The sequence below is a fragment of the Euleptes europaea genome, chromosome 18 (assembly GCF_029931775.1).
Source record: "Euleptes europaea isolate rEulEur1 chromosome 18, rEulEur1.hap1, whole genome shotgun sequence".
Classification (NCBI taxonomy): Eukaryota; Metazoa; Chordata; class Lepidosauria; order Squamata; family Sphaerodactylidae; genus Euleptes; species Euleptes europaea.
This window is the reverse complement of record NC_079329.1, coordinates 5,656,679-5,800,353: the sequence shown is the minus strand read 5'-3', so window position 1 is coordinate 5,800,353 and position 143,675 is coordinate 5,656,679. Positions and strand designations below refer to the sequence as shown.

General features: G+C 45.8%; 4 protein-coding genes across 4 annotated transcripts; 3 read left to right on the top strand and 1 right to left on the bottom strand.

The window, feature by feature from the left end:
• Positions 1-36,855: 36,855 nt before the first annotated feature.
• Positions 36,856-100,282, top strand: LOC130490240 (uncharacterized). Its single transcript, XM_056864065.1, has 8 exons — positions 36,856-36,934; positions 37,466-37,773; positions 41,962-42,023; positions 44,862-44,998; positions 78,533-78,622; positions 97,277-97,540; positions 99,275-99,322; positions 100,176-100,282. Exons 1-8 carry the CDS (start codon positions 36,856-36,858, stop codon positions 100,280-100,282), a joined length of 1,095 nt encoding a protein of 364 aa, XP_056720043.1.
• A 9,002-nt stretch (positions 100,283-109,284) lies between these two features.
• Positions 109,285-110,906, bottom strand: DAD1 (defender against cell death 1). Its single transcript, XM_056863734.1, has 2 exons — positions 110,639-110,906; positions 109,285-109,419 (listed from the first exon to the last, which is right to left on the bottom strand). Exons 1-2 carry the CDS (start codon positions 110,880-110,882, stop codon positions 109,289-109,291), a joined length of 375 nt encoding a protein of 124 aa, XP_056719712.1. The 5' UTR covers positions 110,883-110,906; the 3' UTR covers positions 109,285-109,288.
• A 1,329-nt stretch (positions 110,907-112,235) lies between these two features.
• ABHD4 (abhydrolase domain containing 4, N-acyl phospholipase B) lies at positions 112,236-123,118 on the top strand. The gene is made up of 7 exons (XM_056863448.1): positions 112,236-112,266; positions 114,384-114,472; positions 117,194-117,569; positions 119,971-120,125; positions 121,232-121,343; positions 122,070-122,256; positions 122,999-123,118. Exons 1-7 carry the CDS (start codon positions 112,244-112,246, stop codon positions 123,086-123,088), a joined length of 1,032 nt encoding a protein of 343 aa, XP_056719426.1. The 5' UTR covers positions 112,236-112,243; the 3' UTR covers positions 123,089-123,118.
• A 17,755-nt stretch (positions 123,119-140,873) lies between these two features.
• Positions 140,874-141,836, top strand: LOC130490239 (olfactory receptor 6M1-like). The gene has a single exon (XM_056864064.1). It carries the CDS (start codon positions 140,901-140,903, stop codon positions 141,834-141,836), a length of 936 nt encoding a protein of 311 aa, XP_056720042.1. The 5' UTR covers positions 140,874-140,900.
• Positions 141,837-143,675: the final 1,839 nt, after the last annotated feature.

Here is a 143,675-nt window from a genome sequence, read left to right as displayed (position 1 = left end):
GTCAGGCAAAGGAAAATTCTTTCATCCTGAGGATACCGTGGTCTCTGGAATTTCCACACAAACCAGCACCTGGTCGAAGCTTGATTGCCACACAATTGAATCTTTGTGGATGGTCAATTCTTTTCCTTCCAGAGCTGTGGGATCCAGCCTTCCCACTCTCACTCTCATGGCGGATTTGTTTGGGAATGTGACCCAGTTGGTGACGTCAAACCCTTCCTCCACCTCCCTGTAGCTATTAAAGGATACTTGTTCTCCTGCTGAGTTGTTAAAGGAACCGCCTTGAAGAAAGGGGTGGAACTGGTGGGGAAGAGAAAACACATAAATCAAGTTTAACGTGATGTTGGATTCATTATTCTGAGATTCCGAAAGACTTTCCCTCGTTGTCACATTTTAGGTATTTCCTTCTATTCCCCACCTGAAAGCTACAGCTATTTAGCAGTGGTAGGAGGCTGAAAATGTATTTGGGTGGTGATGATGGTGAGGGGCCGGTTCCAGGTTCTGGGGGGCCCTGGGCAAACAGTGCGGTGGACTCTAATCTGGAGAACAGGGTTGGTTTCCCCAGTCCTCCACCTGAAGCCTGCTGGGTGACCTTGGGCCAGTCACAGTTCTCGTGGAACTCTCCCAGCCCCACCTTCCTCACAAGGTGTCTGTTGTGGAAAGGGGAAGGGAAGGAGACTGTAAGCCGCTTTGAGACTCCTTTCGGCAGAGAATAAGAGGGTATAAAACCCAGCTCTCCTTCTGCTTCCCACAAAACATTGGCAATGGACAATGTGTATAACAACATTCCCCATGTTGCTCATAGTGGAGGTTGGCGGATGTCGTCTCATTGTACTAATCTATTCACCAAATAGCATAACCAAGCATAGCATTACCTGCCAAGGTTGAAGATCTCTAAATTCAAGTCTTTTTCTGCTCCTTCTCACTTGAAGGTTGTATCTAGATGAGGACATGGTGTGCAAAGCATGTGCCACGGCATAAACAGCATTGTAAATGCTATAACTGTGGCCACTCATGCGCATTTCGAAAACTGGAGCGGGGAGGCTCTCCAGCTTCTCCTCTCCACTGCAAGCACCCTCGGCTTCTGTGGTCTCCTTGCGGTTCGCAGGCGTACAGTCGAATGCTTGCTCCCAGAAGCACTTCAAAAACTCGTTTTCTTCTTCCCCGTAAAGTTTTATGCCTTGAAGAAACACAGGGAAACGTGGAAGTTCGCCCGAGTGAATCATGAAAGAGATTGCCCCATGGAAAAGTTGCAAATGCCAAGCTCTTTGAACACCCGTCAGGGCCAAATCAATCTGGGCGGTCAAAATCCACACCTTGTCGCATCTATTATGACAAGTGTGATTCTGCATAAAATAATAAGTGTTCAGTGGAATAATTGTCCTTGACTCTCCATGGAGTATAAAAGTTCTGACTTGGCTGTTTGTAAAGAAAGCATCTATATTTTGGACGAAATCATATAAACGGTCCCAAACGTCCCAGTTTACTTTTTGGATCAGTCTTGCGGTGAAAGCCGAACAGATTCCGTTCCGGGAAAGCAAGGGATCCAAAGTTTGCAGGAAATGTTCTCCACTGTAATCATCTGCAGCCAGCAGACCCACCCAGGTCCAACTAAAATGGTGAAGCAACTGGATAATTCCAGTGTAGTAATGAGCTTCATTTGGGGCCATGCGGTAAAAGGAGAACTCTTTCGCATCGCTCTCCTCCAAGGCAAACGAACCGTATGTGAACTAAGAGGAAATGTACAGATATTTTAGAAATGGAAAAGGAAGAAGAAGAAGAAGAAGAGTTGGTTTTTATATGCAGACTTTCTCTACCACTTAAGGAAGAATCAATATGGCTTACAATCACCTTCCCTTCCCCACAACAGACACCCTGTGAGGTAGGTGGGGCTGAGAGTGTGTGACTAGACCAAGGTCACCCAGCTGGCTTCATGTGCAGGAGTGGGAAAACAAATCCAGTTCACCAGATTAGCCTCTGCCACTCAAGTGGAGGTCTGGGGAATCAAACCCGGTTCTCCAGATCAGACTCCATCGCTCCAAACCACCATTATTAGAAGAGTTGGTTTCCATATGCCGGTTTCTCGACCTTTTAAGGAGAATCAAACCAGCTTACTATCTCCTTCCCTTCCTCTCCCCACAGCAGACCCCTTGTGAGGTAGGTGGGGCTGTGATAGTTCGAGGAGAGATTAGAGTCCACCGCTCTTTACCACGACACCACTCCCTCCTTCTGAACCATAGCATCTTTCGCAGAAAGGACAAGAGAAGACGTGTGCTTTAAAAAATCCCCACTCATGTTTGTATCCTACCTGTGGAATCTTGAAGAGATGAACGATATTTGCTATATGCGAGGAGCTCTCGCGATAAAGACCCCCAATGACAGCGATGAGGTTTTTCTGGGTGTCACATTTGTAGTTAGGGACAAAACCCCGTGATTTGAAAAGCAGCTCCAGAGTGGCCTGGTAGGTAAACCTCTCGTCGTAATAGTTCTCATAGATGTGGAACCCGAGAGTGGCATTGGGTAAGACTTGGGGGTTCTCGTTGACCTCTTTGACTGCAAAGGCCAAGGCCAGGATGTGCTGGTAGAACTTCAGAATCGCCCTGTAAACAGAGTTTAAAGTGGTTTTTTAGAAGATTAACTCCAAATTCACCAAGTTGGTTTAAGACAATATGGGTCAACTCTCCCTCTGATTTGCTGATGTTAATGTAAAGGTGTTTTTAAAGGAAATTGCTTTAAAAAGGACCCTCTCCCTGGCCAGATTCAATGTCATGCCATTTGTGATTTTGGAAGGAGGATTTCGTAAAATCCTCCTCGCAGAGAGACTTTGCCCCTGTGGAAATAATGGCACTGAACCAATTGTACATGTCTTATTCCATTGCAGATTTTATACAGAAATTCGCAGCAAATTTTTAGGCCCTATTTTGACAAAAAAAGTCAAACTTTCCTGATTGTTTTAAAGCTCTTTTCTTGCTGAGTAATCACTCTCCTGCTATACTGGAGATTGTAGCACGATTTCTGAGACTTGCTATGAATGTTTGTGAGCAAGTTAAGGACTTTTATTAATTCCGCCATTCTGTTATCTATTATGTTTTATCCTTGTCAGAAATGTTCAACTGCAATAATTTTATGTTACTGTGCAGACACCCCATGTTTCGATTCTATGCCAATAAAGGAGATTGTTGTTGTTGTTGTTACTTCAAAAAGGAAAGGAAAGAGAGCCAGCATGGTGTAGTGGTTAAGAGCGGTGGTTTGGAGCGGTGGACTCTGATCTGGAGAACCGGGTTTGATTCCCCACTCCTCCACGTGAGAGGTGGACTCTGATCTGGTGAACCGGGTTGGTTTCCCCGCTCCTACACACAAAGCCAGCTGGGTGACCTTGGGCAAGTTACAGCTCTCTTAGATGTCTCTCAGCCCCACCTACCTCCCACCTACAATGCTCAGGGCTTGTGATATAGCCATGCTAACATGAAGCCGGGGGAGGCGGGGGAGAGACGCCTTACTCTGGAGTTTTAAACAAGTCCCAGGACGGAAGTTCTTTAAAAGATGCTTCGTGATAGTGATAGAAGAACTGAGAAATGATCCCACCAACAAGGAGGTCCCCTGATTGAGACCACTGATGTGGCACAGGGAGAGGATTGTTTGCAGGATACCTTGCACCATATATTTGGTATATAACTGGAGACAGCAGCAGTAGCAGCAATACGACAAGTCCCACCATCCTAACAGTGAAGCTTTTCTCTAAGCACAGAATCTCCTCTGTCAGCCTGCAGCATCGCCTGACTTAAACAGGCGAGCAACTCTGTCAATACAATGCTTAACTGGGCGGGGGGAGAGAGAGAAGAGTCTTCTTTTTTGCTTCAGCTTGGTTCCAAAAGCTTGCCTCGAGTGGCACCACAATTGGCAATTTCTCGCCCAACGGATCTGTCTCATTAACGCAAGCTGGTAATGTTCGGACAGACAGAGCCCTGCCTAGTCCTATCCATTGGCTTTCAATAGCAAAGGAAGGCAGATATATATTAAAAAAAAAACACTTGCAAGCTTTTTTTAATCGATAGTTTCTACCACCTGCTGAAAAGCCACTAGAGCATTGGCCAACTGAAAAAAGAAATTACAATGATTTCAGTAATTCCAGGGGGAGATAATTGCCTTGGCCAAGTTTGTTTCTGAGTAGCACCGTTATTAATGAACATGACCTCTTTTAAAAAAAATTCTGACCAGAAACTACTTCTTCTCCCTAATGGGAAGGCAGAAACTAGGAGGCTGAGATTTCATAGAATCATAGAATCGTAGAGTTGGAAGGGGTCCTATAGGCCATCTAGTCCAACCCCCTGCTTAATGCAGGATCAGCCTAGAGGATCCCTGACAAATGTTTGTCCAGCCTCTGCTTAAAGACTGCCAGTGAGGGGGAGCTCACCACCTTCCTAGGTAGCCGATTCCACTGTTGAACAACTCTTACTATACCCCCCCCCCCCAATATCCAGCCGGTACCTTTCTGTCCACAATTTAAACCCATTATGACGAGTCCTATCCTCTGCTGCCAACAGGAACAGCTCCCTGCCCTCCTCTAAATGACACCCCTTCAAATACTTTGAGAGAGCAATCATGTCTCCCGTCATCCTCCTCTTCACCAGACTGAATATTCCCAAGTCCCTCAGCTTTTCCTCTTAGGGCTTGGTCTCCAGGTCCCTGATCATCCCCGTTGCTCTCTTCTGCACCCGCTCCATTCTGCTCACATCCTTTTTGAAGAGAGGCCTCCAGAACTGCACACAATATTCCAGGTGCGGACTGACCAAGGAAGCATATAGTGTATGTTGAAGAACGCCAACAGGAAAATTTGACGGAACCAAACACATTAGGTTGCTTTAGCCTGGGGGAAAGATGAAGTTCTAGATGCTGTAAAGAATCCCACTGCCTGGTTAGGTCGTGCATTCAAATCAAAGCGAACCAAAACACACATCAAATAGGTCCCATTTGTCGGCATAGTTATTGGGATTATCGCAACGGGGGAAACTGACAACATCCTGAGTGTCTCACCACTAGAGGGCAACCCTGAACATCAAACCTTTTTCAAAGGGTTCCCTTTCACGTATTAAAGCGCCCTTCATGCAAAAACCACACCTCCAGGCATCATAACTAGCAGGAAGGAGTTGAGGCAGAGCAGAGGAAGAGTCACTTTCACCTCTGATCTTTTCAAACACAAGAAAGCAGGGAGAAATAGCATCATTCGAAGCAACTTCAGAACTTGAACCACCAAGGATGTCCCTCCTTTCTCAAACGTGCCACACCTCGACTGTTGTAGGAACTTTCCTTCTGCTCCTGAAATCAGGTAAATATTTCCATTGGGTGGGATTCTGACATTTATAAATCAGTTTATTGAGCTATCTTCAGGGACACTCAACGGCCTCTCTCCTGCCACCCAAAGGGCAGCATTCCTTGAAAGCCACCTATAAGATATATAAACCATATAATCCAATATCAGAAGAAGCTTCACATGGCTTCTGTACGTGTTACCATGACAAGCTTATCCTCAATACAATAACCTATGAAGCTATTCCGGAGGGCTTTCCAGTACAGCAAGAGATAGGGTTGCCAATTCCAAGTTGGGAAATTCCTGGAGATTTAGGAAGAGCGGAAGAACCTGGGAATGGAATGGTTTGGGGAAGGGATGGACCTCAGCGGGGTAGAATGCCACAGAGTCGACCCTCCAAATCAGCCATTTTCTCCAGGGGTACTAATCTCTGTAGTCTGGAGATCCGTTATAATTCTGGGAGATCTCCAGGCCCTGACTGGAGGTTGGCAACCCTCGCAAGAGGACATCGTGAAGGGCTGGGTCTGGAAGCTGAAACTGGCCCATGGAATTGCTTAGAGACTTGTGTTTCCTAGTCTTATATTGAAGAAGAAGAAGAAGAAGAAGAAGAAGAAGAAGAAGAAGAAGTAGAAGTAGTAGTAGAAGAAGAAGAAGAAGAAGAAGAGTTGGTTTTGAAGGAAAGAGCTGCCTTCCCTTCCCTTCCCTTCCCCTCCCCACAACAGGTACCTTGTGAGGTAGGTGAGGCTTAGAGAATTTGGAGAAAACTGTGACTAGCCCAAGGTCACCCAGCTGGCTTCATGTGTAGGAGTGGGAAAACCAAATCATTATGTTTTAAAATGATGAATTTGTAGACTGGGGGAGGGACTTGCTAGATTCAAATGTGGTGCCACAAAATGTGTCATTCTTTTTCACAGGAATACTTAGGTACCAATAATGTTCAAAAAGGACAGTGGTTGGCCACTGTCTGAACAGACTGCTGGACTTGATGGGCCTTGGTCTGATCCAGCAGGGCTTTTCTTATGTAGACAGAAAGACAGACAGACACACAAAATAGAACAGAATAGAATTCATACATTTCCTCCCCTTTTGCAGTTGTTGGTCAGAGTGACTCTGTGTCCCAGCCTCTTTCCAAGATGACCATCACGGAGGGACGAGAAGCCATTTTCCACTGCTATTTCAACACCACCTATGCCAACTTTGACCTGCTTTGGTATCGTCAATTTCCCCATCAACGTCAGGAGCATATCCTGACCAAATACAAGTACCCTCCTCCAAATCAGAGACTTTCTTCAGGGAAATTCTCAGGAACGTTGGACCCTGAAAAGAAGACGGTAAATTTGAAGATTGAGCAGGTCTCTCTTCGGGACGCTGCGGTGTATTTCTGTGCTCTGAGGCCCACAGTGAAGTGAGACTATTTCTTCCTGTGCACAAAAAGAAAAACAGACGGGGGTACCAAAAGAAGAAAGAACAAAGCAAAGAACAGAAGGGTTCAGTCTAGTGGCACATAATTTACCGTTCACTTTCACAGAAAGAAGCTGTGTTGGATCTACAGGGCTCCATTTCATTAAAAAAATGGATGTCACAAAAGGGTTCCCCCCACTATGTTTCCATCTCTCTCTCCCCGCTCCCCATTTTACAATATATATCCCATCCACTAGCCCCATCGATAGTTTCTGCAGATAAAATTTTGTTTCCCGTGTTCCTGTGCTGGACTCATCAAAGGGTTCCTTGCCCTCTCCCCGCAAAAAAAGGGTGGAAACTGATTGCCCATTAGAAACAAATATTAATTTTTTTTCCAGTTGTTTCTCTGATCATCTCCAGGTGGAAGACGAAAATAACCTGATCTTTCATTTTTGTTCCCTTGCAGTCTGCAGAGCTGACTCAGAAGTCGTTCAAAAACCTGCAGCCCACGATGTCTGGGAAGGGGACCGGTTTACCATCACCTGTAGCTTCTCTATTGCTTATCGCCCCTTCTATTGGTACCACCAGTTGCCTGGGTCAGCTCCATCATATCTCTTGTCTGTGACTTCCAAGGGGAATGCCACCAAAGGTCACTTCACAGCAGAGCGTTCGGCCGATGGGAAACAAAGCTTCTTGCATCTCTCTGGCTCTCGGCTTCATGACTCAGGCTTCTACTTGTGTGCTGTGGAAGCACAGTGCTACAGGAAAGGGAAGGGTCATGACGATAACCCCACCCCTTAACCAACTTGCTCTGTAACATGGTTCAAATGAAACGAATGAGTGAGGTTGATGTAACTGTTGAATCCATTAAATCCCATTGGAGTCAGAAGCTAGTCGGCTATTTCATAAACTTCAAGGATGGTTGTTTCATAGATAAGCTGTGGAACTCCCTGCCCCAGGATGTGGCGATGGCTGCCAACTTGGAAGGCTTTAAGAATGGAGTGGACATGTTCATGAAGAAGAGCTGGTTTTTATATGCCAACTTTCTCTACCACTTAAGGGAGACTCAAACTGGCTTACAATCACCTTCCCTTCCCCTCCCCACAACAGACACCCTGTGAGGTAGGTGGGGCTGAGAGAGCTCTATCAGAGCTGTAACTTGCCCAAGGTCACCCAGCTGGCTTTGGGTGTAGGAATGGGGAAATAAATCCAGTTCACCAGATTAGCATTCACCGCTCATGTGGAGGAATGGGGAATCAAACCTGGCTCTCCAGATCAGAGTCCACAGCTCCAAATCTTCACTCTTAACCACTACACCATGCTGGCTCTCTCATGGAGTAGTAGAAAAGGGCAAGAGTCCAGTAGCACCTTAAAGACTAACAAAAATATTTTCTGGTAGGGTATGAGCTTTCGTGAGCCACAGCTCACTCCTTCAGATAGGAGGAGAGGGGTATTCATGATGCTACTAGTAAAAATGGATAGCAGTCATTAGGGCTGTCAAAAAAAAAATTCGGTACAGTTCGGATTCGGCCGAATTTGATCCTTGTGGGGTCGGTACGTGCCGAAGTCCGAACTCCCCCGCTTCGGATCCCCGGTAATTCGGGGGGATCCGGAGTTCGGGGGAAAATTCGGCCGAAGCGCGCCTTCAGGGATTCCCTGAAGGCGCGCGGGGGCCCTTTAAACTGATCTGAGCCTCCCAGCTGGGAGGCGCAGATCAGTTTAAAGGGCAGCCCGCCCCCCTTCAGCGGGCTCCGCTGATCGGGGACGGGCTGCCCTTTAAACTCATCTGAGCCTCCCAGCTGGGAGGCGCAGATGAGTTTAAAAGACAGCCGCGCCTCTCCAGCGGGCTCCGCTGGAGAGGCGCGGCTGTCCTTTAAACTCATCTGCGCCTCCCGGCCTGGAGGCGCAGATGAGTTTAAAGGGCAGCCCGCCCCCCTTCAGCGGAGCCCGCTGAAGGGAGGCGGGCTGTCATTTAAACTCATCTGTGCCTCCCGGCCGGGAGGCACATATGAGTTTAAATGACAGCCCGCCTCCCTTCAGGGGAGCCCGCTGAAGGGAGGCGGGCTGCCCTTTAAACTGATCTGAGCCTCCCAGCTGGAGGCGCAGATCAGTTTAAAGGGCAGCCCGCGCCTTTCAGCGGGCTCCCCTGAAGGGGGGGCCGAATTGGCCGAATTTATTCGCGAACTCCCGAACTCGCTGAATTCGGCCCCCCCGGTTGCCCGCCAGATTTGAGTTCGGATCCGTCCGAACTGAAAATCACCAAATCAGGGGAAATTCGGTTGATTTTCAGTTCGGACAGAACCGAATTGACAGCCCTAGTAGTCATGATGTAAAAATGGATAGTAGTCATGATGGAAGCCAATTCTCTCCAGGATCAGAGGAGCATTCCTATTATATGAGGTGCTGTGGAACACAGGCAGGACAATGCTGCTGCAGTCATCTTGTTTGTGGGCTTCCTAGAGGCACCCGGTTGGCCACTGGGTGAACATAAGGGCCTTTCTTATGTTCTTATGACTTCAAGGCTGGCTGTTTCATAAACTTTGACTCCAAAAGATGGAAATGCTCCAACCTTTTAACAAAATTAGACAGATACTGGTAGCTGTACCACATAGGGCGAAATCGCATGGTCGCTTTAGCCTCATTTATTCCCTGTTTCAGCCAGGATCGAATGCATGCGTTTCGCCGTACGTGCGTTCGATCCTGGCAGAATCCTGGCTGAAACAGGGAATAAAGGAGACCATAGACACACAAGCCAGAGTTCTCTCCTGTTGCTCAGATCTGGTTTTCACAGGATTGCCCTCCTTGCTTGGACATGGAAATCCCATTGAAACACCATAATCAATAGACCTGTCCCCTCTAACCTTGTTGTTTGGGCGCCACAAGGTGGGGCTATTGAGCATGGTGTACCCATACTCTGCACTGGTTACAAATCAAATTTCGGAGCACAGTTCACACAGAGATCCTGGCTGCTAACCACATCCTTTGGTCTATCATTTCTATACTTGAAGTCGTTGGGTTTTTTGGGGGGGTGGGGGTTAGACCTTTAAACATTGACAAGAAGTGAGCTGGGAAAACATCCAGGAAGTGATTGTCATGCCTTTGCCCACAAGGGAGAAGAGCTGTTATCATATTTGAGCTATAGCATAGCTAGGATTGAGTTCCTTTTAGAGCACCTTCCTCCTTGTGGGTTTCTCAGTTACAGTGAACATAATTGTACTGAGAGACAGAGAGACAGAGAGACACGAAGAAAGAAAGAAAGAAAGAAAGAAAGAAAGAAAGAAAGAAAGAAAGAAAGAAAGAAAGAAAGAAAGAAAGAAAGGAAAGAAGGAAAGAAGGAAAGAAAGAAAGAAAAAGAAAGAAAAAGAAAGAAAGAAGGAAAGAAAGAAAGAAAGAAAGAAAGAAAGAAAGAAAGAAAGAAAGAAAGAAAGAAAGAAAGAAAGAAAGAAAGAAAGAAAGAAAGAAAGAAAGAAAGAAAGAAAGAAAGAAAGAAAAAGTCACAGATTACAATTTTGGATTTTGGAAAAGAAGATTCCATTCTGCATTACCAAGGATGCCGGTCACCTTCATCTTATTCATAGTGATGCTCTCCTCATTAGGTGGGTAGACTTTTCTTTCACGCATTTTCATTTAATACCAGGACTGCTGAGCGTGCCAACAAAGGAATCCCAAGCAAAGCGTAAACTGGAACCATGACCCCCCCCCCGGAGTAACCCCCCCCCCAGGTGAGCAGGGCCCCTCTCCATCCTCTCCATCTTGGCATGTTTTTAACACCTTTTGCATCCATCCCTTGGCCACCTCTTTAATGGTACAGTATGTGCTGCATTCATGGCAAAGGTTAATCCCCCAGCAAGCTGGTCTTTCTGTCATGTTTGGAACCCATGGGCTCCTGTTTCATGTGAAAGAAAGAAAGAAAGAAAGAAAGAAAGAAAGAAAGAAAGAAAGAAAGAAAGAAAGAACCCACAAAGAGAGATTCTGGCTGGGATTGATGAACTTGCCCATATTAGAGCTTTACTTCACCCACAGACCAGCTAATTCTCTCTCCCCCACACACACACATGCACACACCAGACTGTTTTGCACAACGGATGCTTTAGCTGTTAATTTCCATCTGGTGCACAGCAATTCGATAACAATGCCTCCGTCCATCTGTCCTAAGCCCACAGCAATATTCCAGCACTGGGAGGGAGGGGCTGTGGCTCAGCAGTAGAGCATCTGCTTGGCATGCAGAAGGTCCCAGGTTCAATCCCCGGCATCTGCAGTTAAAAGGACTAGGCAGGTAGGTGATGTGAAAGACCCCTGCCTGAGACCCTGGAGAGCTGCTGCCGGTCTGAGTAGACAATACGGACTTTGATGGACAGAGGGTCTGATTCAGTAGAAGGCAGCTTCGTGTGTTCATGTGATACAGGAAGGGCAGAGACTTCGAGGAGGGGGTGTTTAAAGGGCCCTTTGGGATAAGACAGTTGGCACTTTTATAGACATGGCAATAACACTGAATGTCCAGGGACCCCACTTCACACAGAAGTGACCTTTTTCTCTCCTGTTTGGCATCCCAGGGAGTCGATGCAATGATCAGATTGACCAAGATCCCTTTGTGATGGCATCAGAAGGAAGACCAGTCAACCTCTCCTGCAGACATCCCTCTTTGACAACAGACACCATCTTCTGGTACCGGCGGTTTCCCGGGCAAGCTCCTCACTCCATATTATCTGGATACTACTCAGGAGAAAAGAGCAGTGCTCTGGAAGGAGTCTTAGTTGTACCGAGTGACCGAAAGAGCAACGTCTTCTCCATCATCAGACCTGCTCTGCTGGATTCAGCCGTATACTACTGTGCTTTAAGTAGCACAGTGCAGCATCCTGCCGACTCACTTGTGCAATAAATCATTCTTGGCTGCCCTGAAAAAGGTGGCGGTTTCAGTCATGGGGAGAACAGACTGCATAGTTTGGGGAGGGTAGTCATGTCGGTAGGATTGCCAGCCTCCCAAATGCATCCCATTTAGAAGGAACTGCAATCCCATGGTACAACATGAAGGAACAGAACCTTTCATAGAAGCGTATTTTTCTACAAGATGTCCAGGCTAGGCTTCTGAGGAAGATATTGCATCGAAACAGGGCAAAGCTTACCGGAACCTGCAAAGAGAAAATGAAAATATTAATGAAGATCCCTTCTATGGACATTTGCTTGTAGTACAGAATTGTGTTACCTACCTTTCTGTTGATTATATTTACATGGACTACCTGTATATAAGAGACACTAAGAGTCACAGTGGTATAACATTGTAATATGGAAGGATTTTTTGTCACTATTGACTTTGTTCCACACAGTGGGATTTCCTAACTTGTTATGGACTGTTGAAGATAATTGCCAGCTTTCAAATATTTGTAATATAGTCTCTCCTATATAATCATACAGCCTAAGTTGTTCAGTTTTTTTCCCGTGTATTAACATTTTGTGCTACTACAGTTCCATGCTTTTTATTATACTGTTACAGCCTCCAGGTTCTAGCTGGAGATCTCCTGCTATTACAACTGATCCCCAGCAGATAGAGATCAGTTCCCCTGGAGAAAATGGCCGCTTGGGCAATCGGACTCTATGGCATTGAAGTCCCTACCCTCCCCAAACCCTGCCCTTCTCAAGGTCCGCCCCCCAAACCTCCCGCCGATGGCAAAATGGGACCTGGCAAGCCGATGTTCAAAGCAGTGTTGAGTCCGCATCGGGGAGGAAAGCGGGGGCATAAATGCAAACACACTTCTCCCTTTCTTTGCAGACCTAGCTCCTCCTGGGTTTTTCTTTTATCGGAACATTATGACTACTTCCCTACCTATCATGTTTTCATCCCACCCACCCTTCAGGGAGCTCATGGGGATGCAAATGATTCTTCCCTCCTTCATTTTTTTCTTCACAACAACTCTGCGAGGTACCTTAAGTAGAGAGAAAACAAGTGGTCTAAGCCGGGTCTCCCAGTCCACACGGGGACCACAATACCACACTCGGCTTACTTCAAGACGTAGTTAAAAAAGCTTCCCGAGGAAACCCGGAATTCAAATGAATAAAGAGAGACAAACCTCAGAGGTTCTAGATTCGAGTCCAGTGGCACAACACACGCCAACAATATTTGGAAGGGTATAAGCTTTCGAGACACAAAGCTCTCCATTTGCCAGATATCTGACTCTCAAAAGCTTATTCGGCCATGCATATCAATATACCCAAACTGAAAATAAACCTGAAATTAACCGTTTCAGTAATTTTCGGGGATTCGGGTTTACCTAGGGTTGCCAACCTCCAGGTGGTGGCTTGAGATGTCCCGCTATTACAACTGATCTCCAGGTGACATAGGTCAGTTTCCCTGGAGAAAATGACTGCTTTGGCAATTGGACTCTATGCCGTTGAAATCCCTCCCCTCCCCAAACCCCACCCTCCTCAGGCTCCACCCCCAAAATCTTCAGGTATTTCTCAACCTGGAGCTGGCAACCCTAGGTTTACTGAATACCAAAACCTGGGGATCTGAGATCAGATAAGATCCAGCTAGCCTGGGCAGAGCAAGGCTACTTGAACGAATTGATTATTACATTAAAAAAAAAAGATCACTTTATACATATGTCTACGAGGGGGCGGTGCTGCAGCAGTCACTTTTCATTCTCCCACCTTTCTTTTTTATGCAAATACAGTGATGTGTTTTTGCAGGCTGGAGTAATTTGGATAGGTTTTTCTTTCTGAATTAGGCTTAAAGGAAAACATTGGGTTGGGACTAGGACAAAACTCTGCTTCCTTGAGGCCCAGAACAGCTGGCTGATCACATGAACACATGAAGCTGCCTTATACTGAATCAGGTCCTCGGTCCATCCAAGTCAGTATTGTCTACTCAGACCAGCAGCGGCTCTCTGGGGTCTCAGGCAGAGGTCTATTCACAACACCGACTTGGCTAGGCAAGCTGGCAACCCTATGTTTAAAGCAGGTTAGGGAGAAAAAGACGACAGGGTGTAGCCCAATCTTATCAGGGGTAGGGTGGCCAGCTCCGGGTTGGGAAATATCTGGCCATTTGGAGGGTGGAGCTTAAGGAGGGCAAAGTTTTGGGGAGGGGAGGGACTTCAATGGGATATAATGCCATAGAGGCCACCTTCCAAAGGGGCCATTTTCTCCAGGTGAACTGATATCGATCACCTGGAGACCAGTTGTCATCCCAGGAGATGTCCAGCTGCCACCTGGAGATTGGAAACCCCAATTGGATCTTGTCAGATCTTGGAAATCCATTGTACAAATCTATGTACAAATCTATGGTGAGACCACACTTGGAATACTGTGTACAGTTCTGGTGGACTCTATAGCATTGAAGTCCCTCTCCTCTCCAAACCCCGCCCTCCTCAGACTCCATCCCAAAAACCTCCCGCTAGTGGCAAAGAGGGACCTGGCAACAGTATCCCTGGTGGACCTCCATCTACTTACCAAGCTTGCTTAGATTCTGACATCCATCAGAATCCAAACCCTGGTGTAGCTACACCCTGTCACCTTTTTCTCTATAATCTGCTTTAAATGTAGGGTTGCCAGCTCTGGTTTGGGAAATACCTGGAGACTTTGGAAGCAGAGCCTGAGGAGGGCAGGGTTTGGAGAGGGGAGGGACTTCAGCGGCCATTTTCTCCAGTGGAACTGATCTCTACTGGATGGAGATGTTGAATTAGTAGGAGATCTCCAGCTACCACCTGGAGGTTGGCAACCCTATTTAAATAGCACATTATATTCCCTCCACCCTGGGATCTAGATGCTTTCAACTGTCAGAAAAACCCACATGGAAGTGATTGCTTTGTTTAACTTTCCGTTCCGGTCACAAACTTATGCATTGCATCACAAGACACTTCCTGGATTTCAAAGAGGTATTATTCTACTCAGGAAAAAGGGCTGACGACTATGACACGCAAAGTTGATGCAACTCAAGTCACTGTACTGAAAAGAAATGAAAACCACAACAGCTTCAACCAAAAGCAGAAAGAGGAAGTCAACCAACTCCTCTCTGATGACTTCGGGCTGTTTGTGCTTCAGGAACAGGGCATTTACTAACTAGCTGGTGAAGACTTGAGAGGCATCAGAGTGATTGCAGAGGATAATATCGAGCCACATCCTGCTTTAAATCAGTTGGATCCAATTGTACTGATCCCTTAACCATCTTAACCATGATCCTTGCATCAGTGCTGGTTCTGTTATCGGCTTTAACTTCAAGTGAGTAGCCTTTTTTTTTGGACACTTCTTTTGGCCTTTTTGGCCTTTATCCAATGTCCATTCTTCTCACCACTTCCTTTCTCCCTTGACACAGCTTAGTACTTCACCAATTGCTTCTCCTACTTTTTGCTTACTTACCTGGAGTAACACATCTGAGAGAGACTGCCATGGCTTTACATTCTTCTCTCCAACTATTCTTTCTTGGTCATGAAGACTGGTCTGCCTCCACTGGCTTCCTCTCACCTGGAGAAGGTACTGTGATGTTCTTGAGAACTTTCACTATATTCCAATGGCCATGATGTCTTGGAGCAAAATCAATGGACTCACACTGGAATTGCATAAAGGTTAAGTAGGATGGATAGTTGAAGGGTGTCAATGAGCCAAACAAAGCCTCCTACTTAATTTTTTGGCTGTCCCAGTGTTTTGAAGTCTACCACCCAAAGCTCCCATAAGGAATGAGGAAAAAGAGAACCACAGCAAAATATTTTGCTGGGAAATTTAGCATGAATGTGCTAGCATTCCTTTCACCCTCTCTTCCTAAGCCTAGGATGGGAAGAGGATCTGTGCTCTGATCCTGCTAATGACCCAAGTGAATAGGTATATAGGTGAATAGGAAACCCAGCATGCTGTAGTGGTTAAGCGCGGTGGCTGGGAGCGATGGACTCTAATTTGGTGAACTGGGTTGGTTTCCCCACTCCTACACATGAAGCCAGCTGGGTGACCTTGGACCGGTCACAGTTCTCTACAAACTCTCTCAGCCCCACCTATCTCACAAGGTGTCTGCTGTGAAGAGTCAAAGGGACTAGGCAAGTAGGTGATGCGAAAGACCTCTGCCTGAGACCCTGGAGAGCCGCTGCCGGTCTGAATAGACCTTGGGCTAGTCACAGTTCTCTCCAAACTCTCTCAGCCCCATCTACCTCACAAGGTGTCTATTGTGGGGAGAGGAAGGGAAGGAGACTGTAAGCCGGATTGATTCTCCTTAAAAGGTAGAGTAAGTCAGCAGATAAAAACCAACTCTTCTTCTTCTTCTTCTTCTTCCTCTTCTTCCTCCTCCTTCTCCTCCTCCTATAGCTCCCAAACTGGGATACTGTGTACACAATGATTAGTTGCAGTCTGTTGTTGTTGTGTTACCCCTCAAATTTCCTTGTCTGAAAAAAATAACTGCCCATATCTTTATCTCTCCCTAAGGGACAACTGGTGAAACGGTGACACAAACCCCTAGTCCTCTTCTTGTAAAAGAAGCAGCTCCTCTGTTCATCAATTGTACCTATCAATCTTCTGGCTATCCAACTCTCTTCTGGTACATCCAGCACCCCGAGAGCAGAGCTCTCCAACTTTTTCTGAAAGAGGGATCGAAAGAACAAACAGAAGATGGCTTTTCGGCTAAAAACAACAGGGCAGAAAAATCCTTCCACTTGCGAAAAGGAGCCAGCGATGTGAGCGACTCAGCCACCTACTTCTGTGCTATGAGAGACACAGTGGTGGAAACCCCAGGTGGAGCTATACGAAAACCACCAGCAGAGAGCAACCGAAATACACTGTTCAGCAGCATGTTCTCACAGCTCAGATCCTGATGGATACCAGGCTGGGCCCGTCATGAGAATCCATTCCAGTGGAATAGGATGAGACTTCTCCATGGACACCCTTAATTCTAGGCATTATCCTATCGCCCTCAGCCATTCAGAAGAAGTGTTTTTTTTTATATTCCGACTTTCTCTACCACTTAAGGGTGAACCAAATCGGCTTACAATCACCTTCCCTTCCCCTCCCCACAACAGACACCCTGTGCGGTAGGTGGGGCTGAAAGAGCTCTAAGGGAGCTGTGACTTGCCCAAGGTCATCCAGCTGGCTTCGTGTGGAGGAGTGGGGAAACCAACCCAGTTCTCCAGATTAGCATCCGCCACTCACGTGAAGGAGTGGGGAATCAAACCCGGTTCTCCAGATCAGAGTCTACTGCTCCAAACCTTAACCTCTACACCACATCAGAGGACCCCATGGCATCCATGGTCACCAAGTTGGGGACCCCTGCCCTAATTGTCTTCCTTCTGCAAGCAAGGATGTCTTGTCCTTATATAGAAGTTTCAGAATTTATTAATACGGTCAATTGACCGATCAAATGTTAATACATCAAATTGTCTAAACTTAATAGTGTTGTACAGTAGTTTTACAAATTGCTTACATAAATGAAAATATAAGATCAGTGAAAACAACCCGTAGTTAAGATGATCACTTTAAAATTTATAAAATGTTAGAGGATTTTAACAGTCTTTCTCTAGCAAAGTTCTGCGTATTTTAATAGCAGTAGCACAGAACTTGGCAGTTTGGAACGAAAGCTGTTAAATTTCTCCCCACAGGAGCTTCTTTGCCAAGAACTCAGCTGACTCTTCAGGGATAGTAACATAGAATCATAGCGTTGGAAGGGGCCACCAGGGTCATCTAGTCTAACCCCTTGCACAATGCGGGAAATTCACAACTATCCCCCCAACCCCCAGTGACCCCTACTCCATGCCCAGAAGATGGCCAAGATGCCCTCCCTCTCACGATCTGCCTAAGGTCATAGAATCAGCACTGCTGACAGATGGCCATTTGCCAAGCAAGGGGGAAATAAGCTTTGAGCGGGCTTCGCAGTAGAATGGGTCTTGTCCTTATATATTTTAAACACTAGAGGGAAACCCAAACCGTCATGCGTTTCCCCTGTGCCTGACTCCCCGTCTGTGAAATACGCTTCCTTCCACAGGAATACAAATACCCCCGCAAACGTGCAGAAAAACAGATGAGAACGGCCACAGGCGGAGTTTCATCGTCTGTGACTTTTTCAAACACAGGAATAGAGTGATAACCAGCTTCGTTTCAAGTCGCTTCAGAACTTCAACCGTCAAGGATGCTCCTTCCCTGTAAAACATGTCACCTCTTGTCAGTTTTGGGAACTTTCCTTCTGCTCCTGAAATCAGGTAATGCGATATCTCCACTGGGCCCTGATTAACATTATCAAGTAGCAGGCATACTCTGGTAGTCTCTCTCCATCCAAAGAGGCTTGTTTCTGGAAAGATGAAGCCATGTGAACATTGGCCACCATCTAGACACCATGGAGGGTCTTCTGGATGTGAATCAGGGCTTTGGTCCCTTCCCACAACAGCCCCTCCGGCTGTCTACCAAACCACCCTTGGGAAACTTCCAATTTGGCATATAACACAATGGGAGGGATACGGTTGGATAATCAATTGGAAAATCCTTCTGGGTGTACAGTGAACAGACGGGGCTCTGTGGATCCTAGCTATTGTATTAGAATTTAGGCTATGCTCAAAGCTGGCAAATGAAGTCTGCTGAAGGTAAGAGAGGGTCCGTGACTCAGTGGCAAAGCATCTGCTTGGCATGCAGAAGGTCCCAGGCTCAATCCTCGGCATCTCCAGTGAAAGGGACTAGGCAAGAAGGTGATTTGAAAGACCTCTGCCTGAGGCCCTGGAGAGCTGCTGCCGGTCTGAATAGACCTTGGGCTAGTCACAGTTCTCTCCAAACACTCTCAGCCCCATCTACCTCACAAGGTGTCTACTGTGGGGAGAGGAAGGGAAGGAGATTGTAAACCGGATTGATTCTCCTTAAAAGGTAGAGAAAGTCAGCATATAAAAACCAACTCTACTTCTCCTCCTCCTCCTCCTTCTCCTTCCTCTTCCTCCTTCTCCTCCTCCTCTTCCCAAACTGGGATACCATGTACACCATGACTGGTTGCAGTCTGTTGTTGTTGTTTTACCCGTCAAACTTTCTTGTCTGAAAAATAAATAAATAACTACCCATCTCTTTATCTCTCCCTAAGGAACATCTGGTGAAACAGTGACACAAACCCCTAGTCCTCTTGTTGTAAAAGAAGCAGCTCCTCTTTTCATCAACTGTACCTATCAAGCTTCTGGCTATCCAACTCTCTTCTGGTACATCCAGCACCCCGAGAGCAGAGCTCTCCAACTTTTTCTGAAAGAGGGATCGAAAGAACAAACAGAAGATGGCTTTTCGGCTAAAAACAACAGGGCAGAAAGATCCTTCCACTTGCGAAAAGGAGCCAGCGTTGTGAGCGACTCAGCCACCTACTTCTGTGCTATGAGAGACACAGTGGTGGAAACCCCAGGTGGAGCTATATGAAAACCACCAGCAGAGAGCAACCGAAATACACAGTTCAGCAGCATGTTCTCACGGCTCAGATCCAGATGGATACCAGGCTGGGCCCATCATGAGAATCCATTCTGGAGGAATAGGATCAGACTTCTCCATGGACACCCTTAATTCTAGTCATTATGCTATCACCCTCAGCTAAGAAGAAGAAGAAGAAGAAGAAGAAGAAGAAGAAGAGTTGGTTTTTATACTATCATAGAATCATAGAGTTGGAAGGGACCACCAGGGTCATCTAGTCCAACCCCCTGCACAATGCGGGAAATTCACAACTATCCTCCCACCCCCAGTGACCCCTACTCCATGCCCAGAAGATGGCCAAGATGCCCTCCCTCTCACAATCTGCCTAAGGTCATAGAATCAGCACTGCTGACAGATGGCCATTTGCCAAGCAAGGGGGAAATAAGCTTTGAGCGGGCTTCACAGTAGAATGGGTCTTGTCCTTTTAACCACTAGAGGGAAACCCAAACCATCACACATTTCCCCTGTGCCTGACTCCCCGTCTGTGAAATGCACTTCCTTCAACAGGTACCCCCGCAAACGTGCAGAAAAACAGATGAGAACGGCCACAGGCGGAGTTTCATCGTCTGTGACTTTTTCAAACACAAGAACAGAGTGATAACCAGCTTTGTTTCAAGTCGCTTCAGAACTTCAACCGTCAAGGATGCTCCTTGCTTGTAAAACATGTCACCTCTTTTCAGTTTTGGGAACTTTCCTTCAGCTCCTGAAATCAGGTAATGCGATATCTCCACTGGGCCCTGATTAACATTATCTAATTGACTAGCAGGCGTACTCTGGTAGTCTCTCCCTGTCCAAAGAGGCTCATTTCTGGAAAGATGAAGCCATGTGAACATTGGCCACCATCTAGACACCATGGAGGGTCTTCTGGATGTGAATCAGGGCTTTGGTCCCTTCCCACAACAGCCCCTCCGGCTGTCTACCAAACCACCCTTGGGAAACTTCCAATTTGGCATATAATACAAGGGGAGGGATACGGTTGGATAATCAACTGGAAAGTCCATGTGTATTAATGGTGAGTAGACAAGGCTCTATGGATCCTAGCTATTGTATTAGAATTTAGGCTACTCTCAAAGCTGGCAAATGAAGTCTGCTGAAGGGAAGAGAGGGTCCGTGGCTCAGTGATAGAGCATCTGCTTGTTGTGCAGAAGGTCCCAGGTTCAATCCCCGGCATCTCCAGTGGAAAGGATCAGGGTAGTAAGTAATGAAAAAGACCTCTACCTAACAAAGTGAAGAGATGCTACCAGTCTGAGTAGACAGTACTGATCCTGATGGGCCAATGGTCTGATTCAGTGTAAGGCAGCTTTATGTGTGTTTACCATAGAAAAAGTGTTAGGTTCATATTCTGGGTCACAAATTTGTACACATGAACACATGAAGCTGCCTTCTACTGAATCAGACCCTCAGTCCATCAAAGTCAGTATTGTTTACTCAGACTGGCAGCGGCTCTCCAGGGCCTCAGGCAGGGGTCTTTCACATCACCTACTTACCTAGTCCCTTTAACTGGAGATGCCGGGGATTGAACCTGGGACCTTCTGCATGCCAAGCAGATGCTCTACAAACTGAGCCAGAGCCCACAGGAATTTGAGAACACCTCTCATTTAATTTTAACAAGCCTCAAAATATATAGGATACGTAGAAAGACAGAGAGGAGAGATGATAGATAGAGAGAGGGGGGATGGATAATGATAGATGGATGGATGGATTCATCTAATGCTTCCCTTTTACAGATATTGTTCAAAGTGATGCTGTGTTTCAATCACCTTCTGAAACATTCAGCACAGCTGGTCAAGAAGCAACTTTGCTGTGTAATTTCAGCACTATAGACTCAAAACCTTACCTGTTTTGGTATTGGCAATTCCCTAATAAATCTCCGGAGCATCTACTGACAAAAACCCAGTTTTCTTCTTGGAGTCAAAAACTTTCCTCAGACAAATATTCAGCAACTTTGAACCTGGAAACGAAGACAGTCGATTTGAAGATTAAGGATGTTTCTCTCCAGGATGCCGCCGTGTATTTCTGTGCTCTGAGACCCACAGTGAAGCAACAGAGTATTTCCTGGTGTACCAAAAGTGGGGGGGAGAATCTGCATGATCTTGTTCTCATTACTGTTTTCGTAGGAGTCCCTCAAAGTGATTCCTCCTGCCAAATCAAATAGAAAGCCAAGAGGGGCAACCTGCAATTTTGGCACTGCAATTTCTCCTCTCTCGATTTATCTCCTTACCTTTTCTGGTATCATCAATATGTGGACGGAGAACCCCAGCTGATCCTGAGTGCTTACAAAAGCCAAGAACAGAAGGACGAGTTTGCTCTGGGAACATTTCCAGCCACTCTGTTTGCGGAGAATAACACTGTTCCTCTGAAGATCGAAGGCATCTCTCTCCAGGACAGCACTATGTATTATTGTGCTCTGAGGTCCCCAGTGAGAGGTCCCTCCCATACAAAAACTGACACAGTGACGCTGGGAGTAGCGTTAAAGCACCTTGTGGGGGAAAATCCCCCACCAACCCCAAAAAAATATGATATGTTTGCTTGCAATAATAATAAAAAAATCACCTTCTTCTATGACTTTTAAAAATTATGTTCCCAGTTCCGTATGTTGCAACATGAAGGCTGTTACCGCGCTAGATATTCCCAGCAATGTATTAAGAGTTTGAAAATGTTACAAAAAACATTGCTTTAAAAGGGTTTTTGGATGCCACAGCTAAAAAATGGTTGGAAGACGTCTTCACAGCTAAAGGGGCCAAACAAAGTGTGAACAGTATTTTTTATAACAGTTTCAAACTCTTAATACATCGCTGGGAATACATAGAAAGTGCAAACAGTATTTTTTATAACATTTTCAAACTCTTAATACATTGCTGGGAATTCCTAGTGCGGTAACAGCCTAATCCCTGGTTTGCACTAGCATGAGGGCTGAAACTGCTGTCAAGTCACAGCCAATTTATAGCAACCCTGCTAGGTTTTCAGGGCAAGTGATGTTCAGAGGTGGTTTGCCATTGCCTGCCTCTGCGTAGCGACCCTGGACTTCCTTGGTGGTCTCCCAAGCAAGTACAAACCAGGGCTGACCCTGCTTAGCTTCAAAGATCTGATGAGACCGGGCTATCCCGAACCAACAGGCCAAGGCTGGTTGCATACAGTTGACTGCAAATTTGTTTAGAGGTGTTGGGGGGGGAGCAGCCAGGTGTGTTTAACCCTTTCCTTCTTGTGGATTTTCCCAATCACAATCGCTCCCCTCTTCCCCCAACCAAGCTTGCATTTACTCAGAGAAAGAGTCAGATAACACCCTACCTCTCTAAAAATAGTTCCTGTAATAACAATTAGAAAAAACACACAATGTCAGAATCAGGGGTCTCCCATATAATAGGCAGTGAAGGCATCTGAATCATGCCTCTTTCTCTCCACTTGATGGTGCTTACGAGTATTCCTTTCTCAGATAAGACTGCCGGTTTCCAGCTGAGGTTTCTTTCTTTCTTTCTCCTGAGAGTCTGAAGACAACCACAAAGTCTCAGCTTCCGACTTGCGGGTGGTGAGAACAACAACAGCATACACAGCTGAAGAATGAGTTACACCTGAGAAGGAACCCCGCTTCTTTCCCCCTTTGTGCCTGTTAGAACCATCTGCTAGGAGGAATACATCCCAGCGGAATCATCTGTAACCTTCAGAATGGTCTCAAGAACTTGGTCAGCTACATGGAGGCACCTCACTGGACTACTTTGTTTAAGTAAGCGAGGCAATCGTTAGAGACTTTCCAATGTTAGCAATAGCTGAGGATAGCCGGCCAGTTCTACTCTCCATAACTTTTCTCTTGCTTCCTCATTCTGCTCAGTAATCTGTCTGTTATATTCAGTTATCTCATCAATGCTGGTACTAACAGGAGCAGCAACAATTAATGCTCCCTCTACTACGACTGTTACTAACTACTAGTAGGGTTGCTGCTCATTATTATTAAGTGTTGATTACTATAACGGGTCATTAATAAAGTCAATATGATAAGGAAGGGTGGTCATACATAGTTCGTAGATGAATGCATAGTGGTGGAGGTAGAGAGAGAAACTAGAGAAGAAACTGATGGATGGATGAATGGATGAATGGATGAATGGATGGATAGATGGATGGATGGATGAATAGATGAATAGATGGATGAATAGATGGATGGATGAATGAATAGTTGGATGGATGAACAGATGGATGGACACATGGATGGATGGATGGACACATGGATGGATGGGTGCATGGATGAGTTAGATGACTGGTAAAGGGGGGGGGGGAGAATGGCCAGAGAAGGAACAGAATGACAACGAACAAAAATGGGTAACTCAGAAATACAACAAAGAAACTCACGATGTTGCTGCTGATTTATTCTAGGCCTTGGCATCCATGCACAGATTTTTCAGCTGCCTGAAGTCTCCGTCTCTTTGGGAGGGGCGGCGCAGATCCCCTGTAACTATAGCTCGGCAAGCAACGGGCTCTTCTGGTATAAGCACAGCCACGGCGTGGCGCCTCATCTGATCGCCTATGAGTACGGTAAGACTGAGACAGAACGGTGGAGGATGAAGGTCGACAAGCCCAGCAAGTCTACAGAGCTCTCCTTCAGCAAGGTGGAGCTGGAAGACACTGCTGTCTACTACTGTGCAATGAGAGACACAGTGGTGGGAAATGCGAGGGGAGCCAAACAGAAACTGGCAAAGGGGAGTGGCTTATTTAGGTCCTCTTCCCTTTCGTGCATGCTTGTTGCACAGTCAAGGTTGGTGTCCTTAAGCAATGCTGTGGTTCACACATTTAATCAGGGTAGTGGCACGTTAGGGTTGCCCGGTCCCTCTTTGCCACTGGCGTGAGGTTTTGGGGTGGAGCTTGAAGAGGGCAGGGTTTGGGGAGGGGAGGGACTTCAATGCCATAGAGTCCAATGGCTAAGGTGGCCATTTTCTCCAGGTGAACTGAGTTCTATCGGCTGGAGATCAGTTGTAAAAGCAGGAGATCTCCAGCTACTGCCTGGAGGATGGCAACCCTGTGGCACATGCATTCTTTATTGACGAACATAGGAAGCTGTCTGATGCCAAATCGGTAGGGCTGCCAACCTCCAGGTGGTGGCTGGAGATATCCCGCTATTACAACTGATCTCCAGGCGACAGAGATCGGTTCACCTGGAGAAAATAACCCAACCTAGAGCTGGCAACCCTAAGGTGGGGCTGGGCTAGGGTTGCCAACCTAGCTGAAGATCTCCTGTTATCAGTTCACCTGGAGAAAATGGCTGCTTTGGCCACTGGACTCTATGGCATTGAAGTCCCTGCCCTCCCCAAACCCCACCCTCCTCAGAGTCAGCCCTCAAAATCTCCAGGTATGTCCCAACCCGGAACTGGTAACTAGGGTTCCCAACCTCCAGGTACTAGCTGGTGATCACCTGCTATTACAACTGATCTCCAGCCGATAGAGATCAGTTCACCTGGAGAAAATGGCCGCTTCGGCCATTGGACTCTATGGCATTGAAGTCCCTCCCCTCCCCAAACCTTGCCCTCCTCAGGCTCTGCACCAAAAACCTCCCGCCGGTGGTGAAGAGGGACCTGGCAACCCTACTGGTAACCCTAGGCCAGGTGATTTCCCAATGACCAGATGGCACAGATCAGTTCCCCTGGAGGAAATGGCTGCTTTGGAGGGTGAACTTCATCACATTATTACCCACTGAGCTCCTTCTCTCCCCAAACCTCACTCTCCCAGGCTCCACTCCCAAATCTCCAGGAATTTCCCAACCTGGAGTTGGCAACTTATCCTGAATGTAGAAATGTAGACTCCTCGGGAGCATTTTGGGGATATTTACATATTCATGTTGTCGTGTGCTTTTTCATCCACAGGATGGAGCTGTTGAGCAAACCCAGCTCCTCCTTTTACTCCGCAAGTCAAACTTTCAACCCTGATTTTCTCTACAAGAGACCACATCCTTTGGTCTACCATCTCTCCACTTTGAAGATTTTTTTTTAAATACCTATGACAAAGGGGAAAGAATCGGCAGCATTTGAGCACTGTTCTCACACAAGGAGCTGAGCAGCACAAAGCCAAGAAGAAGAGCCACTGAATTCGCTTCTGGGTCTACACCCGCCTGAAGTAGGAAGATGCTTCTTTCTTGGATCTTGGCTGTGTTCATCATGGCAGCCTTGAGTAAGTAACTGTTGTTTCATCCCCCCAACCCCTACCTCGATCTCTCTTTTTTAAAATTCAGGGAGTCTTCACTGTTCAGGATCCTTTCGCCTGCAGCTTTTCTTTCTTCCAAAGCTCTGAATGTTTCCACAACAGTAAGGTCAGCCTGTCACATTCTCACATGGTGTTTGTGATTACCGGTTTGAGTGTCAGACTAGGATTTGGGTAACACAAGTTCATGTGGTCAGTGCTATTGATGTAGGGTAGAAGAAGAAGAGTTGGTTTTTATATGCCGACTTTCTCTACCACTTAAGGGAGACTCAAACCAGCTTTCAATCACCTTCCCTTCCCCTCCCCACAACAGACACCTTGCGAGGTAGGTGGGGCTGAGAGAGTTTGGAGAGAACCGTGACTAGCCCAAGGTCACCCAGCTAGATGCATGTGGAGGAGTAGGGAAACCAACCCAGTTCACCAGATTAGCCTCCGCCGCTCATGCGGAGGAGTGGGGAATCAAACCCGGTTGTCCAGGTCAGAGTCCACCGCTCCAAACCACCGCTCTTAACCACTACACCACGCTACACACAAGGGAAAGTTAACCTCTCCTTCAATAAAAAGTAGAGGGAGAAAAAATAAATGCCGATTTTGCATGGCCACGTAGTGAAAATGTAAATATATAGTCAATAGTGTGATGTACAGGCTTGAGTGTCAGACTAGGATTTAGGTAACACAAGTTCAAATCCCCAGTCTCTCACAGAAGCTTGCTGGGTGACCTTGGGCCAGTCCCACGTGCTGGTCCTAGCCTACCTCATATGGCTGTTGTGAGGATAAAATGGAGAATGGGAGAATGTCGTAAGCCTCTTTGGCTCCCCCTTAGGGAGAAAACTGGGGTAAAAATGAGCATATAAAGTGTGGAGAGTATTAATACAACTCAAATCCCAAGCAACTAACCACCCCAGAGTGCTTCTGGAAATGTCCATCTGCCCATCCACCTGACCATCTAACACCCACCCTTCTGCCATTTTTTTCTCTACAGAAGGGACCATTGGACAGTCAGTAAATCAATCGGAGGGCACCGTGTCTGTCCTCCAAGGCAACCCGATATTTCTCCCATGTAGCTACGAAGGGTCTTCAGCTTTGCAAACCTATCCATTTTGGTACATTCAGAGCCCCGGCCAACCTCCCAGGCTTTTCCTAAAGTTTTTGGGCAAAGACGGCACAGAAGAAGGGGCTCGCTGGGGCTTTGAAGCTGATCACGATAAAACCCTGAGGACCTACCACATGAGGAAACCCGCCAGCCAGCTGAGCGACTCTGCCGTCTACGTCTGCGCCGTGAGCGACACAGTGAGGTTGGCCAGAAGAGACGCAGATCAAGAACTCGCACAGAGCAGAGTAGATCAGGAGCATTCACAACAGGGACTTGGCTGCAATCCTGTACACATCTACTTGGGAGTAAGCACCACTGGTTTCAATGGCAGTTACTTCTGAGAGCCAGCGTGGTGTAGGGGTTAAGAGCGGTGGTTTGGAGCGGTGGACTCTGATCTGGAGCACCGGGTTTGATTCCCCGCTCCTCCACATGAGTGGCAGAGACTAATCTGGTGAACTGGGTTGGTTTCCCCACTCCTCCACGTGAAGCCAGCTGGGTAGTCACAGCTCTGTTAGAGCTCTCTCAGCCCCACCTACCTCACAGGGTGTCTGTTGTGGGGAGGGGAAGGGAAGGTGATTGTAAGCTGGTTTGAGTCTCCCTTAAGTGGTAGAGAAAGTCGGCATATAAAAACCAACTCTTCTTCTTCGTCTTCTTCGTCTTTGTCGTCTAAATATGTGTAGGGCTGGGGCTCACAGAATCAATGGCTTCTACCCAACCATGCTATTCCAAAGACTTAACCCAATTCTCCAAGATTTTCCCAAAGTGCTCGGTGATTTCTCCCAATTCCCCTTTTCATTGCAAAGCCCCCCCCCATTTTTGTTCCCGAGGGTTTACTGACACAATTTCATGGGGTCAGGGGGCTGTAGTGGAAGGCGGAACTGTGAAGTCCATGGTTGCTTCAATATACGTCACGCTCCATCTTGACAACACAAATTTTAGACCACTAATTTGCTCCTCTGCTTTCAATCAGTATCCCTTGCTTTCTTCAAATGGCACCTTCTGGTGTAAAGAGTTGGAATTTAATCAAGATGGCTGCAGATGTCTTCTGGGAAGAGCTCCAGAAGTTAAATCGGCCAAGTTAGACGCAAAAGTGGGTGTTTTGTTTTTTTTAAGCAGTGAAAAAGCAAACATATGCAGTAAAGTGGTCTTACAGATGGAAGAGAATACATAGTAGGTTTGCCAGCCTCCAGGTGGGGCCTGGAAATCTTAAGGAATCACAACTTTCCTCCCAACTACAAGAAATCAGTTCCCCTGGAGAAAAGGGCTGCTTTGGAGGGTGGACTCTACGGCATTTTACCCCACTGAGTACAATTCCCTCCCCTCTCCAAACCCTGCCCACCAAAGGTTCCACTCCTCAATTTCTAGGAATTTGCTAACCTGAAGCTGGCAACCCTAATACATAATTCAACATTGTCTGTCAGTCAAAGAGCTGACAGAGACCATTAAGCCATTGAATACCTCCCTTTGCAGGTCCCCAGATATTGTGCACATCCAATGGACTAATATTCTACCATGATGCTTTTCAAAACCTCTGGTTTCTAGGAACTGTCCATGATCTGTAAATAGGCTGGATGATGCCTTTGGCTTTGACCCAGTAAAGACAATTAAATTTCTTCTTACTTCCCGAGAGAACAAGAGAGAGAGAGGGAAACTGGTTTATGCTGACCACACCTAGCAGGTGAGATATTCATCCCATTTCTACCTTCTTTTCTTAATTGTCACAGGTTCAGTGGGAAGAGCTCAGAAGATTGACCAGCCAAGATTGGCTACAGCTTTGGGGGGAACTTCACACAATCTTACCTGCAGCCTCTCTTCAGTCACAACTGGAAAAGTCATTTGGTATCGACAGTTCTCGGGAAGGAGACCTCGGGACATTGCCAGTGCTTTCCCAGGAGACCCCGAGGAATTTTCCGACCCGAAGAGCACTCTGCATTTCCCTAAAGACAAGAAGTCCACCACGCTTGTCCTCCACCGTGTCACCCTGGGAGATGCTGCCATGTACTTCTGTGCTCTGAGTGACACAGTGGATACGGGAGGGACTCTTGCTGTACATAAACCCCGCTCAGAGGCTGAGCAGGGGAGGAGCTGAGGCAGCCTGAAGCAGAGAAGGCAGAGAGGTGAGGACTGCTTGAGAACAACAGCCCAGAGCTCAAAAGCAAGAAGAATGTATGCCTCAGGCTCCTGCCCTGTATGCTGTGGCCCTCATGTTTCAAAGAGTAGCCATTTTGGTCTCCGGTAGAACAGCCAGGTTCGAGTCCAGCAGCACCTTAGCGACCAACAAGGTTTTCGGGGTATGGGTTTATGAGTGTCAAAGCTCTCGAAGCAAAAAATCTGGTTAAGCAACGACTCATAGATAGAATCATAGAGTTGGAAGGGACCACGAGGGTCATCTAGTCCAACCCCCAGCACAATGCAGGAAATTCGCAACTACCTCCCCCCACACCCCCAGTGACCCCCCACTACATGCCCAGAAGATGGTTTCTCATCATCTGCTTAAGGTCATAGAATCAGCATTGCTGACAGATGGCCGTCTAGCCTTTGCTTCAAGACTTCCAGGGAAGGAGAGCCTACTACCTCCCAAGGAAGCCTGTTCCACTGGGGAACCACTCTGTTAGAAAATTCTTCCTAATGTCTAGACAGAAACTCTTTTGATTTAATTTCAACCCGTTGTTTCTGGTCATCGAGTTGACTCTTCTCCCAAGACATTATAAGCCATTAAAGAGCTGGGAAAGTTTGTCTAGTGCTCCTTATTTAACAACCATTACCTTTTCTAGTTTCCGATGGGCCTTATCAAGAGCCCGATTTCATGCCTTTCTGTCGGCTATGCTCAGCGGGAGATTTCAGCATATACCTGTAGAGGCCAGACGATGCCCCTGTAACTTTAATTCAGTTAAATTAAATTTACACTGTGACTTTTATCGGGAGGTTAGAAATAAACCGATTTTAACCAGAAATTTGACTAGAAATTTGAGAAATGTTAGCCATTCGGATGATTTTATTGTTAAATTTTATTAGAAGATAAAGATGCTTTTATCTCTTATTCAGTGACAAATTTCTGTTATGTAGCCAGTAAGATACGGAGGTCCTCGGTTGTGGTTTTAATATTGTAATTTTGTACTGATATTTGCTGGTCAAATGACTGTAAATAAACTGAACTGAACTGAACTGGAAGCTCTCAAAAGTATCTGACAAAGGGAGGCTGCTAGCTATTCAAACATATAGATTTTTAACACAAAAAGCCCTGACTTCGATGGCCCAGGCTAGCCGAATCTTGTCAGATCTCAGAAGCCAGGCATGGTCAGTCCTGGTTAGTACTTGGATGGGAGATCGCCAAGGAAGTCCAGGGTCGCTACGCAGAGACAGGCAATGGCAAAACCACCTCTGAACATCTCTTGCCTTGGAAACCCTATGGGGTCACCATAGGTCAGCTGTGACTTGACGCACTCTCCCCCAACATCAGTAAAACTAAGCCCCCAAGATCTATCTTGATTTGAGAAGAAACCTATCTGAAAGAGTTCCAAAATGCAAAGTCACCCATATTCCTGCCTTCCCCAAAGGGTTCCTCCTCACCATAGTAACACACTTTTCTCCCATTTAGCCTTCAAGGTACTAGGACTCATGCCTTCTGGGAATTTATCACCTCTGGTCTGGAAGCCCTTGGCCCCTAACCCCGAACGGTGTCTGGGGTGGTTCAGTTTAATCACCGCAGAGGAAAAACTCACAGAGAGGGGGAGTTGACAGCTGTTGGTTTTCTGTTGTAAGTTTTATTTGTAAGGGTGCCTTTAACAGACAAAGCAGCTCTGCAGCTATATTTATGGAGACCTTGCTAATACAACGCCCACAAGTCACAAAGGTTTATAATATTTAGTCTGGTGTGCTAGTGTCTTTTAGATCACTGAAGAAGGCAAATATGCTGAATTGCATATGGTCTATATGTGATTGTATGTCTATGGTTTGTGTATGATTGTATGTCTTATTGTATATTATGTTTATAGTGTTATTTTAATGCACATGAAGGCTCCTTTCAAGGCCATATAGGAATTATTAGCATCATTTGGGTTTTAACTTGTATTAAACTTATATGTACTCAGACAACTTTTTAATGTAGTAGAAAAGGGCAAGAGTCCAGTAGCACCTTAAAGACTAACACCTTAAAGACTAACAAAAATATTTTCTGTTAGGGTATGAGCTTTCGTGAGCCACAGCTCACTTCTTCAGATACAGCTAGAATGTGAATCCATCTATCTTTAAGTAGAGGAGAGTGAAAAATTAGTATGTAAATGTTAACAGTATGTAAATGTGAATAGCCTGCTATTTACATTTACATACTGTTAACATTTACATACTAATGCTTGTGGTGTGCAGAAGAGTCTGTGATGTCCAGGGGAGAGATGGGTGTGGAGAAATCAGCATTGGTAATGAGCCTTTTTAATGGTTTAGCTTTCAATTATATTGTTGGCCTTATCAGCTCTTTTTTTGCTTGTCCTTCTAGGTACTTAATTCTATTTATAGGGTTAAGTTTTGTCCCTCCCCTTTTTTTTGGACCCAGGAAAACTCACATGCACACAAGAAATTGCATCCTCGTCTTTAATTTAGCACACTACTGATACTTGAAGATAGGGTCAGATGTATTATAATTATAGGCATGGATTTCCTAAATCATAACCAGTTCATATGTGTAGCCACAAGAGGGCAGTGATGTCACTTTAGATTTCTCTCCCCCCCTCTTCAGGCTGCTAAGGGATCATTGATAAAGTATCTCAGCTACCTCTGGTTGGCCAACTCTCTCCTTTGTTGGACTCAGTTGATCTGGCCCCACTGAATCATGCTGTTGGAACCTCATGTTTGGGCGGCAATGCACTCCATGTAGGCTGCCCTTGAAGACAACCCAGAAACCGCGCCTGTTCTAGAACACGGCTGCTGGATTATCGTCAGGGGCAAGTCAACGGGAGCATATATTGCCTCTTTCAAAACAGCGACATTGGCAGCCAGTTCATTTCTGAGGTCAGGGCACTTCTTATGATCTCACAAGCCCTTCACTGCCTGGGACCCACATATCTGAAGGACTGTCTCCTCCCAGGTGTTCCTGTGTGACAACTAGTCTTAAATCTGCCGCCGTTCCCCCACTTAGGGTGCCCTACCTGGCATCTACCGCAGCCTGGGCCTTTCCCATCATGGTTCCCTTCCTGTGGGATGGGCTTCCTGATAGGGTTGCCAACCTCCAGACAACAAACTTGACCTCCAGATAACAGAGATCAGTTCCCCTCGGTTTCGAGGGTAGCATCTATAGCATTACACCCCCACTGAGCTCAGCCCCCTACCCAAACACCACCTTCCTCAGGCTCCACACCCAAATCTCCAGGAATTTCCCAAGCCAGAGGTGGCAACCCTACCCTGTAGAGGTGACCCCCCCCACACACACACACATGCACACACTGGATATCTTCAGGAGACTCTTCAAGGCTTGTTCATTTGCCAAGACTTTTGATGAGATATGTACAGATGTCAGAGGAGGGAGGAATTTGGGTTTTTCTATTTAATTTGGTTTTAATCTGTAATGCTTCCATTATGATTTATAAATTGCCTTGGGCCAAAAGGAACGGTGGGGTATAAATCTTTTGACAAAATAAATAGCTGTAAAAGAAATGCAACCTCTGTCTCCTTTATAACCAATACTTCATCCCTCCCTTGTCACACCCACTCGGACCCTCTCTTCCCTTGATGAATCACAGAATCATAGAATTGTAATGTACCATAGAGGCCATCTAGTCCAACCCCTGCTTAATGCAGAATCAGCCTAGAGCACCCCTGACAAGTGCTTGTCCAGCCGCTGCTGGACTGCCAGTGAGGGGGAGCTCACCACCTCCCTAGGTAGCCGATTCCACTGTTGAGCATCTCTTACTGTAAAAAAAAAAGTGTTCCTAATATCCAGCTGGTACCTTTCCGCCTGCAATTTAAACCCATTCTTGTGAGTCCTCTCTTCTGCTGCCAACAGGAACAGCTCCCTGCCCTCCTCTAAGTGACAGCCCTTCAAACACTTGAAGAGAGCAACCATGTCCCCTCCTCAACCTCCTCATTCTCCAGAATGACACATGTTATGAATGGTTCCTGCTCTCCCTCTATCCTTACTGCCACCCTCTTGAGATTCATAAAGCCCTAGCTAGCCTTCAGATGGGGGAGGGAGCATCAAAAGGAACTGCGTGCACAAGCTGACACCATCAAAGACACTTCACTGAACACAGCAGAAAACCACAAGGTGGTTCGACCAAAATCGGAAGGAGGAAATCAAGGTCTCGTAGGAGGGTTCAGCCTGGCTTTCTCTGCTGCAGAAAATGGGTTGGTACTAGGCAGCTGGTGAGACTGAAGAACCATCAGGTTTACAGCTCAGGGTAATTTGCAACCCGAGGTCAGCTGGATCCAGACATTCAGATTCCTCATGATGATCTTTGCATCCATATTTATGGTGCTATTGGCTTTAACATCAAGTGAGTAGCATTTCTTTTTGCAAAAAATTCTGTTCTTCTTTGGGCCCTGGCTGACTTTTTAAACGATTCCTTTCCCTCTCAGTGTCCTTTACACTTGTGTTTTGTTTTTGGTTGCCTCCTCTACCCTCCTTAGTATAACACGTCTCAGGATTACTTTAATGCTTTTGCCTTCCATTCGCTGCCCTTGCCTATTTACATACATAGACTTACTATTTCTTAACTGCACTAGAACTCCTAGCCTCCCACTCCCTAGTAGATTCAACGAGAACATTTCTGAGGAGGTTGTTTTCGGGCAATATCAATGTTTTAATCGAGAACTTATAGGCAACATTTTGAGTGTCATGGAGAAGAAGAAGAATCCGAGAGCCAAGAAGCAACTTCCTACTTGACTTCCAAAGCCCACCAACCCAAACTAGCAAGGATTGAGCCAACCAGAAGCTCAACACAAGATCTCACAGAAGATATTGACATTATCCCACCACCAATCTGTCCATGTGTTGCTCTTTGGCAGTGGGAAACATGGCGGCATGGTGGGAGAACACTCTGACCTGGTTGGTGATGGAGCTGAGTGGATCTAGCCGCCCTGTGGATATCTCACACGTGGGGATGCCTTGCACCCCTCTTGTTGTTGTTTTTAACAGTCACTTTTCTGTCTGATGTGGAAAATAGAACAGATAACAGTCCGATCCCTTTTCTCCTCAGAAGGGGCAACCGGTCAATCGGTAACCCAGATGCCAAGACGCCTAGCCACCAAGGAAGGAGCTGCCGTGTTCATCAACTGCACCTATCAATTTTCCGGAGTGGCATCTCTTTTCTGGTACATCCAGCGTTCCGACAGCCAGGGGCCCCAGCTTTTGTTGACCGAATTCACTGGGACAGAGGAGAGCGATGGGTTCTTTGCTGAACACGTCCAGGCAGCCAAGTCCTTCCATTTGCAGAAAGAAGCCAGTGGCCCGAGAGACTCAGCCACCTACTTCTGTGCCGGGAGAGACACAGTGGAGGAAACCCCAGGCAGAGCTGCATAAAAACCACCAGCAGACAGGAAGACATGTTTTAGAACTTTCCTCCGCCCAGGTCCTTTCTTTGGATCAGTGTACCTTTGTGGACTATTTGGAATATATTTGTGTGTACCGTTGTGAACTATTGGAGTATTTTTGTAAATAATTGTATATTTGTTTCCTCTTTCACTTATATATGCACTGAGTACACCTTGATGTTTCACCAGTTTGAGTTGTATTATTTGTTGCCTTAGACTCCTGCACTATCTTCCTTACCTTTGGTATTATTCCTATTTATTACTATTTTCAACATACCTGCTGAGTTCATATAACCAGCTACTAGAATCTTCTTTGGATCAGTGTACCTTTGTGGACTATTGGAATATATTTGTGTGTACCGTTGTGGACTATTGGAGTATTTTTGTAAATAACTGTATATTTGTTAGTCCTCTTTCACTTATATATGCACTGAATACACCTTGATGTTTCACCAGTTTGAGTTGTATTATTTGTTGCCTTAGACTCCTTTGGTATTAGTGCAGAGGTGTTGGTTTTGGCTTGCTCAACCAACAGGTACTAGCTGGAGATCTCCTGCCATTACAACTGATCTCCAGCCGATAGAGATCAGTTCCCCTGGAGAAACTGGCCGCTTTGGCCTTTGGACTGTATGGCATTGAAGTCCTTCCCCTCCCCAAACCCCACCCTCCTCAGGCTCTGCCCCCAGAACCTCCTGCCGGTGGCGAAGAGGGACCTGGCAACCCAAGGTGTGACTCTGTTCTTTGCAACTACTGCAAATAATCAGGACTATTAACCAATGAAAGAATTTTAATTATTCAGCAGACTTTGAATAATTTAACAAGGGTTACATCGATGTGGAAGTCGCTGAAACCTCACTGCCTTGAGCAGGACGGCCCAGACTAGCCGGATGTTGTCAGACATCAGAAGCTAAGCAGGGTCGGCCTTCGTTGGTAGTTGAATGGGCGACCACCAAAGAAGTCCAGGGTCACTATACGGAGGCAGGCGATGGCAAACCACCTCTGTCTTAGGGTGGGATCAAGCTAAGTCAACTATAAACCAAAGAGTTAAAGATATTGAATGACAAGTAGATCTAGCAAGAGTGCCCCTATTTATGGCTCCCCCCACTCCAAATTAATCCTTGCACCAGCAGCCTATCCCTGTTACTTAGAGATAAACAAATATAGGAGGGCTTTTACCTTGGCTAGGTGCGCAGCCTTACCCTCTGCTGTGTTAGAGGGGAAATTCAAGAAGATACCCAGGGTAGAGAGACTATGCCCCTGCGAATCCGGGGATTTAGAAACCACTGAACATGTTTTTCTGAACTGTAACTATTACACTATACCCCGTTCTAAGTTTATTGAGCCCCTCATGCTGAGAATGGGACCTGTCAGGGAAAGAGAAAAGATAGAAAAGCTCCTACAAGGAGATAATCCCTCAATCACCCCTCAGGTAGCAAAGTTTGTACGGCTGCAATGACAAATCGATGCCACAGAGTAGTCTCTTAGTCCAAGTGGCAGATGTAACTCAGATGTTATTTATTTTATTATTCTTAATTTTTTTAAGTGACTTAAGACTCGGACTGTAAACCTTTGTCGGTAAGACCATTTTAGTCCATGTATCTTGTTTTATCTGGCCAAGGGCTACAAATAAACTATCTACATCTGAATCACCTCTGTCTTTTGCCTTGAAAACTTCATGAGAGGTCAACAAAGTTGGCTATGACTTATCAGTACTTTACATACACACAAAACGTCAGTGTATTGACCAGGGTGTCCCTGGTTAGCCTGATCACCTCAGATCTCAGAAGCTAAGCAGGGTGGCCCCCGGTTGGCACTTGGATGGGAGACCACCAAGGAAGTCCAGGGTTGCTACACAGAGGCAGGTAATGGCAAACCTCCTTTGTTCATCTTTTGCCTTGAAATCCCTACGGGGCTGCCATATGTTAGCTGAAATTTGATGGCTCTGTCCACCGAAACCTCACTAGGGGGAGCCTTTCCATGTACACTGAAGAAAGTATAAGGTAATGTTGGGTTTAGTTTAAAAGAAAAACCACCCACACATTTAGGAGAAAAAAAGTTACTTTGCAAGTAGTACGGCAGAATGCAAACTCTTTAAAAAAAACTGGTTTGCCCTCCGTTCCCTAGCACCACAGACTGAAATCTGCATTTCCTGATTGAAACTGCCCCAAATTGATCAATCCCGCGAAGCCTGCAATCAGTTCGTTCTCCGGTTGATTAAATTGATCACGGCGTGCAAAATGCGGCTGGCGAGAGATTATGACTACTACCCCTCCCGAAACCTGAAGGTTATGCTCCATATCAAAATTCCATTGTCCGAACCTTGATCTCCTTCGACTCTAAATGCAGAATCCGTGTCCCATGTATGGCTGAAATCATGGCACAGAGGCCCATATAGATGTTGTGTCCTCTGCACAGACGAAAGGCAGGTGCAAACCGACAGGTGATGCTTCCCCAGCAAGGTCATGTTGGAACTGGCAAATCGCACTTATTCTCATCACGGCGAAATGATTGACGGAGCTTGACTGGTTGATTTTGTACCTGTTACAGTGCCGTTAAGGGCATAGTATTCCATAACAGCCTCCCAACTCTCTTTTTGCAGGAAGCACCCTCGGAGACTCTGTCTTCCAAACAGAAGCTGTGGTTGCCATCCAGGAGGGACAACCGGTTCTGTTTCTGTAACACCAAGATGTTCTACATTTCCCTTTGCCTTTCAAGGGTTTTCTTGTATTAGCATCTTTATCCGCTAGAGGGCAAGCCTAACCTTGGAAACATTTTTCAAAGTTTTTGTCTTCTTGTTCTTCTTTCTAAACCACATTTCATTAAAAAAAAACCTGATTCGAGGCACTGATATGACACCCTAAGAAGCGAATAAGTCAGGTGACAGAAGGATCGGTATCATCTGAGAGCTTTCCAAGCCCAATGAGGGAGTAACAGCGACGTATTCATGCTGTTTCAGAAAGTTAACATGGCAAAGATACTCTTCGCTTCTAAAACACGTCCCTGTTTATCTGTTTTGGGAACTTTCCTTCTGCTCCTCAGATCAGGTAATATAATATTTTCTGTTTGGTGCCACTCAGGAATTTATAAACGGATATTTATAACAATAAAAGCAGGATTGATTTGACAATTTATAACATTACAGTCGATGTTTTCTGTCCTTCTAAACATGAACATTTGTGAAGGTTTAAACCAAAGAATCTATCAGTCGGGGCAGTGTGAAATGCTACCATTTGAAGCTAGAATTGGCAAAGATCTGTGCACACACAGATGTACTTTGGATTTTGTCTGTTGTACCGGGAAGATAGACTATGCTCAGAACTGGAAAATGGAATAATAGAATCATAGAGTTGGAGGGGACCACCAGGGTCATCTAGTCTAACCCTCTGCACAATGCAGAAATATGTTGAAGGTACAAAAAATTTGTGTTAGGTTCATATTCTGGGTCACAAAAGGGAGGAGGTTGTCATGAAAGAAAACCTCTCATTTAATTTGTTTTAGCCCTCTACAGGGAGAGAGACAGATAGACAGACAGATAGGCAGGGCAGATGGTTCCATCTAACGTTTCCTTTTTCCAGATATTGTTCACAGCGATGCTGTGTTTCAGTCACATTCCCAGATATCCATCACAGAGGGACAAGAAGCAGTTTTGCCCTGTAATTTCAGCACTACGGATAGCAGCCCTTACCTGTTTTGGTATCGGAAATTCCCTAATAAATCTCCAGAGCACCTACTGACAAAAATTAAGTCATCTTCTTGGGATCAAAAACTTTCCTCGGCCAAATATTCTGCAACTTTGAATCTGGAAACAAAGACCGTCGATTTGAAGATTAAGGATGTTTCTCTCCAGGATGCCGCCGCGTATTTCTGTGCCCTGAGAGCCACAGTGAAGCAACAGAGTATTGCCTGGTGTCCCAAAATGGGGGAAAGAGAATCTCCATAATCTTGTTTTCATTTCTCTTTTTGTAGGCCTCTCTCAAAGCGATTCCGTCTTCCAGTCCCCGAATCAAATGGAAATCCAAGAAGGGCAACCTGCAATTTTGCACTGCAATTTCTCCACTCTCCGGACAGACCCATACCTTTTCTGGTATCGTCAATACGGGGACAGAAAACCTCAGCTGATCCTGAGCGCTTACAAAAGTAGAGAACAGAAGAACAAGTTTGCCCAGGGAAAGTTTTCAGCCACTCTGTTTGCGGAGAATAACACGGTTCCTCTGAAGATCGAAGGGGTCTCTTTCCAGGATGGGGCTGTGTATCATTGTGCCCTGAAGACCACAGTGAGATGTCCCTCCCTTGGTGTTCATACAAAAACCGACACAGGGTAGCTGAGATCAGTGTTGAAGCAAACTTGTGAAATTAGCCACCTTTCTTCCTTACAGAGATCAACGTGGTTTATAATACTAATAAAATACATAAAAACAGATTACATTAGAAACATAACACCAAAATTTTAAGATCACAGTTTAGGACTGTTTTAGCCAAATGCAGTCCTAAATAAAACCCTCTTTAGCTGCCTCCTAAAGGTCAACGTGAGGGGGCTGGGTGCACCTCTCTGGGACGGCAGGGGTTGTTCCATAGGGTTGCCAGGTCCCTCTTTGCCACTGGCGGGGGGTTTTTGGGGTGGGGCCTGAGGAGGGCGGGGTTTGGGGAGGGGAAGGACTTCAATGCCATAGAGCAGGGGTGGGGAACCTTTTTTCTGCCAAGGGCCATTTGGATATTTATCACATCATTTGTGGGCCATACAAAATTATCAACTTAAAAATTAGCCTGCTATATTCTTGGGCGGTCCTAGCAGCTCCGTAGCTAACGACTCTTCTTCAAGAGGGAAAAAGGTTCCTTTTCTTGGCAAAACAAACTCACATCCTCCTTGAATAGAGGCTATTCCTGTCCACAGGTGGGAGCAGATCGCCAGTCTTAGATCCTTCTGAGCTAGAGATCTGCCAGGACCCACGAAGGGCCAGACCAAATGATTTCGCGGGCCTTAAATGGCCCCCGGGCCTGACGTTCCCCACCCCTGCCATAGAGCCTAGTTGCCACCTCTGGTAGTATAGAATGAGAGTCTGCCACAAACCACTGAGCCAGAAAAACACTGTGCGCAGAGCTGCCAGTCAGGGACAATGGTGTGTGGCGTGAAGATAGGCTAGATGTTCTGGTTGGATAACGTGCCTGTCAGGCATGTCTCTGATGAGTCACTTTGCCCCCTTGCTGCTTCCTATACCCTCACTGCCTTAAAGAAACAAGAACTTTAAGAGATCTGAAGAAATGGAAAGTGAAAGCAGACTCCGCAAGAAAAATAACCCTATCTGCAGGAGCTAGTTTTGATCTGGTGAGTGACTTTTCTAAAGTTAATGGATGGAGTGAATTCTGCTCAGATTCTGATTAGCTAATTTCTGAATGCAAACATTTACTTTCAGTTCAGATTTGGGTTTTTGTTTAGACAAATAGGATTGAAGTATGGAATGTACTATCTAATATAGTATTGATTTCTATTTTCGCACCATTTATGAAGAGGAGTTTTTAATGGTTACTGTTTTTAAGTATGTTTTGATATCTGCTTAACATAAATGTCTGTATAGTTCTTGATGTGAATTTCACGGAAATTGTATTATAAATTTAGCAGCAAGATCTAATGTCTGCCGCTTTTAAAAATGGTAAAAAATGTTGCTCCAAATCACATGTGAAATGTAGAAAGGTGAATATTTATCTCTGATGGGAAGCTCACGTCACACTGGTTTGTGATGTGGTTTCGGTTTTGTGGTTTGTGGAGGTATACAGCAAAGTTACAGAAGACATCCCCGACTTGTTGAAACTCAAATCTCTAAAGCTAGTTATGCTATGGGTCAAAAAGCAGAAAGTTTGGGGTGGGGCCGTGGCTCAGTGCTAGAGCATCTGCTTGACGCACAGAAGATCCAGTGTGTTCAATCCCTGGTATTTCCAGTTGGCAAGGATCAGGTAGTGTGAAAGATCTCCAGCTGAGACCATGGTCAGATTGTCCGGCTGAGCCTGCTAACTGGTGGGGGGTTTGGGGTCTGGGACTTGGAGGTAGGGGGATGTCGCTGCCAGCATTATGACATCACGTCCAGGGAAAATCCAGACTTGACAGAGGGTAGCTCTAGGACAAACCAGAAAAAGGCATTTCCTAGAGCTACCCATAATCACTTCTGGGTTTCCCCCAGAAGTGACATCACCAGACTAGTGATGCTGCTTTTTAAAAACTCCATAGGTTTTCAAGGCAAGAGACATTCAGAGGTGGTTTGCTATCGCCTGCCTCTGCGTAGCAACCCTCAACTTCCTCATTGGTCTCCCATCCAAGTACCAACTAGGGCTGACCCTGCTTATTTTCTGAGATCTGAGATCTGATGAGATCCGATGGCCTAGCCAGGGCCATCCAGGTCAGGGCGACTACATACTGGGGGGGGGGACGTCTGGCTGTGGAGGTGAAGAAAGGTTATCATAAGGATGTGTGAGAGGATGCCAGCAGATCTGGAAAAAAATATGCCCAAATTCAAGTTCAAAACTAAAAGGCATCCCTTGCTGAGAATTTTTTTAAATCAAATAATGCAGAAATTGATTATTTTGACAGCAAAACTGCATGAGGATGGATTGCTTGAGAATTATATCCTCCTCCAGTTAAGTACAAACTGTACCCCAATTGTTTCTCAGGAGATGAATTTATGCAAAGGTCTGTTTCACTGTGTGCTTTGGGACTCAATGAGAAGTTCATATTTGGAAGTGGAACAAGACTGAGAATACAGCCTAGTAAGTCTTTTTAAACAAGGGATAATTCTGGAGATAGATTTGTGTGTGTGTGTGTGTTTCAAATCTGAGAAGGAAGAGTTTAATTTCAGGGCTCCTGTCCATCTGGATGAATTATCCCATGACTCCCAGTCCCCACCCCACAGAGCCAGCATGGCATAGTGGATGGGGTGTCGGATTAGGATCCCAGGAGGCATGGGTTCCAATCCCCATTTCTAGCATAGAAGCTCACTGGAACCTTGGGCCTGTCACAAACTCTCAGCGTGGCCTACCTAACAGGGTTGTGGTGAGAGAATGGAGGGGGGAGAATGATGTTCTATGCTACTTTGAGTCCCAACTGAAGAGAAAAGCAGATATAAATAAATAAATGCAAATGCATGCACATCTATCCGCTGTGGTTTCCTTCCCCCACCGCCTCTTGTCCATGGGGTTTTGTGATAAAGGAGAGCAAAGAACATTAAAAGGCAAATGGGAAAGGGGACGCAAATGATGGATAAATGGGAACAAATGTGATAGATAGGGTTGCCAACCTCCAGGTGGGGCCCGGAGATCTCCTGGAATTACAACTGATCTCCAGACAGAGATCAACTCCCCTGGAGAAAATGGCTGCTTTGGAGGTTGGAGGTTCATCCAAGTAAGTCTTTAAAAAGGATCTTTGCCGGCATGATGTCTGTGATTCTGACGTAGGGAGCAACATGTGTTTTAATTGGATCAAGACTGTATTTACATTAAAGCTGAATCCCATATTTTATTCTGTTCCATTCCTCCCCCATTCTGTTCCCTTTTCCAAATATCCACATGTGAGAATCATGTATTATTAATAATGCATCTTGGGTTAAGAACATAGGGTTTACCCTCCAAACCAGCCATTTGCTCCAGGGCAACTGATCTCTGTCATCTTGAGATCAGTCGTAATTCCAGGAGATCTCCAGGTCCCACCTGGGGGCTGGCAACCCCAACAGCATCAGCAATGTGCATGGCACATTCACTTGTGCAGTTCTCAAGAGAACTGCACAAGTGAAAAAAGAGAGATCCCTGCCTCCATAGAACTTACAAATCAAAATATTTGCAATAGTTGAGAGGCTATAGAATCATTTGGGAGGGGGGTGGCATGGTGGCGTGGCATAACTGTGACAAGATGCACTTACATCTTGGATTTCGTTGCCATTCGGGATAAGGGCAGTCCACGGTTTGTGCAGCCTGCTCTTCAGTTTAACTGTTGTCAAATGCTCACTTGGGGCAAGAGAGCAAGAGGCACAGGGACCGCCAGATGATTTCCTGCTGCGGCGTTTGTAAAGCGTTTTCACACTGTGCAAAGACAGGAGGGTTTGAGAAGATGGTATTTGGCCAGGGGACCAGGTTAACAGTCCGACCAGGTATGTTGGAAATCTTCTGATTCCAGTCATAATGGACACAAGTTAGAGCGATACTACCTTGACTACCTGTTGGTATATAGAAAGGTTCTTTCATTAGCAACTTGCTACAGAATTTATGCTTGTTTGAAGGACTACTGTAATAGAGAAGCCTCTTTGGCAAAACACGTAGAGAAATTTTGTTGAGAGTAATAATTCTTTTAAAACCTATTTTGCACCATTGGCCTCGGTCTTGTTTTTATCTCTAGGTGGTAGCATTAACTGGGATTCTGGAATGAATGTATAGTCCAAATAGAGTTGCCAGGTCCCTCTTCGCCACCGGTGGGAGGTTTTTGGGGTGGAGCCTGAGGAAGGGCTGGGTTTGGGGAGGGGAAGGACTTCAATGCCATAGAGTCCAATTGCCAAAGCAAACATTTTCTCCAGGTGAACTGTTCTCTATCGCCAGGAGATCAGTTGTGATAGCAAGAGATCGCCAGCTAGTACCTGGAGGTTGGCAACCCTAAGTCCAAAATGGCAGGCAGAGAAGAGAGATTCCTATGTATATTATTTATGGAGTGAAGGAAGCAGGCAGGAGGTTGAAGAGAAAGTGGGCCTAGGTTGGGAAATTCCTGGAGATATTGGGAATAGAGCCTGTGCATGGTAAAGTTGGAGGAGGGGAGGGACCTCAGCAGTGTATAAATCCATAGAATCCATACTCCCCCTTCCACTGCATTTCAAAAGTCTTCCGAGTACCAAGTTTATGCAAAAGTCTGCTTCACTGTGTTATACTGGGAGAGGAAGTGACATTTGGGGAATGTTCAGCAAAGTTACCTTTGGAGATGGGACAATATTAAGGATTTATCCAAGTAAGTTTTATATAAATTGATTGTTCTCTGTAATAAATGAATTCATCTTGAACTGTAATGAATGGAAGTTTGATCACCCACTTGTTTTGAAAGGGAGCCATTTTGAGGGCCCTGGTTCCGGTTGCCAACCTCCAGGTGGGTCCTGGAGAACTCCTGGAGAACTCCAGACTACAGAGATAAGTTCCCCATGAGGAAATGGTGGGCACTATGGCATCCCATGTCTATTGAGCTCCCTCCCCTCCTCAAACTCCACCTCCTCAAGGCTCCACCTTCAAATCTCCAGGAATTTCCCCATCCGGAGCTGGCAACCCCATCTTCTCATAGTGGTCTCATTGCAAGTCCACCCATACTCCCCTTTCTTCTCTCTCTTGCCCCTATTTTTCTTTCTTTCCATGGTCCTTCTCCCTCCCCCACCTCCTCATAAGAAGGGCAAAAGCAGGGGGAACTGACAAGCTCTGATGACGTTGGAGGCGATCACTCTCTTCCAATGAGTTGGAGCCAAACTGTTTGGAAACAAACTGTTTTAACCTTTTCATTGTTGGGAAGACAGTCTGTCACATGAACATATGAAGCTGCCTTATAATGAATCAGACCCTTGGTCCATCGAGGTCAGTATTGCCTACTCAGACTAGTGGTGGTTCTCTGGGGTCTCAGGCAGGGGTCTTTCACATCATCTACTGCCTGGTCCTTTTAACTGGAGATGCCGGGGGTTGAACCTGGGACTTTGTGCATGCCAAGAAGGCTCTTCCACTGAGCCACAGTCTCTCATTGTATTGCCACCGGTTTCTATATCTTCTCTCTTCTTCAAGATGACATGATCGTAACTGAACCTGTTGATTTAAAGGTGGATGCTCCATGGATTTATGTCATATGGATGTACCATCACAGTATTAATTTCAGTGGATGCCAGTTGGTCTTTGTGCATTGAGAAGGCTTTATTTTCTTCTTGATTCACACCATCCAAATCATCCATGTATTAATAACCCTTGTTCTTTGGACCTTCTAATTTTATGAGATAAAAAGTTGCATCCAAAAGACACACCATCCTCAGGAAGGGTTCATTACTTTTAAATTACCTTTAGCCAGATTCACAGTTGTGCTCTTTACACGTATGCCAATGTGCAACTGAACACAGAGAGAGGTGGACAGAGATGCAAAGATGTTGGTGGTGGGATCACCCTTCATCAGTTTTTGTAAAGGAACGTTTGAGAGTGAGATGCAGGAGTTGGTAGCTATAAGCTCGTCTTTGGAGATGGGACCCGTTTGAAAGTCAATCCAGGTATGAAAGAGGTTTCTCTCTCAGCCCCTGCAATGAGATCCTTCCATTGGTGATGGGCAGGGAGTTGAACCTGGAATCTTTGGCATGCTGGCGCTGCGCTGTTGTGTTAAACCCCACAGCGTTCTGTGGGGCTTATTCCTCTCCTGTAAGTGGGCATAGATGTCCCTCTTTAGCACGAAACTGGTCCAACACTATCAACTCCTGTTTATATAAAAATGCAGTGTTGCAAAGAGAACTGGATTGGCCATTCCTTCTAAAGCAAAAAAGGAACAGAGGGGAAAAAGTTATAAGGCACAATTCTCTCAGCATGGAGCCAGCATGGTGTAGTGGTTAAGAGCGGTGGTTTGGAGCGGTGGACTGTGATCTGCAGAACTGGGCTTGATTCCCCACTCCTCCACCTGAGCAGAGGATGCTAATCTGGTGAACTGGATTTGTTTCCCCACTCCTACACACGAAGCCAGCAGGGTGACCTTGGGAAAGTCACAGCTCTGTTAGAGCTCTCTCAGCCTCACCTACCCCACAGGGTGCCTGTTGTGGGGAGGGGAAGGGAAGGTGATTGTAAGCCGGTTTGAGCCTCCCTTAAATGGTAGAGAAAGTCGGCATACAAAAACCAACTCTTCTTCTTCTTCTTTCTGGCCATTAGTGCAGAAATTCATCTCAAGAGGCACTCTGTCAGGAGGTCTCAGAACAGGGGCAGTTTTTATGCCTGTTGAATGTGCAGCCCCACAAAAGACTTCTGCAACAGCAGCAGAGGTTTGACAGTAGATATCGAAAAGGTTTCAGCCACTGTGTGGGGAACAGGAAGCGCCTTCGGGAAAGTCATTTTTGGAAGAGGCACCAAACTCTCTGTAAATCCCAGTGAGTGATTTCCTGCTATCTGTGTATTTACTGACAGATTCTGCCACGGTGGCAATTTCTTAAGAGGGTCCTTTCTGGGAAGAGGTTTGGTGTGAGAGGGTGGAGGTCGGAGCATATGATGATGAAGAAGAGTTGGTTTTTACAAGCCAACTTTCTCTCCCACTTAAGGGAGACTCAAACCGGCTTACAATCACCTTCCCTTCCCCTCTCCACAACAGACACCTTGTGGGGTAGGTGGGGCTGAGAGAGCTGGAAGAGAGTTGTGACAAGCCCAAGGTTACCCAGCTGGCTTTGTGTGTAGAAGTGGGGAAACAAATCCAGTTCACCAGATTAGCCTCCGCCGCTCATGTGGAGGAGTGGGGAATCAAACCCGGTTCTCCAGATCAGACTCTACCACTCCAAACCACCGCTCGTAACCACTACACCACGCTGTATTCTCTGGTATTTCCAGAGAATTAAATTAGGGAACAGCCCCATGTGACTTGGAAGCTCTTTCTCCAGTATCTTTGAGGAATCCTTCTGTAGTTATTCAGTGGTGAAGAAAATCACTCTGCACATACTCAGAGGCACTGTATTCTGTTTTTGTGTGTTCATATATTGAGCCCTAGCACAATTGAAACCTGGTTCTCTGTCTTTCAGAAAGTTGATGGAACAGAGAACAAATAGTTCACTCTGTGACTTAGTGTCAGAGAAGGCTGAGGTGTGTCTGGAAAGTGAATGAGTGGCTATATAAATTGCTAGGTTTTCGTAAGGGGTTGCATTACTGTGAGTAGCAACAATGACAAAACCATCTTCGGGTCTGGCACAAGAGTGATCGTAGTGCCAAGTAAGTTTGTTCAGCACATTCCTCTTCACTGTGTTTTATTTTATTCTATTTTATTTAAAACATTTATTAACCGCCTTTCTTACGGAGAGCAAGGCAATTGCAATATAAATAAAATACAAAATAGAGTACATGACAATCAAATTTAAAATCACTGTTTTGGACTGCTAGTAAACTTAATCAAATGCGGTCCTAAATAAAACCATCTCCCATTGCCTCCTAAAGATCAAAAGTGAGGGGGCTAGGCACAACTCCCTTTAGAAGGTCGTTCCATAAATTTGGGGCTGCCACTGAAAAGACCCTGTCTCGTGAACCCACCAAACAAGCTTCTTTGACTGGTGGGACAGTCAGGAGGACTTCTCCCTGTTATCTTAATTCCTGGGCAGGGACACACGGGAGAAGATGGTCCTTTAGATACCTTGTTCCCAAGCCATGTTTGCTGACGTGAGGAGCTGCCCTTGGAGTCTGACTCTTACCTTTCACTGTTGAACACATTTCTAAAGTCTCAAAAAGCATTTCTAAGGAAGCAGGAAGCAGCTGGTTTATGTCACCAGATGGATCACTGTGTGACTTCAGGATGGAATAACAAAGTCATCTTTGGCACTGGGACAACCTTGACAGTGACCCCCGGTATGAGTGAAGGCATATGTTTGAAATCTGAGGTACTCAAGAACTTCAGGTACTAGGTGGGCAGAGTTGAAACCAGCTGCCAGCCCTACTGGGATCTCTAGGAGGGGCATTTCTGCACAGGATGTCCTGAGGGACATTTCCAGGCACTGCTTATTCTCTGTCAGTGTGATCCTTGGAAAGTTGAGAGCAACCAAATGACATGGGAGCCTTCAACTCTCTGAAGGACCAAACTCAGTAACAGCTGCTCTAGTCAAGTGTACTGAGAGAGCAGGACTAGAATTACAGTTGCTTGGAATTCAAGCCAGTAATGCTTTATGATCCGCCAGCCCTTTTCTCCTCTCTTCCAATGTGCCTGTTATGTGCCATCAAATTGTTAAGTCACTTCTGGCTTCTGGCTACTCTATGAATTCATGACCTCTGCAGTGTCTATAAAATTATGCATGGTATATAAAAAGGTCTATAAAATTATGCACGGTATATAAAGAGGTCTATAAAATTATGCATGGTATGGAGAGAGTGGACAGGGAGAATTTTTTCCCCCTGTATCATCATACCAGAACACAGGGTCATCTGCTGAAGCTGGAGGGGGAGAGATTCAAAACAGTTAAAAGGAAGTATTTCTTAGCACAACGCAGAGTTAAATTGTGGTAACTCCCTGTCCCTGGATGTAATGATGGCTACCAACTTGGAAGGTTTTGAGAGGGGCTTGGGCATGTTCACGGAGGAGAGGGCTATCCATAGCTACTAGTAAAAATGGATACTAGTCTTGATGCATCCCTGTTCTCCCCAGGATCAGAGGATCATGCCTATTAAATTAGGTGCTGTGGAACACAGGCAGGATGGTGGTGCTGCACTTGTCTTGTTTGGGGGCTTCCTGGAGGCACCTGGTTGGCCATTGTGTGAACAGACTGCTGGACTTGATGGACCTTGGTCTGATCTAGCAGGGCCTTCCTTATGTTCTTATGTCCTATCATTAACAGCCTTGCTCAGGTCATGCAATCTGAAAGTCACAGCTTCCTTTACTGAGTCAACCCATCTCATGTTGGGTTTTCCTGCTGCTTTCAGCTTTTCCTAGCATTACTGTCTTTTTTCAGTGAGTCTTGCCTCTGACAATTCAGAGAGGAATTCATCCTGGATTCTCTGTTACCCTAAGCAGAACTGAAATGAATTGGCAACAGTGGCTTAAAATTCACAAGACATCTACGTCTCCCAGTCTCTTTGGTCTACCCTTCTTCTTCCTCAGAGGTTTTTGCCAGGGTATGAAGCACTGTGTGCATCTGGTAGTGGCTACGGAAAGGCCGTCTTTGGAAGTGGGACTAGATTGCTTGTCACACCGAGTAAGTTCCAGGCCTTGTTTCGTTCAGTCATGCTAGCTGTAGTTTAAGTGTCCTTTAAAGTTGAACAAAAGTGAAATCAAAACCAGAAAATCCTATTAAGGTAATGGAAATTTCACAACATGTCCAGAATTTTATTCTGATTTTTGTGGCCTCGCTATGCCAGAAACTGAAATACTCCAGAAGAGAGGAAATCTGTAGTTAGCTATAAGACACAAGGTCCAGCAATGCTACCTATTTAGTGCTTCTATTGAAATATCTGAGATTCCCCTAAGATACCCGATTGGATATCAAAAATAAAAGAGGTCTATTTTAGTGAAGTTAACCGCTTACAAAGAAAAATAATGATATTAATAGTGTAGACTTCTTATGGACAAGAATGATTCAAAGAATAGAAACGTCCATTTTGTAATAAGATATAGTTTTGGTTAAGGTCAGAGGAGACCGACCAGAATACTCAAGGGTCTGGACACTGTGCCCTATGAGGAGAGACTTAAGCAGCTGGGTTTGTTCAGTCTGGAGAAGAGAAGGTTAAGGGGTGACATGATAGCCATGTTTAAATATTTGAAGGGATGCCATGTTAATGAGGGAACTAGCTTGTTCTCTGTTGATTCAGAGACTAGGACACGGAGTAATGGATTTAAACTAAGAGAAAAGTGATTCCACCTAAACATTAGGAATAGGAAGAACTTTCTGACGGTGAGGGCAGTTCGACAGGGGAATACGCTGCCTCGGGCGGGGGGGGGGGGTCCCCGTCTTTGGAGGACTTTAAGCCTTTGGAGGTTGGGTGGCCATCTGTCGAGAGCGCTTTGATTGTGGGATCCTGCATGGCAGGGGGTTGGACTGGATGGCCCTTGTGGTCTCTTCCAACCTTGTGTGATTTTTTGTGATTTTTGTGAAGTGAGAAGGAGTTACTGATGTAGAGCTGTGAAGTATTTTACATAATTTTATGGGATTGTGCGACTATCTGTTTTTAGTTTATGTATACATCTATTGTTGATTGTCCATTAAATTAAAAAAAAAAGAAATATCTGAGAGAGTCACAAAGGAGATCTTTTCAAGTGGATTACCATGTCGATGAGCAGTAGAAGAACAAGATTTGAGACTAGTAGCACCTTAAAGATCAATAAGGTTTGGCCTGTTTGTATCTGATAAAACAGAGACCCAGACATTGTGTTGGTGTTTAATGTGCTCCTGGACTCAAGTCTTGCTCCCCAAAAAGGACTGGAGAGCCTTCTATTCTTTATTCAGCAATCTCCTGGTCCCCTCATGTATTTTTGCCAAGGCAGGATACACTGTGGGTCTGGGAACAGCTTCAGAAAACTCACCTTTGGAAGTGGGACTAGTTTGCTTGTCACACCAAGTAAGTGCCAGTCCTTTATGTCCCCTCTGCTGATGATGAGGGGGATGAGTTTATGCAAAGGTCTATTTCACTGTGAACTTTGGAGGCAGTGAAAAAGTGTTATTTGGAAGTGGCACAAGACTGAGAGTTCATCCAAGTAAGTTGACGAAACGTCCTTGGGTGTACATAATCCCTGTGCTTCTGCTGTAGGAACAACAAATTTTAAACTGGATCTGTCACTACATTTATAGGCATTGCTGATCTCACTTTTTTATTCCATACTGTTTGAGTCTTTGTTACTTAGTTAACATGGCATTTGAAAGAACAAAAAAGAATGAAAGAACAGAGATCCATGGAGCTTACGAGCAGGCCCCTAGCCAAAAATTGTGGGTTGGGGGGTTAAGGACAATTTGGGGAGGGGGCTGTCCCACTGTCATGAAAAATGGATAAGGCAATACTTCAAAATACCTTAACATGCATGAGGGTTTAAGTTTATCAAGATAGCCAAAGGCATGGTGTGTGAAAGGGTCAGAGTCCACCTCATTGCTATGGGCCAGTTTACAATTTAAATTTTGAGAAAGGGGGAAACCCTAGAAAGGGAAAAATGGGTTGCAAAAGCTGTGGCAGCAATGGGCAAATCTGACCAAATCCCATTGCACCAGGCTAGTTCTTACTCCATCTGGACAATCCAAAATGTATTTCCTTTAAAGAAGGCTTTGAAAGGGAACCTCTCTAAGAGCTGCTTTATTTATGTGCACTGTAGCAAAGAGAGCAAAATATGACCTATTTCCACATCTGGCTAGCTCTGGTTTCATCCATCATTGGAGCTGCTGTTGTAGAAAGGAGCACACATGTGGAGCACATGGATTTCCCAGAGACATGTCCCCCTAGCTGCCTTTCAAGGGTATATCACATGACCTTTTCTATAAACCGCATTTTAAATAATGGCTTTCCAAGACTGTTGCTTTACGATCGGCATATTTTCCCAAGATCCTTTCACACATGCCGAATAATGCACTTTCCATCATAAGAACATAAGAAAGGCCCTGCTGGATCAGACCAAGGCCCATCAAGTCCAGCAGTCTGTTCACACAGTGGCCAACCAGGGGCCTCCAGGAAGCCACAAACAAGACGACTGCAGCAGCACCATCCTGCCTGTGTTACACCGCACCCAAAATAATAGGCATGCTCCTCTGATACTAAAGAGAATAGGTATGCGGCATGACCAGTATCCATTCTAACGAATAGCCATGAATACCCCTCTCCTCCATGAATATGTCCACTCCCCTCTTAAAGCCCTCCAAGCTGGCAGCCATCACCACATCCTGGGGCAGGGAGTTCCACAATTTAACTATGCGTTGTGTGAAAAAAGATTTCCTTTTATCTGTTTTGAATCTCTCACTCTCCAGCTTTAGCTTGCAGCGCACTTTAACGATAGTTTGCATGTGGATTTTGCCATTTCACATAGTAAATTCCAGCTGCAAAGTGCATTGCAAGTGCATCGCAAGAGCATTATCCGGCATGTGTGAAAGCACCCCCAATATCTATGGTTTTTCTTTCAAATGCAATGGAGTAAATGTGATAATAGTTGTGTGTTCACAAGCGGTGGAATCTGAGCTTGATGCAGGAAGCTCATGAACGAAGCTTTCCCCCCGAAAAACTACAACAACAACAACTGCAGGATGTTTTTGTAAAAGAATGTTGCACTGTGGGGACAACGATGGCAGGAAAGTGATGTTTGGTGCTGGAACTAGGCTGGATGTGATACCTGGTAAGAGGGAAGGTGGAGAAGCATGGTGTGCATATTAAATATTGAAGGCAGAGAATGGGTGAGGCTTCGCTCACTTTCTTAGGAGAATCGACAGAAGACTTTACTTTCAAAAAGGCCTTTTGTCTGCCACTGAATGCCCAAATCATGGGTATCACACCTCGTTTTGCCTCTTCCCGTGCACATCTTCTCAGAAATAAGCCCCACTGCACTCAGCGTCATTAAGTTGCAATAATATGCATATTTTTATTCAAGATTAAGTCCTGCTGGTTTTGGCGGGAGGCTGCTGAGTCTCTGTTTAACTGTCTCATGCAGTCGTCTTGCTTGTGGGCTTCCTAGAAGCCCCTGGTTGGCCACTGTGTGAACAGACTGCTGGACTTGATGGACCTTGGTCTGATCCAGCAGGGCCTTTCTTATGTGCTTATGTCTTATAATTCACAGCCTTGCTCAGGTCATGCAAACTGAAAGTCATAGCTTCCTTTACTGAGTCAACCCATCTCATGTTGGGTCTCCCTGCTGCCTTCAGCTTTTCCTAGCATTACTGCCTTTTAGAGTCTTGCCTCTGACAATTCAGAGAGGAATTCATCCTGGATTCTCTGTTACCCTAAGCAGAACTGAAATTAATTGGCAACAGTGGCTTAAAATTCACAAGACATCTACGTCTCCCAGTCTCTTTGGTGTACTCTTCTTCTTCCTCAGAAGTTTTTGTCAGGGTATGAAGCACTGTGTGCATCTGGTAGTGGCTCCTACGGAAAGGCCGTCTTTGGAAGTGGGACTAGATTGCTTGTCACACCGAGTAAGTTCCAGGCCTTGTTTTGTTCAGTCATGCTAGCTGTAGTTTAAGTGTCCTTTAAAGTTGAACAAAAGTGAAAAGTCAAAACCAGAAAATCCTATTAAGGTAATGGAAATTTCACAACATGTCCAGAATTTTATTTTGATTTTGGTGGCCTCACTATGCCAGAAACTGAAATACTGCAGAAGAGAGGAAATCTGTAGTTAGCTATAAGATGCAAGGTCCAGCAATGCTACCTATTTAGTGCTTCTACTGAAATATCTGAGATTCCTCTAAGATACCTGATTGGATATCAAAAATAAAAGAAGTCTATATTTTAGTGAAGTTAACCGCTTACAAAGAAAAATAATGATATTAATAGTGTAGACCTCTTATGGACAAGAATGATTTAAAGAATAGAAATGCCCATTTTGTAATAAGATATCGTTTTGGTTAAGTGAGAAGGAGTTACTGATGTAGAGCTGTAAAGTATTTTATGTGATTTTATGTGATTATGTGATTATCTGTTTTTAGTGTATGTATACATCTATTGTTGATTGTCCATTAAATTAAAAAAAAAAGAAATATCTGAGAGAGTCACAAAGGAGACCTTTTCAGGTGGACAGCCATGTTGATGAGCAGTAGAAGAGCAAGATTTGAGTCTAGTAGCACCTTAAAGGCCAATAAGACTTGGCCTGTTTGTATCTGATGAAACTTAGACCCAGAAATTGTGTTGGTGTTTAATGTGCTCCTGGACTCAAATCTTGCTCTCCAAAAAGGACTGGAGAGCCTTCTATTCTTTATTCAGCATTCTCCTGGTCCCCTCATGTATTTTTGCCAATGCAGGATACACTGTGGGTCTGGGGACAGCTTCAGTAAACTCACCTTTGGAAGTGGGACTAGTTTGCTTGTCATACCAAGTAAGTGCTGCTGGTCCTTTATGTCCCCTCTGCTGATGATGAGGGGATGAGTTTATGCAAAGGTCTGTTTCACTGTGAACTTTGGAGGCGGTGAAAAAGTGGCATTTGGAAGTGGCACAAGACTGAGAGTTCTTCCGAGTAAGTTGTGCAAAAGGGCCTTGGGTGTACATCATCCCTGTTTCTGCTGTAGGAACAACAAACTTTTAAACTGGATCACTGTGTGTGTGTGTGTGTGTGTGTTTGGGGGGGAAGTAGTTGTGAATTTCCTGCATTGTGCAGGGGGTTGGACTAGATTACCCTGGTGGTCCCTTCCAACGCTATGATTCTATGTCTCTTTGGGAGTCCTTTCATCTTGTACTCTCATGTTTGGCCTTTACCAGTAGGAGAAAGGAGTTTCACTATATGTGGATCAGCTCTCTGAAAGCTTCGTTTCACTCATTGTGAGGTTTGAACACTCAGATTTTACTATATAAATGCTAATAGCGCTCAGTGGCACCTTGAGAAAGAACAACCAATCATGGACCTAGTTTTCACAAGGGAAGGGAACAAAAAAAAATTGACCTATGTCCACAGCTGGCTAGCTCTGGGTTCATCCATCATTGGAGCTTCTGTTGTAAAAGGGAGCACACATGTGGAGCACATGGATTTCCCAGAGACATGCCACGCTAACTGTCTTTCAAGGGTATATCACATGACCTTTTGCACAAATAGCATTTTAAATAATGGCTTTCCATGGCTGTTGCTTTACAAGCGGCGTATTTTCCCAGGATCCTTTCACACATGCCGAATAATGCACTTTCCATCCCCTTTCAGTGCACTTTAACGGTCGTTTGCATGTGGATTGTTTTCACATAGTAAAATCCAGCTGCAAGTGAGTTGAAAGTGCATTATCCAGCATGTGTGAAAGCGCCCCCAATATCTTTGGTTTTTCTTTCAAATGCAATGGAGTAAATGTGATAATGGTTGTGTGTCAACAAGCGGTGGAATCTGAGCTTGATGTTTTTGTAAAAGAATGTCGCACTGTGGGAACAATGATGCCAGGAAAGTGATCTTTGGAGCTGGAACTAGGCTGGATGTGAAACCTGGTAAGAGGGAAGATGGGGATGCATCGTGTACATATTAAATATTGAGGGCAGAAAATGGCTGAGGTCTTGCACCCTTTCTTAGCAGAATCAACAGGAGACTTTACTTTCAAAAAGGCCTTTCGTCTGCCACTGTATGCCCAAATTATGGGCATCACAACTCATTTTGCCTCATCCCATGCACATCTTCTCAGAAATAAGCCCCACTGCACTCAGCATCATTAAGTTGCAATAATATGCATATTTTTATTCAAGATTAAGTCCCGCTGGTTTTGGCGGGCGGCTGCTGAGTCTCTGCTTAACTGTCTCATTTGGAAATTCATCTGATTTTAAGGGTTTAAGTAGGGTTGCCAGGTCCCTTTCCTCCCACCACCACTGGGCACTTGGCAACCCTAGGTTTAACTTTGGCTAGACCATGCCCAGGGGGATGTAGGACTGAGCACAGATCCCTGGCACGCCTGCAGCTAATTTCGCAAATGTCAGGATTTTGTAAAGCCTTTCATTGCAGTGTGCATCAGGCAGTGGCAACTACCGAGTTCATTTTGGAGCAGGGACCCACTTAACCGTCAGTCCAAGTATGTGTAATGGTGAAGCCCCTTTGTGTTTTGAAACGTAGCCGTCTTGGACAGGCATTTGCTTAGAACAGTGGTTCCCAAAGTGGGCAGTAACACCCCCTGGGGGTGGGTGGGATTACCTAGGGGGGCACTAAGAGGCAAGGGGGCAGCAGAGGCTGCTAGAGGTGGGCCCCTTCAACTGTGTTATTGGATAGGGTAGGGGGCACTGGGGTTGAATTTGTGGAGCCAAGGGGGTCACTGGTCTAGAAAGTTTGGGAACCACTGGTCTAGAAGACAGGACTAGTTGTTGGGAATGTGAGAAGCTTACAAGCTAGAAATAGCCTGATGCCTGCATTCTGGCTGCGGGTTTGGAGCAGGTTTTGGAAACTCTGGTTCAATTTTTTTTCTGTGTTCCTAAAAGATTGGGGAAAATGTTGAATGAAACCAGGACCTAAAGGAAAGAAGAACCTATTGATAGATATTCTACTTGGTGAAATGCTGTGTGTATGTGAAAGGGAGAGTGATCTGATGTATGGGTTGCTGGAAGGGTAGACCAATGGGTGTGTTCAAATTGACTGGGGAGGGGATGGATGGGTATTGGAATGGATGTCCTAAGTTCCTGGAAAGGCTTTGAATCGATGGGTTTTTGTAAGGAGCCGTATGACTGTGAACAATCAGAACTTCAAAACCATCTTTGGGTCTGGCACAAGAGTGGTCATATTGCCAAGTAAGTCCATGGAAAATTGTATACAGCATATTTTTCTCTGTTGTGTTATTGTATGATAAAGGTTAGTGAGGAACTCTTTTGGAGATAAGTTTCTCAATTCTCAGTATCCCTTTATATCATAAGTAGAGCATGCACAATTGTCTAGGTCAGGTTGCTCCCTGGGGATCAATGTATGACTGACATTGGGTAAGAACGTCACCATTGGTGTTGGGACAATATGGAGGGCTAGGGTTGCCAACTCTGAGTGGGAAAATTCATGGCGATTTGGGGGTGGATCCTAGGGAGGGCAGGGCTTGGGGAGGGTGGTACTTCAACAGCAGGTAGAGTCCACCCTTCAAAGTAGCCATTTTTTTCCAGGGGAGCTGATCTCCTTGGGCTGGAGATCAGTTGTAATTCCGGGATGGAATGGACAAAAGAGGCATGAAATTCTCCTTGTCTCTGTTCTGCTCTTCGTCCTGGTGATGCCCTTGGAAGTTTTTGTCAGGGCAGGAAACACTGTGCCTCTGGTGGCAGCTCATTTAACAAGCAAGTCTTTGGACATGGGACTAGATTGCTTGTTACACCAAGTAAGTTTTGGTTCAATCCATGCGAGATCGATAGTAGTTTTTTTTTTTAAGTGTCCTTTAAAGTTGAACTTCCAAAGTGAAATTCGGAAACAGTCAACATTCAGAATGTCAAAATAAGATTTGGAAATTTCATGCCACATTTGTCAAGAATTTTTATTTTGGCATGGGTGGCTGGTATCTATTCCTAAAGTTAAACTTGACCAGAGAGAAGAAATCTGTTGTGTCTAGCCACGGGAGACAAGAGACTAGACGTTCATGCAAGACATGAGTTAGGAACAGCTCATATATTTAATGAGGACTGGAATCTTACTCTGCCAAAAAGGTAATAATGTTGAGTTAAAGCTGCACATGGTTGATCATGTGTTTGGCTCTGCTAAGATGACATGAAACCGACAAATAGAAGGGTATTTCATTCCGTAGCAAGGTGTTAGGAGAATAGGATAGAGACTCTCTCTTGTGCATTTTCTTCTCTGACCCACTTGCTTGGAGGCAGAATGAGGAACTCTTTGGGAGTCCTTTTCACAGCATTGCCGCCTTCTTAGTGCTATCACTGAAACCCTTGAGAGAATTGTCAATGAGAAGATTAAAAAAACAAACCAACGAAAAAGGATCGTCATCCTCTATATTTTCCACTCTTTGTTCAACACCTTCCTTGTGCCCTTCTGTATTTTTGCCAAGGTAGGAAACATTGTGGGGATGTTAATACATTTGGCAAGCTGACCTTTGGAGGTGGCACAAGGTTGCTCATCACACCAAGTAAGTCCGTGTTTAATTGGTTTCTCTGGGAAAAGAATTTGAGGTACAGCCCATCCCCTCCCCATCGCCCCAAATTAGCTTTGTTGACTATTTATGATACTTAAGAATAGCTATGTTTGCAGACTTTGCTATTCTTTTGGAGATAAGTTTCTCGATTAAGAGCGGTGGTTTGGAGCGGCGGACTCTAATCTGGAGAACCGGGTTTGATTCCCCGCTCCTGAACATGAGCGGCGTACGCTAATCTGGTGAACCGGGTTGGTTTCCTGACTCCTCCGCATGAAGCCGGCTGGGTGACCTTGGGCTAGTCACAGCTCTTTTAGAGCTCTTTTAGAGCTCTCAGCCCCGCCTACCTCACAAGGTGTCTGTTGTGGGGAGGGGAAGAGAAGGTGATTGTAAGCCAGTTTGATTCTTCCTTAAGTGGTAGAGAAAGTTGGCATATAAAAACCAATTCTCCTCCTCCTCCTACTACTACTACTACTACTACTACTACTACTGCTACTACTACTGCCATTAAAGCATTAGTGCTAAGACCATGTGAGGAGCTATACACAGCCATCAGATCACACAAGTTGCTTTCACACATGCTAAATGACACCCTTTCAGTCCACTTTAGTGGATGCACTTTAGTGATTGTTTGCAAGTGGGTTTAGCTGTTTCACACAGTAAAATCCCGTTGCAAAGTGCATTGAAAGGGGATTGATGAATGGATGAGTTTCCGCAAAGGGCTGTTTCACTGTGAACCTTGGGGGGAGGCTTGGATAAAGTTATATTCGGAAGTGGAACGAGCCTGAGAGTTCATCCAAGTAAGTCTTACAAAAAGATGCTTTCCTGTCTACATAGATTCCATGTTTCTATTTTAGGAACAACAGCCTTTTAAATGGGGTCAAGTACCACAATAACCGTGCAACTGTTTAGGTGCTGTCAATTCAGAGCCTGCATTTCTATTCAGTATGTATGCAGGTGCCGTCAAGTCACAACCGATTTATGCCAACCCTGCAAGGGGGTTTCAAGGCAATGAGAAGCAGAGGTGGTTTGCTCTTGCCTTCCTTTGCAGAGTCTTCCTTGGTGGTCTCCCATCCAAGGAATGACTCTGTTTATCTTCTGAGATCTGGTGAGACTATACTATTCCACAACCTTTCTATTCAACAGAGACCAGATACTGACTGTGGTTCCAGCAAAATTAAGCACATTTAAGTCTTTCATTTCATTTCAGTCGAAGAGTAAACATTTGCTCACCTCATCTATTTAAATCTAAAGCCCTTACTCTTTCCTTAAAGTTGCTCAATATATTTTATTTTTTTCATTGAGAAGGCAGTTTTGGGGTAGAGAAGGGAGCCCCCTCAGTTGTTGGCAGTCTCTGTAGGCACTGGGTTTTTGTAAGGGGTTGAATTGCTGTGAACAGCAACAACTACAAATTCACTTTTGGGAGTGGAACCAGGTTGACCGTCGTGCCCGGTAAGTATGAGGAATCGGATTTCACACCTTATTATGTTTGATAAGTTGTGCGATGGGACGGAGTTTCCTTTTTGCAGGTGTTTTAGACTTGCAATTGGAGCCTGTGTGCAGGTGCATACAAGGGGGTACCTATCTCCCCAGGTAGTTTTAAGATGAATTACAGCTCTTCCAGGACCCAATTTGGCTCAGGGTCATGTGGGGAAGGGAGAAGAGTGGTTTTTTTTAAGACTTTCACCCCTTGCAATGTTTCACTAATCTAAAGTGGGCCCCCCCAGGCTGTTAGCCCCTGAAAGAAAGAAAAAACACCAAATACAGGCAGATTCCCATCTTTTGCTCATCTCTTATCTTTGAAGCACTGTAACACAGCAGGAGGGGGCTAGTTTCGATTATGGAAATCATGCAGGGATGAAAGGGTTAAACACCCTCTCCTCTCCTTGCATGCCCCAGTCTTAATTTTGGGACCCACACAGCTCTTATTCATCTTTCAAAGATGCCAGGGATGACCCAATTGGTCTTATCTGTTTTGATCCTGGGTCTGCAATATCATTGTTTAACTTCCAGGGCAGAAAAGAGGTCAGGTTTTATTTTCTGGGTTTTTTTGTCATTGTGTGAATCACTGTGGTAACCGGATCAAACTGGAAAGTCATTTTTGGAAATGGGTCAGCCTTGACGGTGGTTCCTGGTACGTGATGATATTCTGTAAATAACAAATCTATTTTATGGGGAAACCTGCCAACTTCTAGACTGAAAAAAGCTGGGATGACAATAGTCAAATATGTGCGGAAACAATTTTCAGCCAGATAGCTTTGTTAGTCTGTTGCAACAGAAGCAAACAAAGTCGAGTCTAGGGTTGCCAGATCCCTCTTCGCCACCGGCGGGAGGTTTCTGGGGTGGAGTCTGAGGAGGGCGGGGTTTGGGGAGGGGAGGGACTTCAATGCCATAGAGTCCAATTGACATAGTGGCTAGAACCTGGTGGTTGGCAACCCTAGCCGAGTCTCATTGTGCTTTGAAGAATAACACATTTCTGGAAGCATAAACGTCTTGGGCCCGAAGAAGCTTATGCTACCATACATTTATTAATTAAATCAATGTGTTCATTTTTAAGTTGCTACAAGAGTTTCCCCCCATACTTTCTGCTCTCGCCAAGTTGGCAACCTATGCATGGAGACAAATCTTGGCTTTTCGCCAGCACCTGAAACCCCCAACAGAAGAACCTAAGATGGGGTCCTTTTTGCATTACAGCCCTTTATATCACATACACCAGAACTACCAAATTAAAATGCAGTCAGCCCTTTCCCTTCCCATTCTCAGAATTGTCACTTTCGTCCATGCCTTGTTCCTTAATAATACTGGCCACTCTCATGTCATGCCTCGGAGCCAAAGTTTCGTTTTCATTAATGGACGATCCTTTCGGCTACAAAAATGAAAATTTTTCACCCTCCCCTCTCCCGCTGCACCCCACCGAGCTCCAAAAATGATCTCCTGTCCCCCTCCCCAGAACCAAATTTCTGGGAGATTAGGGGGCTGCATTTGAGGGTGGATGGGGCGGAAATGGAGAATGGGGAAGCAACAATTAGATCTGGTGGAGATACTTATAGCATAGTGACCCAAAGCTCTGCAAGAAGATTGGCTAGAACCCTTTCCCTCGCGTTCTCTTGCCCCCTTGGCCATTTTTGTCAAGGGAGGAAACACTGTGTGGCTCCCAGGGGTACAGTAAGCAAACGTTTGGGAGTGGAACCAGACTGGTTGTGACCCCAAGTAAGTTTTCACTCTTGATGCCTTCCATTTTGCTGCTGCTCAGGTTGAATGCAAAATTTCTTGGCGTATGAGAGTTGCTTCAGCTGTAGTAGTGTTTGCGTTTTTGCTAAAAGGGAAATCACTGTGTGGGTTATGGGAACGACAAACAGATATTTGGAAGTGGGACACGATTACTCATCCTACCCAGTAAGTGTGTCTAATTTGTTTGAAAGCAACCCCATTGCCTTCATCTCATTCTTGGTCTCTTTCCTTCTTATTCATATTTTCCCCTGCTGATCTATTTATCTGTCTTTCCCTCTCTCCATTGCTTCCACCGTGATCCAGGAATGGGGTGGGGAGGGTGGAGACTCTAAAGAGAAGTCTTCCCTAACTTCCACCCTCACCATCTGCCCGATTCTTTTCAAGGGGAAAAGTAAACCAGCCCCACACCTTTCTTCTGAATCTGCCATCTATTTAAATGAATAGGGCAGCCCATGTGTATGTCTGTTGGAATCGATCCCCACTCTTAGGTTGTTTGGGTATGAGCGCTGCCGTTTCGTCGTTTTCTGGCAAGCCTGCCTGAATTTTTGTTCTACCCCGAAACACTGTGTGAACGTTGGCATTGACAAGGTGACTTTTGGTAGTGGCTCAAAACTTCTCATCGCACCCAGTAAGTGTCAGCTATTCCATCTGTGGCTGAGATTAAACTTTCAACTATTCTCTTTCAAGAAGAAGGTCTCTGGAGAGGCAGCCTAGAAATCTTCTAAATAAAGGAATAATTGGGGGACATTGGTGAATAATGGGTAGAGAGGTGAACACGCTTCTTGTCTTCCTTCCCTTTGGGGAGGGGAATAGTGGTTTCTACATGGACGGTAGTGGTTAAGAGTGGTGGACTCTAATCTGGAGAAGCGTGTTCGATTCCCCACTCCTCCACATGAGCGGTGGACTCTGATCTGGAGAACCGTGTTCGATTCCCCACTCCTCCACATGAGCGGTGGACTCTAATCTGGAGAACCATGTTCGATTCCCCAATCCTCCACATGAGCGGTGGACTCTAATCTGGAGAACAGTGTTTGATTCCCCACTCCTCCACATGAAGCCTGCTGGGTGACCTTGGGCTAGTCACAGTTCTCTCCAAGCTCTCTCAGCCCCACCTACCTCACAAGTTGTCTGTTGTAGAGAGGGGGAGGGAAGGCAATTGTAAGCCGCTTTTGGCGTCCTTAGAAGTAGAGAAAAGTGGGATATAAAAACCAACTCTTCTTCTTAAATGTTCATCCAAGTCATTGCAATGGGACTGAAAGAGAGGGCCAAACAGAGGAAACCATTTTACATTTTATTCTAAAAAAACAAACTCTTTTATTGACTTTCTGAAAGGTTGGCATTAGGCAATCTGCCCAGGTCAGGTTTTTGCCGTATCAGTTGGCAACCCTAGAGGTTCCAGGCTAAGAACCTTTTGTTTCTCTGTGTTTTCAGTGGGAGGGAGTTAAGAACCTCTCAATTGCAATAGTACAAACACTGTATATTTCAGGGAGATTGTCAAATGTCAGGTGCATTGGACATAGCATCTCTCAGTCTCTCTAATTCTTAATTCGCATTCAAATATCTGAAAATGCAAAGCCCTCAAAATATAGATTTCAAAATCTATCACTTTGGAGTCACTGGTTTTTTCCCCAGATGAAGGGGTGTATTATGAAGATTCAGAATAATTCGCTTTAATGCTGGATGTGACAAAGGGTTTATTTTCACTCTTGTCTCAGAACTTATCCTAGAGAGTTATAAGGTCATTGGGAGCAACAAACTGCTAGAGGTTTTTGATGAGCCCAAAATCACTGTGGAACACAAATGCAAACAGGCAGATCTTTGGTCAAGGAACCCTTCTGAAGGTGATTTCCAGTAAGTATCCTGGCTCATTTTCCTTGCTGGAAATGTGTCAAATGGGCAACAGTGTTGTGTGATTAATCATTAAGAGTAGGTGAAGCACAGTGCAATCCTAAACAGAGTTATACTCCTCCAAACCCACTGATGGCAGTAGACTTAGAAAGGTGTTGATCTGGGAAGGATAACACTGCCAGCAGGTCTAGGCAGGGTTTTTTGAAATAATAAAATAATTCTGACAGATTCTGAATCTGTGTACGATTTTAGCTCTTATGTGAAATGCAGGAAGCTGCCTTATATGAATCAGACCCTCGGTGCATCAAGGTCAGTATTGTCTGCTCGGTGTGTGGCTCTCCATAATCTCAGGCCGAGCTGTGAATGAAAGCTGTGAATAGAGAATACTTTGGATGCCAAGGTCCCATGCCCATAATGGTGATGCTTTCTTCCAGTTCAAAGTGCTAATGTCCAATGTAGGGATCCTTGCTGTGGAGGAGAAGCTGTGTTTTATCACAGTAGAAAGCTCCTGGCATGAGTGGAAGGCTCTCTGCATCAGAGGAAGGCCAGTGGAATGCAACTTTTGGATCCTGCCCCATGAACTCCTTTGTGTGAAAAGTGCTGTTACGTCACAGTGGACTTATGGTGTCCCCCGTAGGGTTTTCGAGGCAAGAGATGGACAGAGGTGGTTTGCCATTGACTGCCTCTGTGTAGCTGCCCTGGACCTCCTTGGCACTCTCCCATCCAAGTATGAACCAGGGCTGACCCTGCTTAACTTCTGAGATCTGATCAGATCAGGCTAGCTTGAGCCATCGTGGTCAGGACATGAGCTCCTCTAACCCTTGAAAAAGGGATCTAAACTAGTGGGTAGTCAGCTAACTAGTTGATGTTGCTGAGAAAGATAGTCCTCCTCAAGAGCCTTGCTAGGCTTAGCTGCACCTGCTGGGGTTTTTGCTGTGGCTGGTCTTACTGTGTGAATCTGGAAACAACAAAGTGGTTTTTGGAAAAGGAACAAGACTAGATGTGAGGCCAAGTAAGTCAAATATGGCATAAATATTGGAGGGGTGTCAGTAATATTCCCAAACATTAGAAACAACACATGGTTCAGAATATCCATGGTGGTGGGAATTCATACCCAACACCAGGGATTTTTTTTTAATGGATAGTTAATAAGTCAACATTATAATCAGAAAATGTTACACCAAGTTTGGCCTTTTACGTTTTTTAAATGTATCTTTCACTGCAAAATTTGAAGGCATTTGAAATTCTAAACATCACATTTTAGCTTTCTGAAGCCTTTTGAAAACAACCCAGCCATGGAGTTAAATGTGTTCTATCAGTTTTCTTAGAAATGGGGACAGAAAAAAATCAGGCGTCTGAAAGGAGGGTAACTATGGCTGTTACAAGCAGTTGTGTACATATGCCAAACCAAGATGATTAATTTTTTTAAAAAAGTTAAATGTTAACAGTCAAAGATCGTATCTATTCTAAACACAGATGGAACTTTAAATGCAAATGTTGCAGGCAGAATTGTGGAGAAGTATTAAAAACGCATAAAACTTTCAGTAAAAGCAGGCCATGCATTTTCGCTCATGAGGATTAGAAACTTACTTAAGAAAAAACAAAGCTGGAATAGGTGCCACTAAACTGGGAGGGGGCACTGGATCCGTGCTTGCTCAGTTGCATTGGCTTATTTAGTCCTACCAAGACCAGCTGGGGATAACAGGATATCAATATGGTTGCCAGCCTCCAGGCAAGGTGTGGAGTTCTCCTGGAATTACAACTGACATCCAGACTACAGAGATCAGTTCCCCTGGAGAAAATGTTAGCTATGGAGGGTGGACTCTCGGGTTTCACATCCCTGCTTAGCTCTCTCCCCAGATTCTGCCTTTCCGAGGCTCTGCCCCCACATCTCCAGGAATTTCCCAACCTGGAGCTGGCAACCATAACCAGTGGGGGTTGAAAACAGGAAAATTGTCTCCTGGGGGCTTGAAAAGGATTTCAAAACACGGGTAGAAACCTGAGAGCATCACCAACCCCTACCTCTGTGTCCCTGATGGTTCCTCCTGTGCCCCAGACAATTTTTGTCAAGGCAGGAAACACCGTGGCACAACTGGAAGCTTGAATAAGCTGATCTTTGGAAGGGGGACTAAGCTGGTGGTGATGCCAAGTAAGTTTCAACCTCCATTTTGCTAAGAATAACAGGTCAAGTTGGGCTTTGGACAGCAACCTGATAGAAAGCATTGGTCTGTAAAATAGCATCCTTCTCCAAATCATTAACATATTCCCCTTTGACTTTTCTCCTGCACTGGATACACTGTCAATAGGGATTGACCTGCATTTGTCACTCCACAAGGTATTTTCATGTGTGTCTGAGCATATGTTATGAGTTACTAGTAAAATCATTATTATTAGTAGCCATTGTGACGACTTCCGGTAGGGACAGGAGGGCTTCCAGCTGTGTTGATATCGGCTCCAAGGAATTTACCTGTTTTACTCTGCTCTAGTAGCCATTGCCTGGATGATTTCCAGTGTGTTTGTATTCATCTAGCCGTTTATGCTGATGTTTGTATTACCTTGGTTATATTCAGCATAGATCCTTCTTTATGTTCACCATTTGCTATTAAGTAAATCTCTTGTAGCCTTGGATTCCAATGATTTTTTTTCCTGAGATAGTTAGGATGGTGGTGGAAAGTGCCATCATTTGCAGCCTACTTATGGTGACCCTATAGGGTTTTCAAGCAAGAGACATTCAGAGGTGGTTTGCCACTGCCTGCCTCCATATAGCAAGGTCACTCCCTGTAAGTACCCTCACTCACTTTCTTTGCGTGTAATGTCAAATGGAGTGTCAAATGTCTATCGCTCATTATTAAGGGCAACTGTGGGTGACCCAGTGACCATTCTTGGCCTTCTAGTAGGGGAAAGGAACTGTTCTCACCCCATTATCCTCTGACTTTGAGAACTGTTCTTTTCCTAAGATTATGCTCGATGATCAGAACAGAAGCATTTGTTGGCTGGATCAGACCAAGCTCCATGTAGCCCAGTATTCCCTTGCCAACCACAAATGTATTAGTAAAACCCAAAATCTTTTCAAAACTAAGGACTAAGAATTTAGCTAGGTGGTGTATAGGGCTTTTGGTATACTCCACCCTTGAAAGCAGTGGCAGGACATGGACAAATTGCCTACTCTTCTATGTTTGAATTCCTCTTTAACGCACTTTGTGCTGAGAGCAAGACAAGGGAACAGGCAGGACACACTAAGGACAGACAAAAAACCTTTGCTCTGATCCTCTGAGGCCGTTTGCATGCAAAATATTTTCCAGTATGGGAGTTGTCAGAGGACTGGGAGTTTATGCTAAAGTGAAAAGCACTGTGCTTAACACGGGAACTCGTGTAACATTTGGATCTGGAACAAAATTGACTGTCCTGCCGTGTAAGTCTCATTCTTTTACATTATTTTCCCTTCCCTTCCCTTCCCTTCCCAGCATGGTGTAGTGGTTAAGAGCCGTGGTTTGGAGCGGTGGAGTCTGACCTGGAGAACCGGGTTTCCCCACTCCTCCACATGAGGCCAGCTGGATGACCTTGGGCTAGTCACAGCTCTCTTGGAGCTCTCTCAGGCCCACCTACCTCACTAGGTGTCTATTGTGGGGAAGGGAAGGTGATTGTAAGCCAGTTTGAGTCTCCCTTAAGTGGTAGAGAAAGTCGGCATATAAAAACAAACTCTTCTTCTTCCTTCCCTTTCATTCCCCTTTCCCTTCTGTTAGTTCCTTTAAGGCAGATTAGAATTGAAATAGCAGAGCTCCCATACCATTCATTATAAAATAACAGTTGGTTACACCTTTTCTGAAAAGCACCTGCCAAGGTTTGGGATAGAACCATAGGTGGACACTCCCAGGATTCGGGCAATCATGGGGATGGGGGTGGCGGGGTGGGGTAGGGAGAAGCCCACCCAGACATCTACTAAGGTTTTCTAAGGTTTGCCAAACAAAGGCATTGTGTGAAATTTTTAGAGGATCCTGAGTGCCCATTTCCACAAAACAGGGATCAGAAAAGGATAACCAGACTTAACATATTGCATCTTCTCTAACATGTAATATAAGTAGAAAAAAGTAGGAGTCCAGTAACACCTTAAAGACTGACAAAAATTTCTGGCAGGGTATGAGCTTTCGTGAGCTACAGATCACTTCTTCAGATAACTGTGAGCAACATTTCTTTTTTCTTATGGAAAAATTCCTCTGTTCACCTGAATGTTTGGAAGGGATTTCATAGCATAGGTAAATAATAAGCAGAGAGCATCACCAACCCTGTAGTACCCAGGCCAATTTTTGTGAAGGCAGGAAACACAGTGCATCTACAAGCAGCTACACTGGGTTAACCTTTGGAAATGGGACTAGACTGGTTGTGTCCCCAAGTAAGTTTAAACACTTCTTTTCTTCCTCCTCGGTTAGTTTCTTGCCTTGAAAACCCTACTGAGTCTTTTGGCAGAGTTCTTTTGGCAGAGGTCTTTCATATCACCTACTCGCCTAGTCCCTTTAACTGAAGATGCTGGGGATTGAACCTGGGACCTTCTGCATGCCAAGCAGATGCTCTTCTGCTGAGCCACGGCCCCTCCCCAAATGGGTTGGACTAGATGACCCTGGTTGTCTCTTCCAACTCTATGATTCTATGAAATAGAAGAAATTAAGTCTCATTGGTTTCAGTGCACAAGAGTTAAGCACATGCTTAAGTATTCCACTGAAACCGATACAATTTGAAGAGTTCGACTTGAACTGGATAACAACCATGGTCCTTTTTGAGCAGGACTGATATAAACTTGGTAGAGGAAGAAACCATATAGACTCCAGTATCAAATTAGGCAGTGGGCATTCTCAATATCTCATATTCTGAACTGGAGAATCTGAAACATGGAGTGACTTGTATCCAGGTCTAGGTAGGCAGGGTTTTTTGAAATCATAACATAATCCTGACAAATTCTGAACCTGTGTAGGATTTTAGCTCATGTGAAATGCAGGAAGCTGCCTTATAAGAATCAGACCCTCGGTCCATCAAGGTCAGTATTGTCTACTTGGTCAGTGGCTCTCCAGAATCTCACGCTGAGGTCCTTCACATCACCTGCTATCAAAGCCTTTTAACTAGAGATGCTGGGGATTGAACCTGGGTCCTTCTGCATGCTGAGCAGATGCTCTACCACAATGCATCCAAACGGCTAGAGGTTTTTGAAAAGCTTCAGATCACTGTGGGCATGTAGGTGGACAAAGACAGGTTTTTGGGCAAGGAACCCTTCTGAAGGTGATTCCCAGTAAGTATCCTGGCTCATTTTCCTTGTAAAAAATGTGTCAAATGGGCAACAGTGTTGTGTGATTAATCATTAAGAGCAGGGGAACCACAGTGCAATCATGAACAGAGTTATACCCCTCCAAACCCATGGATGTCAACAGATTTAGAAGGGTGTTACTCTGTGTAGGATAACACTGCCAGCATTCAGGGAGTCCAAGATGGTGCACGGATCAGCAGCATTGCTCAGAGGCTCTCCCACAAATTTGCTTTTAATTCTTATTAACCCCTCTTGTAAAGCTGTCAGAGCAACTCTTGGCTGTTCAGAACTCATAAGAGCATCTGTGTGTTTTGTCGTTTCGGTTTCATCCTCAACTGTATCTATAGTAGGATTCTAATCTTATCTGCCTTGGTTGCTCAGTAATGCTAGCTCGGAGACGTCTCACTGCCAGCATTCACTGTTGGGTTTCTAGTAATACCTCCAATTTGGAACAGCTCTTGTTCATCCCATCATTTTATCATTTTGAAAACATAGGCATTTTATGGCTATTAACCTGGACCGTAAGAATTGCTCTGAATGGTGATGCCTAAAGGTCAGTTTTTGTGAAGGCAGGAAACACTGTGGGCCTAATACTGGCAACAGAAAGCTAACATTTGGAACCGGGACTAGGTTGATGGTGACACCAAGTAAGTTTCAACCCTAAATTCCTTCCGAGGTGGTACATGTAGGGGTTCAGTAGTGGTAGATGTTTTATTAGGGGGTCCAGAGCATTGGGAATATAGAGATGGAAACAAAAGAGATCATTGGTAAGGAAGAAAGCATTCTGAATGAATCCCAAACCATGGTTCATGGTTCATAATGCTGAATAGGGCAAATCAACGTATTTATATTTTTGTTGCATTTTTATCCTGCCGTCCCCAACCCGAAAGTTGGGCTCAATTATTTGATGGGTGCCTGGCTCCACTAAATTATGGCAATGTCTAGAGTTGTTTTTTTGTAAAGGTCTTTGTTGCTGTGAGCAATGCCAACAGATTCACCTTTGGGTCTGGCACAAGGCTGATTGTACTGCTTAGTAAGTATGAGAAGTCAAGGTTACCCCTTACGACATCTGATCCAGTGCACAATGAAAGTGATATGCTCTGTTGACTTTACGCATGAGACAAATTCCTATCTTCCAGATGGCATACTGCAAGCAGATAGGATGCAAAGAACCATCTAGTTTTTGTAACTGGGTGGATCACCGTGTGACACAGGGTCAGGTTGGGAAGTCACCTTTGGGAAAGGGACAGTATTGATGGTGATTCCTGGTATGTATATATATATTTACACTAGTTCACCTCAAATGCATGAGATTTTTGCTATGACAGGGAAAGGCATGCCTGAAAAGGGAGTCTTGGCCCCCTCTTCCAGAGCAGTCTAATCTCAAAGCTGCAAAGTGCGAGAAAATTAAAATGTAACTGAAAATCAAGCTTCCTGCAGGGAACTGAGAAACCTGATACAAGCACGTTTAAAATTGCCCTTCCCACATGCACAACAGTACCAGGAGAGGCATAAATGCACTTGAAATGTCACATGTGGAGTTAGCATAAATTCAAATTCAGCAAAGATTACAAGCCTCGGGTAGATGTTCATTGAAGGCAGAAAGGAATGTGTGGAAAGGGGTGGGGGTACTGGGGAGAGCTCCTGTCATGAATATCTTCACAGGGTTGAAGATGGGGAAACATCCTCTCTCTAAATCTACAATTACCGTCATAGCTCTGGTCAGTGATACTGATATTTAAGTCCAAAGTCAAAGTGCTGGGGAAGGGGAAGGGAAGGTGATTGTAAGCCGCTTTGAGAGTCCTTAAAAGTAGAGAAAAGCGGGGTATAAAAAACAACTCTTCTTCTTAAATGTTCATCCAGGTCATTGCAATGGGACTGAAACAGAGCCAAACAGAGGAAACCATTGTGCATTTTATTTGTAAAAATTAAACTATTTTTAATGACTTTCTGAAAGGTTGGCATTAGGCAATCTGCCCAGGCCAGTTTTTTGCCGTATCAGTTGGCAACCCTAGTGGTTCCAGGCTAAGCACCTTTTGTTTCTCTGTGTTTTCAGTGGGAGGGAATTAAGAACCTCCCAGTTGCAATAGTACAAACATTGTGTATTTCAGGGGAATTGTCAAATGGCAGGTGCATTGGACACAGCATCTCTCAGGCGCTCTGATTCTTAATTTGCATTCAAATATCTGAAAATGCAAAGTTCTCAAAATATAGATTTCAAAATCTATCACTTTGGAGTCACTGGTTTTCCCCCTAGATGAAGGGGTATATTATGAAGATTCAGAACAATTCGCTTGATGTGAACAATTCTGGATGTGACAAAGGGTTTCATTTTCCCTCTTGCCTCAGAACTTATCCTAGAGTGTTATAAGGTCATTGGGAGCAACAAGCTGTTAGAGGTTTTTGATGGGCCCCAAATCACTGTGGGACACAAATACATATAGGCAGATCTTTGGTAAAGGAACCCTTCTGAAGGTGATGCCCAGTAAGTATCCTGGCTCATTTTCCTTGTTGAAAATCTCGAATGTGCAACCATGTTGTGTGATTAATTGTTAAGAACAGGTGAACCACTGTGCAATCCTAAACAGAGTTATACCCCCCCAAGTCCATTGATGTCAATAGACTTGGGTGTTACTCTGTGTAGGATAACACCGCCAGCATTCACGGTGGGGTTTCTTAGTAATTCATCCAGTTTGGAACAGCTCTTGTTCATCCCATCATTTAATCATTTTGAAAACATTGACATTTTATGGCTATCAATCTGGATCATAAGAATTGCTCTGAATGGTGATCCCTAAAGGTCAGTTTTTGTGAAGGCAGGAAACACTGTGGGCTTAATATTGGCAACACAAAGCTCACGTTTGGAACTGGGACTAGGTTGATAGTGACACCAAGTAAGTTTCAACTCTAAATTCCTTCCGAGGTGGTACATGTAGGGGGTTCAGTAGTGGTAGATGTTTTATTAGGGGGTCCAGATCATTGGGAATATAGAGATGGAAACAAAAGAGATCGTTGGTATGGAAGAAAGCATTCTGAATGAATCCCAGAACTACGGTTCATGATTCATAACGGTGAATAGGGAAACTCAATTTATTTATTTTTCTATTTATTGAATTGCATTTTTACCCTGCCATCCCCAATCCGTAGGTCAGGCTCAATTATTTGATGGGTGCATGGCTCCACTAAATTATGACAATGTCTAGGGTTGTTGTTGGTGGGTTTTTTTTTTTTTTTGTAAAGGTCTTTATTGCTGTGAGCAATGCCCACAGATTCACCTTTGGGTCTTGCACAAGGCTGAGTGTACTGCCTAGTAAGTATGAGAAGTCAAGGTTACCCCTTATGACGTCTGATCCAATGCACAATGAAAGTGATATGCTCTCTTGACTTTATGCATGGAACAAATCCCTAACTCCCAAAGGCAAACAGATAGGATGTAAACAACCATCTAGTTTTTGTAACTGGGTGGATCACTGTGTGACACCGGGTCAGGTCGGGAAGTCACCTTTGGGAACGGGACACTATTGAGGGTGATTCCTGGTATGTATACATATATTTACACTAAATCACCTCAAATGCATGAGATTTTTGCTATGGCAGGGAAAGGCATGCCTGAAAAGGGAGTCTTGGCCTCCTCTTCCAGGGCAATCTAATCTCAAAGCTGCAAAGTGCGAGAAAGTTAAAATGTAACTGAAAATCAAGCTTCCTGCAGGGAACTCAGAAGCCTGAGTTAAGCATGTTTAAAATTGCCTTTCCCACATGCACAACAGCACCAGGAGAAGCATAAATGCACTTGAAATATCACACGTGGAGTTAGCATAAATTCAAATTTAGCAAAGGTTACAAGCCTCGGGTAGATGTTCATTGAAGGCAGAAAGGAATGTGTGGGAAAAAGAAGGAAACTGGAGATAACTCCTGAAATGAATATCTGTACAGGGCTGAAGATGGGGAAACGTCTGCTCAATAAATCCACAATTACTACCAGAGCTCTGGTCAGTGATATTGACATTTGAGTGGTCATGTCTGAAGGAGATAATATTCTCCCCACCTTCTCAGGATATAGCCCCCTTTCTACCTCTGTGATACAGAAATTGATAGCAAACATTGATCTTAAAGCTTTCCCACAAACCTTAAGATTTACATTTCCACTCAGGGTCAACCAACGACCTAAAAGGAAGACCGTTCCCCTCCTCCTCTTTCCTTTGCAGCTTATTTCTTTTAAAAAATAATTAACATGTATTGGTTCTTGTAGGCTATCCGGGCTGTGTGACCGTGGTCTTGGTATTTTCTTTCCTGACATTTTGCCAGCAGCTGTGGTAGGCATCTTCAGAGGAGTAACACTGAAGGACAGTGTCTCTCAGTGTCAAGTGTGAAGGAAGAATAATATATAGTCAGAAGGGGGTTGGGTTTGAGCTGAGTCATTGTCCAGCTCAAGTATTAACATGTAAATTGTTGTATCACCACATGTATTCTGAGCAAAGGCAGGTTGAAAATAGTTACCGTATATGCATGAGGTGGAAAAATGCAATGCTCTCCTCCAAATTTTAAACAGGAATAGCCCATGCTTTTCCAATCATGAGGACTAGAGAATTACTCCCGAAACATGACAAGTGAGACACTAAAACTGATGGGGTGGTGATGGAGAATTGAACCTACATGATTAGTTGTGCCAGGATGGCCCATAATTTCACCCTGTTAAGAGCTTACAAGGAGAACCATGATGCTTTATTTCTCAAAGAAGAGGAAATATTTTCCATCGGAGAAGTTCCTCTATATGAGTTTGCAAAGGAATCAGAAGGAAGTTCCTTTTCCTAGTGTCTGGAAGAAATTGCACAGCACAGATATCTAAAATTTCGAGAATATTGCCATTCCTCTTCCTTGTTTCATTCATCATCATCATCATCATCACAAACCTTTAATGGCATAAAAATTATTACAATTGTTACAAGAAGGGATCATAAAACATAAAATCAGTGAAATAAAACAAAGAACAATATAATCAAATATCAGAGCTTGCAAGTTTTCATTCTTTACTGGCTGTTCTCCTTCTGCCATGAGAAATTTTTGTCAAGGCAGGAAACACTGTGGGCACAAGCGGTGGCTACAATAAGCAAATCTTTGGAAGTGGGACTAGGCTGGTTGTTCGACCAAGTAAGTTTCAGTCCTTAATTCCTTTCCTTGTGCGGGGTTCAGGGTTCGCTCCATTCATAACCTGTACCTCCTCGTGTCTGCATCCCCCAATGATAGGCTTGGTCACAGTTTATCATAGGCAATCTGAACCCAGAAACAGACAAGGATCATCCCCACTCCCCAGGTCTGTTAAATAGATTCAAAGCTTCAACATGCCCCTTAAATCCCCACTTAGACCTTTCTTCTTTGCAGGTTGTATTAAGAAGCTGACAAACTCTTTCCCTTTGTCCCCCAAGTTGGTAAAATGTGGCTGCTAGGTGGTGGCTACCATCCAGGGCTTCAGTAGATCTACCATAGCTACGACCATTCAAGAAACATCTGGAGGTATTAGCTATGGTGGCAGAGTTGCCAGCTCTGGGTTGGGAAATACCTGGAGATTTTGGGGGTAGGGACAGAGGAGGGGAAGGTTTGGGGAGGGGAAGGACCTCAGCAAGGTATAATGCCACAGAGTCCACCCTCCAAAGCAGCCATTTTATCCAGGGGAACTAATCTTGGTCATCTGGAGATCAATTGTAATAGCGGGGGATCTCCAGGAGCCACCTGGAGGTTGGCAACCCTATATGGTGGTGGAAAATGCTGTCAAGTCACAACTAACTTATGGCAGCCCCATAGGATTTTCAAGGCAAGAGACATTCAGAGGTGGTTTGCCATTGCCTCCCTCTGCTTGGCAACCCTTGACTTCGGTGGTGGTCGCCCATCCAAGTATTAACCAGGGCTGACCCTGCTTAAATTTTGAGATACGATGGGACTGGGCAGTCCTGGGCCAACTAGGTCAGTGCATTAGCTGGACAAAAGCACAAAACATGGCATGCCCACAACTAGAAACATAATTATGGCTTAAGAAAACACTTAGTATACTTGATGATATGATTATATTGAAATACTGACAGTGTGCTAGGTGCTGTACAAAACCACCATCTCCAAAATAGAAAGGTCCCTGCCTGAAAGCCCTGCATACTTTTAAGCCTGCTCGGTTAAGCCAAGAGATCAACGGGGCTTAGAACGCTTATTGCAAGCTTGGTAGCATCTTACCAAATTGCTAAATATTATCTACAGCCTTGGAGCAGCCCCTAATATCCCAGGCTAGCCCAATCTTGTCAGAGCTTGGAAGCTAAGCAGGGTTGGCCCTGGTTAGTGTCTGAATGGGAGACCACCAAGGAAGTCCAAGGTCTCGGTGTAGGAGCAGGCCATGGCAAACCCCCTCTGCTCATCTCTTGCCTTGAGAACCCCAAGAGGTAGAACATGGGGTCGCCATGAGCCAGTTGTGGCTCAGAGGTGGTGGTGGTGGCAAGGGCTGACAAGTTGCAGGCTAGCCTGGGGCATCCAGATCAGGACTGTGATCCAATGGCATGACTTAGTAGGAGCCTTAGTGGGAAAGAGAAACCTCGAATTTCATTCTCTCTCTCTCTCTCTCTCTCTGGATCAGACCATGGTCCACGTAGCCCAGTATTCCCTTGCCAACCACAGATGTATTTGTAAAACTCAAAATCTTTTCAAAGCTAAGGACTAAGAATTTAACTAGGTGGCGTATAGGGCATTTGGTCTACACCCCAGGACATGGTGGCAGGACATGGACAAATTGCCTACTCTTCTATGTTTGAATTCCTCTTTAACACACTTTGTGCTGAGAGCAAGACAAGGGAACAGGCAGGACACACTACGGACAGACAAAAAAACCTTTGCTCTGATCCTCTGAGGCTGTTTGCATGCAAAATATTTTCCACTATGGGAGTTGTCAGAGGACTGGGAGTTTATGCTAAAGTGAAAATCACTGTGCTTAACACGGGAAGTCGTTCAACATTTGGATCTGGAACAAAATTGATTGTCCTACCCTGTAAGTCTCATTCTTTTACATTATTTTCCCTTCCCTTCCCTTTCAAGCATGGTGTAGTGGTTAAGAGCCGTGGTTTGGAGCGGTGGAGTCTGACCTGGAGAACCGGGTTTGATTCCCCACTCCTCCTCCACATGAGTGGAGGAAGCTAATCTGGTGAACCAGGTTGGTTTCCCCACTCCTCCACATGAAGCCAGCTGGGTGACCTTGGGCTAGTCACAGCTCTCTTAGAGCTCTCTCAGCCCCACCTACCTCACAGGGTGTCTGTTGTGGGGAGGGGAAGGGAAGGTGATTGTAAGCCGGTTTGAGTCTCCCTTAAGTGGTAGAGAAAGTTGGCATATAAACACAAACTCTTCTTCTTCCTTCCTTCCCTTTCCCTTTCCCTTTCCCTTCTGTCCATTCCTTTAAGGCAGCTTAGCATTAAAATAGCAGAGCTAAGCTTGCTGGGGGTCAAGGGAAGATGACCGGGGAAGGCACTGGCAAACCATCCCATAAACAAAGTCTTCCTAGTAAACGTCGGGATATGACATCACCCCATGGGTCAGGAATGACCCGGTGCTTGCACAGGGGACCTTTCCCTTTTAAGAATATAAGAACATAGGAAAAGCCCTGCTGGATCAGACCAAGGCCCATCAAGTCCAGCAGTCTGTTCACACAGTGGCCAACCAGGTGCCAACCAGCTCCCATACCCTTCACTACAGAATGACAACTGGTTACACCTCTTCAGAAAAGCACTTGCCAAGGTTCGAGATGGAACCATAGATGGACACTCCCAGGATTCAGGCAATCATGGGGATGCGGGTAGTGGGGTGGGGAGAAGCCCACCCAGACATCTACTAAGGTTTACTAAAGTCTGCCAAGCAAAGGCATTGTGTGAAATTTTTAGAGGATCCTTAGTGCCCATTTCCACAAACAGGGATCAGAAAAGGATAACCAGACTTAATATATTGCATCTTCTCTAAGATGTAATATAAGTAGAAAGAGTAGGAGTCCAGTAGCACCTTAAAGACTAACAAAATTTCTGGCAGGGTATGAGCTTTCGTGAGCTACAGATCACTTCTTCAGATACCTGTGAGCAACATTTCTTTTTTCTTATGGAAAAATTCCTCTGTTCACCTGATTGCTTGGAAGGGATTTCATAGCATAGGTAAATAATAAACAGAGAGCATCACCTACCCTTTAGTACCAAGGGCAATTTTTGTGAAGGCAGGAAACACAGTGCATCTACAAGCGGCTACACTGGGTTAACGTTTGGAAATGGGACTAAACTGGTTGTGTCCCCAAGTAAGTTTAAACCCTTCTTTTCTTCCTCCTCGGTTAGTCTCTTGCCTTGAAAACCCTACTGAGTTGCCATAAGTTGTCTGTGACTTAACGGCACTATATACAAACGCACAATAGGACAGAAAGAATGAATTTTCTAACAGTTAGAGCGGTTCTTCAGTGGAACAGGCTTCCTCGGGAGGTGGTAAGCTCTCCTTCCCTGGAGGTTTTTAAGAAGGGGTTAGATGGCCATCTGTCAGCAATACTGGTTCTGTGACCTTAAGCAGATGATGAGAGGGAGGGCACCTTGGCCATCTTCTGGGCATGGAGTAGGGGTCACTGGGAGTGTGGGGGGCGAGGTAGTTGTGAATTTCCTGCATTGTGCAGGGGGTTGAACACATGAACATATGAAACTGACTTCTACTGAATCAGACTCTTGGTTCATCAAAGTCAGTATTGCCAACTCAGACCGTCAGCGGCTCTCCAGGGTCTTTGGCAGAGGTCTTTCAGATCACCTACCTGCCCAGTCCCTTTAACTGGAGATGCCGGGGATTGAACTTGGGACCTTCTGCATGCCAAACAGATGCTCTTCTGCTGAGCCACGGCCCCTCCTCAAATGGATTGGACTAGATGACCCTGGTGGTCCCTTCCAACTTAAGTATCCCACTGAAACCAATGCAGTTTGAAGTGCTCGACTTGAACTGGATAATGGCCATTGTCCTTTTCGAGCAGAACTGATATAAACTTGGAGGAGGAAGAGACCATATACACTCCAGTATCAAATTAGGCAGTGGGCATTCTCTAGATCTCATATTCTGAATTTGAGAATCTGAAACATGGAGTGGCTTGTATCCAGGTCTAGGCAGGTTTTTTTGAAATCATAACATAATCCTGACAAATTCTGAACCTGTGTAGGATTTTAGCTCTTATGTGAAATGCAGGAAGCTGCCTTATAAGAATCAGACCCTCGGTCCATCAAGGTCAGTATTTTCTACTTGGTCAGTGGCTCTCCAGAATCTCAGGCTGAGGTCCTTCACATCACCTGCTATCAAAGCCTTTTAACTAGAGATGCTGGGGATTGAACCTGGGTCCTTCTGCATGCTGAGCAGATGCTCTACCACAATGCATCCAAACGGCTAGAGGTTTTTGAAAAGCTTCAGATCACTGTGGGCATGGAAGTGGACAAAGGCAGGTCTTTGGGCAAGGAACCCTTCTGAAGGTGGTTCCCAGTAAGTATCATGCCTCATTTTCCTTGCAAAAAAATGTGTCAAATGGGCAACAGTGTTGTGTGATTAATCATTAAGAGCAGGGGAACCACAGTGCAATCATAAACAGAGTTATACCTCTCCAAACCCAATGATGTCAATAGACTTAGAAGCGTGTTACTCTGTGAAGGATAACACCACCAGCATTTATGGTGGGGTTTCTAGTAATACATCCAATTTGAAACAGCTCTTTTTCATCCCATTATTTTATCATTTTGAAAACATTGGCATTTTATGGCTATTAACCTGGATCATAAGAATGGCTCTGAATGGTGATCTGAAAAGGTCAGTTTTTGTGAAGGCAGGAAACACTGTGGGTCTAATACTGGCATCACAAAGCTCACATTTGGAACCGGGACTAGGTTGATGGTGACACCAAGTAAGTTTCAGCCCTTAATTCCTTCCGAGGTGGTACATGTAGGGGGTTCGGTAGTGGTAGATGTTTTATTAGGGGGTCCAGATCATTGGAAATATGGGCAAAAATGTTGGGTGATAAATCATTAGCGTCAACTGCAAGTGAATCACGATGCAATGAGTTATGTCTCTCCAAGCCCACCAACTTCTATAGACTTAGAAGGGGGTTACTGTGCTTAGGATTTCACTGCCAGTGTTCCTTGTGGGGTTTCTCGGAATAAATGACATTGGGAATAGCTCTTGTTTATTATCTTGGTGGTGGAAAGTGCTATCAAGTCGCAGCCGGCTTATGGCAACCCCGTAGGTTTTTCAAGGGAAGAGATAAACAGAGGAGGTTTGCCATTGCCTGCCTAGTGATCATGGGCTTCCTTGGTGGTCTCTGATCCAAGGACTAATCGGGGCTGACCCGATTTAGCTTCTGAGATTGGATGAGATTGGGCTACCCTGGGCCATCCAGATCAGGGCTCTATTATCTAACCATTTTGAAAACACTGGTACTTTATGAATACTAACCTGGACCATAAGGCTTGCTCTACCTGATACCAAAGGGTCCATTTTGTCAAGGCAGAAAACACTGTGGGCTTGACAGCGGGTACAATAAACCAATGTTTGGAACTGGCACCAGATTAAGGGTGATGCCAAGTAAGTTTTAACCCTTGATTCCTTCCAATGTGTCCTTCCTTGACCTCCACATTTACAACCCTAAAAATTTGGGATTGGATCCTTCCACATAGTTGAAGCACGCCCCTTTGGAACACTGGAAATGCTATGTTGGGGGCAGTGGGATTTGCAAGGACAGAAGCCAGACAGGATTGAAGCTGCAGTGAAGAGGAATGTGTTTTCCTTATACGAGATGAGCATAGAGAAGGAACTAGAACATCAGTGCTATGCCATATAGTGGCATCAGTTTCCCCAAATCACGAGTGTTTCCAGACCTCTCTCTTTCATTGGTTACATTAAAAAATTATCTGAAGGTTCCTTTTCCATCTCTCAGGTACTTGGGAATATCGCCAACTGCCCATATTTAAGCAATTGTCTTCTAGCCATCAACGTTCACTGAAGAAACATCTTTAGATGTTAGCTATGCAGAAACCCTAGGAAAAAGTTCATTGCTTTCACACAGTCCTACATAGGCTAGTAATTGACTGTTCCTGTAGCTATGAGTATACTTTTAATTTAAATACTTACCATGTTTAACTTTCCCACTTAAAATGGATAGGGGTTTAAAGTTATTTATTTGAGTGGATTATGGCCTGTTGCAGAGAGAACTATTGGGGGGGGGACTTATATGGGAGATAAAAATTCACTCCTGTTTCTTAAATGTAAATTTTCTATGTGGCAGTTCTTATTCTCAGTTTAATGTAGCCCTCTGAAAAGCCTGAGAATCTCATAATCTGAATTTCAAAATTTGATATTTGAATTTCAGCTCTTGGTTTGGAAGTGATTGGCATGGGATGTAGCCAAGGATGATAAAGTGCTAGAGGTTATTGAGGGGCTCTAGATCACTGTGGGTATGAAAATACATACAAGGTGATCTTTGGCAAGGGGACCATTCTGAAGGTGAATCCCAGTAAGTATCATGGCTTGGGTCTTTGTGCTTAATGTCAAACTGGAACCATTGATTTTGCTAATAATTAAGGGCAACTGCTGTTGACCAGTGGCCACTGTGGAGTTTTTAGCAAGAAATCTGAGAAAAGCTATATTTCTTACCTCAACTCAGATATTGGCTTTTTACAACACTGCTCTAAATTATTTAGTTGACTATGAGAACATAAGAATTTGTATCAGATTACTGTCCATATAATTGATCAATTTATCTGGATTTGCTGGGGATTGAACCTGGAGCCATCTCTACCACCCAGACTTAACTCCTCTAGTTCTACATGCTGAGCACCGGTGCTTCTTAGTTCCTTCTTCTTGTGCCTCAGCCAATTTTTGTCAAGGAAAGATGCACTGTGGGTATGATGGCAACTGGAAGCTGATCTTTGGTAGTGGGACTAAGCTGGTTGTGACACCAAGTAAGTTACAACCATTCATCTTTCCTTACTAGGCCATAAAGAAATGGTGTAGGAGTCTGGGTCTACTTCTTCTGGTATACATTTAAAGGAGCACTGGAAGTGTACTAGGTGAAGCACAAAAGCACTGGAGATGTGCAATTGCTTTCTGGGCCTTTTGTAAGTTTTTAAACCCTACCCAGGCTAAGCACCTGCTTAAATCTCTCCCACTAAAATCAGTGGAGTTTAGAACTGTTTCATGTTGAATGAATCACAAACTTAGACAAAGGCAGTGTCCTATTGACTTCTGTGAGTCCACAAAAACAGAGAAATTGACATAGGACATAGAATCATAGAGTTGGAAGGGACCACCAGGGTCATCTAGTCCAACCCCCTGCACAATGCAGGAAATTCACACTACCTCCCCCACACATCCCCAGTTATCAGAAGATGGCCAAGATGCCCTCCCTCTCATGAACTGCCTAAGTTCATAGAATCAGCATTGCTGACAGATGATCATCTAGTTTCTGCTTAAAAAACCTCCAGGGAAGGAGAGCTTACCACCTCCCGAGGAAGCCTGTTCCACTGAGGAACTGCTTTAACTGTTAGAAAATTCTTCCTAATGTCTACATGGAAACTAGATGGAAATATAACATTCACAAGACAGATAATCTTAAATTTGTGGGAAAGGATGTTGCTATTTCTCAGTCCTCCAAAAAGTCATTTAAATTGTGGACACCACAGAAGTAGGTTTCTCCTGGAACAGAATGGCTTTGCCAAGCAACTGGTACTTATTCATTTGTTCTAATATTTACCAGATTGATGCTTGTTGTCAGTTAACAATCCCAGGGCATTTCCTCACATGAAACTTGACAGATGTAGCATTTACGTAGAGGTGAAAAACAGTGTGTGGTGTGAACTATAACAACAAAGTGACATTTGGATCAGGGACGAGATTGCTTGTCCGACCCTGTAAGTCTGCCTTGTTTGGTTAACGAACAACTATATTTCCCAAAAATGTCTTGTCATTCCTTATCAGCTAATATTTTGTCTCCTCTCTGTTAATCTCTTTATCCATTCCATAGTTTCTATTCCCAGGATCCAGTGACATGAACACTGGGACTCTAAATAGCACATAATGTTCCCTACCACATATCAATTCCAGTTGATTTCACACATACATTATGTATGTATGTGCTGTCATGTTGAAACCGAGTTATGGTGATCCCATCAAGGGGCTTTAAGGCAAGTGAGAAGCAGAGGTGCTTTGCCATTGACTTCCTCTGCAGAGCCTTCCTTGGTGGTCTCCCATCCAGGTACCAACCTTGCTTAACTTCCAAGATCTGATGAGATTGGGCTACTCCGTATCCCATAATAAACATTAGTCTCTATAAATGACTAAATGAGTGGATAGTGTTGAAAGAAGGAAGTATATCCAACTACTCCACTCAATTAAGTTTGGAGCCTTCCTCCAGCAAAAAACAGAAGCAGAATGGTTTAGGTGGAATGGGAATAAACTGGGTTTGTGGGGAGAAATCTCTGATTAGAAAATGAGGAATTTGTGTGTGTGTGTGTGTGTGTGTGTGTGTGTCAGTTCTCAATGTCTTAATTGGTAGGTGAATATCTGGAAAAGAAAAAGCTCAAAATATGTTTTTAGGATCTGATATTTGAATTATTTATGGGATGATTTTTGTGTCCATACCATGGGTGGATCTAAGTAGCAAAATGTACATGGATTCCAAATGTATATAGGATTTCAGTCAAGCTTTTGTTTCAGAACTCAAAAGAGATAAGGTAGTCCAGCTATGGTGGTCAGCCTACTAGGGGATTTTGAGGGACCCCATATCATTTGAGGGACCCCACAATCTGAAGGTGACCTCCAGTAAGTCCCATGGTTCACTTTCTCTTCTGATGATGGGACAAAAACAAACAAACCCACATGTGCTAATGGTTAATTATGTCTGAGACATTTTGGGTGCCAAGAAATCCATCAATTCTCACCAGTCTGTCTATGCTCAGGAAGTTCTCCCAGGTTATAGCCCAACATTCTAACCTTCACACCAAACTGACTCTCTGTTCAAGTTGCTTGTGAAGAGAAGGGAGTGAGTTTTCTCCAAAATTTGGAAGTGGGATTTCAGAATACAGTTACCTAAAAATGGTGAGAACGTTGCCATTCCTGGGTCCTATTTACACTCTTTTATTAGCATGGCCCTGTGCCTCTGGCAGTTTTTGTCAAGGCAGGAAACACTGTGGTCCACCAGTGGCAGCTGGAAGCAAGTCTTTGGAAATGGGACTAGATTGCTTGTGATACCAAGTAAGTTTCAGACTTCTTCCATGGTATAGTGTGTGACACTCTAGAACATCTTCTCCCACCCCACCCCATCCATCTACATGGCATGGCTTGACTTTATCCTATAAAACATAAGGGAGCAACCTACAGACAAGACTAGTTAGTATAGTATCTTAAGTTCCTCCAAGGCATGTTCACTCCTTCACCGGATCAATTAAAAATGGTCAAAGCTTTTCCTTTTGATGCTTCAAACAGGCGGGTGGTCCTCAGACTTCATGATCAGCAGTCAGCAATGCCTGGTCAAGAAACATCTTCAAGTACCAGCTATATAAAAAAAATGTAGACAAAAGTGTATCTCCTCTTTTTGGATTACCATAAATTTGCTAAGTTTTAGGATGCCATTGTTCCTAGCATACTTTTAAATAAACACTGATGGTGTTGGGTGCTGTTCAGAATTGACTGAATATTTAGAAATTTGGATATATGTGGAATTTTCAGTTCTTCCTTCAGTAGTGATTCCTTAAGACAGTGGTTCCCAAACTTTTTGAGTCATGGAGCACTTTTCAGGAGAGAAATTCATCACGGAGGTCTAATTTTTCACCTAGCACCTATATACTAAACCGAACGATAGTAGTATTTCTACTCGATACTTACCTACACACAGTTCATAGCCACACAAAAATCACAATTTTGAGATCTTGTCACATTTATTTCATTTATTTTTCTTTCTGGTCTCTTCACAGAGCACTAGGAGATGTTTCGCAGAGCACCTAGTGTTCCGTGGAGCATAGTTTGGGAACCGCTGCCTTAAGAGATACCAGGTGATACAGTGCTAGAGGTTTTTGAGGGGCTTCAGATCACTGTGGGTATGGAAGTACAGAAAGGCAGATCTTTGGTAAAGGAACCCTCCTGAAGGTGGTTCCTAGTAAGTATCCTGGCTCATTTTCTTTGGGGGGGAAATGTGAAAAGGGGCAACAATGTAGTGTGATTAATCATCAATAGCAACTGCAGGTGAACCACAGAGAAATTCTAAGCAGTTACACCCCTCCAAGCCCATTTACTTCAATAGGCTTAGAAGGGTGTTACTCTAGAATTGCACTGCCAGTGTTCACTGGTATTTTATAAATACTCACCTAGACCATAAGGATTTTTTAACCAAATGATATCAAAAGGCCAATTTTTGTCAAGGCAGAAAACACTGTGGGTGGATACTGGGTATCAAAAGCTAACATTCGGAACTGGCACCAGATTGAGAGTGATGCCAAGTAAGTTTCAGCTCTTAATTCCTTCCAGTGTGCCCGTCTTCCCTGCCCTATACACAACAACCCTAATGATTTGGGGTTGGATCCTACCAGCTTTTAAATTGTGGACACAGGAGAAGGTTTTTTTTCCCCTGGAACAGAACTTATTTGCCAAATAATTAATATTTAGTTAGTTGTTCTAATATTTACCACATTGATGCATATTTTTGGTTAACAATCCCTGGGCATTTTCTCAGATGAAACTTGACAGATGTAAAATTGCATAAGTTTATGTAGAAGTGAAAAACACTGTGTGGACTATGGCAACAAGGTGACATTTGGATCGGGGACGAGATTGCTTGTTCTACCCTGTAAGTCTGATTTAATTGATCAACCAACAGCCATATTTTCCCCAAATGTCTTTCTTTTGTTATGAGCTAATATTTTTTCTACTGTGTGAATCTCTTTATCCATCCCTTAATTTCTACTCCCAGGATCCAGCAACATGTACACTGGGGAGGGGCTGTGGCTCAGTGGTAGAGTATCTGCTTGGCAGGCAGAAGGTCCCAGGTTCAATCCCTGGCATCTCCAGTTAAAAGGACTAGGCAAGTAGGGGATGTGAAAGACCTCTGCCTGAGACCATGGAGAGCCGCTGCTGGTCTGAGTAGGCAGTACTGATTTTGATGGACCCAAGGGTCCGATTCAGTATAAGGCAGCTTCATATGTTCATGGGGTTCTATAGCACATAATGTTCCCTATCACATATTAATTTCAGTTGATTTCACACATACATTATGTATGTATGTGCTGTAAAGTTGCAACCAATTGATGCTGATCTCAGCAAGGGGCTTCCACGGCAAGTGAGAAGCAGAGGTGATATGCCTTCCTCTTCAGAGCCTTCCTTGGTGGTCCAAATGGACTCTCCGTTCAAAATGCTGGTGAAGAGAAGAAAGTGAATTTTCTCCAAAATGTTTGAGTGGGATTTTAGAACATGATTTCCTTTAAAGACATGATGGAAATGCCACCATTTCCCTGCCCTACCTCACTCTTTACCCAGTGTGTTCCTTGCACGCCGGGCAATTTTTTGCCAAGGCAGGAAACACAGTGGTCCTCAAGTGGAAACTTGAAGCTGATCTTTGGAACTGGGACTAGACTGCTTGTAATGCCAAGTAAGTTTCAGATTTTTTTTTCCATGATGGAAGGTGTGACAGTTCACAATACCCTGCCCCATCCCACCTCGCAAGACTTGGTTTGACTCTATCCTGCAGAAGTAAAACATAAGGAGAACAACCTGAGACAAGGCTAGTTAGTAAAGTATCGTCAGTTCCTCCAAGGCATCTTGACTCCTTATGGTGGCGGAAAGTTCTGCCAAGTCACAGCTGACTTATGGTGACTCAGCAGGGTTCTTCTGTGGGAATTAATCCAAGTTTAAGGATTGGACCATGCCCTGGGGTTGTAGGACTGAATACAAATCCCTGGCAACTCCTGCAGCCAATTTAGCAGATCCCAACAATCTGTAAAGCCTTTGATTGGGGTGTGCATCAGGAGGTGGCAACTACCGAGTTCATTTTGGAGTGGGGACACGCTTAACTGTCAGCCCAAGTATGTATAATGGTGATGCCCTTTTGTGGCTGTTTTAAAATACAGCCATTTTTTGACAGATGTTTGTCTAGAAGGCAGGAGTAGTTGCTGAGAACAGGAGAAGATTACAAACTAGAACCAGTGTGGTGCCTGCATGCTGGCTGTAGGCTTGGAGCTGGTTGTGGAAACCTCAGTTTAATTTTTCTACATCCCTAAATAGTTTGGTCTCATGGTCACGTCATGAGACGACAAGAGTCACTGGAAAAGACAGCCATGCTAGGAAAAGTTGAGGGCAGCAGGAAAAGAGGAAGACCCAACAAGAGATGGATTGACTCAGTCAAGGAAGCCACAGCCTTCAATTTGCAAGATCTGAGCAAGGCTGACAAAGATAGGACATTTTGGAGGACATATGGTCGCCATGAGTCGGAAGCAACTTGATGGCACTTAACACACACAAATGGTTTGGGGAAAACCATGGCTGGAACAGGGCAGAGGAAAGAGGAGAGAACCTACTGATAGATATTCTACTAGGTGAGAAGTGTGTTCATGAAAGAGAAAGAGAGAGTGATTGGATGTACAGAAAGGTTGTTTTTGAAAAGACAGTCTGACATTAATACCATTTCATAGAACGAGATTCTGTGGTTCCTCTTTTTTTATTTTGCCATCAAGTTGCAGCTGACTTATGGTGAACCTGTAGGGTTTTCAAGGCAAGAGACATTCAAAGGTGATTTGCCATGGCCTGCCTCTGGGTACAAATGCTGACTTCCTTGGTGGCCTCCCATCCAAGTACTAACCATGGTTGACCCAGCTTAGCATCCGAGATCTGATGAGATTGGGCTAGCCTAGACCATCCAGGTCAGGGAAGGTTACTCCTTATACTAGATCAATTAAAAATGTTGAAAGCTTTTCCTCTAGGTGCTTAAAACAGGTGGGGAGGGGGGGGGGGCTGAGACGTATGATCAGTGGCCAGTAACGTCTAGTAAAAAAATCTCTTTGGGTAGAAGCTGTATAAAAAAACTGTAGACACAAAAGTATCTCTTCACTTTGGATGACCATAAATTGCTATGTTTTTTTTTAACTAAACACTGATGTTTATTTAGGATTCTACCATTGCTCCTAGCATATTTTAAATTAAATACTGTTGGTGCTAGATGCTACTCAGAATTCAGCGAGTTCTGAATATTAGTGGATTTTCATTTCAGCTCTTCCTTTAGGAGTGATGCCTTAAAAGATATCAGGTGACAAAGTGCTAGGAGTTTTTGAGGGGCTTCAGATCACTGTGGGTATGGTAGCGCAGATAAGTTAATCTTCGGTAAAGGAACCCTTCTGAAAGTGACTCCCAGTAAGTATCCTAGCTCATTGTTTTTTCCTGATAATGTACCTGGGAAAAAAGTCATATGGTAATTTTCAAGGAAACTACAAATATACTTACTCTGACCTGGATGGTGCAGGCTAGCCTGATCTCATCAGATCTCGGGATCTAAGCAGGGTCAGCCCTGGTTAGTGCTTGGATGGGAGAACACCAAGGAAGTCCAGGGTTCCTCCTCAGAAGTAGGCAATGGCAAACCACCTCTGAAAGTCTCTTGCCTTGAAAACCCTAAGGGGTCACCTTCAGTTGACAGCATGATCACACTTCCACGCATCACAAATATACTCAATTTTCATGGTAGAGTTTCCAGCAAGGAATCTAATTTTGCAGCAATTCTGGCTCCACCAAAGTATCTTAATTTTAAAAATCCGGGTTTTGTTAATATTAATCTTGACCACAATAACAAAGTAGCTTGACTGTATCAGCCCAAAGTCCATCTTTTCTAGCATTCTGTTTGAAAAGCAGCCTGCCAGATGCTTAAATAAAACATGCTGTTTTCCGATCTTAATGTTTAACTAGCTAGGAGCTTTTGCAGGAAGTTAAGGCTCAGTCCAGCTTCATAAATAGCATTCTAGATGGATGTGTTTATGATAAGGTGAAGATCACTGTGTGAACTATGGGAATGACAAGGTGACATTTGGATCTGGGACACAACTGTTTGTCCTGCCCTGTAAGTCTGTGGCACTTTTCCCCCCAATTGTTTATTTATTTATTATTCCAACTTACTACCCAGCTCTTCCCCCTGTTGGCTGTTTTTCTGCTTATCTCTCTCTTGCTTGGTCCCTCTCTCTCTTCTCCCAGAATCCATCATAGCAGGCATACAGGTTATATGCTCGCAATGTTCTCCTCCAACCTCACCTGCACATCTTGCCCCATTTACGTCAAGGTAGTCAAGTCAAAAGACAAACAAGTGGTTTCTAGACCAAATCAAGCCCAAACTCTCCCCTAGAAGCTAAAACGACTAAACTGAAGTTATCATACTTTGGTCCCATTGGGAGGAAAAAAGAGTCACAGTAATGTCAGAAAATGTTGAGGGCAGCAGGAAAAGAGGAAGACCCAAACATGAGATGGATTGACTCAATAAAGGAAGCCGTGGGCCTCAGTTTCCAAGACCTGAGCAAAGCTGTTAGTTTTAGGATGTTTTGTATGGGTGTGTAAAGTGCCGTCAAGTCACAGTCAACTTATGGTGACCCCTTCATTGGGTTGTCAAGGCAAGAGACTAACAGAGGTGGCTTGCCATTGCCTTCATCTGCATAGCAACCCTGTTATTCCTTGGTAGTCTTCCATCCAAGTGCTAACCAGGGCTGACCCTGCTTCTGAGCTCTGATGAGATTGGGCTATACCATGCTGCCTTCCCTCCCTTAGGATGTTTTGGAGGTCATTCATTGAACAAGTGGGAAGCGTCTTCATGGCACATAATACACAGTCAGGTCAGTGTCCCCACTTCAGCATGAGAGCTGCCATTTTGTCAAGCCCCCTCCCCTTCCTCTTGAGTTTTTGTCTTAGTCGAAAACACTGTGTGAATTTAGGTGGTGAGAAAGTCACCTTTGGTGGCGGCTCAAGACTTCTTGTCATACCCAGTAAGTATCAGCTTTTTTTTTTTGGTTCAGGGCTCAGATGGAACTTTTGTTGACTTCTCTTAGACCAAAGGACTGAGAGATGACGGGAGGAATCTATGAGGATGAAAAGATGGAGAATAACGACTAACCAGTTGAGAGCCAGCGTGGTACAGTGATTAAGAGAGCTGGTTTGGAGCAGTGGACTCTGATCCAGAGAACCGGGTTTGATTCCCAACTCCTCCACATGAGCGGCAGACTCTAATCTGGAGAACTGGGTTGGTTTCCCCACTCCTACACATAAATCCTACTGGGCTAGTCACAGCTCTCTTAGAGCTCTCTCAGCACCACTTACCTCACATGGTGTGGGGAAGGGAAGATGATTGTAAGCCGGTTTGATTCTTCCTTACGTAGTAGAGAAACTCGGCATATAAAAACCAACTCTTCTCCTTCTCTTTTTCCTTCTTCTCTCCCTTTGATGGAGCAGATCAATGAAAAGGGTGTAGTTTACACCCCCCCTTCTTAAAAATGATATTAGGGGATATGCAAAATGGTGATCAAAGAGTAGGATGCAGTGGAAATGTTTTTGGTAGGACCCGTAGCACAGTGTGAACAATGTAGGCAATAAGCTCATATTTGGAAGTGGAACGAAACTGTCTGTGGAAACCAGTAAGTAAACAGCATCCTTCCCTTATGGGCTGGGATCCAAAAGACTACTGGGGGCATGCTTTGGTCTGTCCAGTTGGATTTTGTGAGTGTTTTTTTGAACAGCATGAGGTCTACTATTTTGGTTCTACAATAGAAAAGAGCCAGAGTCCAGAAGCACCTTAAAGACTAACAAAATTCCATACAAGCTATGGAAAATGGGCCAATGGGTGGGTGGGGGAAGGTTAGGAGGACAGAATTGGGGGAACCCATTGATCCCATGGGCTTATGAGACCAGGCTGGTCATATGATGAAGTTGTACATGACATTTGGGTTGGGTCTGGGTGATGAACGGACACCCAGAGGAAATCTCTCTAGAGACCTTTGGTGGCTCTCAGCCAGAAAGACATCTGAATTGATGTGACACGATGGTGTGGTTTGTGTCATGCTGGCAATCACTGTGTGAACACAGATGGGTACAAAATTATATTTGGCAGTGGCACCAAGCTCCAAATCAAGCCAAGTAAGATGTAGCAAGTGTAAAGGTTTTGTGGGACCTGTTTGTTTTCTGTTGGGGAAAGGCTGGATAAGAGGAAATTGGGAGGATATAAAAGTTTCAATAGGACAGAACGTGCCAAGTTGATGTATTTTATCGGACAAACTTAGTTTAAATCTATATGATTATGTTTCTATCCACCCTGACCTGGATGGCCCAGGCTAGCCTGATCTGGTCAGATCTCAGAAGCTAAGCAGGGTCAGCCCTGGTTAGTATTTGGATGGGAGACCACCAAGGAATACCCGGGTTGCTGTGCAGAGGAAGGCACTGGCAAACCATCTCTGTCAGTCTCTTGCCATGAAAACCCCAAAAGGGGTTGCCATAAGTCGGCTGCGACTTGAAGGCACTTTACACACACATGTTTCTATCCCATTGTAAGTGTTGCAAGATGGGAGCAATATGCTACCATCTATGTACTCTAGCCAATAGGAAAGCCACCCAATTTTGCAACTATAATAGTTCCTCAGTAGTCTTCAAGGACTACCACACTGACTCTAAATTTAAGCAGACCAAAGGTCAATCTGCAAAAAGGGGGGCTTTGGCAGTAGTATCATCAAACAGTAGGTCCCAGCATGCCTTCTCCAATTTTGAGATTGTCCTCTTAAAAATGGCTTGCCTTCTAGCATGGGAAACCTAGAACTGGAACCTCAAATCCACCATCTTTGAGTGACACCAGTTGTCTGGCTATTTGGGTCCCAGGCCAGTGATTTTTTTTTTAAAAAAAAACCCTAACCTCTTCAGGTTTTGTACCCATGTTTACAGGTGTGGATTAGAGTCTCCATGCCACTTGTACACTTCTTTGGAAGAGAAAAGAGCTTGGGGAAAGGCCTTGCTCAAATCTGTTTTTGAAAGGATGTGTTTCACGGTGTGTATTCTGGTGCAGGATACAAACCCATCTTTGGGAAAGGAACTGTGCTCTCGGTGAAACCCAGTGAGTATATACAGACGTTAATATTTCTCAGCCAAGACTGACAATTAATTTGGAGGAAGAAAAATTCCAAAATATATTAGTGTGCAAGGAACCTCCAGCAATAATATGCCAATTAATACTGGTTGTTGGGAGGAACAGCTGCATTTCTCTTCCTGTGCATTTCTCGTTTGCATCAGGTTGGACACAATCTTTCTATCACATTTTATCCAGCTGTTCCTACAAGGAGCCCATGAGAAGGAGTTCATAATTTCCCCTTCCCAACTGTTTCCTCTCAACAACCCTATGTGGTATCTGTGTGGCAGATTAGGACATGAGAGAGTGACTAGTCCTGAGGATCACCTATTATGGTTCTTGGTACAGTGAGGATTCGAACTGGACTTCTCAGATCCTAATCTAACCCTTACGCCGCACAGGCTTTCCAATGGGACAGGGAATGCTGGACTTGATGAACATGTGGTCTGACTAGGGTTGCCAACCTCCAGGTACTAGCTGGAGATTTCCTGCTATTACAACTGATCTCCAGCCACTAGAGATCAGTTCACCTGGAGAAAATGGCTGCTTCGGCAATTGGACTCTATGGCATTGAAGTCCCTCCCCTCCCCTCCCCAAACCCCACCCCCCTCAGGCTCCACCCCAAAAATCTCCCACTGGTGGTGAAGAGGGACCTGGCAACCCTAGGTCTGACCCATCTGGCATCTCCTCATTCACATTCTCAAGATCCCTAAATACATACCAGTTTGTCCTTCCCACAACCTTTAACTACCAAGTTACCGTCACTATTAGGGTGCAGACACTTTCTATGTATTCAACCTGGTGCTAACCCATGATAGTGACTCTTAGAATGAACCCCCTCAGGTGTGATTCTGACATGGACAGGATTTCCCCCCAACATTTGAGTGCTATATATAGGGTTGCCAGCCTCCAGGTAATAGCAGACGATCTCCTGCTATTACAAGTGATCTCCAGCCGATAGAGATCAGTTCACCTGGAGAAAATGGCCACTTCTGTCATTGGACTCTATGGCATTGAAGTCCCTCCCCTCCCAAACCCCACTCTCCTCAGGCTCCACCCCCCAAATCTCCAGTTGATAGCAAAGAGGGACCTGCCAACCCTAGCTATATAGTATTCATAAACAACCACTGAGCATATGAAACTCAAATGCATTCAATTACCTGAGGAATAAAGATGGCGGTAGTTTTAAGAAAAATGAGCTAAAAAGCAAACAACTTGTAAGATATGTTTAAAAAAAAGGAATGCATGATGTATTATTTGCACAGGAGAGTAGGAAGCATTATAAGGCTTAGAAACTACCAGAAAACCGCCATTTTGTAAAGGTGTATCTAACTGTGGTAATACTGGTGGATATAGTAAACTCCTGTTTGGAAATGGGACCAAACTTACAGTTATGCCTGGTAAGATCCCATTCTTATGTATGCTCATATTTAATACAATTTTAGCAGATTTTAACGTCAGAGGGATTTTTACCTTTAGTCCTTAATATGGTTGATGACTGGATTATAACGGTAAGTAAGCTGATTATTTGGAAAGCACTTAATTCTGCCTATTTGTGTGTGACACAAACACACACAACTGGGTAGGATGGAATAATTTATCCTCCCCTTTACTATCTTTCTATCCACCCATCATATTTTTGCTTATTTTATCTATCTCAGGAGGCTCTTGTCAAGCAAACCATTTACGAGAAGCCTGATGCCAAATCTTGCTTTCTTTCAAATAATTATTTGGTTTCCATGTGGCTCAAGTTGATTCTATGATTGGGAGGGCATCTTGGCCATCTTCTGGGCATGGAGTAGGGGGTCACTGGGGGTGTGTGGGGGAGGTAGTTGTGAATTTCCTACATTGTGCAGGGGGTTGGACTCGATGACCCTGGTGGTCCCTTCCAACTCTATGATTCTAAGTTAGTCTGGAATGGCAAAATTTAAAAATATACAAAATTCAGTACAACCCCTTTTACCCCCATCCCAAAGAAAAAAGCCTACAGCTTAAATGCATCTAAAAACCCTCCCAAAAAACATGATCTTCAAATGCCTCCTAACCATTTTTTCCTAAAGATTGTGCCCCCACCCCAAGATGGGAGCCAGTATAGGGAAAGAATGTAGTAGATACCAAGCAGGGCATTTAAGTGGGGGACCAACTAGAAGGTAGAATATAACTACATTTTGAGATTTCCCTTCCATTTAATACCTGTCAAGAAAGCAGCATGAGTCTAGCATAACAGCCGCCATTTTGTAGAAGTGCGTCTCACAGTGTTAACTCTGGTGGAGGGTTTAAAGTCACATTTGGAAATGGGACCAAGTTTATAGTTGTCCCCGGTAAGTTGACATTTCCGCCTTTGCCTATATCTAATATAATGTATAATATAACGTATTGTACTTTTGTGGGGCTTGATGTGACACCATTCTCTTTTGGACATTTGTCTGTGTTGTGCAGAAGGTTCTCTCCCTGCCATTCTGCCCCCATATCTGATAGCTAGGGTTGCCAGCTCTGGGTTGGGAAATACCTGGAGATTTTAGGGGCACAGCCTGAGGAGGGAGGGGTTGGGGAGGGGAGGGACTTCAGTGGGACACAATGCCATAGAATCTACCATCCAAAGCAGCCAGGTGAACTGATCTCTATCACCTGGAGATCAGTTGTAATAGCGGGAGATCTCCAGCCAGCTCCTGGAGGTTGGCAACCTTACTCCGTGCAATTCACAGTTACATGGGGATTTGAACCTGTCTTTCCTAGGTCCTAGTCCAACACTATACCAAACTGGCCTTCTAATTCTTTGGATCCCAGATAACAGTGCTCATCTTATTTATCAGATATTTTCTGCTGACCACAGCAGCTCAAGGCACTGCACAAAACAACAACCTGACCCACAGGTAACAAGCAATCACAAATAAATAGAGACCATTGGAAAGAAGTCCCATAGAACTTTCCGTCAGGATAACTAATGCCTCACTTCTAGATTGTGTGTGTGTTAAGTGCCGTCAAGTCGCCTCCGACTCATGGCGACCCTATGAATGAAAGTCCTCCAAAATGTCCTATCTTTGACAGCCTTGCTCAGGTCTTGCAAACTGAAGGCTGTGGCTTGCTTTATTGAGTCCATCCATCTCTTGCTGGGTCTTCCTCTTTTCCTGCTGCCCTCAACTTTTCCTAGCATGACTGTCTTTTCCAGTGACTCTTGTCGTCTCATGATGTGGCCAAAATACGATAGCCTCAGTTTAGTCATTTTAGCTTCTAGGGTCAGTTCAGGCTTGATCTATAACCCATTGATTTGTTTTTTTGGGCAGTCCACAGAATCCGTAACCCTCTCCTCCAACACCACATTTCAAAGGAATCTACTTTCTTCCTATCAGCTTTCTTCACTGTCCAGCTTTCACACCCATACATAGTAATAGGGAATACGATGGCATGAATTAATCTAGTCTTGGTGGCCAGTGACACATCCTTACACTTCAGAATCTTTTCTAGCTCCTTCATGGCTGCCCTTCCCAGTCTCAATCTCCTTCTGATTTCTTGGCTGCAGTCTCCCTAGATTAGCCACCAAATATCCAATTGAAAAGGAAAGCACTGCCAAAAAAAATCACTTAAGGACTCTCAAAACCTCCTTTCACTAACATGAACGGTTTCCACAGTGGAGGAAAGTGCCACATTTATCCGAGTTAGGGCTTCCAATCTCCAGGTGGGGCCTGGAGATCTCTTGGAATCACAACTGATCTCCAGACTACAGAGATCAGTGCCCCCGGAGAAAATGGCAGCTTCCAGGGCTGGACTCCATGCCATCGCATTTGTGAAATTTCATCTGTCTCCACAGAAAAAAAAGTCTTATCTATTGTGTAACGAACAACCCAAATGCTAAGTTGTTGATTCTAAAACGTAACTACATTTTGATACTTCCTCCTCACACAATAGCGGTCAAGTAGGCAACGCAAGGCATGTCAGCTCTCTCAGAGCCGCCATTTTGTAGAGGTGTGTCTCATAGTGTTGACACTGGTGGATTGAATAAGCTCATCTTTGGTCATGGGACCAGACTTTTAGTTCTCCCTGGTAAGTTGGCATTATTGCTTAGATCATGCCTGATTTGTCCACCATTTTTAACGTTTGTCCTTTCCAAAACAGACACACCATTGCTGCCATTGTCTTACAGTTGCCAACCTCCGGGTAGTAGCTGGAGATCTTCCTATTACAACTGATCTCCAGCTGAGATAAATCCACTCACCTGGAGAAAATGGATTATTTGGCAATTGGACTCTATGGCACTGAAGTCCCTCCCCTCCCCAAACTCTGCCCTCCTCAGGCTGTGCCCCAAAAACCTCCCAGCTCCCACCAGTGGAGAAGAGAGACCTGGAAACCCTACATTGCCTCAATCTGCCTTTGATACTCTGCCCAATCTTAGGTTTTGCTGTGCGACCTGGCAGATTGCTGCATGAATGATTGAGTCCTATTTTTTTTGTCTTGAGCATTTGGAAGTATTTTTTTAAAATTTTGTATCGAAGGTAATAATAATGACTAGCAATAATGGTTGCTGTATAAAATATGGCTTCATATAAAGGGGATTTCCTTTTTCACCAGTGGAAAGGCTGGCTGGACCCAGCCCAGAATACTGAACTGGACTGGCCAGGATAGTTTTGTCAGGCTATGCAGTAAGGGAGGGGCTGTGGCTCAGTGGTAGAGCATCTGCTTGGTATGCAGAAGGTCCCAGGTTCAATCCCCGGCATCTCCGGCTAAAGGGACTAGGCAAGTAGGTAATGCGAAAGACCCCTGCCTGAGATCCTGGAGAGACCCTGCCAGTCTGAGTAGACAATACTGACTTTGATGAACCAAGGGTCTGATTCAGTATAAGGCAGCTTCATGTGTGGCCCAAGTAGTTCTTGCAAAGTTATTCCTTCCTGTGTGAACAGTGGAAGTGGAGGTTACAAAGTAATATTTGGTCAAGGGACAGAGCTGCACGTGAAACCAGGTTAGTAGAATTCAGAGATGGGTTAGGAAAGGATAGTGACAAGTGGATTATCCTTGATATTTCAGGAAAACAAAAAGCTGGGGCTGAAATGCCACAGAGGGGTTTTCCACAAAGGTCTTCCCCCCCGTTGAAATATTGTTTTTTAAATTAGAGGATCGTCATGAGCATTCCTTGCTGGTCTGGAAGGGACAGCAATTTATTGTGGCTATTCAATTTACTCAGAAAAACTATAATGCTAGGAAAAGTCGAAGGCAGTAGGGGAAGAAGACGACCCAATGTGAGGTAGATTGATTCAATAAAAGAAGCCACAGCCTTGAGTTTGCCAGACCTGAGCCAGGCTGTTAATTATAAGATGTTAATGATAAGATTTTCTAACAGTTAGAGCAGTTCCTCAGTGGAACAGACTTCGAGAGGTGGTAAGCTCTCCTTCCCTGGAGGTTTTTAAGAAGAGGCTAGATGGCCTTCTGTCAGCAATGCTGATTCTATGACCTTAGGCAGGTCATGAGAGGGAGGGCATCTTGGCCATCTTCTGGGCATGGAGTGGGGGTCACTGGGGGTATGTAGGGGAGGTAGTTGTGAATTTCCTGCATTGTGCAGGGGGTTGGACTAGATGACCCTGGTGGTCCTTTCCAACTCTATGATTCTAAGATTCTATGTTTGGAGTTCAATAATTCATAGAGTCGCCATAACTCGGAAGTGACTTGATTGCACATAACACACAAATTAAATATTTGAGCTGCTTTTCGACTACAAACTCAAAAAAGAGTTAAAAAACAAGATGATTCACATTAGTTTTTTAATAGTCATTAGCAACCTGAAGTGGAATAGCCTCCTTTAGAACAAGAGGACACATCCTGCAGGCTTCTCAGAGATGGTGGAACTCAAGAAGCCTCAGTGGTTTCAGGCAGAAATGAAAATCTGGAAAGATCCTGTGGGCAGCTGTGTAAGCTTGTGAATCCCAGTCCTAGGGTGTGTGCACTTTCCCAATCCTAATCTTTCCCAAACACATTTTCCCCTTCATGATAAGGGGCACGCATTTGTAATGGGGAAGGCAAGTGTGTGGATACAACGGGGACAAGGAAGTTACCCAGTAGGTAATCTTGTTGTGCTCCGATAATATGTATTTTCTTTCTAACTTAACGGCTTGATTCCACTGGAAGATTTCCACAGACAGAAGGGATTTCTGTCCATGCGGCATGACTTCCCTGCCTTCTACACCCCCTGTGTGGTCCAAAATGCCCCCCAAAATGCTACTCCTGGGGGACAGGGGACCGCCAGGAAAGACATGAGGGAGAGCTGGAGATCTGTCATGGGAAATTGGTATTGGACAACATTGGATCTCTGGTGGATCTCTGGTGGATCCAACTTGATTTGCTTCATTCCTATTAAGATGTGTAGTATGATGCAGAGGATAGAGGGATGACCTAGAGAGATGCAAGCAGGGATACAATCAGTCAGACTTAGTACAAGAGGCTACCACCTTTTCCTTGCATTTCTGCTCTAGCTCAAGCCGAATTTTTGTGCTGCATCTAACCCAGTAACTATAAACAATTATAGGACCAGAGTTGGAAGGCTATATCTATATTGGTTGGGCTGGATCCGATGGAAGGAGTCCATCCTAGGAGTAGATCATAGGAATCCTTTCTACCAAGCTTTCTCCATTAGAGGAAGTCATTCTTCATCGGGGGTGGGGGGAGAATGTCTCCAGTGGAGGAAGACTTGGTTGATGGGACTCAGGAATGAGCCCTATTTAGCCAACCTAGACAATAGAATCCAGCTTTTCTTGGAAATGAATTTGGATTACTTGAGGGGTGGTATATTGAGCTAGGATTTAATGTCTTTATGGAAACAAAAAGTGAGTGCTGATTGTCCCCAGACCTCCAAGACTGCACTTTTGACAAGCCATGTGCCTTCTTGCTAAACTTTGCAAAAGAGCAGGAAGCGTGGGTAGCAATAGCTGTGCTCAAATCATGAATTCTCAGTCATACCGAAACAGCAGTATTGAAAGACACACTGCGAGGTGTGAAATTTGCGGGCACTTCTGGGAAACTGGTCTTAGGAGCAAGAATGAAACTCTTTGCAAGGAGGATGCAAAGAGGGTTTGCTTTTTTGTTTGTGTGTGTTTTTGGAGGGGGTGGTATGTGTGACTTGCTAAAGACTCTCCAGATGCTCATTGCAGAAGAACCCAAATCAAACCTTTGCTTACTGTATTAACATTGAGGTGGGACAAATGTAGTGCCTAGGGTTGCCAACCTCCAGGTAATTAGTATGGAGTCGGCTAGTTAATTTCATGTCAATCACAGACACAAATTACTCCAGAACTTAACAATTTATCACATAGGTGCAAAAGTGCAAAAGTGCAGTGAAAGACTTACAACTTACAACAAACCCTGCCCTCCCCAGGCTCTGCCTGAAAAAGTGGGACCTGAAAACCGGAGCAATGCCTGAAATAAGTTGGGTCTTGACCTCTCCTTCTCTTCTCCTTGGCATATGGAAGGCGATGGGTTCATTCCCTGGCATCTCCAGTGAAAAGGATCAGGGAGTAGATGATGTGAAAGACCACTCTTTAAGACCCTGGAGTGTCACTGTCAGTCTGAGTAGACAGTCCTGACCTTGATGGACCATAGGATTGATTCAGTCTAAGGCAGCTTGATGTGTTGATGAGGAGTGGTAGAGCATCAGGTTTGCAGGTTTCAGTCAGGAGAAAAGGTACTCTAGGGTCAAACGAGATGTAACACAGGAGGTGTTGAAAATGGATCTTCCCAGCATTTTTAACAACCAATGGAAGGCAAGTAGGATCCTAACTCAAATCAGGTGAATCATGGAAGGAGACAGGGGAATTTAACCTTGTATGGTTTCACCAATATGAACCACCTCTCCTTAGTCATCATTAGCCCCGTAAAAGGGCAGATCCTTAGATTTGAAGTTGGGGCAGTATCGGGAGTGGAAAATGTAACATCTAAAGACAAACCATAGGCAGAAGTGGCCCCTTCTCACATGCTCAGGGTAATGCTGATCACCACTTTGGGGTCAGAAAGAAATTTTCTTCCAGGCCCGATTGGCCAGGGATCCTGGAGGGATTTTTTTTTCTTGCTATCATCTGGGCATGGAGTAGGAGTCACTGGGGATGTGGGGGTGGGGGGAAGGTCGTTGTGAATTTCCTGCATCGTGCAGGAGGCTGGACCAGTGGCGGACTGGGTCTAAAAATATTGGTTGCCAGGAGACAAAGGGGACCCACCCACAGCTATAAGGCTATAATTTAATTTTTATTAATTTTTATTTTTAACATATTGTCTAATGTTTAAAGGGGCCCAGTTGCCATCGGGCAAGCTGACTCAATGGCCAGCCCGCCCACTGGGCTGGACTAGATGACTCTGGTGGTCCCTTCCAACTCTATGATTCTAAGTCTATAGAAAGCACAATAATCACAACTAAACACACAGAAGAATATGCATACTCAGTATTGATGACTTCAAGATGTGCTTTTTAGCTACTACGTGTCACAGTCAATAACTCCTGACGGTCTGTTGCTGTCTCTTTCAGATCTTGAGAATTCTGAACCTTCCCTCTATCAACTAAAATCACAGGAAAGGGAACATGAAAACATCTCTGCTTGCCTCATCACTGACTATTTCCCTGGCACCATCTCAGCAGGACTGAATGACAATGTGAAGCCAGTCGACAGCTCATTAGTGGTAACGGAAGATGGCGGCAACTCAGTGCCCAGCTATGGAACGGTCCTCTGGAGCAATGGAAACTTTGATTGTCACGCTGATCATGGAGGAAAACGTTACAGCCTCCCAGAAGGTAAATGGAGGCTAAGCGTATTTACACTGTAGTTGGACTCTTATCTGAAAGTTCAATTCCTTTCCCTCGCCTCTCCCAAGCCTCCCTGGAAACCACAGAGATTTTCCCCCTCCAAGATATGTAGCGTAGAGGGTATGTTGTAAACAAACCATGCTCTAGAGAACCCCAGGCATCATTAGAACTTAGCAGTGTCACTCATTGAGATCATCTTGAATGGTGGACAAGCTTCCTTCAACTGGACCACAACTATTGATTTCTCCAGCAGTGTGGAATCACAAGAGCGTTCCAGGTTATTCTTACAGTTCAATAGGGTTGCCAGCTCTGGGTTGGGAAATACTTGGAGATTTTTGGGGCGGAGCCTGAGGAGGGCAGGTCCGGAGAAGGGTTGCCATATTGTCCATAGCGTCCAATGCCATAGAGTTCAACTGCCATAGAGCCAATGCCATAGAGTTCAGTTGCCAAAGCGGCTGTTTTCTCCAGGGGAACTGATCTCTATCGGCTGGAGATCAGTTGAAATAGCAGGAGATCTCCAGCCACCACTGGAGGTTGGCAGCCCTACAGTTCAAGCAGGATACCTGACCCACATGAGTTGAATTGTACCTGCTAGAACAAGCTCTTTGATGCTCAGGGTTTTCTTGGGAAACATTCAAGCGTTTCTCAGCAGGAGATGCAATAAGAGATTTGAAAACAAATGTAGGCCAACCAGTTCACCATAACTTGCTGTTGTCAAGCCCAGGTCCAAAAGAGAAGGCAGAATAAGAAGGAACTGAAGCTTCACACTGAGGAAGTTTCAAATCCTAAGGATGGGGCAAGCTACAAATGCTAGTCATCAGTCTTACATACGTTGGTTTATCATATATGAACCAACATGGCAATGATGGCCAAGCTTGGGAGGGAGTCTTGCTTCCAGCTCAACAAGGAAAGCCAAGAGGAAAGAACCTGAATCCCTCCCATTCTACATAGGGCAATGATTCATCCATAGTTAAGTTTTTGTTCTATCTATGGCTGGCTCATGGTCAAAGTTTGTTGGGACAGTCAGCAGAATCAATTTATTCAAGGCTGGAATTCACTTATAAAATGGGTTCTTGTGTTCAGTTGAATCCTGCCACCACCACCCATCTCCACCCTGCATGAAGTGACCAAGAATTCAAGGCGAGAATCAGAGAAAATGCATACATTGTCCAAGGCTGCCAACCTCCAAGTGGCAATCCCTGACTTTGTAACTGATCTCCAGACAGAGATCAGATTCCCCTGGGGAATGTGGCTGCTTTGGAGGTTGGACCGTATGGAATCATATCCCCACTAAGCTCCCTCCCATGTAGGGTTGCCAGCTCCGGCTTTGGGAAACCCTGAAGATCTGGAAGTGGTGCCTGGAGAAAATTTGGGGAGGGAGCTCAGCAGAGATGTGATACCATATAACTACCAGCCAAAGCGGCCATTTTCTCCAGGAGAACTGATCTCTGTAGGCTGGAGATCAGTTGTAATTCTCTGAGGACACCAGGCCACACCTGGCGGTTGGCAGCCCTGCTCTCCTCCCCAAGTCCCACCCTCCCCAGAATCCAGCCCCCAAATCTCCAGGAATTTCCCAACCCAGAGTTTTTAAAGGGAACATTGCCAGATGCCGACATCGGTTTTATGCTTCATTTCTTGACGAAAGCAACACAAATGTACAGATTGTGATATGGCAGCAGTCAGCTTTCTTATTGATATTGATTGTTGTTGTCATGGTTACAGATGCTGATGATGCTGATGATGCCTGCCTAGAAGAAGACTTTAAGACAGGTATGTTCAACAGGGATGCATCCATAGCAGTAGCTGTGTTAGTGTGTCGTAGCAAAGGAAAACAAAAATACAGTGGCGCCTTAAAAGACTTAACAGCATTTAGTTCAGGGTGGGCTGTCATGGGTCACAGTCCTGGCATCTCCAGGTTTTTTTATTTTTTTTTAAAGTATCAGGTAGTAAGCAATGTGAAAACCTCTCTTCCTGAGACCTGGCAGAGTGCCTGCCACTCAGAGTAGACAATGCTGACTTTGATAAAGATGACTTGACTCAATAAAAGAACCTAAAAGGAGCCATGCTGGATCAGATCAATGGCCCATCAAGTCCAGAATTCTTCTCACACAGAGGCCAACCAGCTGCCTCTAGGAAGCCCACAAGCAGGATGCCTGCAACTCCGGTCTGTACTCCTCAGCAACATATATATAGAGGCATACTGCCTCTGGTTCTGAAAGGAGTAGATATCCATCATGGCTAATAGCCATGGATAGTCCCACCCCCCATGAAGTTGTCTACTCCTGAACCCCTCCCCTTCCACACTGGTGGCCATCACCACATCCTGTGGCAGTGAGTTCCACAACGTAACTCTCTAAAGCAGCTTCATGCGTGACTAGAACCCACTTCCTCAGATAACATGACCTGATGCATCTGACAAGTTATGCCGGAGAGAAAAAGTTAGTCTTGAAGATGCCACAGGACTCCTGTTGGTTATTATTTGGCATCTTTGTGCATTATAACCCTTATCACATTAGATAAACAAACACAAAACACCCTGGCTGCCCGAGTCTCATTTCAACTATAGCATGCATACTGAAGTATGTTCTCCAGTAACAACTATCCTCTCCTCGTTTTCTTCCAGATGAAAGACTAAATTTCCTTTCTCTCACGATGTTGGGATTGAGGATTATTTTCCTGAAGACAGTGGCCGTCAACCTGCTTCTAACTTTCCGCCTGTGGTCTTGCTAAGGTACAAGAACCAACCCTTTGGACTGGGACCAAAGGTTTTGACTACGACCCCCGTTTTCTCTCTTTGAATCGAAATGAACCAAAGTCAGATTGACATGATGAGAGGTTTTGGGGGTGGAGCATGGGGGGCAGGGTTTGGGGAGGGGAGGGACCTCAGCAGGGTATAATGCCATAGGGTCCACCCTCCAAGGCAGCCATTTTCTACAGGGGAACTGCTCTTGATTGTCTGGAGATCAGTTGTAATAGCAGAAGATTTCCAGGTGCCACCTGGAAGTTGGCAGCCCTAGCCAGAAACTCTATGTTAAGAACTTCCTATAAGTAGATGAGGCCTTCATTTTCATTTTTGATTTGTCTCCTGGGACGATGCCTCTAGGGTTGCCAGGTCCCTCTTTGCCACCGGCGGCAGGTTTTGGGGGAGGAGCCTGAGGAGGGTGGGCTTTCGGGAGGGACTTCAATGCCATAGAGTCCAATTGCCAAAGCGGCCATTTTCTCCAGGTGAACTGATCTCTATTGGCTGTAGATCGGTTGTAATAGCAAGAGATCTCCAGCTAGTACTTGGAGGTTGGCAACCCTAGATGCCCCCACAACCCGCCTGCTAGGGTTGCCAACCTCCAGGTACTAGCTGGAGATCTCCTGCTGTTACAACCGATTTCCAGCCGATAGAGATCAGCTCACCTGGAGAAAATGGCCGCTTTGGCCATTGGATTCTATGGCATTGAAGTCCCTCCCCTTCCCAAACCCCTCCTCAGGCTCTGCCCCAAAAACCTCCTGCCGGTAGCGAAGAGGGACCTGGCAACCCTACTGCCCACTGGTTGCCAGACCCTGCCTGGCAACCCTACCTGGCAACCCTACCTGGTATCTGGATGCTTTATTTTTTCTCACTGAGGTTGGGCTTCCATCTAGATGATGAACTTACACTGTCCCACCCCCCTTCTATTTCAGAAAGGAAAAAGACAATAGATGACAGTATCTGGAAGACTGATTGTGGAAGAATCACCAAAACATATACGGGCCTTCTCTCATCCCCTCTGAGAGGAAACACAGAGAAGAGAATCTGCAAAAAGTCGAAATAAACTTGGCCGTGTCCTTCCTACTTTTCCACACTGAGAATAGCTTCGTCTTCTCAATTTCTGCTTATCATACAGCTGCTCAAAGAACTGCAACCCTGACCAAACATCTTTTAAAAACCCCATGTCCTGTGTCATTCTTGACATTATCCTGCCTTCTACTGAATATAATCCATTACACACTTTTGTATATTACTAAACATTAAAGATGTATACATTTGAATCTTTATGCATGTTTTGTGCTTTGTGGTTTTGTATGGGGCTTTCTGATCATCAGTATAAATGAAGGGGCTGGGGGTAGGGTTGCCAGGTCCCTCTTTACCGTCAGCGGGAGGTTTTTGGGGCGGAGCCTGAGGAGGGCGGGGTTTGGGATGGGGAAGGACTTCAACGCCATAGAGTCCAATTGCCAAAGTGGCCAATTTTTTCCCAGGTGAACTGATCTCTGTCGGCTGGAAATCAGTTGTAATAGCAGCAGATCTCCAGCTAGTACTTGGAGGTTGGCAATCCTAGTTGGGGGGTGGTGGTTAGGGTTGGCTCAAAATGCTGGCCAGAAAGGACCTATGGAAGGTCAGGGGGGAATGGTATGATATAGCCCAATCTCATCAGATTTCAGAAGCTAAAAGGGGTTGCTACTTGGATGGGGGACCACTAAGGAAGGCTGCAGAGGAAGGCAGTCTTTCAAGACTTCTGACTTGTCTTGAAAACCCCTTGCCAGGGATTTCCATATTTCGGAACTTGACAGCACATGCTAGGGTTGCCAAATTTCAGGTGGGGCTGGAGGTCTCTCAAAATTACAATTGAGCTACAGATGACAGAGATCAATTCACCTAGAGAAAATGGCTGAACCATTGGAGTCTTCAACACCAGAAACGTTTAGAGGTGATTTGCCATTGCCTGCCTCTGTTTAGCAATCCTGGACTGGGAGGGACTTCAATGCAGTATAACGCCATACACTCCACCTTCCAAAGTGGCCATTTCCTCCAGGGGGACTGATTTCTATTGCCTGGAGATCACTTGCAATAGCGGGAGATCTCCAGCCACCGCCTGGAGGTTCAAACAAGAGCGTACCAAACAGAAAAGTTGAGCAACAACCTAAGAGGTTCATTCCAGGAACTGCAAGATTGCGGTCAGATAAAATGAAATGTACATTCTGAGGAAGCCCAGGACGAAACAAGATATATCCGGAATTGCCCGAGTCTTTTTTGCAAGAGAATTTTTCTCAGTTTGAAAATTCGGTGCCACAAAGCGGAGATTCTAAGAACTGTAGTCTGATTGGGCAAGACTTACCAGCTGACTCGGAAGCAAGTGCATCTTCTCTGCGGCACATAGGATCCACGTAGCCTCAGCTTATTTTGACAAGTTTTTCCTATAATATGTTGAAATTTACTATGGATATTGTTCCACCCAACAAAACGGAATCATAAAGCGTTATTTTCCGTGTGCTAACATTATCCTGTAATCAGTTTAACAGCTTTCCATCATATTATTTGGCATATTTCACATATATTTATGCATGGTGGTTTATCTTGTATTTTGTTACAACTATTAAGGTTTTCCTCTTGAACAGTAAAGGTTATATGCATCCTATAGAAGTTAGTGGTGCGTACTAAATAATTCCTTAACCGGTGTTGCTCAACCACCTGGAGGTTGGCAACCCTACATCCATGTCAGGGCTACATAATTCCACACTCCACAGTTCAAAGCCGTTCAAAGCCACCCCCTCCCATATGGTTTAGAAGACTAACCGAAGAGCCATAAGTATCTTCATTAAAACACATGGAAAGACAACATGTAAAGGGATCAGCTATATTTAGTTTTGCAGCCATCACTTTTCTATGACACAGACTGCAGGTGTGGGGCACTCTAGCTAGAGTTGCCAGCTCCAAGTTGGGAAATACCTGGAGATTTTGGGGGTGGAGTCTGAGAAGGGCAGGATTTTGGGAGGGGAGGGACTTCAATGCCAGGGAGTCCAATTGTCAAAGTGGCCATTTTCTCAAGGGGAACTGATTTCTATTGCCTGGAGATCATAAGAATATCAGAACATAAGAAAAGCCATGCTGGATCAGATCAAGGCCCATCAAGTCCATCAGTCTGTTCACACAGTGGCCAACCAGGTGCCTCTATGAAGCCCCCAAACAAGACAACTGCAGCAGCACCATCCTGCCTGTGTTCCACAGCACCTAATATAACAGGCAGGCTCCTCTGATCCTGGAGATAATAGGTATGCATCATGACTAGTATCCATTTTTACTAGTAGCCATGAATACTCTCTTCCATGAACATGTCTTAAAGCCTCCCAAGATCAGTTGTAATAGCGAGAGATCTCCAGCCACCACCTGGAGTAGGGTTGCCAGGTCCCTCTTCACCACTGGCAGGAGGTTTTTGGAGCGGAGTCTGAGGGAGAGGTTTGAGGAGGGGAGGGACTTCAATGCCATAGAGTCCAATGGCCAAAGTGGCCATTTTCTCCAGGGGAACTGAGATCAGTCGGCTGGAAATCAGTTGTAATAGCAGGAGATCTCCAGCTAGCACCTGGAGTTTGGCAACCCTATCTCCAGGGGAACTGATTTATATCAGCTTAAGATCAGTTGCAATAGTGGGAGATCTCCAGCAACCACCTGAAGGTCAGCAGCATCCCTAACTCTATAGGGATGGGAAATTCCTGGAGATTTGGAGGTGAAGCCTGGAGAGGGCAGGGTTCGGGGAGGGGAGGAACCTCAGAAGTATGATGCCATAAAGGTCACCCTCCAAAGCAGCCATTTTTCTTCAAGGGAACAGGTCTCTGTGGTCCAGAGATCCACTGTAATTCTGAGATCTCCAGGCCTCACCTGAAGGTTGGCAACACAAACTCAGCATCTCCCCCACTCCTACCCCGCCCCACCCCCTGCAAGCTAACTACCTACTGGAGGGATCAAGAGCACATTTGTCCTGTTTGGTTCCTAGCAAAACTTGCTGATTACTAAATTTTCAAGCCATCACCCCTGTATACTCACAGGTTGCAATTTTCCCCACACAACAGATAGGATTGCCAGCTCTGGGTTGGGAAGTACCTGAAGATATTTGGGATGGAGCCTGAGGAGGGCAAGGTTTGGGGAGGGACTTCAATGACAAAGTCCAATTGCCAAAGCGGCCGTTTTCTCCAGGTGAACTGATCTCATTTTTTAAGATACAGCAGCCAGAATTCCAAATGAGGCTCTATACAAGGGCATTGCAAAATTGGCCATTGTATTTTCAATCCGTTTCCTAATAATTTCTAGCATGGAGGAATTAGAACAGGTAGTTGAAGTACTGTCAAATCGCAGCCAACCTTTGGCGACCCCAAACGGTATTCAAGGCAAGAGATGACAGAGGTGGTTTGCCGTTGCCTGCCTCTACAGAGCAACCCTGGACTTCCTTGCTGGTCTCGCGTCCAGGTACTAAGCAGGGCTGACCCTGGTTAGGTTCCAAAATCCGATGAGATCAGGCTAGCCTGGGCCCTCCAGCTCAACAAGAAGAGGTAGTTAGAAGAGGGAATTTTGCAGGAAGAAACTCATTATGCAAGAATGAGGAGTAGGGTTGCCAGATTTGGGTTGGGGATTACCTGCAGATTTGGGGAGTGAAAAGGGTGGGGCTTGGGCAGGGGAGGGACTTCAATGCCATAGAATCCAATGGCCAAAGTGGCCATTTTCTCCAGGGGAACTGATTTCTATCACAAGGAGGTTGGCAACCCTAAGGAGAAGAGAGATGCATCAGCCCAAGGTCCTTCCCATTCCAACCCAACAGACAAAGATAAAGGAACTCTACTCTGCTGCACTAGTTACAGGAAGCTTCTCATCTCTATCCTGACCCTCTTCCAAGAAAAACAGCATCCTTTGTAATGAATGGGGTTTCCCAGTAGTGGTTTAAACAGGAATGCAAGACAAGGTGTAACAACTCACTCCACCGAGCTCACGAACCAAGGATTTGAAGGTTAGCCATTCTAGGTCAAAGGCCGAGAGACCATATCCGAAGGCTGACATTACCTTGAAAGAGAGATTATTTTAAGCACGTTCAGAATATTGTTTTCAACCCCCACCCTTAACACAGCTGTTTACGCTGATTCTCAAAAATATCTCCCCTCCAAACACCCCCCCCGGGGGGTAAGCAAGCAGGAAAAAAACAAGCACGACAGGAAGTGGAAAGTGTGTCACCCCCCAAACGGGTCAAAGCCAACCACCTCGATTCCATGACATCACAGCCGAGAGGCGTATCTGGGTCAGCCTTTGAAGCTCATGCCGCAAAAACCGCTTCCTCTAGAAAACAGGTGTTTCTTCCGCAAGGTGGGGAGTCGGCACGTGGCAGAGCTCCCCTGGAAAGGCGGGGAGGGCGTTAGACCACATGGCAGAGGGGAAGACGGCGCCCCCCTGCGAGACGGGAGACCGCAAAGCCACCAGCAGAACTTCAGGTGCACCGGTGGAAAACAAAAGACCTCACAAAGACGTCGGATAAAAAAACAGCTAAGTTTATCACCCCCCAAAGGCTGCGAGAACTATGAATATCTTTGCGGCTCCTTCAGTTGTGGGTAGGCTGGAAAGAAGGGGCAAAGAGATCTCCTGAGCTTCCTTTGAATAGGGCTACCATTTACTGACTCATTTTCCATGTCCAAACTATGCTGATTCTGGTCAGCACCCAAGATCGAAGGTTGCCTGGACAGAACTCACAGTGACCTGTATAGCCAAAAGGCAGAGTAGTTTTGGGGGATCCATGTGGGAGGTGGGGAAGGCACAGAATGCCTTCTACACCAGGGATCTTCCCTCCTTCCTATCTGGATGCATGCAAAGGCTCCATACATTGACAATGGAAGCTCCAGAGCAGATACTTCCCTATACACTAGGGGTATAGGCTATGGATAGGGTTGCCCACCTCCAGGTACCAGCTGGAGATCTCCTGCTATTACAACTGATCTCCAGCCGATAGAGATCAGTTCACCTGGAGAAAATAACTACTTTTGCAATTGGACTCTATGGCATTGAAGTCCCTCCCCTTCCCAAACCCCACCCTCCTCAGGCTCTGCCCCAAAAACCTCCCGCCGGTGGCAAAGAAGGACCAGGCAACTCTTAGCTGTGGGTAATTGGAGCAAAATCAAAAAAATTAAGACTTCTTTAAAAAAAATAGTAACTTCTAGCATAGCTTAGTTTGCTTCTGCTTGGTTGGGGAAGTGCAATGAGCTACAAAGAACTCTGCAATCTCACCTCGTGACTCTGATATGTGAACACGTGAAGCTGCCTTTTACCGAATCAGATCCTTGGTCCCTCAAGGTCAGCAGACTGGCAGCAGCTCTCTACCATGTTAGGCAGAGGTCTTTCACATCACCTACGGCCTGGTCCTCTTAACTGGAGATGCCAAGGACTGAACCTGGGACCTTCTGGCTTTCGAAGCTTCAACCCTCATCTTTGCACACCAAAGGGTGAGGCCTTCGCTAAAAAGGCATTTCCAAAATCCTGGATTTTCTAAAAGAGATTACTGCAACCTCATCATAGCATCATATATGGAACACAGGCAAGATGGTGCTGCTGCAGTTGTCTTGTTTGGGGGCTTCCTAGAGGCACCTTGTTGGCCACTGTGTGAACAGACTGCTGGACTTGATGGGCCTTGGTCTGATCCAGCAGGGCTTTTCTTATGTTCATCAGGAAATGAGCAATCCAAAGCCAGGCAATGAAACCCAGTTCAAACATATTGAAAGTCCCATGGTAGTTTGTATGAGCATGGGCAGAGTTTCCTTCAGATGGGCCTCCCCACTGCATCTCCCTTCCCATCTTCCTCTCCTCCTGAAGATATCTGAAGAAGTGAGCTGTGGCTCACGAAAGCTCATGCCCTGCCAGGAATTTTCTTAATCTTTAAGGTGCTACTGGACTCTTGCTCTTTTCGAATGCATCTACTGTAGCAGTCTAACTCTCTAGGTTTTCTACTGCAGATCAACATGGCTACCCTCTGAAACGATAATCAAGAAAATCTGCCCAGGTAATACACTGGCATGGACACCAGATGGCAGCAAAATAAAAGGAAAGACAAAATGCTGAAACTGCCAAGGAAAGGAAGAATCAGGGCTAGTAAGAACAGCCCCCTCCCCACATGTCCTGCAGTCACTTTTATGTGGAGTGAGGCTGCATTTGAAAAATGGTTCAGAAATTACAGCTAGTGCAAGAATCACTGCAGGGATCACAGCCCCCCACTTCCTCCCCCGGTACAAGTTGCAAGAACTCCCAGGTTGTTTCTGGGTCAATGGAGTGTTGATGCTGACCAGTACCAGGGGACCTGAAGGACTGCCTGTGCCCCCGTGAGCCTCTCAATAGCTGGAGATCTTTAGGGGTTGTTCCACTCCATGCACTGACTTGACATTGAGACTGCTGGGCCCTGCACAAGAGGTCTTCTCCGCCGTGGACTCGGAGCTTTTGGACTCTGTCCCCCAGAGAAAAATGTGGCCGTCTCACAGATGGCCTTCTGGCAACGTGTAAGAATTACCTCTCGTCCAATGAGCCTTCCAAGGGTATGGGGCACTAACCCCCTTGGACGTTTAGTTGTTTTATGTCAGGTTTTCTTCTACGCTTACACGTCTGCATTGGCTTGTACGGTATTGCAGGGTTTCTATACTACTGCTGCTGTTTTTAAGGTGAGGGGGTCTTAATTTTTGACCGCTGCTGCTTTTTGTTGATGTGTTATTACCTTTTAGCTACTGTTGTTTCAAGTTATCTTGGTCGCAAGACACCCTGTGTACTTTGGAGTAAAGGAAAAATATGTGAAGATAGCTAGATATTTTGTCTTCTGCCCATGAGTAGTACCTTGATAATCCTATCCTTCTATCATACTCTCCTCTCCCCCTGTCAGTGAGACATGAGATACAAGGATATAACAAAGGAGGTTTATTGGGAGGCTTTTCCCAAAAGCCAAGCTATTTTCAAAGAAATAGTTCCTTTTCCCACCAGTGAATAAATCAAAATCTGTGATGCACAGCAGGCTTGTTCATGCAGGGGTTCAGCAAGTGAGACAAGTCCAGGACCTAAGGAAAAGACAGAGAGAAGTGGAAAAAAATGCTCATTTTCATATGTAAGAATGGAAGATGGAGCTCCTATATCCACAATGCAATCCTACCAAACCCCCATAGACATAATTCCCCCCGCCCAGTCTAACTGGAGCTTTAAACAGGCGACATGAGGTCACTTGCTGACCCTTTCTCTTTGGCAGAAACTGCATCTTGACCTCAGATGAAGCACTGAATGGAAATAAGATGGGAAAATTACAGAGACCCTCTGAAGACTTAAGCTGTATTGAAATTCCAAGATTCCACACCACACACAAGAGTACTGACTCCTAGTATCAATTCATTGTGCAGTTTCTTATTTTGAGAACCACAACCATATTGCGATTTGAGTCTCTCTGTTCTCGTTCTCCAAAATAGGGCTTCATAAATGAATAGATGTCGAATGTGGAAATTTACCAAGACTTTCAGCACACAGACACGACCTCCAAGTTTGATGACTGACAGCAATAACATTTTCTTCTAAAGTTTCAGTTCATTCACTGTCACGCCTCAAACACATTTGCCAGGCCTCAGCTGTCAGGACAAAATTTCTGCCCATTCTTTTTGTCCCACTAAGCTTCAAGGGGCCCAGCACATCCACAGAAGTCCAGCTCTTCTCTCCAGTTATGAGCTAGAAGGTAAAAGCAAGAAGTTCCTCCTTGTACCAACTCTGGAGACACTCCAACCGAGTGAATTCGCTTGGATCTTATCCAACCCTATCTAAAGTCACTACAAGGAATGAGATCCTCCTATCTGTTTCCAGACTCAAGACGATGACAAAGATTCACAGCAGAATAAAAGACAGACTAGACAGAGGCAACCTAGCAAATCTGTGTGTAGAATCCTGCTTAGAAGGTGTTTCCTTCCCATTGCTGACAATCACTCCTTGGCATACGCACCATTTGATCAGCCCACAAAGTTGATGACGACAAGATGAAGGATGGTGTTAGCGAAGAGGAAATCGGCGAAGGCTCGTTCGGGGGAGATGCCCTGAAAATCTCCTTTGTTTTGTGGGTTGATTTGGATCCTCAAACACACTACAAGACAGGAAGGAGGGAAGATACCGTAAGTCTTGCTATCAGGATAATAAGAAAGGGCAAAAGCTAACAATCTTAGTTTGACCTGGGAAAGGAATATTCCATGAAGGGTGTGTTAGTCGGCCGTACAGCACTGAAGTCTAGCTACAAAATGGCACTGTACTGATTTAACTACCTTTTCATCTGTGAAACCTCTTCTCTCCCTTCTGCGAGAAGGGGAAGAAAAGAGTGGAAGAACATGACCACAGATTTTGCTCAAAACTGATTATTTTACTGGCTACTGGGAAAGCAGGGTAGATTAGTCACGTGACATGTCACAAATATTCAGTTTAGTTTAACTATGCAATTAAACTTTAACACAACACAAACACATAAATCTGCCTTATACCGAATCAGACCCTTGGTCCATCAAAGTCAGTATTGTCTATTGAGACCAGCAGCGGCTCTCCAGGGTCTCGGGCAGGGGTCTTTCACATCGCCTTCTTGCCCGGTCCCTTTAACTGGAGATGCTGGGGATTGAACCTGCGACCTTCTGCATGCCAAGCAGAGGCTCACCGGCTGAGCCACGCCCCCCTCCCCTAATTTGATCCATCTGTATTTTAGTGTGTTTAGTGAGATGATTTGTTTTTAAACTTCCAGATGGTACTTTCCAAAAGCTGAAACCTTCATTGCCCTGAGACTCTTGGCCGCTTTCTAGCTGGGGCCAACAATGAAGGAAAAGGCACTCTGCACACGCTCAGAGGCACGCTCCTCTTTCATTGTATTATGCAATGGCCATGCTTCCCCCCCCCCTTGGCAGGTTGCCACAGCGATCGCTGCGAGAGAGACACCTTCGGTGACCAATGGGCTTCGCGGTTGCCATGGCAAGCCCTGCACCCGCCCACTCCCCCAGCCCCTCTCTGATGAGCGGCCACAGCCCTGTCGATCAACAGTTGCCGTGGCAACACCGAGCACCCCTGCCTCCTTCCCACCAGGTAGGGTTGCCAGGTCCCTCTTCGCCACCGGCGGGAGGTTTTTTGGGGGCGGAGCCTGAGGTGGGCAGGGTTAGGGGAGGGGCTTCAACGCCGCAGAGCCCAATGGCCGTTTTTCCCAGCTGGTCCCTGGAGGTTGGCAACCATACAACCAGGGGAGGCGGTTGGCGCCGCGACCGTTGCAGGGGACGGCCCCGCCCCTCCGCGCGCGGCCTAGCGGTCGCCATGGCAACGGCCGAGCCTCTCACCGCCCAGGATGAAGCTGCCGACGGCCGAGATGAAGCCCGAGAGGAAGGAGTTGAAGGGGAAGGTGCCGACGCCGAGGCAGTAGCCGAACTGCAGCGCGCCCGTCAGCATGACGTAGAGCAGGTAGGCGTCCAGCACCTTCAGGCGGCTCGGCGTGCCGCTGCTGTACTCGGCCAGGAAGCGCCGCACCACCGAGCCCACCGAGCCGGCCCCGGAGGCCGCCGACCCTGCCGCCGACCCAGACATCGCGACAGAAGGGAAGGAGGAAACGCTTCCCGGGTCTCCCCGCGGAGAGCGCAGGCGCAGCGAGGCGTGTCCTGGGAAGGCGCATGCGCGGCCCCGTCTGGATTCCCCAAAGAAGCCATTTCTAGTACGGGCCGGCTGACGCGCGTGCGCGGGAAGCCGCCCCCGACGAAAGGCGCATGCGTGATACCAGATTTGCTGCCTTGGGCGGAGCCATACCTGCGAGGGGCTGCCTTTTGCGCATGCGTTGTACACTCATCCTTACAAGGAGGTTTCGTTGGAGAGAGGGAGAAGAATAAAGTTGAAAATAAGTGGCACGTGTCTGTGTACCTTTAGGGCATTTTAAATGTTTTTGTGCGTGTATGCATGAGCAGGCGCGCCCTATGCACAATAGTATTGTGCCCTCCCGATGGGTAGAGGACTTTATGCGCATGCGGATCGTACTCTTCACCCTACACCCGGATTCAGATAGGACTGAACTAAAACCTAATAAGAATAAATTACTAAGTACGCAAGCGCAGTGAGAAGGACCTCCTCTCAGTCTTCAGGTAACGAAATAGTTAGAAGGCCGGGCGCTTGATGCAAACAAACCAAAAAAGCCTCCCAAGTGCAGCTTTGCCCCAACCCATAAATCCCCACTTCTGCAATCTTATTAAACTTCCCCTGCCCCTAGACCACACCGCTCTGGCGGCAGCTACACACGCAACCCGGTGCGGTAGTAGGATCCCATGATTTGGCACGTGCGAATCCCAACCCCAGGGACAGGTCCTACCTAGCCCCTGATCGGGGAACGAGAAAAGCCCTCTGCTTATGCTCAGAAACACGGCCTGCCTGGAGAGGAAAACACCCCAACGCTTAGAGGCGGGAGCGTTGGCACTGAAACCCCTTGCCTGGCCCCGATCCTGGAGAAAGCTCCTCCCCGCCACCCTCCGATCCGGCTCTTCCACCGTCCCCCCGCATCCCACAGCACCCTTTCCCCATTGCAAAGCCAGCCTCCCCCAGCGGCCGCCAACCAGGCTCCTGCCCTCTTTATGATGCTGCGCCCACATCAGGGAGGGAGGGACGGAGGGGAGCCCTCCTCCCCTTTCCTCTCCCCCCCCCTTTACTGATCCACCCGGGCAAGCAGAGGGAGCCAGGGCGGAGCGCTCTCTCTCTCCGGGGCTCGCCCTCGCCTCCCGCCCCTCCCCTTACATAACCCAGCAGGAGGGTTACACAAGCAGCCTTTTCCCCCCACCCCCAAGCCATTCATAAAATGCAAACCACGCCCCCCCTCGCTGTCGCTTGACCCCGCCCCCACACTCTGAAGTCCCTTCCAGCACGCCTTCCTTCCCCAGCTGTTGTGATGCATGCCTTCTTGGAGTGTCATGGAGGAAGACCTTGAGCAGTCGTGAGTCTGGCTTGATGGGGGGAAAGATGTTTTCTTCTTCCTTTCCCTTTCCCGGATCTGCTCTGAAAAGGGTGCAGATGGAGAAAAGGCCTGGGGGGTGGGGGGGATGGTTGTTTTGCATGGAGTTACCACTCCTACAGGTGGGCTAGGCTCTCCAGATGTTTCCCCCTGTATCTTGGAGCGGGTTTATTTTTCTTCGGACTGGAGGATTGCGCCTCGCTGGCCTTGGTTGCGATCGGGGTGGGTCAAGATATGTTTGCAAGGCTTGTTTTGGTCGGATGCTGTGTTGTGGCCGTTGTTTATAAAGAAAAGATTCAAACCGCTTCCCTGTTCTGCAAAGAATGGAACGATACCCTGTAAAAAAAAGAGGGGAAAGTGGTGACACAGCAGGAGGGAATAGAATGATGGAGATGTCCAGTTGGTCAAAGTTATTCTCGAAAACAACAAAGCAGGAAGTGGTGACGGGAAGTGCCAGGAAAACTAAGCTGGGCACGTCGATCCAGACTGTGAACAACCCGGGGACCTGTTTCACACGGCTTTTTGTGATATGGCTGGTGGCTGGAATGTGTGTCAGGTGTATCTGAGCCCGGGCAGAGTACCCTTCCTCCACCATTCAGTGAAATACAACTGACAGATCACCTGGTCAGATACCACTCAAGGAGTTTTGTTTCTAAGGAAGAGGTCCTGGGATTTAATACGCTGCTTCTAATTTCATGGCGGGGGAGAGGAGGGAAAAGCCCTCCATTCATACACAGAAGAGTTCAGATCTTTTAGTAGGTTGAGGTCTTTTAGGGACGAGGCCTCTGGGAAAGACTGTGCTCTGGTGGGGTGAAGGGAAACAAAGTTATGCAATATGAAAATTAGCATATCAAATGCCTGTGTGTTATTAGAAAGCAGGACAAAGGACTTTGGGCATATGGGGGGGGTTGGGAATAGGTGCCAGGGTAGCTCTTTCTGCAATCCAACTTGGAAAGTGTGTTTGCGAAGGGAGCTTCGGAGGTGACTCAGCAGATCTAGGGAAAGGTAGAGTGACTCGGCAATCTGGTTGTCCCTGTTATGGGAGCTGATGTAATAGTCTGAAATCTTTCAGGTGTTAACTCATTTCTGTGGACATAAAGGGAGTAGAAATTCTCTTTGTCCTCCCCAACCCATGCAGCGGCTTAACACGCAGCAAACTTTCTTGGCGCGACTTTGTTTCTCTGCTTGATTCCAGACTGAATGAACAAAAGGGCAGGCTTGAAGCCAGCAATTCATTGGTGGCGCTAGGCCTTGAGAGCGAGAGAAGAATGCCCTGCTTAATAGGATGTTATTTACCAGGATGAAGTTATTTACCTCCATGCCCATGAAAAGCTTCAGCTGCCTACCAATTCAGTTAAAGAGACAGGGCATTTTCCTCCCGGCCTGTCGACAACCCTGTCGGTGACTGAGCTGGCAAACCAGAGTTATGGCCTCTGCCTAGAAAACTATTTGCAAGCAGAGGTGACAGTGCTGAGCAGATGGAAACGAAAAGCTGGCAAACCAGGGTTTGTCGGTATGTGAGGAGGTGCAAACCATGGCTTGGGTTCTAACCTAGGATTAACCCATGTTGTTGAAAATAGGGCAGGCTTTGAACAGCCCCTATGCCACTTCTGAAAAGTCAACTTCCATGTGAATGTAAAACTTTCAGTCGGGGCACGGGAGTTTGTGCTGTGTGCTTGGTCAGTAAATTCTGAATGTTTCTCATCTTTGCTGACCAGTAGGGTTGCCAACCTGCAGGTAGTGACTGGAGATCTCCTGCTATTCAACTGATCTCCAGGCAAAAGAGATCAGTCCACCTGGAGAAAATGGCCACTTTGAAAGGTGGACTCTATGGCAATGAACCCCACTGAAGTCCCTCCCCAAACCCCACCCTCCTCAGGCTCCACCCCCAAAATCTCCAGGTATTTCCCAACTCGAAGCTGGCAACCCTGCTGACCAGTAACAAAGACCTTGCTGCGGTTCATTGGGCATTTCCCCAACTGGAAATGAGCCCTTGAAGAATCCAGGTGTCTTCTCCCTCTTCTAACTTGTCTCTTTCTCCTCCATGAAACTTTCCATCCGGGATCTCCACCCATATTCTCCTCCGTCCCCTCCTACAGGTCCCACGGCTGGCTGGGAGGCTGGCTCCCGGCTTGGCGTCCCACCTCCATGTCCCACCTTAAGAATGTGGAAACTCGGCTTTTGCAGTGTAAGTCATGCCTGGCAACTGGTGGGGTTGTGGGGGAGGGGGCTTTGTCCCAGGAGAAAAATTAACAAGAAAAATTAGACTCGTCTACATACAGGACGTTCTTGCCATAGATTTCCCGGTGATTCCTAGAGCTACCCGGAAGTGCCAGAGGGTAGCGCTAGGAAGTGCCAGAAAGTCTATGGTAAAACTGGGATCTGGGGTTGGGGAATCCCCCTCACCCAAAGGGGCTCAGCAGCCATAAGTTCAATTGTTCTGGTGGTAAAGAGGCATGTCCCAAGGAAGAGAGGGAAATTATGGTCCAAGAAATCGTTAAATTACCCGGCGGTTTCTTTTTTAGCAGGAAGCAGCCACCCAGGTGGCTGCCTCCAGGGGAGACTGATATGGAGGTGGAAGGGGAGGTGCATCTATGCAGACATTATCCTGGTGACCCTTAAAACAGCCCAGTCCATTTAGCTAACAGTGTTCTCTCTAGATTACCGATGGGCGGCTGACACAGTTGAAAACACGGCAGCTTTATTATAACACAGGTGAAAACACAAATGTGTTTTCCTGTTGCTGGTTTTTCCCCCCATTCAGATTCCCCCTTCCCAACCCACACACAGAAAAACCTGGTTTTGGTCTTATGGGTGTGTGTGTAAAGATATCTTTTCCCTGAGCTGTCAAAGTTAAGCAGTGAAAAATGGGGTACATGTGAGCACATGAAGCTGCCTTATACTGAATCAGACCCTTAGTCTGTCACGGTCTGCTCAAACTGGCAGCGGCCCGCCAGGTTCTCAGGTGGAGGTAGGGTTGCCAATTGGAGATCTCCTGCTATTACAACTGATCTCCACCTGATAGAGATCAGTTCCCTTGAAGAAAACGGCCACTCTGGCCTCTATGGCATTGAAGACCCTCCCCTAACCCCGCTCTCCTCTGGCTCCGCCCCACAAACCACCCATTGGTGGCAAAGAGAGCCCTGGCAACCCTAGGCGGACTTCTTTCACATCACCTACAACCTGTTTTCAGTGGGTTCTAGATCAAATCGAGCCTGAACTGACCCTAGAAGCTAAAATGACTAAACTGAGGCTGTCGTATTTTGGTCATGTCATGACAAGAGTCACTGGAAAAGACAGTCATGCTAGGAAAAGTGGAGGGCAGCAGGAAAAGAGGAAGACCCAACAAGAGATGGATTGACTCAATGAAGGAAGCCACGGCCTTCAATTTGCAGGATCTGAGCAGGGCTGTCAAAGATAGGACATTTTGGAGGACTTTCATTCATAGGGTCGCCGTGAGTCGGAAGCGACTTGATGGCACTTAACACATACACACAACCTGTTTTCAGGAACAAATACCCAGTTCGGGATCTACAAGCAATTCCCCACTTTCGCTGTGTCGAGGAGGGAGGGGAATTGCAAACACAGCAAATGGACTTTATTCAGATCTCCACAGTGAGATATAATGTGAGTGAAAGAACTCACAGTCAGGCGAGTGGTCATTTTTCCTGTGTGCATAGGCAAGGATAATGTTCAGGGATGCTTTCCATGAATCCAGGGCAGGTGGGATACTTTTTCCTAAGCGAAGGCTGTGCCAGCCAAAAGGCACTCTGTGTGTGTTCAGAGTCCTTGTCTCCTGAGGTCCAGAAAGGAGGGATGAGAGCTGACATCATCATTTTGTAGCTCCGTGCAGGCCTGCTAAGTAAACACCGGAGAAACATCTCTGCCATGGATTTGCCAAATCTTATTTTGGAAACCCCAGTAACATCAGTGTAAATCTCAACCTATCTAAATCTGTGTTTGCAAGAAATGTGGGTCCATTGCACTTATTTATTAGACTTATATCCTGCCCCTCCCCGACCGAGGTCAGGCTCGGGGTGGCTCACATCTTGCACAATAACAATAATAAATCACATTCAATCCATTTAAAATAATAGTACAATAATATATAGAATCACAGAGTTGGAAGGAACCACCAGGGTCATCTAGTGCAACCCCCTGCACAATGCAGGAAATTCACAAATACCTCCCCCCCACACCCCCAGTGACCCCTACTGCATGCCCAGAAGATGGCCAAGATGCCCTCCCTCTCATGATCTGCTTGAGGTCATAGAATCAGCATTGCTGACAGATGGCCATCTAACCTCTTCTTTAAAACCTCCAGGGAAGGAGAGCTCACTACCTCCCGAGGAAGCTTGTTCCACTGAGGAACTACTCTGACTGTTAGAAAATTCTTCCTAATGTCTAGGCAGAAACTCTTTCGATTTAATTTCAACCCGTTGGTTCTGGTCCGACCTTCTGGGGCAACAGAAAACAACTTGGCACCATATAACAATTTTGTTCAAGCTTTAGTAAAAGTAAAAAAAAATTGATGACCAGATCATGAGAGGGAGAGCATCTTGGCCATATTTTGGGCATGGAGTGGGAGTCACTGGGGTGGGAGGGAGTGAGTTGTGAATTTCCTGCATTGTGCAGGGGGTTAAACTAGATGATCCTGGTGGTCCCTTCCAACTCCATGATTCTAACCTAAACGTTACACATTGCATAGATCCATAGGCACCATTCAAGCATAGAAATGTCCAATCAGGAGAGTGAAATGAGGTGGGCAAAAATAAGCCAAAGGTGGAACAAAATAATTCAGATGATACAGGGAGGCCAGTGATGATGGAACCGTTATATATGCCTTCCCCCACTCAACCCCTCAAGCATCTCATCTCTCTTTCACATCTTTCTGTCCCTTCCTCTGTAGGCCTCCAGAACCGATTTGTGGCTCGGTACGTCTCCCTCCCCAACCAGAGCAAGATCTGGACTGTATCGTTGTCCCCGGATCGGGGCCGGGGGCGCACTCCCCTGGTGATGGTGCACGGCTTCGGCGGGGGCGTGGGGCTCTGGATCCTCAACTTGGATTCGCTGAGCGCCCGCCGCCCCCTCCACGCCTTTGACCTCCTTGGCTTCGGGCGCAGCTCCCGGCCCCCCTTCCCCCACGACGCCCAGGGAGCGGAGGAGGAGTTTGTGAGCTCCATCGAGGCCTGGCGCCAGGAGATGGGCATCCCCAGCATGATCCTGCTGGGCCACAGTCTTGGAGGTTTCCTGGCAACCTCCTACAGCTTGCAGTACCCAGAGAGGTGAGTGTTTTCTGTCAGCACTCGCCTAGGAATTGTGGGCAGTGCCTGGCCCCTGGCAGGAGGGCACAGCGTCATGGAAGATTTTTTTTTTTTTAATGCAGCCTTTTATTCTTACTGGAAGTTCTTTATGGGATGTGACAAAGGTAGCTCTGAACGTGCAGTCTGAACTTGTTTGTTCATTTATGGGGTTATTATAACCCCCCTTTTCTCCCCAACGGGGACTCAAAGCAGCTTTTACCATATCGATTTCCCCCTTTCCAATATTATCCTCACAACAATCCTGTGAGGTAGATTAGGCTTAGAGAGAATGACTGGGGCTGTGGGAGGGGCTGCGGCTCAGTGGTAGAGCATCTGCTTGTCATGCAGATCCCAGGTTCAATCCCTGGCATCTCCAGTTATAGGATCTTGCAATAGCCAACGTGAAAAACCTCCGCCTGAGACCTGCTTCCAGTCTGAGTAGACAATACTGACTTTGATAGACTTCAGTATAAGGCAACTTCTCGTATGTTCATATGACTGGCCCAGGGTTACCCAGTGAGCTTTCCTGGCTGAGTGTGGATTCAAACTTGGACCTCCCAGATCCTAGACCAGTGATGGCGAACCTTTTAGAGACCAAGTGTCCAAACTGCAACCCAAAACCCACTTATTTATCGCAAAGTGCCAACACGGCAATTTGCCCCCGCTGCCCAGCTGGGCGGCACAGAGTCGGGGGAAGGGGGGGGGGCTTTGAACTGCTCCACGCAGAGATCTCCTACTATTATTACCTGGAGGTTGGCAACCCTAAGCATATAACAGCCGTGCAATACCCAACAATGTGGGGCTGCTGCTCCGCTGTAGCCAAGTATAGCACACCCTCAAGTTAGTGTGTGCCCTAGAATTGCACTTAAAACGCCATGGTAGGGTTGCCAACCTCCAGGTGGCAAGTCTAGGAAATAAATGGAAAAGAACACCTATGCTGCAAAAATGTGTGTCACAACCCAAGATACAGCACAAGGCTCTACTGCTTACAGCAACTGTGAACACAAGTATAAATACCAAAAAAGCTTGCACTTGTTTCAAATAGTATTGTTTAGTAACAATATACACTTTTCAGTACATGAATTACAATGGCAATAAATATTCCTATGTCAATATAATATTATTACAATACAAAGCCACAATACATGAACAACTTAGAATTAAATAGAACAGCTATACTAAATGTGTCTGCATCCCATGCAAGTGTATTAAAGTCTCCCAACAGAATTAATCCAGCAATAGCAGCATAAGATGGTAACAGGCATACACAAAAAGCAATAAGCACAATTAAATAAGCAATATCAGCCAAGATAGTTGAATAACAAGCATGCACAAGAAGCAGTAAGCACAAGGTTGGAAGGAGGGGGGGGAAGGGAAACAGGAGCTCCTTTTCTGTGCTTGCAAGTAATGAGCCAAACGGTTCTGTAGATGTTAAATCCTCTCTGTGACGAACACACTGAAGCCTGTGTCAGTCTAGGGGCGGTGGGAAGGCAGCAAGGTCTCAATGGAAATTAATAATGAGGGAACACTTACTAGTCCTGCTGAATTAAAAAAATAAATGTGAGTGCTCTGTGCACGCTGTAGACGCGCGCTCCGTTTTGCCTGCTGTGGAGCAGGGAGAAGGAAGGATGTGATGACGTCAGCGACAGGACGAAGAGATCTCCCGCAAAGTAATTTGCAATGAGACAATAGCTAGCAAAGCTGTGGCTGGCAATAAAGATTGTAAAGTTAATGATGGCAATTAAGCTGAAAAGGGGAGAAGGCACCTTTAAAGGAAGGTAGAAACGCCTGGAGGAAGCAGCGACTCATCCGAAGGCAGCCTGCCAGTAAAGATGAATAACAATCCCGGTGTGGCCGGGAGCCCCAGGAGTCCGGGGAAGGGGAGGCTTTGAACTGCTCCGGACAGCGCTGAGTAGTTCAAAGCTCCCGCGGCCCAGCTGGGCGGCGCAGAGTCCGGGGAAGGAGGGGCTTTGAACTGCTCGGGGCAGCACGGAGCAGTTCAAAGCCCCGCCGAGCTGGGCGGTCCGGAGTCGGGGGAAGGGGGGGGGCTTCTCGACTTACCAGCGCGTGCCCACAGACAGGACTCCGCGTGCCAAGTCCGGCACGCGTGCCATAGGTTCGCCAACACGGTCCTAGACTGACACTCTTGACAACTCTACCATGCTGGTTTAAGAACACCTCCCCCCCCCCAAAAAAAAAACCACCCTGAAAATGTTCCTCTTGTTGTCGAAAACTAGCACTTTAAGAAGAAGGCAAACTTTGAAAGTTCATTCCCTGGCTTGCTAGTTTTTCCACTTAGGGAGTTGTTTTTAATATGGAGGCAGACGATGCTTGTTGACTGTCCATTGTCTCAATTTGTCCTCTCGTGTCTCTTCTCACCCAGGGTGAAACATCTCATCCTCGTGGACCCCTGGGGCTTCCCGGTGCGGCCAACGGACCCGAGCCAGGTGCGTAGCGCGCCGGCTTGGGTCAAGGCCGTGGCGACGGTTCTGGGGCGCTCCAACCCGCTGGCTGTGCTGCGAGCTGCCGGACCGTGGGGTGAGTGAAGTCGGCTAGGAGGCCAAGTGGACCGGGGCGGAGGGGGAGGCAGGAACTGGAGTCTGGGCTCGTAAATGGACAAAGAAGAGGGGGAAATGTGTCCAGAGGAGGGCAACACAAATGCTGAGGGGGTCTGGAGACCAAGTCCTATGAGGAAAGGTTGAAGGAGCTGGGTATGTTTAGCCTGGAGAGGAGAAGACTGAAACATGATATGATCACCATCTTCAAGTACTTGAAGGGCTGCCATATAGAGGAGGGTGCCAAGTTGTTTACTGTTGCCCCAGAAGGTCGGACCAGAACCAATGGGTTGAAATTAAATCAAAAGAGTTTCCATCTAGACATTAGGAAGAATTTTCTAACAGTTAAAGTGGTTCCTCAGTGGAACAGGCTTCCTCGGGAGATGGTAAGCACTCCTTTCCTGGAGGTTTGTAAGCAGAGGTTAGATGGCCATCTGTCAGCAATGCTGGTTCTATGACCTTAAGCACATGATGAGAGGGAGGGCATCTTGGCCCTCTGTCAGCAATGCTGATTCTGTGACCTTAGGCAGTTCATGAGAGGGAGGGCACCATGGCCATCTTCTGGGCATGGAGTAGGGGTCACTGGCTGTGTGTGTGGGAGGTAGTTGTGAATTTCCTGCATTGTACAGGGGGTTGGTCCCTTCCAACTCTATGATTCTGTGACCCAACCTAAAAACAAAGCTGGGTACCCAAAAGGCTGGGTGAAATAAAACACAATTAAACCATGAAGTATATTGATTCTAAAACGCTCATGTAAAAGCACACCTTCAAGGAATGTAGTTTAAATACAGGTAGAGTATCCCTTATCCGGACATCCCATATCCAGACTGCCTGCTTTCAGTGTTTCCTCTTTGTTGTGAGGGTAAAATGGAGGAGTGGAGAATGCTGTTATCCCTCTCTGTGTTCCTTGAAGGAAGGGTGGGATAAAAATCGACAATCCTAATGACACATTTCCCTGACCCTTTCAGATGAGGAAGCTGGTTGTGGATGAATGGGTTTCAGGCATAAAGGTGAATGAGTTTCAGCTCTTTTGAAGCTTGAGAAATGGCTTGGTGTGATACTGCCTTCTCCACCCCTCCTCCCCTCCAGGCCCTGGGCTGGTGCAGCGCTTCCGTCCAGACTTTAAGCAGAAGTTTGCAGATTTCTTCAACGACGACACCATCTCGGAATACATCTACCATTGCAACGCCCAGACGCCCAGGTGAGTGTGTTCCCAATCCCTTACTGCTTGGCTTTCTCACTGCGATCCACAGTTTTCATCCTGTCGTTATGGGGAGTATGGGGTTTCCTTAATGACCCACTAACTTCCAGGAAAGCCAGCTTGGCCATTGCTTCTGATCTTCCCGTAGAGTGGGAAGCTCCAGGAGAACAGTGGGTATTTTCTAGAGCCGTGTTAACATGAGGATTCCTTTTCCCCATAACCGTTAACAGCCATCTCCTTTCTTGAATGAATTAATGAATGAAAAACCTTTAATGGCATAAGTAATATTACAATTGTTACAGAAGGTACATAAAATATGCAGTCATTAAGATACAAACATAGGCCAGTAAATTCCAAAAGTAGAAATTACAAACTTTGGGCTTTTTGAACTTTCATCACATCCACTAGAAAATTGGCAACATCTGCAGTAACCTCCGGATCGGAGTCATTTAATAGAAATTGACATTTTACTTGGGTAGATAGGTGATATTTGGAAAGAAGCCAATTTTTTAACCATTTCCCATGGGGTGTTTCATATAGAGGGCAGACAAACAGAATATGATCAATTGAGTCCAGGGAATAGGTATCACAGGGACAAGTCCTTTCCTGGATCGGTATTTGTTGATACCTTCCATATAGCATACTTGAAGGAAAGGCATTAACCCTAGAGAGAGAGAAGGCTCTGCGGAGGAATCTCCTTTCTTTATCTCTCCCTCCCCCCTCCAGTGGCGAGGCAGGGTTCAAGGCAATGATGGAGGCCTTTGGCTGGGCCCGGCGCCCCATGCTGGAACGCATCCACCTGGTGCGGCGGGACTTGCCGATCACCCTCATCTATGGCGCCAATTCCTGGATCGATACCAGCACCGGGGAGAAGGTCAAGGACCTGCGGCCAGGAAGCTACGTCTGTGACATGGTAGGACCCCGAGCAAAGGGGAAGGAGAGTACGGTTATGTTTGTCGTTGCGCTGAGTGTTTAGGAGTAGATTCCTGGCTCTTTTCCGGTCTCCACCCCCAAGGATTGCCAATTAGAGCACTGTTGGTTCTCTGCTTAAGATCATTAGGAATCCCACCTCACTAGAAAGGAAATATTTAGTATCTACAGCAGGTGTGGAATTTGACAGCCATCTTTTAATTATTGTAAAATGTTTTCATTTGTTGTTTTAATTATGTGTTTTAATATACACTATATCATATTGAACACATGAAGGTGCCTTCTACTGAATCAGAGCCTTGGTTCATCAAAGTCAGTATTGTCTAGTTAAACTAGCAGCGGCTCTCCAGGGTCCCAGGCAGGGGTCTTTCACATCACCTACTTGCGTAGTCCCTTTAACTGGAGAAGCCGGGGATTGAACCTGGGACCTTCTGCATGCCAAGCAGATGCTCTACCACTGAGCTACAGCCCCTCCCCTAAATGTAATATTGTATTTTATTTGTTGAAAGTCACCCTGAGCCCAACAGGGTTGGGAAAGAGCAGGGTATAAATCGAATCAAATAAAAATAAATTTCGCAAGGGTGGACTTTGGGGTCTGACCGAAAATCCAGTATGCTGAGAATATCAACATCCATTTTTTAAACAAAATCAGTTGTCTACTCTTTATGATCTTGGAAATCTTGACATATCTCAACGTATGTATTCCTGGCTTGGTTCCTCCTCAGGCTATCCCCGGTGCCTCCCACCACGTCTACGCCGACCAGCCCCACGCCTTTAACACTGCTGTGGAAGAGATCTGCGACTCCGTTGACTGACAGCCCAGGAGCCGGAGGAAGAAAGAAGCTCGTCTGACACAGGCTCCTCATCCAGTTGCTGGGACATGCCCAAGAATCCACCCCCCTCCGTGCACTGCAAGGAGTGACGACTCCAGCTCCTCCTGAGCTGGTCGCCAGTTGGTCTTGGAAGATGTCTGTCCCCTCCCCTTCCCTTGGCTTGTCCGTGAACATTCACACTACTTAAAGGTTGCAGGCCGCCTGCTTTGGGTTAATCAAAGTTCCACTTTTATTTTATTTTTGAATTCCTTGTGGAACTTGCATTACTTAAGATCTCCTCTTAATATTTAGTGCCTCTCTCCTAGTCCAAATTCTTTCCATCCACTGTCTCCGCGGCTGCCTTTACTTAGTGATAGTAACCCTGGATCAATAGTGGTTCCCAGAGTCCATGCGATGAGAGATCACGTTGATTTTCTTCCCCGTAGGAGGTGATCTAATTGATCCAACCGGCCCAGCGTGGTGCAGTGGTTAAGAGCGGTGGTTTGGAGCAGTGGACTCTGATCTGGAGAACCGGGTTTGATTCCCCACTCGTCCGCATGAGCAGTGGAGGGTAGTCTGGTGAACTGGATTTGTTTCTCCACTCCTACACATGAAGCCAGCTGGGTGACCTTGGGCCAGTCACAGCTCTCTCGAGCTCTCTCAGCCCCACCTACCTCACATGGTGTCTGTTGTGGGGAGGGACAGGGAAGGTGATTGTAAGCCGGTTTGATTCTTCCTTAAGTGGTAGAGAAAGTTGGCATATAAAAACCCAACTCTTCTTCTTCAAGCCTACCTGGCTTATGAAGCCGGGGGAGATACAGTGGTCTGTCCTGGTGGATGCCATCTTCAATTGCATCTTAGTCAGTGAGACAGCATAGATCTAAGGCAAATGGAAAGCTGTGTCTTTTCTTCCCCTTTAAGAGAGTTCACTTTCCTGTTTGGTGATTGGCTGAGGGAGTGCAGTATATAATGTTTGTCCACCAATGGGAGACGGTTGACTTCTCAGAGCATGGCTTGAGTGTGGCAGAAGAGAGCCATGTCCATCTCCCCATATACAAGTCCAGTAGCAATGTAGAGACCGACAACCTTTCCGGGGTATGAGGTTTCAGGAGGCAAAGCTCCCTTTGCCTGTTGACTGCTCTTAACGACAGTGACGGCGATGACTGTAAAGTTGGGATGCAAGCAAGACTTTGGGATAGGGTGAAGTGGGTGCTAAAAGGAAACATGGACCTCCAGCTTCCCACATTAGTAGCTGCTCTGGCAAAGGTCCCCAGGGCCAGACGCTTCTTTCTGGAGGTCTAGTGAGGGATCAAAGATTATTATAATGTAGGGAATGATCAGGATCATTCTTGAGCTCCCCCTCCCTGGCAGTCTTGAAGCAAAGGCTGGCCAAGCACTTGTCAGGGATGCTCTAGGCCGATCCTCCATTGAGCAGGGGGATTGGACTAGATGGCCTCTATGGCTCTTTCCAACTCTAGGATTCTATGAGCTGTAATGCTGGTGGGTAAGGGAGGAGGCTGCCTGAGAGTATCTGGATAATACACTTGGAGCTGCGGATGGTTCTGGGCTGCTAATCATCTCGGCAGTTCAGTTATTCTAGAGACTGGTCCGTTCAGTGTCTTGGAGCCTTTCGAGGTTGGAGAGCTAGATTTGAGTCCAGTAGCCCCGTTGAGACCAACAAGATTTCCAGGCAGTTTTGCCAGGTCTCCCCTCTCCTCCAACAGGAGGTTTTTGGGGCAGCGCTGGGGCGGCAAGCCCCTCACGCGTGGTGCAGTTGCATCACTTCCGGGTTTACCCACATTGTTTGGCACTCAACCCCCCCCCCCAATGCTAGTGGGTAAACCCGGAAGTGATGTAATCACGTCCCGCGCAACCAGGTCCCTGCTCCGGGCAATATCCCGCCAATCCAAGCAACCCGGTAGCCCTATTTCCAGGTATACGTTTTCAGGAGTGATAGCTCCCTTTGTATCTGACAAAGGGAGCTTGGACTCTCGAAGACGTATCCTCTGAAAATCTTGTTGGTCTCTAAGGTGCTTATGGACTTGCCTTGGGCTCTTCTACTGCCCTCTGGAAACTATCTCTAGACTTTGGGTGGTTGAAATCCTTGAAAATCCCCTTTTGACCCACTGCAGACCATTTGGACTCATCGGCGTTGGTTTCCCTCCATTCTGGAAAACCTAGGCAACTGTTTCATTGCGGGAGATATTGCTGTTTTGTAGCAATGACTCTCATTGGTGAAGGGGATGACGTTCCCTGAGACAGAGAATCCTTTCCCCTCTCAGCTGTCATTACTGCCATGTAGTGGTAGCCAAACCAATCACAAAGGCCTTAATCGGGACAGGTTGTTGAACTTAACCTTTGTGGTTGCGCTCCCGCACCCCACCTAGGAACCCCCCCTCAAGAAAGCACATAATCCATACACAAACCCGTGCCATCCTCGATTTGATGCCACCCAGGCAGAAAACCCCCTCAAGAGTGTTTCCCATTCCCTTCGTGACTATCTTGGACAGAGATGTTTTGTTTCTATTGGGCTTCTGAATTACTTTCCCTGCCGTATGAGGCCTTGGCTGAGGGGGAAAGGAGACATATTGAATGAAAACACAAAATATATATATATTTGTACGGTCTCATCGGAACCTGTGGCCTGTTTTGTATGCCTGTTTTTGAATCAGCTCTGTGGTGCCGTTTTTTACATCCTCTCTTAATACAAATGCAAGAGGCTCCTTCAATGTGGCCTCATTCTTTTCCCACGTGGTGCTTTGTATAGAGTTTAACTGGGTTTGTACTAATTTTTTTTCTATGTTGAATAAAAAATATATAATGGTTGTTCAATAATAGTAAGAAAAGGGAATTTCTGTGTTGATTCTGCCATTTCTGTTGGCTTTTGGCTGCCCAGGCCCAAGAGCCATGTTTCCTTGAAGGAGAAAAACATATCCTCCTGGAAGATACGTCTATCAGCGACTACTAGCCAGGGTGACTAAAGGTAATAGCCAAATTCAGAGGCAGTAAACAAGTGCCAAGAGGCAACATCAGGGGAAAGACCTCAGCCTCTGAGCCCTGTTGTTGGCCCTCCAGAGGAACTGGTCGGCCACTGTGTGATCCAGGATGCTGGACTAGATGGAACCCTGGTCTGATCCAGCAGGGCTCTTCTGATGTTCTTCTCAGCGGAAGGCCTCAGCCCCTATGCCCTGTTGCTGGCCCTGCAGAGGAACTGGCAGGCCGCTGTGTGAGAAGGGACGCTGGACTATATGAACCCCTGGTCTGGTCCAGCAGGGCTCTTCTGATGTTCTAATGAAAGCCTTGGCCTCTATGCCCTGTTGTTGGCCCTGCAGAGGAACTGGTTGGCCACTGTGTGAGACAGGATGCTGGATTAGATGGACCACTGGTCTGGTCCAGCAGGGCTCTTATGTTTTTATGGCGACCTTTTCCTCTGTGCCCTGTTGCTGCAACTCCAGAGGACCTGGCTGGCCAGTGTGAAGCAGTATGCTGGACTAGATGGACCACTGGTCTGTTCCAGCAGGGTTCTTCTTATGTTATCAGAAATGAATATTCCCAGCTCTCAGGATCAGACCTGGCTTCACGGTTTTAAGCCTCCTTGGGGAAGGAGGTTAATTTTCTGTGGCAGCCCAGAATTAAAGGAGAATGTTTGAGGCTTAGCTGGAGATCATCTGGTATTTGTCCTGACTTCCACATACCTTCCCTTCCCATTTCCCTCAGGCTTTACTCTGAAGCATCAAGCATACATTACAGGTTCTTCTCTTGTCTGGCCAGATGTCTTCAATTGACCCCACCAGGTGCTACTCAACTTTCTGCCCCTATGTCTTACAAGACTCTGCCAGATATTTCCCCTGACATACAGTCTCCATTCCCTGCATTTCAAGACCTGGCAATTCTAACTGAAATAAATGGAGTGATTTTGCCACCATATCGACTGTCAGGCAATGGGTGTTTTCTTTTAAATCAAGACACCGATGCAGGCATGTCAAATACAGCTCTTAAAAATTATTTATTTACATTATTTATAGTTGGCCTTTCTCACTGGGACGCAAGGCAGATTACACAGTGTACGTCAATACAACCAGCTGGATGGGAGATCCAATAAACAATACAATAGGATTTGGATTGTAGAAATCTTGAACCAACCGGAAATCTGAAACAGAGGCAAAAAGGAAGTATTAACGTGATGTGTTAAACAATACACAAATTACATAGTAGGATTACGGCAATAGACTGTACGGACTATACATGGTAGCACAGAGTTATAGTTAGCAAATCTATAAAACCAGCAGCAGAACAATTATGTTGTTATTAATAATAAGCAATTATACAGTGCTTCAAGGAGGGGGGAAAGCATCCAGAATATACATAAAGCAATTTTGTCTCTAAAGTCCCACAGAATAAAAATGTTTTCACCAGCCTGCTCCCCACGTCAAGAGAGGGGACAAATCATGCACCATCAAGAAGAGAATTTCATAGTTCCACCACACCTACCCATAAAACCCTGACCACCTGCCAGGCCGATAACAGGGAAGCACAGAGCAGTATGTGTGCGGCTGTACCGTCAAGTCACAGCTGACTTATGGCGGCCCCGTAAGGTTATCAAGGCAAGAGAATAGTTCGGAGGTGGTTTGCCATTGCCTGCCTCCATGTGGGCTGAGAGTTCAGAGAGAACTGTGATTGGCCCAAGGTCACCCTGCAGGCTTCATGGGGAGGAGCGGGGAATCGAACCCAGTACTCCAGATTAGAGTATGCCTCTCGTAAGCACCACACCGTGCTGGCTCTCTACAGAGCAGAGTACTGTGTTACAATCAGTTGCAGTTCACTGAAGCATGGGTGATCACTTATGGGAATGCTTCCTGCTTCTTCCCATTCAATGTGGTGCATGCTGTTTACTCTACATTCTCGATCTTCTACTACCATCTTGTGGCCATTGTCTGGCACTACAACACTCATTTTGGCTTCTCTTGATTTCTCTGGGGGGAGGAAAAGAAAGGTAGTGAACCAAAATGAATCAATTTAGTGCTACAAATGGGATCTGACGCAGAGCCATGGAGTCCGGGCTGGATGGAGGAGTGTTTGGAACCTTATTGTAGGGTTGTGAACGATCCAGTATTTTCTCCAGGATTTTTACTGCAGATTAGGGTTGCCAGGTCCCTCTCTGTCACCGGCGGGAGATTTTTGGGATGGAGCCTGAGGAGGGTGGGGTTTGGGGAGGGGACTTCAATTCCATAGAGTCCAATGATCAAAGTGACCATTTTCTCCAGGTGAACTGATGTCCATTGGCTGGAGATCAGTTTGTAATAGCAGAAGTTCTCCAGCCACCACCTGGAGGTTAGCCACCCTACTGCAGGTATATTGTTGAAAGGAGGAAAGGCCACATGATACAGCCCGAGCTTGTCAGATTTCGGAAGTGGGGTTTTTACTTGGATGGGAGACCACCAAGGAAGACTCTGCAGAAGAAGACAATGGCAAACCGCCCCTGCTTTTCACTTGCCTTGAAAGTCCTTTGCTGGGGTGGCCATAGGTCAGCAGCAACTTGACAGCACTTTAGACACACACATATTGTTGAACAAAGCAGATATTTGGGCCTGAAAGGAGGTTGCTGTTCATTCCATGTGGAATTCATAAGTGACCAAATAAGCCCCCTCAGTTTGCCAGTCTCCAAATGGGGCTGAGAGATCTCCCAGGACTTAAACTGATCTCCAGTCTAGCAAGATCAGTTCCCCTGGGCAAAAATGGCTGCTCTGGAAGGTGGACTCTATGATATTATACCCAGTTGATGTCCGTCCCTTCCCGAAGCACTTAAAATGAACCCACTGCCTATTTACAAGAGATGGGGAAAATCCTGTGTTTTGCAAGGAACACCTCTTCATTTTTGACCATCTGCTGCCATCTTGTGGCCATCTCCCAGCAACACAACACTCTCTTAACCTCTCTTGATCTTCCTGGGTGGCCAACAGAGAGGGCTCAATTGGAGTCTCTCTGAGATCAAATCCAAAGCCATGTAGCACAAGCTGGAGGTAGCGGTGTCTGAAATCTCATTGTAGAGGAGGGGCCGTGGCTCAGTGGTACAGCATCTGCTTGGCATGCAGAAGGTCCCAGGTTCAGTCCCTGGCATCTCCAGTTAAAGGGACTAGGCGAGTAGGTGATATGAAAGTCCTCTACCTGAGACCCTGGAGAGCCGCTGTCAGTCTGAGTAGACAACACTGACTTCGATGGACTAAGGGTCTGATTTAGTATGAGGCCGCTTCATGTGTTCTTTGTCACCGATCTGGTATTTTATCCACTATTTCCGCAACAGATATATTCCTGAACAAATCCCCTCTGAACGTCTCTTGCCTTGAAAAACCTACAGGGTTGCCATAAACCAGCTGTACCTTGAGGCAAAAACAAAATCCTCAAGCCGTTGATTTACAGGAGGCGGGCTTTTATCTCTCCAATGCTGTGATACGAATCTTTTAGCTGTCGTAAGAGCGCGTGGGGTGCATTTCCATTGTCCACCCATTAGCCTCTGAGAGACAGGCAGATAGTTTAAATGTACATTAAAGATCCTCAAAAATCAATTAACATTTCAATGCATAATTGATATGAGCAATTACTTCCTACTGGACTCGCCCACAATGGGCAGCTGTCTTAGTCTGTGTGAAGAAGTAGAAAAGAGCAAGAGGCCGGAAGCACCTTAAAGAGTAACGAAATTTCTGGCAGGGTAGGAGCTTTCGTGAGACACAGCTCACTTCTTCAGATACAGCTGGAATGTGAGTCTATCTATCCTTAAGTCAAGAAGAGTGAATTCAGACACCCAATGGCAATAGTATGTAAATGTCAATAGCAGATAAATGACATTAGCAGGTGTGATTGGATTAGGTGTGATATGCAGAGGGGTAGTAGGCCTGGAGAAATCAACATTGGTAATGGGTCAGGAATCCCAGGCCTCTATCCAACCCAGGAGAATGCATTGTCTTGAGCTTCATAATTAGTTGTAATTCAGCGTGGCATAGTGGTTAAGAGCTGTGGCTTGGAGCGGCGGACTCTGATCTGGAGAACCGGGTTTGATTCCCCCACTCCTCCACATGAGCGGCGGAGGCTAATCTGGTGAGCCGGGTTGGGTTCCCCACTCCTCCACATGAAGCCAGCTAGGCGACCTGGGGCTAGTCACACTCTCTCAGCCCCACCTCCCTCACAGGGTGTCTGTTGCGGGGAGAGGAAGGGAAGGCGATTGTAAGCCGGTTTGAGTCTGAAGTGGTAGAGAAAGTCGACATATAAAAATCTACTCTTCTCCTCCTCCTCTGTCCTTTGAAACCCCTTTGTAAGAGTGCTGCTAATCTTAAGATATGCCCAGCTGCTGTGGGCAGCGGCTGTCTAGGCATGGGGCAGTCAGAATTTTGTTCCTCTCGGCAACTCTGTGATGCCGTCCAGGCTTTGTGAGGTCAGGGCCCTGGATGTCCCAGTAAGCTTCAGAAGCCTGCAGTTTCATGCCTCAGGGCCGGGCCTCAGGTAGCCTCAGCCCCGACTGGCACCTAGGGGGGCCGTGATGGGGAGTGGGCCTTCTCGAGGAAGGCCCGGCCGGCCGAGTCCCTCCAGACCGAGAAAGCCCATGAAACGTCTGTGGCCTTTTAACTGCTGCAGGGCGAGAATCTGTGTGGTGAGCGTGGCGGGCAGAGGAGAGGGTGGCAAACCTGGGCTCCGGGAAGGAGGACATTGCCTATTACGGGTGGGGTGTAGGGTTGCCAGCCTCCAGGTACTGTAATAACAATTAAGTAAGAGCGTGTTGTATATAGAGGCTGGCTAATCTCCTGTTAAGGAAAAATATCCCAACACGCAGCCACTTCCAATTCTTTTGTTATTTTTATATTTTTCCCATGCTTAGTATCTCTTTAAATACCAGTTCACAAAGTTTTCATAACACGATTTACAATACTAAACCACCATAGACAAGATAGATAAATTGTCCACAATGTCCTGCAATCCAAGTCCTCAAAGAGAAATTACAGATGTCTTGCTGCAGCAAGAACTGGTATTTAAAGAGATACTAAGCATGGGAAAAATATAAAAATAACAAAAGAATTGGAAGTGGCTGCGTGTTGGGATATTTTTCCTTAACAGGAGATTAGCCAACCTCCAGGTACTAGCTGGAAATCTCCTGCTGTTACAACTGATCTCCAGCCAATAGAGATCACTTCCCCTGGAGCAAATGGCCGCTTTGGCCATTGGACTCTATGGCATTGAGGTCCCTCCCCTCCCCAAACCCCACCCTCCTCAGGCTCCACCCCCAAAACCTCCTGCCGGTGGTGAAGAGGGACCTGGCAACCTAGTGGGGTGGTCTTCATAAGATGCATAATCTGTGGGACTCATTGCCACAGGACATTGGGAGTCCTGACACTAACCGAAGTCACTTTGGGAAAGAAATCATTATTCTTTGACTCTTAAACATGGGGATTTAATATAAGGTTCCCAAGCTGCAGGTACTAGCTGGAGATCTCCTGCTATTACAACAGTTGTAATAGCAGATCAGTTCACCTGGAGAAAAGGCCACTTTGACAACTGGACTCTATGGCGGTGAAGTCCCTCCTCAGGCTCTGACCCCCAAACCTCCCACCAGTGGCAAAGAGGGACCTGACAACCCTAATAGAATAGCACAGGTGCCTCTGGTGGGGAGGAAATTGAAAGAGATTTCCTGCATCGAACATGGGATGAAGTTCTGTTTTACCATGGCTATCCTTATTCAAAATGGCGTAGACCACACATTCTCTTCAAACAATGACAGTCGGTAAGCCAAGGACATTTCTGCCCCATCTGGTATAAGACTCAGAGCCAGGCAAGAAGAGGAAGACTACATTTTGTTATTTTTGAGGCCTTTTGCCTTTTCTATTGGTGTCTTCTTAAAAAAAAAAAAACTTTTAATGCAACATAATATGAGGTCTGGCTTAATACGGTGGTTCCAGTGTCAGGAAGACACTGGAGAAAATGGCTTCTTTGGAAGGTGGAGTCTATGGCATTATAATCCACTGAGGTCCCTTGCCTTCTCAGACCCTATAGTCCCCAGGTACAGGGTTGCCAGCCTCCAGGTGGTGCCAGGAGATCTCGTGGTATTACAACTAATCGCCAGCCCATAGAGATCAGTTCACTTGCAGAAAATGGCCGTGTAGGCAATTGGACTCTATGGCACTGAAGTCCCTCCCCTCTCCAAACCCTGCCCTCCTCAGGCTCTGCCCTAGGGTTACCAGGTCCATCTTCGCCACTGGGGTGGAGCCTAAGGAGGGTGGAGTTTGGGGAGGGGAGGGACTTCAATGCCATAGAGTCTAATTGCCAAAGCGGCCATTTTCTCCAGATGAACTGGTCTCTATTGGCTGGAGGTCAGTTGTAATAGCCAGAGATCTCCAGCTAGTACCTGGAGGTTGGTACAAAACTGGAATACCCTTATGCTTCAAAATCAGCAAACTACAAATAAACAGCATAAGCCAAAAAGGTGCAATGTGTGTGTGTGTGTGTGTGTGTGTGTGTGTGTGTGTATATATATATATATATATCAAAAAGTATCACAACCACAAAGTATATGTCAATAACACATATTCACAGACAGAGCAATGCAGAAATATACATCACAATCTGTAGAAATTTTGAGACTTACACACTCTTCTTTGAAGTTTTCTCCTTTGGAAAAGGAAAAGAATAAAATACAAGCTTCGAGCCATATGGACTACTATTCTTCCACTTACCTTTCCTTTGTGATGTATTCATTGTTCATATCCCCTGCAAGAGATTAAGAAAAAAGTCTCAAAATTTCTACAGTATGTGATGTATATTTGTGTATTGCTCTGTGAATATGTGTTATTGACATATACTTTGTGGTTGTGATACTTTTTGATATATATATACATTGCACCTTTTTGGCTTAAGCTGTTTATTTGTAGTACCTGGAGGTTGGCAACCCTACTCTGCCCCCAAAATCTCCAGGTATTTCCCAACTCTGAGTTGGCAACCCTACCCAGGTACCGCCCCCAAATCTTCAGGATTCTCCCAAGCCAGAGGTGCCAACCTGCCGTGAACCAAGCCAGAAGATTAAAATGCCCGAAGTTCACTCTGCCTTTTTTGTCTTCTCGCAGACACCCACCACAGCAATCCTCCCGAACGACCACGAGAAAAAGTGGAAGCGAAATTTCCGCTTCCGGTACCTGCTGCTCTCGCACGCCTCGCTCCAGAGGCTGGAGGCCTGTCTCTTGAAGCTGAGCTATCAGGATTTCCAGAATTCCTGCGAGTGGGAAGAATTCCAGCTGTGGCTCAAGGAAGTGCTGTCCAAGGCCCAGTGGGTGACCGAGGGCCCCGCGGAAATGGCCGGCAGCGAACCCGCGTGCGCTTGCCTCCAAAGGAAACGGCCGAGGAGGGACTGAGGGACCGCGGAGGGTGTAGGGAATGTGAGGAGGAACGTGATAAAATTGTGTATTTTGCTGGACAGTAAAGATCTGAATGCTAAGCAATTGTTCCAGATGCTGCTTTTTGGGTGTGTGTTTTCTTTACAAAGTCTCTGAAAAATATAGGCACCTAAACTTTAGGAAGAACTTCCTGACGATGATGGTTGTTGGATGGTGGAATGCACTGCCTAGGTGGGTGGTGGAGTCCCAGTCTTTGGAGGTCTTTAAGCAGAGGCTGGATGGCCATCTGTCGGGAGTGCTTTGATTGTGAGATCCTGCATGGTGTGGGGAGGGTTGGGGTCACTGGGGATGTGGGGGAGAGGTAGTTGTTAATTTCCTGCATTGGGCAGGGGGTTGGACTAGATGACCCTGGTGGTCCCTTCCAACTCTATGATTCTGTATCAATGACAGAATTATTTAGTTGTTGATTTATTTATACATTCATGCTCTGCTTTTCTCTCCACTGGGGACCAAAAATGTTGTTGAGATCCTATTACTGTAGGTGGATCTGTAACTGGTTGACAGATTGCACCCAAAGAGTCCTTGTTAATGGTTCCTCATCCACTTGTAGAGAAGTGACTAGTGGAGTGCCTCAGGGATCTGTCCTGGGCCCTGTGTTGTTCAACATCTTTATAAATGATTTGGATGAAGGAATAGAAAGGATGCTTATTAAATTTGCAGACGATACTAAATTGGGAGGGGTAGCAAATTTAGTAGCAGACAGAGCCAGGATACAGGATGTTCTTGATAGGCTGGAGAATTGGGCTAAAACTAATAAAATGTACTTCAACAAAGATAAATGTAAAGTTCTGCATTTAGGTAGGAAAAATCAAATGCATAATTATAGGATGGGGGAGACTTGTCTTAGCAGTAGTTTATGCAAAAAGGATCTTGGGGTCTTGGTAGACCAAACACTGAGTCAGCAGTGTGATGCGGTAGCTAAAAAGACAAATGTGATCTTGGGCTATATCAACAGAAGTATAGTGTCCATCACACAAAGTGATGGTGTCGCTTTACTCTGCTCTGGTTAGACCTCACCTAGAGTATTGTGTTCAGTTTTGGGCACCACAATTTAAAAAGGATGTAGACAAGCTGGAACGTGTCCAGAGAAGGGCAACAAGGATGGTGAGGGTTCTGGAGACCAAGTCCTATGAGAAAAGGTTGAAGGAGGTGGGTATGTTTAGCCTGAAGAGGAGAGGACTGAGAGGGGATATGATAACCATCTTCAAGTACTTGAAGGGCTGTCATATGGAGGATGATGCCAAGTTGTTTTCTGTTGCCTCAGAAGGTCGGACCAGAAACAATGGGGTGAAATTAAATTAAAAGAGTTTCTGTGTAGACATTAGGAAGAATTTTCTAACAGTTAGAGCAGTTCCTCAGTGGAACAGGCTTTCTCTGGAGGTGGTGAGCTCTCCTTCCCTGGAGGTTTTTAAGCAGAGGCTAGATGGCCATCTGTCAGCAATGATGATTCTATGACCTTAGGCTGAGGGAGGACATCTTGGCCATCTTCTGGACATGGAGTAGGGGTCACTGTGTGTGTGTTGGGGGGGAGGTAGTTGTGAATTTCCTAAATTGTGCAGGGGGAATGGACTAGATGACCCTGGTGGTCCCTTCCAACTCTATGATTCTATGATCTCCATTTGTTCCACACAGAAACCTTGTGAGGTAGGTTAGGCTGAGAGTGTGTGATTGGTCCATGGTCACATGGCAAGCTTCCATGGCAGAGCGGGGATTCAAACCTAGGTCTCCCACATCCTAGTCTACTTAGGGTCGGATCCTAACAGCTCTTCTGCTGTCCAAAGAGGGACCAGGAAAACCAGTTCTTATCCAATCCTAAATATAATTCCCCTGTCATCATGGTGGACTCTTTCCTTTCCGAAAAACATGACAGAACTGCACTCTGGGGAATCCTTTCATGACATCCCTGAACACTATAGAGGCAAAATGAGCAAACAACTCTTGTGCAAACACTCCCTAAGCAAGCTGTGAACTCCTGAGTAGCTCCTGAACTGGATGCAGTCAAGGCCAAGGGCGCCCACATCTCCTTGGAGGCAAATCCTTGAGGTCATAATGGGAGGCTCCCGCCCCATCCCTCACCTCCAGTGGAGGCAGCAGCACAGGGCAAGCCGTGAAAGGGAGAAGACTGGCAACTCCCAGCAGGAGGGGGTGAGCCCCCTGGGATGGGGAACTGGACTTCCACAAGGAAGTTAGAGGCAACGGGGGATGAACAGCCAAAGTTAGAGCCGGCCAAGGGAAACCAAGGCCCGGGGTTACTGAAGTTTCTCCGAAGAAGTCAATGGACCGTGAGTGTTTCCGAAAGGGAAGCGATTTAGCCTGACTCCCCTATCTTACTGTCCTAGGGTTGCCAGCTCCAGGTTGGGAAATTCGTAGAGACGTGGGGGCAGAGACTGGGGAGGGTTTGGTTTGTGGAGGGGAGGGACCACAGCAGAGCCTAATTCCATACCATCTACCCTCTAAATAGGGTTGCCAACCTCCACATACTAGCTGGGGTGGAGCCTGAGGAGGGTAGGGTTTGGGGATGGGGGGGACTTCAATGCCATAGAGTCCAATTGCCAAAGCAGCCATTTTCTCCAGGTGAACTAATCTCTATAGGCTGTAGATCAGTTGAAATAGTGGATCTCCAGCTACTACCTAGAGGTTGGCAACCCTAACATATGGTGACCCCAGCAAGGGGATTTCAAGGCAAGAGAAAAGCAGAGGTGGTTTGCCATTGCCTTCCTCTGCAGAGTCTTCCTTGGTGGTCTCCCATTCCAAGTACTGACACTGCTTAGCTTCTGAGATCTGAGGAGATCAGGCTATCCTATGCTGAAGATCTTGGAAGCTGAAGGCCATGGCTTCCTTTACTTAGTCAATCCATCTCATGTTGGGTATTCCTCTTTTCCTACTGCCTTCAACATTTCCTAGTATTATTGCCTTTTCCAGTGAGTCTCATCCTCTCATGATGTGACCAGACTTGGAATCAGAGTGACAAAATCAATAATAATAAAATGAATAGTTCCGGCCGATCATGAAAGTTAGCAAAACCAGGCCACCAGGTATGGAGAAAAATATTACTTCTAAAGAAATAAGAATATAAAGAGAAGGGGAAGAACCTCTGGGGGTGGGAATGATCTGATGAGGCCTGAATATGCCCCTGGAAATGTGGAATGTTGAGTGCAGTTTAGAATCAGTCAATGAAGAAAGGAAATAGACAAGGAAGTGGGAAATCTGGTTGCTTAGAGAATCCTGGGAGGGAAGATTTGGGGTGTTTGTGCTGGATTTCCCAATATCCCCCCCCCCATGCAGTTCCTCACAGTCCATTGTTATTTGCGAAGGGATGGTCCAGTGGGACTTTTCAGAAGTGTTTTTCAGCTCTACCTTTCCTTTTCCAGACTAGGGAAATGTCACCTGTTTCCAGTGAGGTCTTCTACCATGACTTGGACCCCATTCCAAAGGAGATGCTCTCTTCCTGGGGAAGAAGAGGCACCAGACTTCGCCGGGCCGCCCAAAAATCGTGCCCTTCTCTGCCTACTCTGACTTTGTGGGTGGCTGGAGATGGAGGCGAACGGGAAGAAAATTACCGGTACCACCGCTTAATGGGCAACCTTGTCTCTTCCACGGTGCCAGAAGATGACCTGCCTCCCCCAACGTGGTATGAGGTTCCCAGGGACCAGGTTGTGGGGCCCCCTCCGCCTCCCCCCCTCCGATACCTGTCTAACGGCATGATCATGGCAGAAGGACACCCAGGGGCCCGCCTCAACCTTCACCCTGTCTTCCAGGAGGGAGAATAAAGCCAAACAATGGGGAGCTGAAGCTCAGAGGTGTGATCTAATGTCTAGTTATTAACTTTATAGATAGGGATAGTCTGAAACAGGTCCTCAAGTGGAAAAAGTTAAGTTGAAAATTGGCAGACCGAGAATTAGATAGATCTGACCTACAAGGTAGAAGAAGAAGAAGAGTTGGCTTTTATATGCCAACTTTCTCTACCACTTAAGGAAGATTCAAACCGACTTGAAATCACCTTCGCCTCCCCACAACAGTCACCCTGTGAGGTAGGTGGGGCTGAGAGACCTGTGACTAGCCCAAGGTCACCCAGCTGGCTTCATGTGGAGAAGTGGGGAAACCATCCCGGTTCACCAGATTAGCCTCCGCCGCACATGTGGAGGAGTGGGGAAATCAAACCTGGTTCTCCAGATCAGAGTCCATTGCTCCAAACCACTGCTCTTAACCACTGCACCATGCTGGCTCCCTGAGCAGGAAGAACTGAGCAGGAAGTTTGCCAGTACAAGGCCCAATCAAGGGAGGTTCATGCCAGACAATGTCCTGCTCCATTTTGATCCACTAGCTACTCAGAGGGCCATGCCATTTCGATTTCCTACCTCTAAGGAGGTTGGTAACCCTACTGACTGGCCTACGATCACCCAGGGAATTTCATGGGAGGGTGGGGATTCCAATCCAGGTCCCACTGGAATGGTCTAACCACACCACCACAATACCTTCATAGGGTTCTGTGGACATAATGTGCTCTTCAGTGAGGGCAACAACTCCATCAAGTAACCTGTGTGGTACATCACATTACAAGGGAATCATATGGACATCACAGGCTGAAGAATCCTCTTCCTCCTCCCTTTCCCTCCCCTTTCACCACTCTATGTTCATGATTCTTGTGTTAGTGCTCATAATACATGTTCTGTGAACAATTAGTTCTCTCTAGAAAGTCCGTAAAGATTTGTTCTCTGGGGAGAGCGTCTGTTTTAAATATTTTGACACTAAGGAAACAATCTTCGCCCAAGGGGGGTTTGAATAGAGTCAGTGTTCTTCTCACCTGGTCTTTTATTCTCTGTTTCATTCTCCCTCTTTCTCTCTCACTTACATGACATTCTCCCCATCTCTTTTGGAACCTCAAGATTCATTTCACTTCCTATACCATCATGCAGGATGGAGAAGACAGTCCTTGAGAAATAACCTTCACCTTGCTGTGAGGGGTAAGTCTAATAAGGTCTAGAGATGTTTCGGTCTCTCTGGAATGGGGACCCTACCTGCCCACCGATCAATCCTGGAATTTCTGGGGAAATTTGTGCTCACAAAATCCATCCTTCTGCTCCATATGGCAAAGGGAAATCGCAGTCGCAGATCAGCACTGTAATATCCCAGTACTCATCTGGTAAGGGAGACCTTGCAAAGGTGTGTGTGTGTGTGTGTTAAGTGCCGTCAAGTCGCTTCCGACTCATGGCGACCTTATGAATGAAAGTCCTCCAAAATGTCCTATCATTGACAGCCTTGTTCAGATCTTGCAAACTGAAGGCTGTGGCTTCCTTTATTGAGTCCATCCATCTCTTGTTGGGTCTTCCTCTTTTCCTGCTGCCCTCAACTTTTCCTAGCATGACTGTCTTTTCCAGTGACTCTTGTCGTCTCATGACGTGACCAAAATACGACAGCCTCAGTTTAGTCATTTTAGCTTCTAGGGTCAGTAGCTGCAAAGGTAGCTGCCTTAAAAACACTTAAACGCTTGCATGTCTTTGTGTGTGATTTGTTTATTTAAATTTTGTACCCATATCTCCCCAACAAAGACTATTGAGATGGTTTGGCAACAATTTAAAAACACTTTAAAAACAATAGAATTTAAAAGCAAGGACTTCCTTGGTGGTCTCTCGTCCAAGTCCTAACCAGGGCTGACACTGCTTAGCTTCTGAGATCTGACACCATCGAGCTAGCCTGGGCCACCCAGGGTAGGGCTCCATACACTAATCCTCCCTTTATTAAAGGGACTGGGCATTTTTCTCCTGGTTGTTGACAACCCTAGAAGCAGCACAGTGCAGTGTTTAGAATGGGGGACTGGAAGGACCTGGGTTAAGAGCATAAAAAGAGCCCTGCTGGATCTGACCAGGGGTCCATCTAGTCCAGCATCCTGTCTCACACGGTGGCCAAGCAGCTCCTCTGGAAGTCCGACAACCGAGCATAGAGGCCGAGGCCTTCCCCTGGTGTTGCCTCCTGGTTCTGGGATTCAGAGGCTGCCTCTGAACATGGAGGTTCCCTTTACTCACCCTGGATAGTAGCCCGATATACCTGTCCTCCGTGAATCTAATTCCCTTCTAAAGCTGTCTATGCCTGTGAAATCTCTACCCAGCTGTGAGGTTCAGTGTTGAAAGAGGGAGGGAACCATGCAAACTGGTAGTGGAAAGTACCATCAAGTCATAGCTGACTTATGGTGACCCTATAGGGTTTTCAAGGCAACAGACATTGGGAGGTGGTTTGCCATTGCCTTCCTCTGTGTGGGGTGAGAGAGTTCTGAGAAAACTGGGACTGGCCCAAGGTCACCCAGCAGGCTTCATGTGGAGGAGTGGGGAATCGAACCCAGGTCTCCAGATTAGAATCCTCTGCTCTTAACCACTACACTGTGCCTACTCTCCCACCATGTAAACTACCTCAAGCATTTTGGAGGAAGGGCGGGATAGAACTGTTGCAGACAATTCTTAACTATCAGAATGGAATCATGTGCTCCTCACCCCCGTATGAAATCCATAGTAATTCTGGGCAGTCTTTTGTGCTCTTGCATGTTACAAAATATTTTACCAAGCGTTATTTCAAAAACACATCGCAAACTATTTAAGTACATGGTGACAGCGGCAAGAGTGGTATACGCAGCAAAATGGAAAGCGGAGAAATACCCAGATTTAGATGAATGGATGGATAAACTAACAGAGTACACAACTATGGCAAAACTGACATCTTTTATACATAATAGGTCAATCTCAGAATTTTAAAATTAAACGTTTCCTCCCCAATTATACAACTAGACATTTGGTACAGAATTGGAACAGAACTGAATTAAACTGAGACAGAATGAAAAAGATTTAGGTAATATATGTTTAATAAACTAGTAATAAATATGTTACTAGATATGAAAAAAATATGTGGAGAGCAAAGAGTAGAATCATAGAATCATAGATTCATAGAGTTGGAAGGGACCACCAGGGTCATCTAGTCCAACCCCCTACACAATGCAGGAAATTAACAACTACCTCCACCCACATCCCCAATCCTCCCCCTGCCATGCAGGATCCCACAATCAAAGCACTTTAATGCAATGTAATTTGAAGAGTAATGTAATTCAAAGAAGTTGATGATTGGGTGACAAGCTTCACATATATAATTATATCGTGCTTAAGCTTCAACGTTTTTATGTTTGATTGTGCTTGTTAATATATATATATATATATATATATATATATATATATATATATATATATATATATATATATATATATATATATATACACACACACACATACACACACATACAAAAAACAAATACTATTTTTTTTCATAGCAGAAACAACCATTCTCTGCTGCCCATGTCTAAGGGCAATTATTCGGTCCAGGAGTTCTTCCTGGTGGGCTTTCCCATGGACCCTTCCTTCCAGTTCCTTGTCTTCTTCCTGGTGCTGGCCAACTACCTCATCACCCTCACAGGGAACAGTGTCATCATCTTCATCACCCTGTCTGACCATCGCCTGCAGAGTCCCATGTATTTCTTCCTCCGGAACTTCTCCTTTGTGGAAATTTGGTTCACCACCGTCACAGTGCCCAAACTTCTGGCCGGCTTCCTTGTCGGCAGCCACACCATCAGTTTTGTGGGCTGCATGGCTCAGTGTTACTTCTATTTCCTCCTCGGGGCCACTGAGTTCTTGCTGTTGGGCGTCATGTCCTTTGACCGTTACCAAGCTGTATGTAACCCCTTGCGCTACCCGGCACTGATGACTGGGAAGTTCTGCCTGAAGTTGGTGTGTGGGACATGGGTGGCAGCCTTTTTCACCATCCTTGGGCCTCTCATCATGGTCACTGGCCTTCCCTACTGTGACTCCAATGTCATCAACCATTTCTTCTGCGACCGCACACCATTGGTCAACTTGGCTTGCACTGATACCGAATGGGTGGAGAACATCAACTTGGTGCTGGCCGGGGTTCTGATCCTGGGCTCCTTGGTGCTGACGGTCATCTCCTACTGTTTGATCACCGTGGCTGTGCTCCGGATCCCTTCTGCGCAAGGTCGGCGCAAGGCTTTCTCCACCTGCGCCTCCCACATGATGGTGGTCACCATTGTCTATGGCAGCCACATCTTCATGCATGTCCGCACCACCCATACCTACACAGAGAGGGTTGATAAAGTGGTGGCCCTCATGACCAGTGTGGTGGCCCCATCGCTCAACCCCTTTATCTACACCTTACGCAACGAGAAGGTTAAGGAAGCTCTCAGAGATGCTGCAAAGAAGAGAGGGCTGTTTTTCACCAAAGAAGTCAAGGAAAAAAGGACAGACTTTCACAGTATTGGAATGAGATGAATAAGTGATACTGCTGTTAGATACTGAGGTTAATAGCATACTGTGAAACTGGGCCTTGAATCCTACAAGTCCTTTGATGGGGAGGATGTGAATTCCTTCCTTAAAGGCAAAGCTGGGCTAACTTCATGCTTCTAGCAATGAAACCCTGCTTCTCCTTGGAAGGGGAATTTACCGATCGGCTGGTAGCCTGCCATGCTTTAAGCAAGTCTGAAGCCTTCCATTGGCCTAAAGAGACTTCCGCTGATGGAAGAGGCTAAGAAGCACCATCAGAGGAATTCTCCTTAGGTTGAAGGAAGTCTCAGAATTAGGATAAATAGGGTGGTGGGATACAAGCCAATGTTGCCACTGGACTGCTCTGACCTCTTTTTGATTGCTTCACACATGCATGGCTATCAGGCAATGATTACCGAACAGTTATTGGCCCACAGCTGATTATTTGATCTGTCTTCATTGGAAAGGTTTGTGTTAGAGGTGATATGAAAATTCTACCTGTGTCCAAATAAAGAGGAGTTGTTGGAGAAATGAAAGGAATGCATACAACTGAATAAACTAACCTGTATGTTTCATGGTTAAAAAAAAAAAGTGAAAATTGAATGTTATCCTGACTAGAATGTTGAACTCAACTGGATTTCTTTATTGAACTGAAGATGATTTTGTCAAGCTTTGTATCCAACTTTTTATTTACTGAATAATTTTTTTAAATTAAATACAAGAAAATCCTATCTGCAGTGTTTGACTCGGCATGGGAACTTCAAAAGGTTTTGTAATGATTTCAGATCCTAATTTCAGGTACGGCACTGTTTTTATCCCACTTTTTTTTGGGGGGGGGAAATGTTGTTACTGGTTCAGGATTTCCCCCCCAGGTATTTTTTTCCCAGGTCCTGAATTTGGGAACATTGTTTTGGTCATTCTTCCCCCTCCTCCACCAACTGAAGCAGCAGGGGTGTGGAGTAAAGGTGGGGGGAAAAAATAAAGCCATCCCTGGACTTACTATGCCAGCATTGTCCCCACCAGAAGCAGGGATATTCTTTTTCCTTTGCATCTCTGCAATTGATGTCCTGCATCTGCCGTTCTTTAATCATAGATTAAGTAGGTTGTGCAAAGTACCCTCTAAAGAGGAGGGGCTGTGCCTCAATGACAGAGCATATGCTCGGTCAGCAGAAGCTCCCCGGTTCAATCCCTACCATCTCCAGTTAAAGGGATCAGGTGGTAAGTGATACCAAAAAGCTCTATTTAAGACCCTGGAGAGCTGCTGCCAGTCAGAGTAGATGATACTGGCCTCAACAAACCAATGGTCTGATTCAGTGTAAGGCAACTTCATGCGTTTATGTGCTTAATATCTTCCTCCCCCCTCCACCAATGTGTGTGTGTTAAGTGCCGTCAAGTCGCTTCCGACTCATGGCGACCTTATGAATGAAAGTCCTCCAAAATGTCCTATCATTGACAGCCTTGTTCAGATCTTGCAAATTGAAGGCTGTGGCTTCCTTTATCGAGTCAATCCATCTCTTGTTGGGTCTTCCTCTTTTCCTGCTGCCCTCCACTTTTCCTAGCATGACTGTCTTTTCCAGTGACTCTTGTCGTCTCATGACATGACCAAAATACGACAGCCTCAGTTTAGTCATTTTAGCTTCTAGGGTCAGTTCAGGCTTGATTTGATCTATAACCCACTGATTTGTTTTTTTGGCAGTCCACGGAATCCGTAACACTCTCCTCTGTTACCGAAACTGCTTTTTGATTGGGGAAATTAGCATGAGCAGTGACACTAATCTATTTATATAGTGGAATCACCCAATGTATACCAGGGTTGTTTTCAGTGAGTCTCAGAATAACGACAGACCA

Excerpts from the sequence above, each read along its gene's own strand:
- DAD1 (XM_056863734.1), bottom strand. The coding sequence starts at position 110,882 with ATGTCTGGGTCGGCGGCAGGGTCGGCGGCCTCCGGGGCCGGCTCGGTG. Across the intron at positions 109,420-110,638 it reads CGGCAGCTTCATCCTGGGCG|TGTGTTTGAGGATCCAAATC; the intron begins GTGAGAGGCTCG and ends CCTGTCTTGTAG.
- LOC130490239 (XM_056864064.1), top strand. The coding sequence starts at position 140,901 with ATGGACCCTTCCTTCCAGTTCCTTGTCTTCTTCCTGGTGCTGGCCAAC.
- LOC130490240 (XM_056864065.1), top strand. The coding sequence starts at position 36,856 with ATGGCAAAGATACTCTTCGCTTCTAAAACACGTCCCTGTTTATCTGTT. Across the intron at positions 37,774-41,961 it reads TCTGTGCCCTGAGAGCCACA|ACAGGAGGGTTTGAGAAGAT; the intron begins GTGAAGCAACAG and ends CACTGTGCAAAG. Across the intron at positions 99,323-100,175 it reads AGAAGAAGACTTTAAGACAG|ATGAAAGACTAAATTTCCTT; the intron begins GTATGTTCAACA and ends GTTTTCTTCCAG.
- ABHD4 (XM_056863448.1), top strand. The coding sequence starts at position 112,244 with ATGGAGGAAGACCTTGAGCAGTC. Across the intron at positions 112,267-114,383 it reads GAGGAAGACCTTGAGCAGTC|GTCCCACGGCTGGCTGGGAG; the intron begins GTGAGTCTGGCT and ends CCCCTCCTACAG. Across the intron at positions 120,126-121,231 it reads GCGAGCTGCCGGACCGTGGG|GCCCTGGGCTGGTGCAGCGC; the intron begins GTGAGTGAAGTC and ends CCTCCCCTCCAG.